Source organism: Capra hircus, chromosome 3 (genome assembly GCF_001704415.2).
Source record: "Capra hircus breed San Clemente chromosome 3, ASM170441v1, whole genome shotgun sequence".
In the NCBI taxonomy this organism is placed as follows: domain Eukaryota; kingdom Metazoa; phylum Chordata; class Mammalia; order Artiodactyla; family Bovidae; genus Capra; species Capra hircus.
The window spans coordinates 66,554,734-66,698,912 of NC_030810.1; the positions used below are offsets into that span (position 1 = coordinate 66,554,734).

At 38.9% G+C, this 144,179-nt stretch overlaps 1 protein-coding gene and 2 pseudogenes across 1 annotated transcript; all 3 read right to left on the minus strand.

Annotated features, from left to right (window-relative positions):
* Positions 20,289-35,473, minus strand: LOC108635620 (annotated as a pseudogene).
* Positions 35,652-75,351, minus strand: LOC102174832 (guanylate-binding protein 6-like). Its single transcript, XM_018046504.1, has 14 exons — positions 75,162-75,351; positions 74,262-74,389; positions 65,994-66,103; positions 65,603-65,799; positions 63,802-64,047; positions 58,315-58,595; positions 56,652-56,864; positions 56,229-56,331; positions 55,674-55,867; positions 54,534-54,754; positions 53,993-53,999; positions 45,358-45,460; positions 44,840-45,033; positions 35,652-35,819 (listed from the first exon to the last, which is right to left on the minus strand). Exons 1-14 carry the CDS (start codon positions 75,349-75,351, stop codon positions 35,652-35,654), a joined length of 2,355 nt encoding a protein of 784 aa, XP_017901993.1.
* LOC102185828 lies at positions 97,457-113,710 on the minus strand (annotated as a pseudogene).

Genomic DNA, 144,179 nt, shown 5'->3' on the forward strand with positions numbered 1-144,179 from the left:
TTCATGGACCTGACATTCCAGGTTCCTATGCAATATTGCTCTTTACAGCATCGGACCTTGCTTCTATCACCAATCACATCCACAACTGGGTGTTGTTTTTGCTTTGGCTCCATCCCTTCCTTCTTTCTGGAGTATTTCTCCACTGATCTCCCTTAGCATATTGGGTACCTACTGACCTGGGGAGTTCCTCTTTCAGTATCCTATCATTTTGTCTTTTCATACTGGCCAAGCAAAAACAACACCCAGCTGTGGATGTAACTGGTGATGGAAGCCAAGGTCCGATGCTGTATAGAGCAATATTGCATGGGAACCTGGAATGTTAGGTCCATGAATCAAGGCAAATTGGAAGTGGTCAAACAGGGGATGAGATGACCATTATATCTACTACTGTGGGCAAGAGTCCCTTTAGAAGAAATGAAGTAGCCATCATAGTAAACAAAAGAGTCCAAAATGCAGTACTTGGATGCAATCTCAAATACGATACAATGATCTCTGTTTGTCTCCAAGGCTAATCATTCAATATCATGGTAATCCAAATCTATGCCCCCAACCAGTAACGCTGAAGAAGTTAAGGTGAATGATTCTATGAAGACCTACAAGACCTTCTAGAACTAACACCCAAAAAAGACGTCCTTTTCATTATAGGGGACTGGAATGCCAAAGTAGGAAGTCAATAAACACTTGAAATAACAGGCAAATTTAGCCTTGAATTACGAAATGAAGCAGGGCAAAGGCTAGTAGCATTTTGCCAAGAGAACATACTGGTCATGGCAAACACCCTTTTCCAACAATACAAGAGAAGACTCTACTCATGGACATCACCAGATGGTCAACACCAAAATCAGATTATTATATTCTTTGCAGCCAAATTTGAAGAAGCTCTATACAGTCAGCAAAACAAGACCAGGAGCTGACTGTGGCTCAGATCATGAACTCCATATTGCCAAAGTCAGACTTAAATTGAAGAAAGTAGGGAAAACCACTAGTCCATTCAGGTATGACCTAAATCACAATAAATTAGCCTCCAACTAAGTGGGGATAAACTACACAATTGCTAAGACTGTATTTTGCTAAAACTCAGGTGTGTATATGAGGGGAGAAAAAAGTGAAATAAAGATTAAAAGATCAGGAGGAGAGTAACAGAGCTAGAGAAGAAAGTTATTGAAAGAAAATAGCTATATTTCCAGCCATACAATCTAAGTTTTCTGTTTTGTTCTTTTCTCCCATCTTGTAGAGGAGAAGTAGAAGCAGGAAAAAGATGAAGAGAGGTAGGGGTGAGGAGAGAGGAGTGGGAAGGGAACCAAGGGCAGGAAACTGAAGAGAAACAGGTGTCAGACAGTTGGTGATGAATAAGGCTAGTTCCAAGCCAAGGAAGTCAGGGGAAGAGTCTCCAGGAGGCAAGATCAGAACTGCTTGAGAACCCAGAGAGGGCAAAGTGAACAACAATGGTGACTTTAGCACTGCTCCAGAGTAGATTCTTTAAAGACAAAGCTTTTAATAAAGTGGTGGGACTGAATTCTGTCCTAAGGTGTAAGGCATCCTAGAGTTGGCACCAACACATTGAACCTAGTGAACCTGGGCTGTTTCTAAAGGAAGATGTTAACTTTAAAACAAAGTGCAAAGGTAGGACTGAAGAGTATGATGTCTTCATAAATCTACATCTTTCTCTGGATTTCAGCTTTTTCCCTTTAACAGGTCCACTGCACCTCATTTACTGTTCTTTCCTTCTCATGAGAAAAAATAAATAAATAACATAACTGTCGCCCTTTCACTTTCTTAGCTGCAGTCAAATCAGTATTGAGCAAGTTGTATCAAAGAAAATGATAATACAATCATTATCCCCACTCAACATCAGCAAAGAGAAGGACAATCCTAATTCATTCCAAACTCAGTTTTGCCCTGTGTCCTTGGTGCTTAACTCCACACAAGCATAGTCATGACCCAGAGATGGGATGGCCCATGCTAACACCTGGATCTCATTTGACCAATGTCCCAAATCAGGATGACCTACAGTTTTGATGCTGATCATTTATTAGAAAACTAACCATTACAGATCCCTTCCCACCCCTGCACTAATCTTACCATGGGCTTCTGCTCCCAGAACAGGGCTCCTTTAGCACTGAAGAAGAATCTGCTTTGAGGAAAAGCTAGAGTTCTTACCTGTTTTCTTCTCCTGTGCTCAGATGGAATGGTTCTGTAACAAATTTCTCTTTCTCTCACTAGATGGTTAGACTTCTATTTTACCAGCTCAATATCCTGGGTCTTGCCTGCTTTCCTTTAGCAAACAGACAGAAGTAAAGTAACTTCTCTAATAGGTTTACAATAATATGAAACTGAAAGCACTGAGAGCAAAGCAATGACTCAACAGCCATAAAAAGAACTTATGGAAGCTATCCTAGTAGGAGGGAAGATGGGTTTGATACAATTTCTCTAGAACCTTCACATTAATAGCTTTGAAAGATATCTTAGAGACCATTTAGTGTTGAAAAAGGTGTCTATTAGATCCTTAAATATAATGGAATGTATCTCAGGATTGGGTGTCAGTTTGGGAAACCTAGAATAGGAAGGCACCCCACTCCAGTGCTCTTGCCTGGAAAATCCCATGGACGGAGGAGCCTGGTGGGCTGCAGTCCATGGGGTCACGAAGAGTCGAACATGACTGAGCGACTTGACTTTCACTTTTCACTTTCACGTATTGGAGAAGGAAATGGCAACCCACTCCGGTGTTCTTGCCTGGAGAATCCCAGGGACAGTGGAGCCTGGTGGGCTGCCATCTATGGGGTCGCACAGAGTGGACATGACTGAAGTGACTTAGCAGCAGCAGAATAGGAAGCATATTAATTTTTAGGTTTAATTTCCTTAAATAGTGGACAGACACATAGGACGCGGCTCCTCTTTTATGCATGCTGTAAGTGAAGAAAATGACTCATCTTACAGATTCATGAACATGAAGGCCCTGGAATTTAATACCCAGTGCACACACAGCATGTGTTCCATGCTCAGTGCTGATCACTCTACATAGGTTAAATAACTGATATTTCATAACAGACATTTCTCCACCATTTTATACAAACTGAGGCAAAGAAAAATTAAATGTATTATCCCAAATCACAAAACTATAAATAACCTGAACCAAATCATTCTTCATTCCAAACCCTCTTGTTAAGCCACTTCACTATACTGTCTTTTCATGTTTGCTCGGTGAATAGTAGTAGAAGTAACAGCTTTATTGCTTAGTTTCTTTCTAAGAAGCACATATGTTACAGTTGTCTAATTCATTTCTGAGTAAAACCATGCAAAATGAGTGGTGTGCTATCTCCATGAAAACAAGGAGGCTTCAGGAAGGGTAAGATAATATGCCCGGTCAAGTTCACTAAGCAGTCATAGAGGTGGGATGTGAATCTGAAACTCTTTTTTACCCTTAAACTATGCTACCCAAACAAAGCAAGTGGAGGTGATGGAATTCCAATTGAGCTATTTCAAATCCTTAAAGATGATACTGTGAAAGTGCTGCACTCAATATGCCAGCAAATTTGGAAAACTCAGCAGTGGCCACAGGACTGGAAAAGGTCAGTTTTCATTCCAATCCCAAAGAAAGGCAATGCCAAAGAATGCTCAAACTACTGCACAATTGCACTCATCTCACACGCTAGTAAAGTAATGCTTAAAGTTCTTCAAGCCAGGCTTCAGCAATACGTGAACCGTGAACTTCCAGATGTTCAAGCTGGTTTTAGAAAAGGCAGAGGAACCAGAGATCAAATTGCCAACATCCGTTGGATCATGGGAAAAGCAAGAGAGTTCCAGAAAAACATCTCTTTCTGCTTTATTGACTATGCCAAAGCCCTTGACTGTGTGGATCACAATAAACGGCGGAAAATTCTGAAAGTGATGGGAATACCAGACCACCTGACCTGCCTCTGGAGAAACCTATATGCAGGTCAGGAAGCAACAGTTAGAACTGGACATGGAACAACAGACTGGTTCCAAATAGGAAAAGGAGTACATCAAGGCTGTATATTGTCACCCTGCTTATTTAAATTCTATGCAGAGTATATCATGAGAAATGCTGAAGTGGAAGAACACAAGCTGGAATCAAGACTGCGGGGAGAAATATCAATAACCTCAGATATGCAGATGACACCACCCTTATGGCAGAAAGTGAAGAGGAACTAAAAAGCCTCTTGATGAAAGTGAAAGAGGAGAGTGAAAAAGTTGGCTTAAAGCTCAACATTCAGAAAACGAAGGTCATGGCATCTGGTTTCATCACTTCATGGGAAATAGATGGGGAAACAGTGGAAACAGTGTCAGTCTTTACTTTTGGGGGCTCCAAAATCACTGCAGGTGATGATTACAGCCATGAAATTAAAAGACGCTTACTCCTTGGAAGGAAAGTTATGACCAACCTAGATAGCATATTCAAAAGCAGAGGCATTACCTTTCAACAAAGGTCCTTCTAGTCAAGGGTGTGGTTTTTCCAGTGGTCATGTATGGATGTGAGAGTTGGACTGTGAAGAAGGCTGAGCACCGAAGAATTGATGCTTTTGAACTATGGTGTTGGAGAAGACTCTTGAAAATCTCTTGGACTGCAAGGAAATCCAACTAGTCCATCCTAAAGGAGATTAGTCCTGGGTGTTCATCGGAAGGACTGATGCTGAAGCTGAAACTGCAATATTTTGGCCACCTCATGCGAACAGTTGACTCATTGGAAAAGACCCTGATGCTGGGAGGGATTGGGGGCAGGAGGAGAAGGGGACGACAGAGGATGAGATGGCTGGATGGCATCACGGACTCGATGGACGTGAGTCTGAGTTAACTCCGGGAGTTGGTGATGGACAGGGAGGCCTGGAGTACTGCGATTCATGGGGTTGCAAAGAGTCGGACACAATTGAGCGACTGAACTGAACTGCACTGAACATCTAGTGACCAGAAGTGAACAGTAATTTTGAGAGGAGAAATGGAATTTTACCTTTTCAGGGTGGAGACAAAAAAGCAAGTGATCAAAAGTGCCAAGGAGAGACACTTCAGGATATTAAGATATTTAATTGCAAAACATATATGGAAAAATTGAAATAGCCACACTGAGACCCACAAAAGATGCATGTTCAGGAAAGCCTGTGGCCTTCAGTAAAGGCCATAAGGCATCTTTTTAGTTTATTCTCAATACTCAAAATCAAGCACTAGCTTAGAGAAAGACTTCTTGACAGAAAGTCAGTATACAAAGAACAGGGAAGGTGGATCCTTTTGTAAATTCTCAATTTGCAGTATTGACAATAAAATCATAAGGCATATAAATAAACAAGAAAATATAATCAAATGAAAAAAATGAGCTGGTAGAAAACATCTCCAAAGAGACACATGCATTGGATGTCCCAGGTAAAGACTTTAATAAGTGTGCTTACAAACTAAAAGAAAACAGACGAAGAACTAAAGAAAGGAGGAAAACAAAATGTGAACAAAATCAGAAAATCAACAGAGACAAATTATAAACAAACCACACAGAAATTCTGAAGCTGGAAAATAGTTGAAGTTAGATATATTCCAGAGGCAATCAGATTTGATCAAACAAAGGAAATAATCAGCAAAGCTAAAAGACAGGACATTTGAAATTATCAATTCTCAGGAACAGAAGGAAGGAAGAATTTTTTTTTTTAAGTGAATATAGCCTAAGAGATTTATGGGATATAGTCAAGTAGACTGATACATGCATTATGTAAGTCCCTGAAGGAGAAGGTAGGATGAGGGGCAGAGAGATTATTTGCTAAACAATGACCATAGAAATTCCTAATCTGGCGAAAAATAAAAAATCTACAAATGCGAGAAGCCTAACAACCCAAATAGGATAAGTCCATAGAGACTCACGCTGAGACCAATTATAAAGAAAATGTTAAATAACAAAAAGAGGATCTAGAAAGCAACTAGAGAGAAACGACCCATCTCTTCTAATTCGATAATCAGCCAATTTCTCAGCAAAAGTCTTGGAGGTTAAAAGGCAATAGAATTACATATTTAAAGTGCTAAAAAGGGGGTAAAATTCAGTCAATCAAGAATTCTATTTCCACCACAATCATCTTTCAGAAATGAGGAGGAATTAAGAGATTCCCAAATTGACAAAAGTGGTGATCTTCATTATTATGATATTCATTTCATACGGGTGTGCCCCATAAGAAATGCAAACAAGGGTCCTTCAGTTTGAAATAAAAGAATATTAGACAATATCTGGAAATCATATGAATATTTAGTGTTCTCTGGGAAAGGGAATATGTGAGTAAATATAAAACCAAGATTATTGTAATTTTCTGCTATAACTCCACTTTGTATTTTCTATAGCATTTAAGAAATAAATACATAAAAATTACAAATCTTTGTTAATGAATAGAAAATGCATAAAAATATAATTTTTGTCAACAAAAGCTTAAAGCAGAGGAGAGAAGGTGGAGCAATTAAAGAGTAGAGTTTTTGCATGCATTTGAACTTAAGTCTGTGTCTATTCAAAATAAATTTTATAACAAAGTGTTACATGTTATCCTTATAGCCATTGGGGGGGGGGGAATCTATAGAATATATGCAAAAGGAAAGGTGAAGAGTAAAAACTATCATTACAAAAAATCAGCTAATCATAAAAGAAGGCAGAAATGAAGAAAACGAGGGATAAAAAGCAGTGACACATGGAAAATAAATAGCAAAATAGCAAAAAAAAAAATTTTCCTTATCAGTAATTACTTTAAATGTAAAATGTGTGGAACTCCTGCAGTCAAATGTAAGTGGGTTAATTCTCCAATATGAAAGCATGGATTTGCAGAAGCATATCAAAAAACAAAGGTTATCCTAATAGACAGTCTATAAGCAATCCACTTTAGAGCCAAAGATACACACAGACTGAAACTGAAAGTTTGAAAAAAGATATTTTATGCAAAAAGTAATGGGAAAAGTTTCAGTAGTAATAACAATATGAGATTAAAAAAAGGATGTACAAAAACCCTGTTTCAAGAGACAAAGAAGACCAAGTCACCACATCATTAAGATAAGACAATTTTAAGGTGACATGCCCCAAACATCTGGGCTTCAAAATATATGAACCAAACATTGAGAGAATTGAGCAACAGACCACTCAACAATAATAGCAGGAGACTTTAATGTCCTACCTTCAGTAATGGGTAGAAAAACCAGACAGAAGATCAGTAACAAAACAGAGGCCATGAACAACTCTATAAATCAACTGGAAGAGGGCAACAGAGGATGAGATGGTTGGTTGGCATCACAGATTCATTGGGCACAAACTTGGTCTAACTCTGGGAGATGGTGAGGGAAGGGAAGCCTGGTGTGTTGCACTCCATGGGGTCACAAAGAGTCAGGCAAAGCTTGGCAACTGAACAACAACAAGCACCCAACTGAACAGGAGAATACACATTTCCCAAGTGCAGATGAAGTATTTTGAAGGATAGAATACATGTTATCAAACAAATGCATTTTAATAAATGTTTAAAAGACAAATCATACAAAATACCTTTTATGACTACAATGAAATGAAACTAGAAATAAACAGGAGGAGTAAAACTGGAATAAGTATGGGAAAGTAAACAAACCACTTTTAGCTAATAGGTCATAGATGAAATCTTAAAAAGTATTATATAACACTCTGAGACAAATAAAATAAAAGCACTACATAACAAACCTTACAGTGTATAGTAAGATGGTGTTAATATGGAGAGTTGTAACTTTAAATGATTACAACAAGAGGAAAAGACTCCATTAATCAACAACCTAAATTTACCATGTAAATAGAAAAAGAAAAATTCTGGGGCTAGCAGAACAAATGAAATAAGAAAAGTTAGAGCATAAATTAAAAAAAATAAACAATAGAAAACAAAAGAGAAAATATTTTTTAAAAAATATTTTCTCAAAAAGATAAAAAAATTTGACAAATATTGAGCTGTCTGACTAGGGAAAAAAGAGATGACTGGATGACAAAAAGAAAAACAAATATCAAAGTGGTTACACAGTTACAGATTCTACAGAAATAAACATAATTATAATTATACTGTGAATGAATGATATATGCAAATAAACTTGGATAACTTAGATGAAATTGATCAATTCCTAGAACATAAAACCTACCAAGGATGAATAATAAAGAAACAAGAAATCTACATAGACTTATAATGAGAAAGGAGATTGAATCAAAAAACTTCCAACAAAGAAAAGCTACAAGTAGATGGTTTCACTGGTGACTTCCAACATTTAAAGAACTAACAATGCCAGCTCTTCTTAAGTCTTTCACAAAATAGTGAAGAGGAGAAAATATTCCCTTACTCATTCTATGAGAAAAGTATTACCATGATACCAAAGCCATGTGAAGATACTACAGGAAAAGGAAAAGCTAGAAGAATATATTCTATAGTGATTTATGCAAAAATTCTCAACAAAATACTGGTCAACCAAAATTGGCCACATATTAAAAACATTATACATCGTGACAATGCAATGTTTATTCCTGAAATACAAGGATGTTTCCTCACACAAAATCATTAATATGTAACACCATATTAGAGGAATAAAAGAGAAAAAGATTACAGGCTCATCAATGCAGAAAAAGCATTTGACAAAATTCAACACTTTTTTATGATTAAAAACACTCATCATTTAGGAATAGAAAGACTACCTCAACATAATAGAAGCTGTATATGAAAACCTCACAGGTAACTTCATACTCTATGATGAAATACTAAAAACTTTTCCTCTAAGATCAGGGACAAGACAAGAAAATCCTGTTATTGCCATTTTTATTCAACATAGTATTAGAGGTTCTACCAGACCAATTAGAAGAGATAAAGAAATGAAAAACACACAAATTAGAGAGGAAGAGATAAATTATGTCTACTGCAGATGACATGATCTTACAGGAAACAAGTCTAAAGATTTCACAAAACACTATTAAAACAAACAGATGAATCCAGCAATACTGTAAAATATTGTGTAAACACATAAAAATCAGTTGTCTTTCTATACATTGACAAATGAAAAACAGAAAGGAATTTAAGAAAATTTCATTTTCAATAATATAAAAAAGAATAAAATACTCAGGAATTAAGTTAACCAAGGAGGTGAAAGACTCACACAATGAAAACTATCAAAGTTTGCAGAAAGAAATCATAAGTAAACAGAACGTCATTTTGTGTTCATGGATTAGAAGACTTAAAATTATTAAGATGCAAATATCAGCAAAATTATCTACAGATCCATGAAACTCCTGTCAAATCTGAACAATATTTTTTTCACAAAAATAAAGGTCTTTGAATTTTTAAATGAATATAGAATCTCAGAGAATCCTGGATAGACAAAAGAATCTTGAAAAAATAAATAAATTTGGAAGTATCACATTTCCTGATTAAAAAATTTACCATAGAGCTGCATAAACAAAAAAAGTGTGGTTCTAGCATAAAATCAGACATATACATTAAGAGAACAGAAAAAAGAGTTTGGCAATAAATCCTCCCATACATAGTCAAATGATCTTCAACAAGGGTGCCAGGACCATTCAATCTGGAAAGCAGTCCTTTCAACAAATGTGACTGAAAAAAGAATCAAAATAGACCATGAAAAGAATGAAGATAGACAATCACCTTAACACCATATATAAAACCTAACTCAAAATGTATCAAAGACCTAAATATAAGAGCTAAAACTATTAAAAATCTTAGAAGAAGCACAGAGAAAACCTTCATGTCATTAGGTTTGGCTTTCTTGGATATGACACCAGAGCATGGGCAAAAATTGTCAAAAATAATATAATGGGCTTCATCAAAACTAAAACTTTACTGCATTATCATTAAGAGTAACAAGGGCAGACCACAGAATAAGAGCGAATATTTCCATACCATACATCTCATAAAGAGTTAATACCCAGAACATATAAGAACACTTAAAACTCAACAACCATAATGAGATTTAAAAGTGGGCAAAAGACTCAAGTAGAAATTTTTCCAAAGAAAATACACAAATGGCCAGAAAGCACATGCAAACATGCTCAGCATTACGTATCCTTAGGTGGATGTAATCAAAACCACAATGAGCTATCACCTCATACCCATTAGGTTACTATGAAGAAACCAACCAGCCAGCAAACGAGTGCTAGCCAACATGCAGGGATATTGGAACACATGTGCTTCACTGGTGGGAATATAAAAGGGTGCAGTCACTGCAGAAAACATTGTAATGGATCATCCAAAGGGAAAAAAAATAAAACAGTTACTATTTGATCCAGCAATTTCACTTCAAGGTACACAAACAAAAGTATTAAAAGAAGGAACTTGAACAGATACTTATATACTTATGTCCATAGCAACTGTGTCCACAATATCCAAAAGGGGAAAACAAACCTAATGTCAATCAAGGGATGAGTAGATAAACGTAAAGCAACATATCATACTATGGAATGTTATTCACCTGTAAAAAAAATGAAATTCAGATACATGTTACACTGATAAATCTTGGAGACATGATGCTAATTGAAAAAAGTCAGACACAAAAAGACTAATATTTTATGGTTCCACTTATGTGTGGTAGCTAAAACAGTCAAATTAACACAGACAGAAAGTAAGATAGTATTCACCATGGGCTGAGGCAGGGTCTGCGGGAGAGGGACATTATTGTTTAAGTATATTGAGTTTTCATTCGTTGTTGCTGCTGTGTAGATACTAAGTTGTGAATGACCCAGTGGACTGTAGCCTGCCAGACTCCTCTGTCCATGGGATTTCCCAGCTAAGAATACTGGAGGGGGTTACCATTTCCTTCTCCAGGGCATCTTCCCTATCCAGGGATGGAACACATGTCTCTTGCATTAGCAGGCAGATTCTTTACCACTGAGTCATCTGGGAAGCCCAAGTTTCTATTTGGAATAATGTAAATATCTGGAAATGGACAATGGTGATAAAATTGAAAGTGTTAACCACTTAGTCAACTGTAGACTTCCAGGCTCCTCTGTCCTTGGAATTCTCCAGGCAAGAATACTGGAGTGGGTTGCCATTCCCTTCTCCAGAGGATCTTCTTGTCCCAGGGATTAAATCCGTATCTCCCACATTGCAGGCAGATTCTTTACTGTATAAACCACCAGGGAAATTCTATTTGGAATGATGTAAATATCTGGAGATGGACAGTAGTGATCATGTCTGACTCTTTGCAACCCCATGGACTATACAATCCATGGAATTCCCCAGGCCAGAATACTGAAGTGGGTAGCCTTTCCGTTTCCAGGGGATCTTCCCAACTCAGGGATCAAACCCAAGCCTCCCACACTGCAGGCAGATTCTTTACCAGCTGAGCCACAAGGGAAGCCCAAGAATACTAGAGAGAGGAGCCTACCCCTTCACCAGCGGATGTTCCCGACCCAGGAATCAAACCGGGGTCTCCTGCATTGCAGGCGGATTCTTTACCAACTAAGCTATAAAAGAAGCCCAAATATCTGGAGATGGACAGTAGTGATAGTTGTACAAAAATGTGAATGTAGTTAGTGCTACTGAATTGTACTTTTAAATATGATAAAATGATAAATTTTATGTTAAGTGTATCCAGTCTAGAGTAACACGTTACTTGGCGGAATAATCTTTCTCAAACACATTGGCTGTTTTAGAATTCCTTTATCAATAATGTGCAGTAGCTTTCTAGTGACTATCATACACCAAATGTGCACTCTACTGCTTATTGGTTCCCAAGTGCTCATTTTTTATCTGCAGATATAGAAGAACGATAAGTGAAAAAGGCAGTAGCTGTGTGGTAATTAGGCCAATCTAAAGCTTGAGAAACCTACATGCAGGTCAGGAAGCAACAGTTAGAACTGGACATGGAACAACAGACTGGTTCCAAATAGGAAAAGGAGTACGTTAAGGCTGTATATTGTCACCTTGCTTAGTTAACTGCTTTGCAGAGTATATCTTGGGAAATGCTGGGCAGGAAGAAGCACAAGCTGGAATCAAAACTGCCGGGAAAAATATCAATAACCTCAGATATGTAGATGACACCACCCCTATGGCAGAAAGTGAAGAGGAATTAAAAAGCCTCTTGAGAAAGTAAAAGAGGAGAGTGAAAAAGTTGGCGTAAAGCTCAACATTCAGAAAACTAAGATCATGGCACCTGGTCCCATCACTTCATGGGAAATAGATGGGGAAACAGTGGAAACAGTGTCAGACTTTATTTCTGGGGGGCTCCAAAATCACTGCAGATGGTGACTGCAGCCATGAAATTTAAAGACACTTACTACTTGGAAGGAAAGTTATGACCAACTTAGATATCATATTGAAAAGCAGAGACATTACTTTGCCAACAAAGTTCTGTCTAGTCAAGGCTACGGTTTTTCCAGTATTCATGTATGGATGTCAGAGTTGGACTGTGAAGAAAGCTAAGCACTGAAGAATTGATGGTTTTGAACTGTGGTGTTGGAGAAGACACTTGAGAGTCCCTTGGACTGCAAGGAGATCCAACCAGTCCATTCTAAAGGAGATCAGTCCTGGGTGTTCGTTGGAAGGACTGATAACTAAAGCTGAAACTCCAATACTTTGGCCACCTCATGTGAAGAGCTGACTCATTGGAAAAGACCCTAACACTGGGCGGGATTGGGGGCAGGAGAAGAAGGGGATGACAGAGGATGAGATGGCTGGATGGCATCACCGACTCTATGGACATTAGTTTGAGTAAACTCCGGGAATTGGTGATGGACAGGGAGGCCTGGCATGCTGCAGTTCATGGGATTGCAAAGAGTCAGACACGACTGAGCAACTGAACTGAACTGAACTGAATTGAACTGAAAGCTTCAACCTCTCTTTCAAAAAGGGAAGACAGGAGAATCTCCTGAATAATCCTTAGCTGAGAAGGGTCAGGTTTTTTGCAACTCCCACAAATGAGGATAAGAATAAGAAAAAAAAAATAATGCAAATATCATTTTATATTATACTGAGAGACATATGCACATATTTAGAGAAAAAAAATTTGGCAAAATGTTACAAAAAGATAAATTGAGTTGAAAGAAATATGTGATTTCCTCATAATGTTTTTTTTTTAACTTAGTTTTTGGCCATGCCCCTCAGCATGTGGGATCTTAGTTATCTAAGCAGAGTTCGAACCTGCAGAGAAAGTGCAGAATCTTAATCACTAGACCTCCACAGAAGTCCCTCCTTGTAATTGCTTTTTAAAGCAAAGTTTACTTTTAAAAACTAAGTACCAAAGATGCAATTAAACCATAAGTCTCCTGGCATATTTGTGTTTGTTACTTATATTAATTTGATTGTCTACAATATCTATGCATGTCACATAATTGGAATATGTAAACATATTACACTAAAATGTCTCAAATATTCAGTCTTATATTTATAGGTCAAGTGTTGAATATGCATTTAATACCATCAAAAATATCAGTTTCCTCAGTTATTACTTGTATGTCCTTACATAGGGATCCTTACCTAGTTAAACCTAAGTTTTTAAAGAGAAGTATAGGAGTACTGTGAATAAAATTGTAGGTCCAGCCTGGAGGATATTTTGAGGATAAAATTGATACTATAATCCTATTTCTTAGTATAGCATGCAACATATGTTTGTTGTGTTAGGTGGAGATTTATTCAAAATAATTGCACTGAACAGTTTTGTTCATTGGGTCCATTTTAACACAATCTGCAAATGCTAGGCTACCAAGAAGAAAAAGTCTACAAATAAAATTTTCTATCAGATCAAAAAAGCAACTGAGTTCAAGCACTGTTCCTGCACCATCTCCTTTTGTCTGATTCCTCAGTTGAGGAAGCAAAGAATAGGAAGGTAAAACATGAGCCTCTAACAGTTATTATAACTAATTGTCTTAAGTCATTCTTTCCAGTGAAGACTAAAGGAATCTGTAGGAAGATGTGAGAGGAGCAACTGCAAACAACTTTAAGAATCCAGGTTTGTGGCTTCTTAGTTTGTATGAGTCAGAGGACTTTTAACTTCAAATTAACAAAGCTTTTCAATTCTGTTTAGGACTGATCTACAAAATTCGATCTACAGAACAATCACTGGACAGGATTCATTCTTCATGTTGAATAAATGTTACAAATAACCCCAATGTAATTATGAAAAACAGACCAACAGATAGAGAGTGATCACAAGTGCCAGTGAGAGCAAATGAGCAAGAGGGAGAGAGAGCAAGAGGGTTTTGAACAATAGTAATTTTTAACAAATAAAGATCAGGGATCTGGGCACAACGCTTACCTCCACATAGATATTTACAGAGCTCTCACTCTTGAAGCTTCCTTAAGTATGATTAATCTAAATATTTAAAAGAAACTATCCCTTTAGCTTATAATTGCTTGCAACCTCCTTAAAGGAGACTGTCTTGTTTTGTGAAGTCTATGGAGAAGATTCTTGAGAGTCCCATGAACAGCAAGGAGATCCAACAAGTCTATCCTAAAGGAAATCGGTCCTGAATATTCATTGGAAGCACTGATGCTGAAGCTGAAGCTCCAATACTTTGCCCACCTGATGCAAAGGACCAACTCATTGGAAAAGACTCTGATGCTGGGAAAGATTGAAGGCAGGAGGAGAAGGGGATGACAGAGGATGAGACAGTTAGATGGCATCACCGACTTATAGACATGAATTTGAGCAAGCTCCAGGAGTTGGTGATGGACAGGGAAGCCTGGCATGCTGCAGTCCATGGGGTCACAGAGTCAGACACAACTGAGTGACTGAATTGATGCCACCTACAGAGCTTGACAAGCAAGATAGGCAGGTAGGTTCCTATAAGTTTTTCCACCCCACTTGCTGCCCCGAGTTGACTTTCTCAGATAGGACATAGTGTTTCTGGTGATCACTTTGCAGCCTGTACTGTTCTAAATGGAGAAGCTGAGCTTACAACTAAAGCCAACCACAGACTCCTGCAAGCCAGACAATAGGCAATGTTCCTTCCTGCCCTATCCAATCATTACTTTTAATCTGAAATCAACTTGGAGTTCAAGCTGAAGTTGCACTGAAAGATATAGACGTACCTGCTCCACACACCACAGGTCCAAGAATTCTTCTCAGTTGCCTCTCACCCGTTGCTCACTCACTCCTTTCACCTCTTTGTCCTTCATTTATCAAAGGTAAAAAAGACTAAATTACTCATTTCTTCCAGTAAAATGGTGTGGTTTCACTGAAATTGAAAGTATAAATAATTCCTGGTATTTTTAGAGTTATCAGAGTCTTACCAAATCCACTGGTCATACCAGGAATACAGGTGTGTGGTGAAGATTAGAAAAAGTCAGTTACTCAATGGCCACATCCTAAAAAGATATTTCTACAGCTTCTTTTAGGCCTTCCCATGTTGGAAGGCCTTTATAGCTTCTCTTCTCTATACCTCTCTCTCAGTTGGCTTCAGTTTTCTTGGCAACAAGAAAAATAGAAAATCCATAGCACAAATGTAAGCAAAACTGTACAAAACAAGTATATTTCAAGCATTTTTCCCTTAGCTGGGATTCCTGGGTAATTTGGTTAGGGAAGCAATTTTAATATATTTCTTAATCTATATACTTAGTTTACAATATCAAAAAGGAAAGATACCACTTTGCTGACAAAGGTTTATATATCAAAGCTATGGTTTTTCCAGTAGTCAAGTACAGAAATGAGAGTTGGATCATAAAGAAAACTGCATGCTGAAGAATTGATGCACATTTTATGCACATAACTTGAAAGGATGAACAGAAAAATGGTCTCTGCCCTCAGATGAGATTTAAGGTGTTAAAATACTGAAAATATTTATTGAAAAAATACTGAAATACTTACCACCTTAAAATAATTACTAGACAGCAGTTAATTATGCCTGGATAAGGACTCTAGTAATTACTCATTATTACCTAAACCAATGTGCCCCTACTTTAACAGGGGAGTGTGTGCCTCTTTCTGGTATCAGGGTAAAAATGCCAAGTTGGATCCTGAGTCAAGTCCTTAAATGTCTCATTTCCTGACTGCATATCTACTTGAATAAATAGTTCCCCAGAGGGAGATAGAAAAACTCATTTTTATTTCTCTTGTCCTGGAGTCTCAGGATCCTTCTTCCTGAGGATCCAGATCCTCCAGGTAATGCATTCCTGATCTGAAACTGGCTGAGATCAAGACTAGGGATTGAAAAACTTCTTTGGGGCTATAAATTGATCACCTCCTCATAAGTGGAGAAGGCAATGGCAGCCCACTCCAGTACGCTTGCCTGGAAAATCCCATGGATGGAGGTGCCTGGTAGGCTGTAGTCCATGGGTTCACTAAGAGTCGGACACGACTGAGCGACTTCACTTTCACTTTTCAGTTTCAGGCATTGGAGAAGGAAATGGCAACCCACTCCAGTGTTCTTGCTTGGAGAATCCCAGGGACGGGGGAGCTTCGTGGGCTGCAGTCTATGGGGTTGCACAGAGTCAGACATGACTGAATCGACTTAGCAGCAGCAACAGCAGCCTCATAAGCTATCCTTGACTCCATCCATTAATTGTTTCCTCCCTATTTCACTTGACCATGTTTTATTCATCCTCTTCTGAGTTCTCTGTGGTCAGGCTCCACTGTCACTTCAACATTGCCACACAACTATCACTGCATCCACTTGGCTTCTGATGTGTAAAAGCGAACGCCTCACCTCCAGGTGACAGGGTCTCTCATCTCTCCTGGTTAACACCGCCAGGAGTCCAGTTCTGAGGCGGCACGTCATCCCACCTGCCCTGACACATAGCAGGAAGGTCAGCATGGAGTGTTTTAAGAATGACAGGATCCCTCTCAACAGTGCACACTCTTTTTTTTTTTTTTTTGGCTAGTTTTCCTTCTAAAACCTTAAAGTTCCGTTCAGAGATAAACAATGAAGGCTACTGCACCACTTCAAAGGATCACCAGAAAATTTTTACCTTAGTTTAGAAATGAATATAAGAATTAAAGAATCAAGGCCAAAATGAAACAAAAAGATTAGGATGCAAATTTTGTGTTTTCCAGTCCTCGATTCTTAGCCTGGCTGACGTCATTTCTTGGAGCAAGGAAGAATTCATCATTTAGTGGTCAGTTTCACATCTCATTAGTATTGATTATTAGTATTTTATTATAATTTCTGCTTTATTTATGAATATTGTTTTTACACATTTTTATTTATTATTTTTAATATAAATTTATTTATTACAAAATTTCAAAGGTAGAATATATAATGTAAACTATGTGTCCTTCCTCCACCTGATCCCACCCAGTTTTCCCCAGAAAGAACCAATGTCACCAGTTTTCATGAATTCCTCTTTTTTATCCACAAAAACTACATTAGACTCAAGTTTTGACAACTCATTTTTTTCACCTTAAAATATATCTTGAAGTTTTTTCTATAATAGTATATATAAACTCTGTTGTCAAATTATTTCAGTGGCTACATAGACATCTACTACATCTGTGTACTAATTTTACCTTTATATTACAGCTTTTATTATTTATTTTTATTAACACCACAATTTCTCTCATTTATGTGTGTGTGTGTATAATTGTGTGCATATATTTTCTTAAAAGTGAACATGTTATATCAAGTCAAACACATATTAAACATAAGATATATAAAGATCAATTCTCAACAGAAATTTTATAATTTATACTAATGGCAACCCACTCCAGTACTCTTTGCCTAGAAAATTCCATGGATGGAGGAGCCTGGTGGGCTACAGTCCATAGGTTCACAAAGAGTCAGACATGACTGAGCAACTGCACTCACGCACTCATACTCCTATATGAGATAGCCTTTCTTTCTACACTTTTTCACATAACATAACTTGTTATCAAATATTTTTACTTTTGTCAACCTGAGAAGAGAATGATTGTATTATTTACTAATTATGAATAAGTTTGAATATGTTTTAGTTATTTTCTGTTAACTGCTACTCACATAATCTCTTTCACGTTGTTTAAATGTGAAACTTTAAGCTTTTCCTATGATAAATACCTCAGATATGCAGATGACACCACCCTTATGGCAGAAAGTGAAGAGGAACTAAAAAGCCTCTTGATAAAAGTGAAACTGGAGAGTGAAAAAGTTGGCTTAAAGCTCAACATTCAGAAAACGAAGATCATGGCACCTGGTCCCATCACTTCATGGGAAATAGATGGGGAAACAGTGGAAACAGTGTCAGACTTTATTTTGGGGGCTCCAAAATCACTGCAGATGGTGATTGCAGCCATGAAATTAAAAGACGCTTACTCTTTGGAAGAAAAGTTATGACGAACCTAGATAGCATATTCAAAAGCAGAGACATTACTTTGCAAACAAAGGTCCGTCTAGTCAAGGCTATGGTTTCTCCAGCGGTCATGTATGGATGTGAGGGTTGGACTGTGAAGAAACTGAGCGCTGAAGAATTGATGCTTTTGAACTGTAGTGTTGGAGAAGACTCTTGAGAGTCCTTTGGACTGCAAGCAGATCCAACCAGTCCATTCTGAAGGAGATCAGCCCTGGGATTTCTTTGGAAGGAATGATGCTAAAGCTGAAACTCCAGTACTTCTAGCCACCTCATGCGAAGAGTTGACTCATTGGAAAAGACTCTGATGATGGGAGGGATTGGGGGCAGGAGGAGAAGGGGATGACAGAGGATGAGATGGCTGGATGGCATCACCAACTCGATGGACATGAATCTGAATGAACTCCGGGAGTTGGTGATGGACAGGGAGGCCTGGCATGCTGTGATTCACGGGGTCGCAAAGAGTCGGACATGACTGAGTGACTGAATGGAACTGAACTGATGATAAAAGTTGAAGATGCATTTTCAGAGAGCCTTTTGTCTTTTGGTTTTTTGAACATAAAGGATTTATTTCAGTTTTATGCACTTGGAAGGACTGATGTTGAAGCTGAAGCTCCAATATTTTGGCCACCTGATGTGAAGAACTGACTCATTTGAAAAGACCCTGATGTTGGGAAAGATTGAAGGCAAGAGGAAAAGGGGACGACAGAGGATGAGATGGTTAGATGGCATCTCCGACTCAATGGATATGAGTTTGAGATGAAAGTGAAAGAGGAGAGCAAAAAAGTTGGCCTAAAGCTTAACATTCAGAAAACGAAGATCATGGCATCCGGTCCCATCACTTCATGGCAAATAGATGGGGAAACAGTGGAAACAGTGTCAGATTTTTTTGGGCTCCAGAATCACTGCAGATGGTCACTGCAGCCATGAAATTAAAAGACGCTTACTCCTTGGAAGAAAAGTTATGACCAACCTAGATAGCATATTCAAAAGCAGAGACATTACTTTGCCGACTAAGGTCCGTCTAGTCAAGGCTAAGGTTTTTCCTGTGGTCATGTATAGATGTGAGAGTTGGACTGTGAAGAAGGCTGATCGCCGAAGAATTGATGCTTTTGAACTGTGGTGTTGGAGAAGACTCTTGCAAGTCCCTTGGACTGCAAGGAGATCCAACCAGTCCATTCTGAAGGTGATCAACCCTGGGATTTCTTTGGAAGGAATGATGCTAAAGCTGAAACTCCAGTACTTTGGCCACCTCATGAGAAGAGTTGACTCATTGGAAAAGACTCTGATGCTGGGACGGATTGGGGGCAGGAGGAGAAGGGGACGACAGAGGATGAGATGGCTGGATGGCATCACGGACTCGATGGACGTGAGTCTGAGTGAACTCCGGGAGATGGTGATGGACAGGGCAGCTTGGCGTGCTGCGATTCATGGGGTCGCAAAGAGTCGGACACGACTGAGTGACTGCACTGCACTGAACTGAACTGAAACTCCAGGAGTTGGTGATGGACAGGGAGTCCTGGCGTGCTACAGTTCATGGAGTCACAAGAGTCGAACACGACTAAGCGACTGAACTGAACTGAACTGATGTAGTCTGGCTTTTGTGTCTTGCTTAGAAAAGACTACCACATTCTGAGATTTTCACAATTGTTTGTGTTAACCAACTTGTATAATTTTAATTTTCATGTTTAAATGTAGGAAAACTGGAATTTACTCTGCCATTATATACACATATGTATATATATAAATAATATATAATCTTTTTTTCTAAGTGGCTGTCAAGTTGTCTTAACATGATTTATTCAACAGTTCATTATTTCCCACTAATATGAAATAAAATCATCAAGATAGCTTCTAGAAGTGTTTGTCTCTATCTCTAGACTTTATAAACTGTTCTGTACCTTTGTCTGTAAAAGCTAATCCTATTTAAACAGTGAGCTCAGGTCCTTCAGACCCTGGCCAATTAGTTTAGCAGGAGCATACAGAATTGCAAGTGCTTCAGTGGCAATTGTGTCCAAGCTCTGTGAAATCCAGGGAGCTTTATCCTTTTTACTCTTCTCAATTGTTTCTGAGATGATTCATCTCTGCTTTCATCCCCTCAGCTTTCCCACTAAATCCTTCAATAAGCAGATTGATCTGAACCTTGATTTGAACCTAAAACAGGAACGTAAGAGGAAAATGCAAGGTTTGAAATATCTTATTTATTCAAAAATCAGATTTTATATTTAAGAACTTTGTTAAATTATCTGTTTGACACATATAATTATTCTCTCTTATTAGATCATCATGGAGAAGGAAATGGGAACCCACTCCAGTGTTCTTGCCTGGAGAATCCCAGGGACGGGGGAGCCTGGTAGGCTGCCGTCTACGGGGTCGCACAGAGTCGGACATGACTGAAGTGATTTAGCAGCAGCAGCAGTGTTAGATCATCAAAGGATAATATTTACAGCAGAGAATATCTTCTGAGTTAGATCTGGACAGTGAGAGGAAGAATAGTTCCCAACCTTACTAACATTCACACACCATTAGGCTGTGAATTTTGCTCAGCTGCTAGGGAAGCTCACCTGGAGTAGGAAATGGCAACCCTCCAGTCCCCTGACCAGTGTTATTTCCTTTCATCTGCTCCAGGAATCAAGGAGTCAGAATTACATGTAGTTGTACAAACTCACAATCTCATATGTTTGAACATTTACTTGGGATTCTTCCCTTTGAATAACATCTCAACTTCAACAACATGTACAAATATTTCAGTTTATATCCCCCTCCTTTTCCAGGGAATTTTCCTAAACTATGTGCCCAATGTGAAAATCAGACTCTAATATATGCTGCTGTTCTCTCCTGCCTCTTGTGAGGTGTGTAACTTTAGGCAAGTTATTTAGCCACCGTGTGCCTCCTAGATCTGTAACATCTATAAAAGTAGATTTTTTTATAAGCATTATGGAACATTTTTACCAGAATTAAATTAAACTGTATAGAGAAAGAGCTTAGCAGTATGCCTCTAGGCAATAATGGTTCAATATACTCTGTTGTGCTATTATCATTAGGTTTATTATCACCATCACCAGTGAAGCCCGGGATCACAGTTATGTAAAGTGCTATCCCTCTGTATGCAATTGTCTATTTATTTGACTTCCTCTTGCATTTTGATCCAGCCTTGAATACAAAGATTCTGACTTTGCATCATAAATCCTCAAAGTGACACATAAAATGTTACTTTGTTATATGAAGAAATGAATAATTTCTGTTCTGTCTCTTGTGATTTTAGAAATCCATTTCGGTGGGGTGGAGATGGACATTTCTCCTAAGGGATAAATACCATGTAGTGGGCCTTAAAAACTAAAGCTGTCATGATTTTCTTATGCTCTCTCATTACCCACACATGGTGTTTTGCTCTCAGATTTTCAGGAGACCCCCGGACTCTAATCTGTAGGCTCCCCATGCTCCCCTTGTTCCTCACCTTCACTCCTTTCCTGGGCGCATGGAAATAGTCCCATTGCAAACTTTCCATTGCTTTCCCGTAGAGTTTGTTCCCTCCAGAAGCAGAGAAACTTCCTTCTGAAATACTTTTCATTAGGGCCTTTGAAAGTAGATCAAGTTTAGCTTGGCAGTATTTAGTAAATGCCTCTTCATTCTGCAGCAATAAACTTCCTTATTCTTTTTAAATGCCTACAGGGTAAATGTAGAGGAATGTCACCAGAAGCAAGGAACAGAGAAGATAAATATCCAAGGAATATGGTAGAAGAATTGGTCTAAGGTGGTCCTCATGAGAAAACCATTCCAGTGGAGCCAGACAAGCAATGTAGCCAAAATACAGATGTTTATTCCCAACTCTGAAACCTCTGCGGGCTTCCCAGGTGGCACAAGTGGTAAAGAAACTGCCTTCCAATGCAGGAAACATAAGAGATGTGGGTTCAATCCATGGGTTGGGAAGATCCTCTGGAGAAGGGCATAGCAACCCACTCCAGTATTCTTTCCCGGAGAATCCCATGGTCAGGAGAACCTGGTGGGCTATAGTCCATTGGACCACAAAGAGTCGGACACAACTGAAGAGACTAACCAGGCATGCACACAATGAAACCTCTGCAAGAGTATGCTCTGTGAAATACTGAGGTTTTCTATTCTCTATCATTCCTAGTAGCTATAGGATCCCATGGCTCTGTCTTCAATAAAACAATGACAACTAATAAAGAAAGTAAATAGAAAGACAACTAATAAAGAAAGTAAATATAACACACTTGCTTTTGTTAAGAAAGTTTGCCCATGGAAATCAAGTATCAAGGAATGTTGTTCAGTCATGTCCAATTCTTTGTCCATGGACTGCAGCACACCAGGCTTCCCTGTCCTTCACTATCTCCTGAAGTTTGCTCAGACTCATGTCCATGGAGTCGGTGATGCCATCCAACTATCTCAACCTCTGTCTCCTATCTAGGAACAGGAATGATTATACCCAGCGAACAACCATCTCAGGAATGACTTAGTGGAGTTCCGGAACCATGCGACAATCACTAAAGGAGAAATCAATGCTCAACGCTACTTTTGCTTGAGAAATCAGAGAGATCCTGAAAACTTTCCCAAGCTTTAAGGAAAAAGAAGGAAATATAGTTCTCTAGCATTCTCTCTCTCTCATGAGAATCCAGACTACTTTTCCCTGAATAGCAGATAAACCCCAGGCATCACTCTAGAAGGGCAAGAATCAAAAAGGACAAATACTAAGACAAAGTACCATGAGCTTCTTCTGGAATTTCTATCAGTCATCCTTGAAGGAGCACCCCCATGAAGATGACAATGGCTTCCCTTTCACAGGTTACTTGCACTTCCAGCAGCTCCTGGAGCGTGTCTGCAGGGAGGCTTATTCCCTGGGTTGTCTGCTCATTGTAGTGATCAGCTGCCTTCTGCACAACTGCTAAGTTCTCCAGCTGGGCCAGGTTTGCCACTGCATTCTCCAAACAAGGAATTTTTCCAGTATTAATGGCATCCACCTAAGTTACCACCAGAGTAGCCAGCCCTGAATAAAGTAGAAATATGAATAAATATCAAGTTCTCACTCAGTGAGATTCAAGGTTGTGAAATTACAGTTCTTAAACCAGACACACACATTCACACACACACACACACACACACACACATACACACACCTACTTATTTCCACTGTCATCACCTTAATTTTCACACTCTTTATTATTCTCTTGTTCATAACATTAAAAATATTAAATATCTATCTTCATCTAACATAATTAGAGGTATCTGAGAAAAATTATTTCAGGTTAACACAAATTAAAAGAAGAACAGAAACTGCACAAATAAATTCTACAGGATAATAAAAATAATGTTTATTCCTAATTCCTAAACTGTTCATGGATTTTCAGGGACTCAGAAACTAATAGTTACTTTGGACTGATTTAAATTCTTAAGAAGTCTCCTTGAGAAAAAGACATAGTATAGAACTTTCCCTGAGAAGACAATGTCCTCTATTTTCATACCCAGCTAGTGATTTTATTACCAATGGTGGGATTTTTCTTAAATTCAGCAACCCCAGATAGCAGTGACAAGGGTTTTGGAAAGGAATTTGTTGATCCCAAAATGACAACGAATTTCTAAAACATTTACATATTTATGTCTGAGGCATGACACTTTTTAAAATAACTACACACTTCTACATATGAAACAAAACTACTAAAGAAAATATATTATAAATAGTCAACACATAACAGGCCACACAGAAATATAACTTTGAAAAAGCAAACTCACAATTTCCAGTGACCTTCACCCCTTCCCTGAGGGTCTTGGTCCTTGCATAGATAAAGGTACATGAACAGAAATTATTTGATTGTTCCTTGAATTTAGGATCCACTTGTCTTTCCAAAATTTCTTCAATATGGGCTAGGAATTCCTTTTCATGTACTGGCTGGTCAAAGATGAAACATTTCCATTTTGTAAAAAAGATGCCTGATACACTCCCTGGATATGTTGGAATTTTTAACTTTGGAATTCTGACCTAAAGAAGAAAGAAAACAGTAGAGTCTTGGCATAAGGCAACTAAAATTTTTATAAGTGGGGAAATTTTTTTATCTTTGGAGTCTTCTAATTTCAACATGACAGCAAATTTGGAAAACTCAGCAGTGGCTACAGGACTGCAAAAGGTCAGTTTTCATTCCAATCCTAAAGAAAGGCGATGCCAAAGAATGCTCAAACTATTACACAATTGCACTCATCTCACATGCTAGTAAAGTAATGCTCAAAATTCTCCAAGCCAGGCTTCAGCAATACATGAACCGTGAACTTCCTGATGTTCAAGCTGGGTTTAGAAAAGGCAGAGGAACCAGAGATCAAATTGCCAACATCCGCTGGGTCATGGAAAAAACAAGAGAGTTCCAGAAAAACATCTATTTCTGCTTCCTTGGCTATGCCAAAGCCTTTGCCTGTGTGGATCACAAGAAACTGTGGAAATTCTGAAAGAGATGGTAATACCAGACCACCTGACCTGCCTCTTGAGAAATCTGTATGCAGGTCAGGAAGCAACAGTCAGAACTGGACATGGAACAACAGGCTGGTTCCAAATAGGGAAAGGAGTATGTCAAGGCTGTATACTGTCACCCTGCTTATTTAACTTATATGCAGAGTACATCATGAGAAACGCTGAACTGGAAGAAACACAAGCTGGAATCAAGATTGCCAGGAGAAATATCAATAACCTCAAATATGCAGATGACACCACCGTTATGGCAGAAAGTGAAGAGGAACTAAAAAGCCTCTTGATGAAAGTGAAAGAGGAGAGCAAAAAATTTGGCTTAAAGCTCAACATTCAGAAAACGAAGATCATGGCATCCTGTCTCATCACTTCATGGGAAATAGATGGGGAAACAGTGGAAACAGTGTCAGAATCACTGCAGATGGTGATAGCAGCCATGCAATTAAAAGACGCTTACTCCTTGGAAGGAAAGTTATGACCAACCTAGATAGCATATTCAAAAGCAGAGACATTACTTTGCCAACTAAGGTCCATCTAGCCAAGGCTATGGTTTTTCCAGGGGTCCTGTATGGATGTGAGAGTTGGACTGTGAAGGAGGCTGAGCGCCGAAGAATTGATGCATTTGAATTGCGGTGTTGGAGAAGACTCTTGAGAGTCCCTTGGACTGCAAGGAGATCCAACCAGTCCATTCTGAAGGAGATCACCCCTGGGAGTTCTTTGGAAGGAATGATGCTAAAGCTGAAACTCCAGTACTTTGGCCACGTTATGTGAAGAGTTGACTCATTGGAAAAGACTTTGATGCTGGGAGGGATTGGGGGCAGGAGGAGAAGGTGATGACAGAGGATGAGATGGCTGGATGGCATCACTGACTCGATGGACGTGAGTCTGAGTGAACTCTGGGAGTTGGTGATGGACAGGGAGGCCTGGCATGCTGTGATTCATGGGGTTACAAAGAGTCGGACATGACTGAGTGACTGCACTGAACTGAACTTAACTGAACTGATTCTCATAGAACTCCTCTGACATATACATAAAAATTAAAAGTGAAACTCCCAAGGATGGCATATCCCTGGAGAGCAATTTTTGGAAACAGCAGCTCCGAATAAGAAACTTACATCTTCAAAGCACATAAATACACATGGTACTCAGTTCATTAGATGTTTATCAAATAAGAGATTTAATGAATGATAATAATATCAATTTCTGGTTTACTCCAATTCATCTTGGAAGTAAACCTTAGGAACAAAATGAAGAGAAACTACAAACAAAAGTAATGGAGTAATGATTAACATGGGACATACATACCGTGTTCAGTTAAGGAAAACTTCATTGATTAAATTCACATAATACAAATAAGACTAGCCATTTTGGGTAGAAACTCTGAAGACTAAAAGGAAACTAAATGTAATTTGAAGAACTTACCACTACCCCATAAGCACAGCAGTTTTTTCCAGTACTCACCCACCTTTAAATGTAATTCATTACAATGACTTACTAATTTAAAATAGTGACCAAGTAAGTAAATATGACTAAATGGTGACTAAATATGTTAGAATAAAAAGAATGATATGATGAGGAAAATAAAATGAAAGATCAGGTTGTTAGAAATAATGAAAAAGTATAGGTTGAAAAATCATCAGGTTTTTTAAGGTTTAAAGTCACTTGTTGTAGAAGATACAACTATCCACACTTTAGAAAGTTATAGCCTTCCTATCCACACTTTAGAAAGTTATGGCCTTCCTATCCACACTCCAGAAAGTTATACCCTTCCTTGAGAAGAATAAAAACTAAGGAAATATATCTTTCATTATTATTTTAGGCCTAACAATTATCATTGTTTTTCTCAACTCAAATCAGTTCAGTTCAGTCACTCAGTTGTGTTCGACTCTTTGCGACCCCGTGAATTGCAGCATGCCAGGCCTCCCTGTCCATCACCAACTCCCAGAATTCACTCAGACTTGCATCCATCGAGTCAGTGATGCCATCCAGCCATCTCATCCTCTGTCGTCTCCTTTTCCTCCTGCCCCCAACCCCTTCCAGCATCAGAGTCTTTTCCAATGAGTCAACTCCTCGCATGAGGTGGTCAAAGTACTGGAGTTTCAGCTTTAGCATCATTCCTTCCAAAGAAATCCCAGGGCTGATCTCCTTCACAATGGACTGGTTGAATCTCCTTGCAGTCCAAGGGACTCTCAAGAGTCTTCTCCACACCACAGTTCAAAAACATCAATTCTTCAGCGCTCAGCTTTCTTCACAGTCCAACTCTCACATCCATACATGACTACTGCAAAAACCATAGCCTTGACTAGACGGACCTTTGTTGGCAAAGTAATGTCTCTTCTGCTTTTGAAAGGAGAAGCATAATAATGGGAAGCAAGCATCTGGTTCTTGAAAAGTCTTAGTTCCTATTGTATCTGAATGTTAAGGTACAAATTATCTTAAGTACAAACTAGTTTTGAATAATTTCACTTTGTTAAGCCCTATTCTTCTTGGGTGAGCGTAACTGTAGTCACTAGAACTTATCAAGGAATAACAACCTAGATCGCAGTCACCATTTCTATGGCCCTTGAACTAGTTTCGAATATAAAAGCAACCCCAGAGATGATGGACAGTATTTAGTAGATCCCACCCTCTACTTGACTACTCACTGCCTAGGCCATGCTCTGATACCTCTAATCAGCTTCAAGGCATTATCCAAGTACTCATCTTCTGTGATAGGATAAACATGTACCTTCAACTTCAGGGTGAAATCCCATACAGCCCAGATAAAGTCTGGAAAGAAATTCATATACTCTGTGGAATTTTTTACTTCATCCAGTTTGGAGTGGACTTGGCCATGGTGATTTCTGTGAGCTCTGACACATAGCTAGGACTTGGTTAAGGAAAAAGAAATTTCTACACACAATTCCCACATTTTCCTCATAAAAATGATTATAAACATTCTCCTTTGCCCTTGGTCCCCACTGTTCCACAAAGGCAACTCAGCCACAGGGAAGGGAAATCCAATTCGGTCTCCATTCTCATCAGTTTCTCAATAAAACTGGGAAGGATACTGCAGTTTCTCCAGCGCATCATTGTTGATGGTGCTCATGCTGTTGTTTACCAGAGAACTGCTCAGAAGCACAGCTAGGGCAAAGATCACTCTGGAAAACATATTAGAACAAGCACTAGCAGTCTTCTCTTCAGAAATTCATTCTTATTTCTTTAATCAGTTTTCCATTTGTTATTTCAGATATTAAAGTATTGATACAAAGGAAAAAACCTTAAAAACAGAATTAAAAGTAAAATCTGAGTTTTGTCAATTACATTGACATTTCCTGTGCCCTCAGTTTCCTCATCTAAAAAGGAATTCTGATAATACATTCCACAAAGAGCCTCCTTTTTTTTCCTGAATGGGATAAAATGAGATAGTAAAAAACAACATAGAGTGCCTTAAACAATTCATTGTTCAGTAATAAGCAACATCACATATTCATTTAACAAAAAGTAAGTCACAATGTATACTATCCTAGTCACAACTGAAAGCTCAGAATAGATCTAATTAAATTAAATGTCTATGTACTGCTACTAAACATTACTTATCTTTATTAGTTATAAAAAGCAGATAAATATGATAATGAATACACTCAAGAAGACTATCTCATAATATTTACAAACATTTTAAAACACTTGAAAAACAAATACAATGAAGATGACAATATATTCAAAGGGTTTACATATTAGCAGTGAACCTAAGCAATGAAATTGATAATCACTATATCAAATAAAAACAATGAATATGTCAGGGAGACCAAATAATGGAATAGAAGGATGTGGAGCTTACCTCCTCCTATAGACACTTCAAAAATACATCTACTGTGGAACAGTTCTGGCAGACTGCCTACTGAACCCTGAAAGAAGATCTCATACAATCAACACTGTAAGAAAGATCACCACATAACCAAGCAGTGCCAAGTAGGAAGAAAGAAAACAAGGAATCAGGATAGGAACTGCAGCCCTAGGAGGAAGCTGTGAAAGAGGAAATGTTCCCTCACCCTGGGAACACACTTAACCAGCCAGGAGACCAACTGGGACAGATAGGGAGTTTTGGAGGCTCAGAGGAGAGCACCCAGCAAGCTTGCAGCAGGCAGAAGAGAGGGAGACCAGCACAGAGGGTCCATGCCCATCACTGCATTCCCCCTCCCGAGGTATGCCTTGGCTGGTGCACACAGAGGCCGGGTAAGGAAACTCGGGTTTTGGTGGGCAGACTTGAAGAGAAGACTGGGACTGGCTCATAAATACAGCCTGAAGGGGCAGGAATGTGGTACAAGCTGCAAACACAAGAGTGTTTGCAGGGTGGAGCCCAGATCCCCCATAGAAGCCCTATTGTTACAGCTTGGATATTGAGACATAGGGCCCACCACCACAGTCACAATCTCTGCCTGCTTACAGTGGGTGGCCTCCATCTCTAAGAGCTCTGGGAACCCATCAGTACCTGTGAGTCGACCACAGGCAGAGGCAGGGCTGAAATCTGACCCTTGTCCCAGCAGCCCTGTGGGACACTGGGATGTACACTGCTTGTAAACTCAGCACCTGTGGGACATCCAAGTAGACTACTGGTGCTCCCATGGCTGGGGTGGGTCTGATGCCAGCAGCTGTGAGTGTTGTGGGTGCTTGCACACTGAAGTGGGAGCTGGGATCTGGGCTGATTCCACCGCCTCCACAGCAGGTCCAGGTATGTGATGACAGCAGTCCCGGTGCCTGACCTCAGAATATCTATGGTGACAGATCTGCACTGCTGGTTTTGCCAGCACAGCACCTGAGGGGCACCCGCGCTGATAGCCTGCATCTCCACAGTTGAGGCAGGGCCAAGAGCAGTGCCAAGAATAGTGTACCCTGTAAGCCAGCACAGTGGGTGGCAGGCAGCACCACAGAGTGTACTCCCTGGTGGAAAGGTCCAGCAGAGGAATACTCATTGGCTTTTCTCCCAGCCCCTCCTAACACAGGCCACATCTCAGAAACAGATGGCTTCATCTCCAACAACTGGGGAGCAGACTCTGCCCCCAGCATGGCCATGACAACCACAGAGCAAAGAGAAGGCCACACTCGACATCCAGTGCAGGCTCTGTTCACCACAACACTAATCACTTGCCCTTTAATGGGCCCCACTCACCGAGGAAAGATGTGGCAGGCACCAGGGCTAAGAGCAGCACTCTCACCAAAAACATTAGACGCATGCCAGCCACACAGGAACTCTCCCACATAAAAACAGCCCTTCTAGACCACAGCAGAAAACCGAATTCTGAATTCTTCTCTATTCATTGAAGTTCTCATTCGTTCAGAGAAAAGTAAAATGAAGAAGCAGAAGAACCACTCCCAATTAAAAGATCAAGAGAATTCCCCTGAAAGAACAATGAAATTCTTTGTTTCACTGTCTACCAGACTCTGAGTTCAAAAAGAAGGCAATAAAAATGCTAAAGGAATCAGGAAAGACTACCAATAAAAATGCAGACCTCTATAACAAAAAACTAAAAACTACAAAGAGGGACCAGCTGAAATTAGAAAACTCATTTGCCAGGATAAAAGCTAAGCTAAAAGCAATAAATAGCAAACTAAATAATACGAAAAGAAAGGTAAGTGATATGAAAGATAGAATAATGAAAATCACCCAGTCAGAACAGCAGACAGAAAAATGGTGGTGGTGGGGGGGGAGCAATATATAGGATTATAAAATAATATAAAGCATGCCAATCTACCCAGAGTAGGGATCTAAGAAGAAAGAGAAAGGAGGATTTAAAAAGCATTTGAAGAACTTATGGCTGAAATTTTTCCAAACCTAAAGAAGGAAACAGATATTCAGGTACAGGAAAGAAAGACTCCAAACAGATGAACCCAAAGAGACTAAACCAAGATACATTGTAATTAAAATGGCAAAATCCACATGATCACCTCAATAGATGCAGAAAAAAGTGTTTGATAAAATTCAACATCCAGTCATGATTTAAAAAAAAAAAAAAAACACCTCTCACTAATGTGGATATAGAAGGAACAAAAAATAAAGCTGGTGATGTAACCCTTCCAGACTATGCTGAAATATACAGTTATTAACACAGTGTGGTACTAATACAAAAACAGACATATGGATCAATGGGAAAAAAAATTGCCCCCAAATAAACCCATACAACTATGGCTCATTATCTACAACAAAGAAAGGGAGAATATACAAGGAGAAAAGATAGTCTCCTTAAAAACTCATGTAGGTAAAGCTGGACAGCCTCATGTAAACCAATGAAATTAGAACACTGTCACATTTTATACAAAAATAAACTCAAAATCATTTAAAGACCTATAAAACATGGTACCATAAAACCCCTGTAAGAGAGCATAAGCAAAACATGCTCCGACAGAAATCATAGCAATGTTTTCTTGGCCCAATCTCCCAGTTCAGTTCAGTTCAGTTCAGTTCCATTTCTCAGCCGTGTCTGACTCCTTGTGACCCCATGAACCGCAGCATGCCAGGCCTCCTTGTCCATCACCAACTCCCAGAGTCAACCCAAACCCATGTCCATCGAATTGGTGATGGCATCCAACCATCTCATCCTCTGTCATCCCCCTCTCCTCCTGCCCTCAATCTTTTCCAGAATCAGGATCTTTGCAAATGAGTCAGTTCTTCGCATCAGGTGGCCAAAGTATTGGACTTTCAGCTTCAACATCGCTGAAAACCTTCCAATGAACACTCAGGACTGACCTCCTTTAGGATGGACTAGTTGGATCTCCTTGCATTCCAAGGGACTCTCAAGAGTCTTCTCCAACACCGCAATTCAAAAACATCAATTCTTCAGTGCTCGGCCTTCTTTATAGTCCAACTCTCACATCCATACATCCAATGGATGTATGGATCCATACATACCATCCATACCAATCTTCCAAGGCAAAAGAAATATAAACAAAAATAAACAAACGGGTCCTAATCAAACTTAAAGGCTTTTGCACAACAAAAGAAACACAAACATAATGAAAAAACAACCCTTGGACTGGGCAAAAGTATTTGTAAATAGTCCAACCAATAAGCACTTAATTTCCAAAATATACAAACAGCTCATACAACTCATATCATAAAAACAAACATTTCAATCAAAATGTGGGCAGAAGATCTAAGTAGACATTTCTCCAAAGAAGACTCGTGTCCAACTCTTTGTGACCCCATGGACTGCAGCCTACCAGGCTCCTAAGTCCATGGAATTTTTCAGGCAAGAATACTGGAGTGAGTTGCCATTTCCTTCTCCAGAAAGAAGACATACAGATGGCCAAAAGCACATGAAAAGATGTTCAATGTCACTAAGTATCAGAGAAATGCAAATCAAAACTACCATGAAGTATCATCTCACATTAGTTAGAATCAGTTCAGTTCAGTTCAGTTCAGTCGCTCAGTCATGTCCGACTCTTTCAACCCCATGAATCACAGCACGCCAGGCCACCCTGTCTATCACCAACTCCTGGAGTTCACTCAGACTCCCATCCATCGAGTCAGTGATGCCATCCAGCCATCTCATCTCTGTCGTCCCCTTCTCCTCCTAGGCCCAATCCCTCCCAGCATCAGGGTCTTTTCCAATGAGTCAACTCTTCACATGAGGTGGCCAAAGTACTGGAGTTTCAGCTTCAGCATCATTTCTTCCAAAGAAATCCCAGGGCTGATCTCCTTCAGAATGGACTGGTTGGATCTCCTAGTAGTCCAAGGGACTCTCAAGAGTCTTCTCCAACACCACAGTTCAAAAGCATCAATTCTTCGGTGCTCAGCCTTCTTCACAGTCCAACTCTCACATACATACATGACCACAGGAAAAACCATAGCCTTGACTAGATGGACCTTAGTCGGCTATGGCCATCATCAAAAAATTTGCAAATAACAAATGTGGAGAAAAGTTACAATTCCACACTGTTGGTGGAATTGTAGGTTGGTACAAACACTATGGAAAACAGTATGGAGGTTTCTTTAAAAAAAACTGAAACTGGGGCTAGTATATGATTCAGCAATACCATTCCTAGGCATATATCTTGAAATATCTAATTCAAAAAGATCTTTGCATCTCAAAGCTCATAATAGCACTATTTATAATATCCAAGACATGGAAACAACCCAAGTACCCATGTACCTAATGAACAGATAATTGGTTTATGAAAACATGGTATGTAATTTACATGTATATATAAATACATGTAAATATAAATATATAAATGTATAAAATATATAGATTATATGTGTATATAATATATACATGTTACATATTATAAGTTACATATTACATATTATAATATGTATAATATACATTATACATAGGTATACATATTACATATGTATACATTATACATATTACATACATATATATTATATATGTGTATAATATGTATATGGGGCTTCCCTAATAGTACGGTTGGTAAAGAATCTGCCTGCAATGCAGGAGACCTGGGATTGATCCCTGGGTTGGGAGACCCCCTGGAGAAGGGAAAGGCTGCCCACTCCAGTATTCTGGCCTGGAGAATTCCATGGGCAGTCCATGGTGTCACAAAGAATCAGACACAACTGAGCAACTTTCACTTTCACATATATATGTGTGTGTGTGTGTGTGTGTGTGTGTGTGTGTGTGTGTGTGTGTGTACCCGCGCGCGCATGCGCACACTATGTCACTTCAGTCATGTCTGACCCTGCGTCCCTATAGACTATAACCTGCTGTGCTCCTCTGTCCATGGGATTCTCCAGGCAAGAATACTGGAGTGGGTGGCCATGCCCTCCTCCAGGGCATCTTCCTCACCCAGGAATCAAACCATCAAACCCCACATCTCCTGTGTCTTCTGCACTGGCAGTGGGGTTCTTTACCATAAGCACCACCTGAGAAGCCTACATATATATATATATATATACACATATATAACAGCATATTACTCAGCAACAAAAAAGAAAGAAAGAATGTCATTTGCAGCAACATGTACAGACCCAGAGATTTTCATACTAAGTCAGACAAAGACATATATTTTATGATGCCACTTATATGTATAAACTAAAAAAATAATATCAATGATCTATATACAAAAGATCAACAGGCTTAGAGACATAAAAAACAAACTTATGGATATGAAAGGGGAAAGGGAGGGAGGGATGGGATAAATTCAGTTCACTTCAGTTCAGTCGATCAGTCGTGTCCGACTCTTTGCGACCCCATGATTTGCAGCACGCCAGGCCGCCCTGTCCATCACCATCTCCTGGAGTTCACTCAGACTCACGTCCATCGAGTCCATGATGCCATCCAGCCATCTCATCCTCGGTCGTCCCCTTCTCCTCCTGCCCCCAATCCCTCCCAGCATCAGGGTCTTTTCCAATGAGTCAACTCTTCACATGAGATGGCCAAAGTACTGGAGTTTCAGCTTTAGCATCATTCCTTCCAAAGAAATCCCAGGGCTGATCTCCTTCAGAATGGACTGGTTGAATCTGCTTGCAGTCCAAGGGACTCTCAAGAGTCTTCTCCAACACCGCAGTTCAAAAGCATCAATTCTTCAGTGCTCAGCCTTCACAGTCCAACTCACATCCATACATGACCACTGGAAAAACCATAGCCTTGACTAGATGGACCTTAGTCGGCAAAGTAATGTCTCTGCTTTTGAATATGCTATCTAGGTTGGTCATAACTTTCCTTCCAAGGAGTAATCGTCTTTTAATTTCATGGCTGCAATCACCATCTGCAGTGATTTCGTAGCCCCCCAAAATAAAGTCTAACACTGTTTCCACTGTTTCCCCATCTATTTCTCATGAAGTGATGGGACCACATGCCATGATTTTCATTTTCTGAATGTTGAGCTTTAAGCCAACTTTTTCACTCTCCTTTTCACTTTCATCAAGAGGCTTTTTAGTTCCTCTTCACTTTCTGCCATAAGGGTAGTGTCATCTGCATATCTGAGGTTATTGATATTTCTCCTGGCAATCTTGATTCCAGCTTGTGTTTCTTCCAGTCCAGCGTTTCTCATGATATACTCTGCATGTAAGTTAAATAAGCAGGGTGACAATATACAGCCTTGACACACTCCTTTTCCTATTTGGAACCAGTCTGTTGTTCCATGTCCAGTTCTAACTGTTGCTTCCTGACCTGCATACAGATTTCTCAAGAGGCAGGTCAGGTGTTCTGGTGTTCCCATCTCTTTCAGAATTTTCCACAGTTTATTGTGATCCACACAGTCAAAGGCCTTGGCATAGTCAAAAAAGCAGAAATAGATGTTTTTCTGGAACTCTCTTGCTTTTTCCATGATCCAGCGGATGTTGGCAATTTGATCTCTGGTTCCTCTGCCTTTTCTAAACCCAGCTTGAACATCAGGGAGTTCACAGTTCACGTATTGTTGAAGCCTGGCTTGGAGAATTTTGAGCATTACTTTACTAGCGTTTTAGATGAGTGCAATTGTGCGATAGTCTGAGCATTCTTTTGCATTGCCTTTCTAACAGATACAAACTACTATACATAAAATATATAAGCAGTAAGGGTTTATTGTATAAATGGAATTATATTTAATATATTATAGTAACCTAGTTGAAAATAATCTGAACATATATATTATATATATAAGTCAACTATATTTCAATTTTATTTTATTTATTTTATTTTATTTTTTATATTTTAATTTTAAAAAATTCCTTTTCTACATTCCCCAGACCCTCAGTGTCCAGAAGGACCAGGGTGTGGCTCTCCTTGGAGGGGTGAGGCACACACCACATCCAGATGCCCTTCGTTTCAAACTGCACTGTGGAGCCCAGATGGAAACCTGCAACAGAAGAGGGGAAAGCAACATTCAGTGACAGCAGATAATGTAAGCAGCCCAGGAGTTACGATATTAGACTCATAGGATTGTAGGTGCCCTAGAATAGAGCATGGTGCTTTCTCTACTTCAAGGATGCTTACTTTTGTGTACCATCTAACAACTCATATCTTTAACAGTTAAATTCTTTCACATAAGTTTGGTTTCTTCATAATTCTAATTTCATTTCCCAGTGTGAGGAAATATCTATGCATGCCCACGTGGCCTAATAGTGTACTAGATGAGAGAAAGGGCATGCTATATGGAAGAAAGTTTTGATTTTTTAACTGTTCAACAATCATGACTCCCTAAAGAAGTTAAGCTAGTTAAATGAATTTTAATTTAGATCAAGAACTTAAAATAGTCTGAGGAGTAAATAAGACAATTTATTCAATAATTATCTATTAATTACCTACTTAGGTTTCAGGCCTGTGAGAGTTGGGCTATAAAGAAAGCTGAGTGCTGAAGAATTGATGCTTTCGAATTGTGGTGTTGGAGAAGACTCTTGAGAGTCCCTTGGATTGCAAGGAGATTCAACCAGTCCATCCTAAAGGAAATCAGTCCTGAATGTTCATTGGAAGGACTGACGCTGAAGCTGAAACTCCAATACTTTGACCACCTGATGTGAAGAGCTGACTCATTTGCAAAGACCCTAATGCTGGGAAAGACTGAAGGCAGGAGGAGAAGGGGACGACAGAGGATGAGATGGTTGGACGGCATCACCGACTCAGTGGACATGAGTTTGAGTAAACTCCAGGAGTTGGTGATGAACAGGGAGGCCTGGCGTGCTGCAGTCCTGGGGTTGCAAACAGTCGGACATGACTGAATGAACTGAACTGAACTAGGTTTCAGACTTTGGGAACATGTTCAGGATAAGGAGATACAGCAGTCACAAAAAGAGACAAAAACACCTGTTTTTTTGGAATCTTATAGCCAGTGAATGCTAAAACTGCTATATAGCCAGTTTATGGACAAGCCAGATGAAATCTGGTCTTAATGGACTGGAGAGTAAGAGATTGGTGGGAAAAAAGCAGACACAAGCTCTCATAAAATGTTGTGGCTACATCTTACTTCTTACTTGTTTTGAAGATACTGTGAATCACAGTTAATTCAAGGGATCTCAGCAGCAGTTAAAACATTTTCTAAGAGGGATATTAATATCACATTACATTTATACTGATTTTTCCAAGTTGTGGGAAAACAAAACTTCTGAGTGTCCTACATAGAACCAAGATAGACGTGGTATTGATGGGTGGTTGATGCTGTTTCTATATTCTCATTTTCTGCCCAAGAGACTCAGTAAATAGTCCTCTGTTTTTCTCAAGACCTCGTACATATACCCAGTGTCTGATACTCTTTATATTAAGCCATACTCACAGGCTTTGTAGGATTTGGATATGCTAGTCTGCAAGGTATTACACAATACCAAGGTACTGGGCTCTAATCAGAATTTTCATGAGGCCTAGCTAAAGCCACATAAAAATAACACTGAACTAATTAATATTAGTGAACCCCACATCCAGGGAGTGGTGGCTGCATGGGTGCAAAAGGACCTAGAGGAGCTAACCCATGTTGATGGTCAGGAAGGGTGGTGGTGAGGATATACCCTTGATCCAAGGTAAGGAGCAGTGGCTGTGCTTTGCTGGAGCAGCCGTGAAGAGATACCCCATGCACAAGGTAAGAGAAACCCAAGTAAGATGGTAGGTGTTGCAAGAGGGCATCAGAGGGCAGACACTAAAACCATACTCACAGAAAACTACTCAATCTAATCACACTAGGACCACAGCCTTGTCTAACTCAATGAAACTAAGCCAGCCTCACAGGGCAACCCAAGACAGGCGGGTCATGGTGGAGAGGTCTGACAGAATGTGGTCCACTGGAGAAGGGAATGGCAAACCACTTCAGTATTCTTGCCTTGAGAACCCCATGAACAGTATGAAAAGGCAAAATGATAGGATACCAAAAGAGGAACTCCCCAGGTCAGTAGGTGCCCAACACGCTACTGGAGATCAGTGGAGAAATAACTCCAGAAAGAATGAAGAGATGGAGCCAAAGCAAAAACAATACCCAGCTGTGGATGTGACTGGTGATAGAAGCAAGGTCCGATGCTGTAAAGAGCAATATTGCATAGGAACCTGGAATGTCAGGTCCATGAATCAAGGCAAATAGGAAGTGGTCAAACAAGAGATGGCAAGAGTGAACGTCGACATTCTAGGAATCAGCAAACTAAAATGGACTGGAATGGGTGAATTTAACTCAGATATAGCTACTACTGCGGGCAGCAATCCCTCAGAAGAAATGGAGTAGCCATCATGGTCAACAAAAGAGTCCAAAAGGCAGTACTTGGATGCAATCTCAAAAACGACAGAATGATCTCTGTTCGTCTCCAAGGCAAACCATTCAATATCACAGTAATCCAAGTCTATGCCCCAACCAGTAACGCTGAAGAAGCTGAAGTTGAACAGTTCTATGAAGACCTAGAAGACCTTTTAGAAGTACACCAAAAAAGATGTCCTTTTCATTATAGGGGACTGGAATGCAAAAGTAGGAAGTCAAGAAACACCTGGAGTAACAGGCAAATTTGGCCTTGGAATGCAGAATGAAGCAGGGCAAAGACTAATAGAGTTTTGCCAAGAAAATGCACTGGTCAGAGCAAACACCCTCTTCCAACAACACAAGAGAAGACTCTACACATGGACATCACCAGATGGTCAACACCAAAATCAGATTGATTATATTCTTTGCAGCCAAGATGGAGAAGCTCTATACAGTCAACAAAGACAAGACCAGGAGCTGACTGTGGCTCAGATCATGAACTCCTTATCACCAAATTCAGACTTAAATTGAAGAAACTATGGAAAACCACTAGACCATTCAGGTATGACCTAAATCAAATCCCTTATGATTATACAGTGGAAGTGAGAAATAAGATTTAAGGGACTAAATCTGATAGATAGAGTGCCTGATAAACTATGGGCAGAGGTTTGTGACATTGTACTGGAGACAGGGATCAAGACCATCCCCATGGAAAAGAAATGCAAAGAAGCAAAATGGCTCTCTGGGGAGGACTTACATATAGCTGTGAAAAGAAGAGAGGTGAAAAGCAAAAGAGAAAACATAAGATATAAGCATCTGAATGCAGAGTTCCAAAGAATAGCAAGAAGAGATAAGAAAGCCTTCTTCAGCAATCAATGCAAAGAAATAGAGGAAAAGAACAGAATGGGAAAGACTAGAGATCTCTTCAAGAAAATTAGAGACACCAAGGGAACATTTCATGCAAAGATGAGCTCGATAAAGGGAAGAAATGGTATGGACCTAAAAGAAGCAGAAGATATTAAGAAGAGGTGGCAGGAATATACAGAAGAACTGCACAAAAAAGATCTTCACAACCCAGAAAATCACAATGGTGTGATCACTCACCTAGAGCCAGACATCCTGGAATGTGAAGTCAAGTGGGCCTTAGAAAGCATCACTACGAACAAAGCTAGTGGAGATGATGGAATTCTAGTAGAGTTATTTCAATTCCTGAAAGATGATGCTGTGAAAGTGCTGCACTCAATATGCGAGCAAAATTAGAAAACTCAGCAGTGGCCACAGGAATGGAAAAGGTCAGTTTTCATTGCAATCCCAAAGAAAGGCAATGCCAAAGAATGCTCAAACTATTACACAATTGCACTCATCTCACATGCCAGTAAAGTAATACTGAAAATTCTCCAAGCCAGGCTTCAGTAATACGTGAACCATGAACTTCCAGATGTTCAAGCTGGTTTTAGAAAAGGCAGAGGAACCAGAGATCAAATTGCCAACATCTGCTGGATCATGGAAAAAGCAAGAGAGTTCAAGAAAAATATCTACTTCTGCTTTCTTGACTATGCCAAAGCCTTTGACTGTGTGGATCACAATAAACTGTGGAAGATTCTGAAAGAGATGGGAATACCAGACCACCTGACCTGCCTCTTGAGAAATCTGTATGCAGGTCAGGAAGCAACAGTTAGAACTGGACATGGAACAACAGACTGGTTCCAAATAGGAAAAGGAGTGTGTCAAGGCTGTATATTGTCACCCTGCTTATTTAAATTCTATGCAGAGTACATCATGAGAAACGCTGGACTGGAAGAAACACAAGCTGGAATCAAGATTGCCGGGAGAAATATCAATAACCTCAGATATGCAGATGACACCACTCTTATGGCAGAAAGTGAAGCGGAACTAAAAAGCCTCTTGATGAAAGTGAAAGAGAAGAGTGAAAAAGTTGGCTTAAAGCTCAGCATTCAGAAAACGAAGATCATGGCATCCGGTCCCATCACTTCATGGCAAATAGATGGGGAAACAGTGGAAACAGTGTCAGACTTTACTTTTCTGGGCTCCAAAATCACTGCAGATGGTGATTGCAGCCATGAAATTAAAAGACGCTTACTCCTTGAAAGAACAGTTATGACCAAACTAGACAGCATATTCAAAAGCAGAGACATTACTTTGCCGACTAAGGTCCGTCTAGTCAAGGCTATGGTTTTTCCAGTGGTCATGTATGGATGTGAGAGTTGGACTTTGAAGAAGGCTGAGTGCCAAAGAATTGATGCTTTTGAACTGTGGTGTTGGAGAAGACTCTTGCAAGTCCCTTGGACTACAAGGAGATCTAACCAGTCCATTCTGAAGGAGTCAGCCCTGGGATTTCTTTGGAAGGAATGATGCTAAAGCTGAAACTCCAGTACTTTGGCCACCTCATGTGAAGAGTTGACTCATTGGAAAAGACTCTGATGTTGGGAGGGATTGGGGGCAGGAGGAGAAGGGGACGACAGAGGATGAGATGGCTGGGTGGCATCACTGACTCGATGGACGTGAGTCTGAGTGAACTCCAGTAGTTGGTGATGGACAGGGAGGCCCGACATGCTGCAATTCATGGGGTCGCAAAGTCAGACACGACTGAGTGACTGAACTGAATTGAATAAATAATATCATATTATATTAAGTGGAGGGGAAGCATGAGACGAGATGGTCAGGGAAGATCTATGATAATAAACAGTTGTGCAGAGCCTTCAAGAAAAAGAGCTGGCTGGATGAAGGGTCAGCAAGCACTGTGGGCAGAGTGAACCACAAGTGCAATGATCTGGGGATAGGAATGAACTCGCAATCTGCAAAGATAAAAAGGAGGCTAGTGTTCTGTAGTATAACCAGTGATGGAGAACATGTAAAAGATGAGCCTGGACAACCTAATAAAACATGGGAAGACCTAAATACACATTTCTCCAAAGGAGATGTTGTTGCTAAGTTGTGTCTGACTCTTTGAGACCCCATGGACTGTAGCCCATGAGGCTCCTTTGCCCATGAGATATCCCAGGCAATAATATTGGAGTTGGTTACCATTTCCTTCTCCAGGGGATCTTTCTGATCTACAGATTGTCAAAAAACACAGTAAAATATGCTCAATATCACCAATTTTTTAGAGAAATGCAAATCAAAACTACAATGAAGTACCACTTCACACGGGTCAGAATGGCCATCATAAAATGTCTACAAATAACAAGTGTGGAGAAAAAGGAACTCTTCTGCATTGCTTTTGTGAATACAATTTGGTGAATCTGCTATGGAAAACAATATGTAGGTTTCTCAAAAAACTAAAACTACGTTTTCCATATGATCCAGTAACTCCACTCCTGGGCATATATCCAGACAAAATTATAATTGGAAAAGATTCATGCAACCCAATATTCATAACAGCACTGTTTACAATGACCAAGACATGGAAGCACACTACATGTCCATCAACAATGGGTAGATAAAGAATATGTGCATGTGTATATATATATATATATATATATATATATATATATATATATATATCAGTTCAGTTAAGTTCAGTTCAGTCACTCAGTCCTGTCCAACTCTTTGCCACCCCATGAATCGCAGCACGCCACGCCTTCCTGTCCATCACCAACTCCCGAAGTTCACTCAGACTCATGTTCATCGAGTCTGTGATGCCATCCAGCCATATATATTATATATAAAGAAATGCTACTCATCCATAAAAAAGAATGAAATAATGCCATAACATAGAGATTATCATACTAAGTGAAGTAAGTCAAAAAAAGAAAGATAAATACCACATGGTATCACTTATATATGGAATCTAAAATATGACACAGGTGAACTTATGAACTTATCTATTAAACAGAAACAGACTCATAGATAAAGATATAGATATCAAGGGATAAAGGAGTGGCGAGAGGTGGATTGGGAGTTTGATGTTAGCAGATGAAAACTATTATATATATTAATGTTATAGAATGGACAAACAACACGGTCCTACTGTAAAGCACAGGGAACTATATTCAATGTCCTGTAAGAAGCCAGAATGGAAAAGAATATGAAAAAGAATGCATATGTATATCTAACTGAATCATTCCACTTAAAACAGAAAGTAACACAACTTTGTAAATTACTTATACTTCAATAAAAAATAAATTACAGAAAGATGAGTTTGGAGAAATAAGGAAGATTAGGATCAGAGTGGGCTTCTGAGAAGCATGGATTTCGTTAAGATATAATGCAAGTTTAAGGAGGTATTCAGAGCAACTAAATTAAAGGTCACTGATTATTTCAAAGAGTTTATTAGGAAGGTCAAAGAAGAAGCAATGAGGACACTTCAGGGAAAAAAAAAAACAAGCTTCAGGCAAAAAGAGGAGGTTAGCTTAGTCTAGGGTAGCAAAATAAAAATTGAGAGAAAGGGAGAGATTCAAGATATATGTAGTGAGAATAAAAAGAAGACTGATATGTGGATTGAATCTGGGAAATAAACTAATAGAGGGATGTAACATTTGGGGCTTGAGATTGGGAGGTTGATGGTACTCAATTGAGATGAAAAAGAATGTGAAAGTAGAAAGTACATTTAGGAGTAGAGATTGACCAAGACTTTATGGTGAAAATGACAAGTATAGGTGGATATCTTTCCCAAAGAAAAAATTAGGTAGTTTTTCTACTTATGTGTCTGAATTTCAGAAGAAATATTAAGGCAAGAAATATCACTTTGAGGGGTATCAGAATAAAATTCTCTGGATATTTAAAGTCCATTTTGAAAGTATAAATAGTAGAAATAAAAGATCCCAGGGCCAAGTCTTGGAGGGAGCTTCAATAGATTGTTAGAAGAAAAGCCAGAGGTTGGTAAAGAGATTGAACAGAACTAAACACAAAAGTAGGAAGAAACTCAGAAGAACCTCAGTTCAGTTCAGTTCAATCGCTCAGTCGTGTCTGACTCTATGCGACCCCATGAATCGCAGCATGCCAGGCCTCCCTGTCCATCACCAACTCCCGGAGATCACTCAGACTCACGTCAATCGAGTCCGTGATGCCATCCAGCCATCTCATCCTGGGTCGTCCCCTTCTCCTCCTGCCCCCAATCCCTCCCACCATCAAAGACTTTTCCAATGAGTCAACTCCTCGCATGAGGTGACCAAAGTTTCAGCTTTAGCATCATTCCTTCCAAAGAAATCCCAGGGCTGATCTCCTTCAGAATGGACTGGTTGGATCTCCTTGCAGTCCAAGGGACTCTCAAGAGTCTTCTCCACACCACAGTTCAAAACCATCAATTCTTCAGCGCTCAGCCTCCTTCACAGTCCAACTCTCACATCCATACGTGACTACTGGAAAAACCATAGCCTTGACTAGACGGACTTTAGTCAGCAACGTAATGTCTCTGTTTTTGAATATGCTATCTAGGTTGGTCATAACTGTTCTTTCAAGGAGTAAGCGTCTTTTAATTTCATGGCTGCAGTCACCATCTGCAGTGATTTTGGAGCCCCCAAAATAAAGTCTGACACTTTTTCCACTGTTTCCCCATCTATTTGCCATGAAGTGATGGGACCGGATGCCATGATCTTCATTTTCTGAATGTTGAGCTTTAAGCCAACTTTTTCACTCTCCTCTTTCACTTTCATCAAGAGGCTTTTTAGTTCCTCTTCACTTTCTGCCATAAGGGTGGTGTCATCTGCATATCTGAGGTTATTGATATTTCTCCCGGCAATCTTGATTCCAGCTTGTGTTTCTTCCAGTTCAGCGTTTCTCATGATGTACTCTGCATAGAAGTTAAATAAGCAGGGTGACAATATATAGCCTTGACGGACTCCTTTTCCTATTTGGAACCAGTCTGTTGTTCCATGTCCAGTTCTAGCTGTTGCTTCCTGACCTGCATACAGATTTCTCAAGAGGCAGGTCAGGTGGTCTGGTATTCCCATCTCTTTCAGAATCTTCCACAGTTTATTGTGATCCACACAGTCAAAGGCTTTGGCACAGTCAAGAAAGCAGAAGTAGATATTTTTCTTGAGCTCTCTTGCTTTTTCCATGATCCAGCGGATGTTGGCAATTTGATCTCTGGTTCCTCTGCCTTTTCTAAACCCAGCTTGAAGATCAGGAAGTTCATGGTTCACGTATTGTTGAAGCCTGGCTTGGAGAATTTTGAGCATTACTTTACTAGCGTGTGAGATGAGTGCAATTGTGCAGGAGTTTGAGTATTCTTTTGCATTGCCTTTCTTTGAGATTGGAATGAAAACTGACCTTTTCCATTCCTGTGGCCACTGCTGAGTTTTCCAAATTTGTTGGCATATTGAGTGCAGCACTTTCAGAACATCATCGGAGAGAACTATTCGTCCACTTGCGCAAATTATCAGTTTCATTTGGCATGGCATGGTCAGTTATATTGTGGAAATATGGGAACTTATAAGCTGCTCAAGAAATTTCACATAAACATGTCTAGATGGGAAAGAAACACACCTCCCACACAAGCTATGTAGTAATGCAGGCAAGCTATTCACACCTGGAGACAACTACAGCATATTTAGAAGACATAACCTCCCCACATTTTTATGTCTGAACATATCAGATAGTTTTAGGTCAACATAGATCCAAATTAGAGTCTTTGTGCTTGTAAGGTTCCTGATCATTGACAGTTATCTTAGCAAAGTACCAAGTTGCTGGTAATATTAAAAAAAAAAAAACATCTGGATGGAATTGTTGTTTGATAATCCATGAAACCCTGAATAATGTGAGCTCCATGAGATCATCCTAGAATCACAAATACATAGCACCTAAAACCTTGGAGATGATATTTATATTCTTTAAGTATTTAGAGGGACCAAAGTCACCATGGCCTCTCCAGGGTCTCAGTGTGGAGCAAAATTCAAAGGTCTTTTGAAAAGCCAGGATTCAAAACTTTGATTAAAGCAAATGTGGTAATGCCAGTAGGGCTTTTTTTTTTTTTTCTTTAGCTTTCACCCATTCCTTCCTGATGTGTCAGCTCAGGGTCTGTCAGGAGCTAGTGAGGCCATGCCAGACTTACCTTCAGCCTGTGTTCCAGTAGCCTTTCCTGCTCTTTCTCAAAGTTTTCTCTTTCTCTCTCCAGCTTCCGTCTCAGCTGGGCTATGTTTTCCCTGAGACTTCTGTCTTGAGTTTCCATCTGCTGTTGCTGCTCGTATTGATTCTGTCTTAGTAATTCGCATTCCCTCTCAGCTGCCTCCTTCCTGGCTCCCTCCTCTGCCCAACAAAGGTTAAGAAAGAGAAGCAAGTAACAGATTAGACTCAAACTCTACTTTCTTGAGATTAGAAACCAAATCAAATTTGAAAAGAGAGTGCGAAATTTCAGAATTCACCTGGTGCCACACATCAGGAGCATGTTTGAGAATATGATGGGAAAGGCCTTGACCATCTGGCTGATGTCCAACCACAACTCTGTTATTTTCAGATTTAGCAGTGTGCATTCCACAGACGTGGAAGCTCATTATTTTGGAAAAATCTTTATTTAATCTGTCAAAGGGCATTGAATGAACATCCCCACGCTGCTAAGAGTGAGCCCCATACCTGCTATGGCCATTGCCACGTCAGTGAGGGCTTTATCTGACTGCAGGATGGATTTCTCGATTGCCACCTGAGACTGCAGGAAGTTCTGGAGGACCTCATTTGTCTAAGGAATTAAGAAGAACCAAAGCACTTTAGATTCCTACCAAGGAGACTTGTTCTGTACAAATGAGTCCTTCTGTGTCATTTTCACTTTCTGCTTAAAATGTTCCAGGAGTGTTAAGATTTTAAAATTTTTAAAAAATAAATAATAAATAGAATATTAAACATAAAAAAAAAAAAAAAAATGTTCCAGGAGCCTCTTACAAAGCACTCAAGCTTCTGAGTGTCACCAGAGACTCTGCATGGCTCCTTTCAGTACCCTGCCCAGTGCTATTTTCTTTCATCTGCCCCAGGTATCAAGCAGTCAGAATTAATTGCAGTTGTACAAACTCGCAATCTCATATATTTTCATGTTTACCTGGGGCTCTTCCCTTTGGATAACATCTCAACCTAAACAACATGCACACATATTTCAACTTATATCCGCCTTCTTTTCCAGGAAATTTTCCTAAACTATATGTCCAATGTGATTGTCAGATTCTAATTTATGCTGCTGTTGTCGCCTGCTACTTGTTAGTGTGTAACCTTAGGCAACTTATTTAAGCAGTTTGTGCTTCCTAGTTCACATATCGGAGAAGGCAATGGTACCCCATTCCAGTACTCTTGCCTGGAAAATCCCATGGATGGAGGAGCCTGATGGGCTGTAGTCCATGGGGTCCCTAAGAGTCAGACACGACTGAGCAACTTCACTTTCACTTCTCACTTTCATGCATTGGAGAAGGAAATGGCAACCCACTCCAGTGTTCTTGCCTGGAGAATTCCAGGGACAGGGGACCCTAGTGGGCTGCCTTCTATGGGGTGGCATAGAGTCGGACACGACTGAAGCGACTTAGCAGCAGCAGCAGTTCACATATAGAAAATGTGGATAATAAGACTAGACGCTTCAGAACAACTTTAGGAGGATTAAGTTTAAATTTTCAGAGAAAAAGCTTAACATTTTGCCTATAGGCAATAACAGTTATATATATATTCTTTGTATTAGTATTATGTTTATCATCACTACCACTGCAGCCCAAGATCACAGGTTCATAAGTGTTATCTTTCCATATTTGAGGGTCTGCTTATTTGACTTCTGTCCACTTTGATCAGCCTTGAGTATAAGGATTTTGACTTTGCATCATAAATCCTCAGCATGTGGCACATTAAATGTCATGTTATTGGATAAAGAAAATGAATGACTTCTGTTCTCTCTCTGATGGATATTAGAAATTGATACTCATTTTTGGGGAATGGACATTTCTCCTCAAGAATAAATAACATGTAGTAATGGAGTAGCCCTCATAGTAAACTAGAGTCCAAAATGCAGTACTTAGATGTAATCTCAAAAACAACAGAATGATATGAGTTTGTTTCCAAGGCAAACCATTCAATACCACAATAATCCAAATCTGTGCCCCAAAAAATAATGCTAAGAAGCTGAAATTGAACAGTTCTATGAAGACCTACAAGACTGTCTAGACTAACACCAAAAGAAGATATCTTTCTCATCATAGGGGACTGGAATGCAAAAGTAGGAAGTCAAGAGATACCTAGAGTAACAGGCAAATTTGGCCTTGGAATACAAAATGAAACAGAACAAAGGCTAACAGAATTTTGTCAAGAGAACGCAAGGTTCATAGCAAACACCCTTTTTGCACAACACAAAAGACTCTACACATGGACCAACACTACCAGATGGTCAATACTGAAATCAGATTGATTATATTCTTTGTAGCCAAAGATGGAAAAGCTCTGTACAGTCAGTAAAAACAAGACTGGGAGATGGCTGTGGCTCAGATCATGAACTCCTTATTGCAAAATTTAAACTTCAATTGAAGAAAGTAGGGAAAACCAATAGACCATTCAAAAATGACCTAAATCAAATCCCTTATGATTATAGTGAAAGTTACAAATAGATTCAAAGGATTAGATCCGATAGAGTGCCTGAGGAACTATGGACAGAGGATCGTGACATTATACAGGAGATGGTGATCCAAACCATCCCCAAGAAGAAGAAATGCAGAGGCAAAATGGTTGTCTGAGGAAGCCTTACAAATAGGTGAGAAAACAAGAGAAATTAAGCCAGAGGCAAAGGAAAAAAGGAAAGATATATCCATCTGAATGCAGACTTTCAGAGAACAGCAAGGAGAGAAAAGAAAGCCTTTTTAAGTGAACAATGCAAAGAAATAGAGGAAAACAATAGAATGGGAAAGGCTAGAGATTTCCTCAAGAAAATGAGAGATACCAAGGGAACATTTCATGCAAAGATAGGTACAATTAAGGACAGAAATGATAAGGACCTAACAGAAGATATTAAGAAGAGGTGGCAAGAATACACAGACGAACTATACAAAAAAGATCTTAATGAACCAGAAAACCATGATGGTATGATCACTCACCTAGAGCCAGACATCCTGGAGTGTGAGGTTAAGTAGACCTCAGGAAGCATCTCTACAAACAAAGCTAGTGGAATCTGAAAAGATGATGCTGCGAAAGTGCTGCACTCAAAATGCCAGCTAATTTGGAAAACTCAGCGTGGCCACAGGACTGGAAAAGGCCAGTTTTCATTACAATTCCAAAGAAGGGAAATGCCAAAGAATGTTCAAAGTACCACACAATTGCACTCATTTCACATGCTAGCAAGGTCATGTTGAAACTCCTTCAAGCTGAGTTTCAACAGTATGCAAACCAAGAACGTTCAGGTTTTCAAGCTAGATTTAGAAAAGGCAGAGGAACCAGAGATCAAATTGCTGACATGTGTTGGATTATAGAATAATCCAGAGAATTCTAGAAAAACATCTACTTCTCTTCACTGACTATGCTAAAGCTTTTGACTATGTGGGTCACAACAAACTGTGGAAAATTCTTAAAGAGATGGGAATACCAGATACCTTACCTGCTTCCTGTGAAACCTGTATGCAGATCAAGAAGCAACAGTTAGAACTGGACATGAAACAATAGACTGGTTCAAAATTGGAAAAGGAGTACATCAAGACTGTATATTATCACCTTGCTTATTTAACTTCTATGCAGAGCGCATCATGCAAAATGCCTGGCTGGCTGAAAAACAAGCTGGAATCAAGATTGCAGGGAGAAATATCAATAACCTCAGATATGTAGATGATACCACCCTTTTATGGCAGAAGGTGAAGAGGAATTTTAAAAACATCTTGATGAAGGTGAAAGAGGAAAGTGAAAAAGTTGACCTAAAACTCAACATTCAAAACACTAAGATCAGGGGATCAAGTCCCATCACTTCATGGCAAATAGATGGGGAAACAACGGAAACAGACTTTATTTTCTTGGTCTCCAATATCACTGCAGATGGTGACTTCAGCCATGATTTAAAAGACACTTGCACCTTGGAAGAAAAGCAATGACAAACCTAGATAGCATATTTAAAAACAGAGACACTGCTGACAAAGGTCTGTACAGCCAAAGCTATGGTTTTTCTAGTAGTCATGTATGGATGTGAGAGTTGGACAATAAAAATGGCTGAGCATCAAAGAATAGATGCCTTCAAACTAAAATTCTGGAGAAGACTTTTGAGAGTCGCTTGAGAATCAAATCAAATCAGTCAATCCTAAGGGAAATCAACCCTAAATATTCACTGGAAGGACTGATGCTGTAGCCAAAGCTCCAATAATTTGGCTCCCTGATGTGAAAGAGATGGGAATACCAGACCACCTAACCTGCCTCTTGAGAAATCTGTATGCAGGTCAGGAAGCAACAGTTAGAACTGGACATGGAACAACAGACTGGTTCCAAATAGGAAAAGGAGTCCGTCAAGGCTATATATTGTCACCCTGCTTATTTAACTTCTATGCAGAGTACATCATGAGAAATGCTGAACTGGAAGAAACACAAGCTGGAATCAAGATTGCCGGGAGAAATATCAATAACCTCAGATATGCAGATGACACCACTCTTATGGCAGAAAGTGAAGAGGAACTAAAAAGCCTCTTGATGAAAGTGAAAGAAGAAAGTGAAAAAGTTGGCTTAAAGCTCAACATTCAGAAAACGAAGATTATGGCATCCGGTCCCATCACTTCATGGCAAATAGATGGGGAAACAGTGGCTGACTTTATTTTTTGGGGCTCCAAAATCACTGCAGATGGTGATTGCAGCCATGAAATTAAAAGACGCTTACTCCTTGGAAGTTATGACCAACCTAGATAGCGTATTCAAAAGCAGAGACATTACTTTGCCGACTAAGGTCCGTCTAGTCAAGGCTATGGTTTCTCCTGTGGTCATGTATGGATGTGAGAGTTGGACTGTGAAGAAGGCTGAGCGCCGAAGAATTGATGCTTTTGAACTGTGGTGTTGGAGAAGACTCTTGAGAGTCCCTTGGACTGCAAGGAGATCCAACCAGTCCATTCTGAAGGAGATCAGCCCTGGGATTTCTTTGGAGGGAATGATGCTAAAGCTGAAACTCCAGTACTTTGGCCACCTCATGCAAAGAGTTGGCTCATTGGAAAAGTCTCTGATGGTGGGAGGGATTGGGGGCAGGAGGAGAAGGGGACGACCCAGGATGAGATGGCTGGATGGCATCACGGACTCGATGGACATGAGTCTGAGTGAACTCCGGGAGATGGTGATGGACAGGGAGGCCTGGCGTGCTGCGATTCATGGGGTGGCAAAGAGTCAGACATGACTGAGCGACTGAACTTAGAACAGAACTAATGTTAAGGGAATCAAAATATGTCTACTACAAAAGAACTAAACATAAAAGAAGGCATAAATAAAACAAATGAAGCACAAAAAATGCCAAAAAGAAAAAGAAATAACAAAATGGTAATGAAACAGTTCTATCTTATGAATAATTTCTTTAAATGCAAATTGATTAAACTCTTCCCTGTCAAATGTAAATGCATTAACTCTCCAATCAAACCAGTAGATTGGCAGAATGGATTAAATTTTAGAAGTGTTCCAACTATATGCTATCTATAAAAATCTTACTTTAGGTCTAAGTACACAGAAATTGAAATTGAAAAGAGGAAAGAAGACATTCACAAACAATAGCAGGAGACTTTAATATCCTACAATCAATAATGGATAGAAAAACAAGACTGAAAGTTAATAACAAAGTAGAGGCCTTGACCAACACTAGACTAATTCAATTAACAAAACTTCATCAAATGAGAAAAGAATACAGATTTTCTCAGATGCACATTAAATATTTTCAAGGATAGAATACATGTTATGAAAAAACAATCTTCATAATTTTTTAAATGCTTGAAATCATACAAAGTTTCTTTTCTGATCACAATGGAATAAAACTAGAAATAAATAGCAGGAATAGAGCTGGGAAGTTCACAAATATGTGTAAATGAGATAACACCATTTTAACAAAAGGTCAAAGATAAAATCACAAGAAATATTATATAATACTTCTTGAAAAATGAAAATAAAAGCACACACACACACACACACACACACACACAAAACCCAAATGTGAAGAACCCTGAAATCAGCAACCTGACCTTACTATTTAAATAAATAGGAAAATAAGCAGAATCCGGGACTAGCAGAGTAAATGATGCAAATTATTGTGGAGATAAAGAAAATGAATGACATAAAACTAATGCAATAATTTTTTTTAAATAGTTAGTTCTTTGAAATATTCAATAAACAAACCCTTGAGCTAGCGAAAGTGAAAGTTGCTCAGTCGTGTCTGACTCTTTGTGACCCCATGGACTGTATAGTCCATGGAATTCTCCAGACCAGAATACTGGAGTCGGTAATCATTCCCTTCTCCAGGAGATCTTCCCAACCCAAGGATCAAACCCAGGTTTCCTGCATCTCAGGCAGATTCTTTACCATATGAGCCACCAAGGAAGCCCTACTGTTCTTTAATGGGTGTGTGAATTAATCAGTGTTAGCAGTGACCACAGCCATGAAATTAAAAGACACTTGCTCCTTGGAAGAAAAGCTATGACAAACCTAGATAGCATATTAACGAGTAGAGACATCACTTTTCCGACAAAGGTCAGTATAGTCAAAGCTGGGTTTTTCTAGTAGTCATGTACAAATGTGAGAGTTGGACCATAAAGAAGACTGAGCACTGAAGAATTGATGCTTTTAAACTGTGGTGTTGGAGAAGACTCTTGAGAGTCCCTTGTACTGCAAGGAGATCAAACCAGTCAATCCTAAAGGAAATCAACCCTGAATATTCATTGGAAGGACTGATGCTGAAGCTGAAGCTCCAATACTTCGGCCACCTGATGCAAAGAGCCAGTTCATTGGAAAAGACCTGCTAATAGAAAAAGACTGACCACACAAGGAGAAGAGACTGCAGATGATTAGAATCTCTGACTCAATGGACATGAGTTTGAGCAAACTCCAGGAGATAGTGGAGGACTGAAGAGCCTGGCGTGCTACCGTCTATGGGATTGCAGAGTCGGAGATGACTTAGCTATTGAACAGCAACAAGGCAATTAACCTCTAAAAGACTTTTCTTTCTTTAATAATCACTGCATGTTGGTTCTATTATTTTTATTGAAAGGAAATAAACAGTATTTCAAAGGAATGTATGCACTCTCATGTTTATTGATGCATTCCTCGCAGTTGACACCATAGGAAAACAACCTGAATGCTCACTAGTGCTTGAAAGAATAAAAAAAGACTTGACACATATACACAATGGAATACTATTTGGCCACAAAAAAGGAGGATATCCTGTCATTGGAGACAACATGGATGGACTTCTAGAACACCTAAGTGAAATAAGTCAGACAGAGAAATACAAGCACTTGATGATATCCCACATGCATCCAATTTGAAAATGTCAATTTTTTCTTCTTGTTCTTCAATTCAGAGCATCTCTAAGGAATTAGAACACATATTTGATTTGAGTTGTCAGTGGAAACAAATATTTATATAGTATAGTTTGCCTTTACATTAAACTTTTCAATTTATTGGTCACATAGCCATTGATACAAAGTTTCTTCCTTTAAAAGGGCAAACCCATTCTTCCTTTTGAACACTTGAGGCCACAACTGGATGGAGCCATTTAAACTCTTCAGTAAAGATGTGTTAACATCTTTGCAGAGGCACAGACTGTGATACATGAAGGTGTTATGCCAGAAAAGTTTCTTTCATTCTGTTAGCCTTAAATCACCTTAGAGACATTATCTGGTGTCTAAAATCTGAAGTATTACCACAGACCTTTTGAGTATTCATGTCTTTCTGGCAATTGAAAACAGTGACACATGTATCCATTTTTTGTTTTTCAAGCAGATAATTACTCTGTACATTCTTTGTCTAAACATACCCTATGGAGATATACAGAAAAAATATATAATTGTTCCTGTACTCAGAGGAACTTTACTTTTATTTGAAAATAAGTACCAGAATTAGTTACACCCGGTCACATCCAACTGGCTGCCATGTCCAATCATGTTATCAATTGAATGCTTGTGTTCTTCAAAATTCATCTAATGAAATCCTAAATGCCAAATTTTCCCCAGTATAATGTTATCTGGAACTGAGGCTTTTAGGAGGAAATCAGGCATGAGGTTGAGACCTTCATGAATCTGATTAGTGCCCTTAAAACAAAAACATAAGAGTTTTCTTTCCTTTTCCCAAAATGTGAGGACACAGCAAGAAAGCTACCATCTATAAACCTGGAGTAGGACGCTTACCAAGAATCCAACAGTGCTGGCACACTGTTTTGGGACTTACAGCCTCCAGAATGGGAGGAATAAACATTTGCTTTGCTAGCCACCCAATCTATGGTAAGTTGTTATAGCAACCTAAGATAAGACAAACTATGATGCTCATTACTATCATTGTATGTACTTGACTTCTGATTATATTTTTTTTTCATTCTTTACAGTGTGGTTTTTTTTTTTTTAATTTTTTTATTTTTTTTTAAATTTTAAAATCTTTAATTCTTACATGCGTTCCCAAACATGAACCCCCCTGGCCTCCATCGTCAGGGCATATCATCCCCAATAACATCAGGGCACCCAGTTCTGCAGTGGTACATCCCCCCTTCTGCATGTGCCTACTGCAGCCAGGCCACCACTGAACATTCAACTGTGATGGGATTCCTCTCACCAGGGCATATTCTTAATGTTTAGTGATCTGCTTCTGCTATCTGAAAAGTATAATTCAATCATAGGAAGTAAATACTACTCTAGCTGTGGTTTCAAAGGGTAACAGGAAAGTTTATACCTTATTTTTGAAGCACATACAAGGAATTAAAAACCAAGGACAAAATGAAAGCAAGGTTAGGATGCAAATTTTATACTTTTTAGTATTCTGATATAATTCATTGAGTAGGCTAATGTCATTTCTAGAGGGAATGAGCAATTTCATCATCTAATAGCAAATTTCACATTTGTTTGCTAGTATTATAATTGTATTACATTTTATGCTTTCCTAGTAACTTATTTACAAAATGGTAATACAATCTTTCTGAAATATGGAGTATATAATGAAAATCATGTGTCCCTTCCCACATGCTGTTCTCCTCAGAAAGAACCAATGATTCCAATTTCTAATGAATCTTTCCAGAGATGTTTTATCTCGATATACATATGGGTGCACATACCTTTTTACTGTGAAAATATTATCCATAATATTTGTATCTTATTTTTTCACTTTATAGTATATCTTCAAGTTTGTTCTATATTCATACAAATAGAGCTGCATTGTCCATTTATTGGCTAAATACAAGGTATTTCAGTATTGCACATACATAAAGTATATTACCAATTTTTATAGATGGACTTCTAACCAGATTCCTGATGGACATTTAACTAGACTCCAATCTTTTGCCTTTAAAAGCAGTCCTTTGATGAACCTCTTTCATGTATGTATGTATATATATGTGTGTGTGTGTGTGTGTGTGTGGGTGGGTGCTCACATATATAATACATGATTTTCCACATATAGATACATATCCTAGAAGTGAACCTGCTATTTCAAAATGTCCATACATTTATTTTATCTAATATGGGCCAGACATTGATATCCTCTAGTAGCCACTTTTATATTTGAAGCTTTGCTGAACAAAAGTGAAAAAAGCATGCATATCAAAAAGAAGCCAGAACATATATCCATGCTCAATAATTTTTTGAAAGGAGAGCTACTTTTTAAATAAAGAGCCTACCCCTTTCACAATCTGCCCAAGAAGTTTAGCTGGAGAACTCAATATTGAAGTGAGCTCATCACCAAATTTGTCCAAGGCTTTTGTAACCCAGGGAGTATCCTCTTCTTTAGTATCATCAATCATATTTTTTAACTGATTTATTTCTTCACTCATCAACTCAGATTTCTCTCTAAAACCTTCATTAAGCAGAGTTTCTTGGACCTAGAAATAAAGCAGAGAGGGAAGTAATATGTTTTAAATTCTCATTTTTTTCAAAGACTACATTTTGCATTTAAGAGCTTTGTCAAACTATCTTTGTTTTACTCGTAAAATTGTTCTCTCTTACTCAATCATGAAAGGAGAGTTTTGTAACAGGGACTATTTCCTGGTTTTGACAGGAACATTAAGAGAAAGTGTAGTTTACAGCCTTGCTAATATTCACACACTATTGGGTTTTGCCAGGAGGCTAAGCCTCATATGAGGACAAATGTTATGCATTTCAGATAAATGTTATGCATTTCAGAGGTAACCTTGGATCAAACTGCAATAATTCTAAAGATGGTAAGAATTATAGAAATCTGTTATAAGGACATCCAGGTAGACAATGAGAGAATTCTCTCTATGCCACACAGTATCAGGTATCTATCCACCCCTGGAGACAATGCAGCAAGTTTAGAAGCTGCCGCATCCCAGTGTTTTTAAGTTTGGACATTTTTTATAGTTTTATCTCAGCATAGATCTGTCTCTGGGCCTATGGCTGAGAACAGAGTTCCTGGTAATTGGCAGGGATCCTGAAAGCAAACCAGTTGCTGCTTATACTAAATATATGCTGTTGCAATATCTGTCTAATTGAGCTTCACGGGATCATTTAAATTTCCCCAAATAGCTACTTAAACCCTATTTATAATTTCCAAGGGTTTGAAGTATCAATACTCATCCTGAAATCTCCAAAGTCTACATATATAGTAGAAATTAAAGCCTTCTTTTCTAAAAAAAGAATAATTCTAAGGGTTTTAATGAATCAGAAGCAGTAAATGGCAATGATGCTTCCTCCTTGGTCTTGCTGTAAACTTCGCCCATCCCTTCCTGAGGTCCCATGGTAATGACCATCAAACACAACTAAGGCCACAGCCTGACTTACCTTCAGCTTATGCTCCAACATCATATTCATCTCTCTCAGTAGGTTTTCTCTTTCATTCTCCAGCTTCTCTGTCAGCTGGGCTATGTTTTCCTGGAAACTCTTCTGTTGTGCCTCCATCTCCTGCTGCTGCTCCTGCAGTTTCTGTTTCAGCAGCTCCTGTTCCTTCTCAGCTATTTCATTCCTGGCCCGCGTTTCTGCCCCAGGAAGGTTCAGAAAGGAATAAAAGTAAGATGAAGACAGATCTTTATGCTGAGAGCTCAGAGACCAAACCAAATTAGAAAGAGAGGAGAAATCTCTGAATTCCCACTGCCATACCCCACACCTCAAACCCTGTGTCCACACCATCAAGAGCACATTTCAGAATGTAATGGGAAAGACTCTTTTGGCTGACATCTAACCACATCCAACCACATCTCCTCTTGCTGTTTTCAGATGTAGTAGAGCTTTTTCACAGGAGAGGAAGTTCCTTGTATCAGGAAGACTTTGCTCTCGTACCTATTAGAGGTCACTGCAGGAACCTACCCATCCCACTGTGAGCAGAGTGCTACCCCATACCTGCTGCAGTCTTCTCCCCATCAGTGAGTGCTTTATCTGCCTGCAGGATGGATTTCTCTAATGCTTCTTGTGACTGAAGAAAGCTCTGGAGGACTTCATTTGCCTGGGGAACCACAAAGGAACATAGAACTTAGATTTCCACTAAGAAGATTAGTGCTGCAAAAACATGTATGTAATTTTTGTTTCATGTTTAAAATCCTGTGGTGGTTCCCTACAGCAAGTCCAGGCTCCATACTCATGTTTTGAGAATACATATCTCTACTCTACTCAGGAATAAATTTCGAGTAGTAGATCTGAAGAGCTAAAACTGTCATGATATCTCCATGCTCTCTCATTACCCACACCTAGTTCTGTGCTCTCAGATTTTCAGGAGAACCCTCTAGACTCTATTCTGTAGACTCCCCATGCTCTATGTGTCCTCACCTTCACTCCTTTTCTGGGCACTTGATGATAATCCTGTTCAAACCTTTCCTTCGCTTTCCTGTAGAGTTCATAACCTCCAGGAACAGAAAAAGTGCCCGCTGAAATACTTTCCATTAGGGTCTTGGAAATCTCATCAAGTTTAACCTGGCAGTATTTGACAGATGCCTCTTCATTCTGCAACACAAAATCCTCCTTCTTATTCTTTATGATTTCCTGGAAGTGAAATGTAGAGGGATGTCACCAGAAGAACGAAAAGAAGAGATAAAATTTCAAAGAATTTGATAGAAAGAATGGTCTAACTGCTGTCCTCATGAGAAAAATATTTTGCTGGAGGACACGAAATTAAATCTGCAAGCAATAAATGCTGGAGAGGGTGTGGAGAAAAGGGAACCCTCCTACACTGTTGGTGGGAATACAAACTAGTACAGCCACTATGGAGAACAGTGTGGAGACTCCTTAAAAAATTGCAAATAGAACTACCTTATGACCCAGCAATCCCACTGCTGGGCATACACACCGAGGAAACCAGAATTGAAAGAGACACATGTACCCCAATGTTCATCGCAGCACTGTTTATAATAGCCAGGACATGGAAACAACCTAAATGTCCATCAGCAGATGAATGGATAAGAAAGCTGTGGTACATATACACAATGGAGTATTACTCAGCCATTAAAAAGAATTCATTTGAATCAGTTCTGATGAGATGGATGAAACTGGAGCCGATTATACAGAGTGAAGTAAGCCAGAGAGAAAAACACCAATACAGTATACTAACACATATATATGGAATTTAGAAAGATGGCAATGACAACCCTGTGTGCAAGACAGGAAAAAAGACACAGATGTGTATAATGGACTTTTGGACTCAGAGGGAGAGGGAGAGTGTGGGATGATTTGGGAGAATGGCATTCTAACATGTATACTATCATGTAAGAATTGAATCGCCAGTCTATGTCTGATGCAGGATACAGCATGCTTGGGGCTGGTGCCTGGGGATGACCCACAGAGATGTTATGGGGAGGGAGGTGGGAGGGGGGGTTCATGTTTGGGAATGCATGTAAGAATTAAAGATTTTAAAATTAAAAAAATAAATAAATAAATAAATAAAACAATCACAAGTTCTGGTTTACTCCCAACCCTGAAAACTCTCTGAAAGACCACAGGAAAGTTTCTCAACCTCCCTTCAGGTTCTTCATCTGAAATGTTGGTGTTGCATTATCTAATCTCTACGGTTCTTGCAGCTATAATAGTCATTGATTCTATATTCAATGATACAGCAAGGAGCAACCCAGGTTGAAAATGGTCTGGCATAAGGGTCTGATTAGAGAAATTTGGATTCTTCTTCATGGGATGATGTTCACAGAAAACTAAAGCAACTTAAGAATGACTTTTGGGTGTTCCAGACATACTTGGAATCCAAAGACATATATACTTTAGGAGGATATATATTCTGATTTTTCATCAGAAAACTAGAGAGATTTCTAGATAAACTACTGAGGTTTAACACAATAAAACACAAAATATACTCCTTTGTAACTCTATCCTTCCTGAGAACACAGACTACTTTTGAGTGAAGGGTGAGACATGTGGCTAGTAATGGCATTTCTACGTTTCATTCATCAAGGGGAGGAAAGAAATGGTAAATATTAAGACAAATTACCACAAGATTCTTCTGGAACTCATGATTTTCATCCTTGAAGGAGTGCTCCATGAAGATGGCAATGGCTTCCTTCTCATAGGCTGCATGCACCTCCAGCAGCTCCTGGAACGTGTCTGTGGGGAGGCTCAGTCGCTGGGTCATCTTCTCACTGTAGTGGTCAGCTGCCTTTTGCACAGCTGCTGAGTTCTCCAGCTGGGCCAGAGATATGACTGCATTCTCCAAACAAGGTACAGCTCCACTGTTGATGGTATCCACGTAGGTCACAACCAACTTTCCCAGCCCTGAAAAGGCCATCAAATTTAAGGAATAAATATCAAGTCATTGGTCCATAAAATACAAGATTATGGGATTACAATTCTAAAGGCTCTCTCTCTCTCTCTCTCTCTCTCTCTCTCACACACACACACACACACACACAACACACACACACACACACACACACAGAGCCATATCTCCTTCTACTATCATCACCTTTGTTTTCCTACTGACTTCACTTTTATGGTTCTTGGGGCTAAAAAAATTGAAAATCTACCTGCATCCAACATATTAAGGAGTATCTGAAAAATATAGTATCCTACTAAAAACTTGAAAGCAAAATACCTTACATAGGTATTCAGATAAGACAGGGCATATCAGATTTTATTTATACCTAATTCTGAGGCATTAAAGGTACTTCCAGAGATTTATAGGCTGTTACTGATATTTGAACCACACAAAACTCTCAAAATATTTTTTACTTTCTCCTTGCAAAGAACTTTTATTGTATAAGGTTTCCCCTGAAAAAATGGTATATTCTGTTTTTATACTGAGACAGTGATTTTTATTCTGAATAGAGAAATTTTTCAGATAAATGGAAGTCACAGATATCAGTGACAAAATATGCAGTTTATGGGAGAGATTTATAATCCCCCAGATATTGTTCAGTTGCTCAGTCCTGTCCAACTCTTCATGACCCTTTGGACTGCAGCATGCCAGGCTTCCCTGTCCTTCACCATCTCCTAGAGCTCAAACTCAAGTCCATTGAGTCAGTGATGCCATCCAACCATCTCATCCTTTGTCATCCCCTTCTCCTCCTGCACTCAATCTTTCCCAGCATCAGGGTTTTTTCAGTGAGTCAGTTCTTTCCATCAGGTGGCCAAAGTATTGGAGCTTCAGCTTCAGCATCAGTCCTTCCAATGAATATTCAGGACTGCTTCCTTTTAGCATTAACTGGTTAAATCTCCTTGCAATCCAAGGGATTCTCAAGAGTCTTCTCCAGCATCACAGTTCAAAAGCATGAATTCTTTGGTGCTCAGCCTTCTTTATATGATCCAGCTCTCACATCCATACATGACTATTGGAAAATCCATAGCTTTGACTATACAGACCTCTGTCAGCAAAGTAAAGTCTGTTTTTTAATATGCTGCCTATGTTTGTCACAGCTTTCCTTCCAAGGAGCAAACATCTTTTAATTTCATGGCTGCAGTCACCATCTGCAGTGATTTTGGAGCCCAAGAAAATAAAGTCTCTCAATGTTTTCATTGTTTCACCATCTATTTGCCATGCAGTGATGGGACCAGATGCCTTGATCTTCATCTTCTGAATGCTGAGATTTAAGTGAGCTTTTTCATTCCCTTCTTTCACTTTCATTAAGAGGCTTTTTAGTTCGTCTTCACTTCCTACCATAATGGTGGTGTCATCTGCGTATCTGAGGTTATTAATATTTCTCCCAGCAATGTTGATTCCAGCTTGTGCATCATCCAGCCTGACATTTCGCATGATGTACTCTGTAAATAAGCTAAATAAGCAAGGTGACAATATACAGGCTTGCTGTAGTCTTTTCCCAAATTGGAATCAGTTCATTGTTCCATGTCCAGTTCTAACTGTTGCTTCTTGAGCTGCATAAAGATTTCTCAGGAGGCGAGAAGGTGGTCTGGTATTTCCATCTCTTTAAGAATTTTCATTTAAAAAAATTATTTATTTTAATTGAAGGATAATGACTTTAAATATTGTGATGGTTTTTACCATATATCAACATGAACTGGCCATGAGTATACATGTCTACTCCCATCCTAGCCCCCTTCCCACTTCCCTCCCCACCCTATTCCTCTGAGTTGTCCCAGAGCACCGGCTTTGGGTGCTCTGCTTTATGCATCAAACTTCCACTGGTCATCTGTTTTACAAACGGTAATGTACACATTTCAGTGCTATTCTCTCAAATCATCCAACTCTCACCTTCTCCCACTGAGTCCAGAAGTTCTTTATATCTGTGCCCCTCTGCTGCCCTACATGTAGGATAGTCGATACTGTCTTTCTAAATTTTGCAAATATGCATTAATATATAGTAGTTGTCTTTCTCTTTCTGACTTACTGCACACTGTATAATGGGTTACAGTTTCATCCACCGCATTAGAACTGATTCGAATACATTCCTTTTTATAGCTGAGTTTTTCATTCCAATCCCAAAGAAAGGTAATGCCAAAGAATGCTCAAACTACCGCACAATTGCACTCATCTCACACACTAGTAAAGTAATGCTCAAAATTCTACAGCCCAGGCTTCAGCAATACGTGAACCATGAACTTTCAGATGTTCAAGCTCGTTTTAGAAAAGACAGAGGAACCAGAGATCAAACTGCCAACATCTGCCGGATCATCAAAAAGCAAGAGAGTTCCAGAAAAACATCTATTTCTGCTTTATTTACTATGCCAAAGCCTTGACTGTGTGAATCACAATAAACGGTGGAAAATTCTGAAAGAGATGGGAATACCAGACCACCTGACCTGCCTCTTTAGAAACATATATGCAGGTCAAGAAGCAACAGTTAGAACTGGACATGAAACAACAGACTGGTTCCAAATAGGAAAAGGAGTACATCAAGGCTGTATATTATCACCCTGCTTATTTAACTTATATGCACAGTACATCATGAGAAACACTGGGCTGGAAGAAGCACAAGCTGGCATCAAGATTGTCAGGAGAAATATCAATAACCTCAGATATGCAAATGACACCACCCTTAAGGCAGAAAGTGAAGAACTAAAGAACCTCTTGATGAAAGAGAAAGAGGACAGTGAAAAGATTGGCTTAAAGCTCAACATTCAGAAAACTAAGATCATGGTATCCAGTCCCATCACTTCATGGCAAATAGATGGGGATACAGGAGAAACAGTGGCTGACTTTATTTTGAGGGGCTCCAATATCCCTGCAGATGGTGATTGCAGCCATGAAATTAAAAGACGCTTACTCCTTGGAAGGAAATTTATGACCAACCTAGACAGCATATTAAAAACCAGAGATATTATTTTGTCAACAAAGGTCCTTCTAGTCAAGGCTATGGTTTTTCCCGTAGTCATGTATGGATGTGAGAGTTGGACTATAAAGAAAGCTGAGCACCAAAGAATTGATGCTTTTGTACTGTGGTGTTGGAGAAAACTCTTAAGAGTCCTTTGGACTGCAAGGAGATCCAGCCAGTCCATCCTCCCATCCTCAAGGAGATCAGTCCTGAGTGTTCATTGGAAGGACTGATGTTGAAGCTGAAATTCCAATACTTTGGCCACCTCATATGAAGAGTTGGCTCATTGGAGAAGACCCTGATGCTGGGAAGAATTGAGGGTGGGAGGAGAAGGGGATGACAGAGGATGAGATGGTTGGATGGCATCACCAACTCAATGTTCATGAGTTTGAGTTAACTCTGAGAGTTGGTAATGGACAGGGAGGCCTTGTGTGCTGCGGTTCATGGGGTTGTAAAGAGTTGGACACAACTAAGTGACTGAACTGAAATGAACCGAATATTCCATTGTGTATATGTACCACAACTTCCTTATCAATTCGTCTCTCAATGGACATCTAGGTTGCTTCCATGTCCTAGCTATTGTAAGCAGTGCTGCAATGAACACTGGAGTACATGCATCTCTTTCAATTCTGGTTTCTTCAATGTATATGCCTAGCAGTGGGATTTCTGGGTCATGTGGCAGATCTATTCACAGTTTTGTAAGTAATCTCCACACTGTTCTCCATAGTGGTTGTACAAGTTTGCATTCCCACCAACAGTGTAAGGGGGTTCTCTTTTCTCCACATCCTCTGCAGCAGTTATTGTTTGTAGACTTTTTCATGATGGCCATTCTGACCAGTGTGAGATGATATGTCAAAGTGGTTTTGATTTGCATTTCTCTAATGAGAGATGTTGAGAGCATCTTTTCATGTTTTTATTAGCCATGTCTATGTTTTCTTTGGAGAAATGTCTGTTTAGGTTTTTTGCTCAGGTTTTTATTGGGTTGTTCATTTTTCTGGTATTGAGCTACATGAGTAGCTTGTGTGTTTGGGAGATTAATTTTTTGTCAGTTGCTTCATTTGTTATTATTTTCTTTCATTCTGAATGCTATCTTTTCACCTTGCTTATAGTTTCCTTTTTTGTGCAAAAGTTTTTAACTTTAATTAGGTTCTATTTGTTTATCATTTTTTTTCTTTGTTCCGCATCCTATCTTTGCTTTTATTTCCATTACTCTGGGAGGTGGGTCATAGAGAATCTTGCTGTCATTTATTCCAAAGAGTATACTGCTTATATTTTTCTGTGTCTGTGGAGGCTCAGTCTCTAGGTCATCTTCTCACTGTAGTGGCCAGCTGCCTTCTGCACAGCTGCTGAGTTCTCCAGATGAACCAGAGTCATCACTGCATTCTCCAAACTAAGTACAGTTCCACTATTGATGGTATTCACGTAGGTCACAACCAAATTTCCCAGCCCTAAATAGGTCATCAAATTTAAGGGATAAATATCAAGTCATTGGTCCATAAAATACAAGATTATGGGATTACAATTCTAAAGTCTCTCTCTCTCTCTCACACACACACACACACACAAACACACAGAGCCATATCTCCTTTTACTATCATCACCTTTGTTTTCCTACTGACTCTTCACTTTTATGGCTCTTCAGGCCTTGGGGCTAAAAAAAATAGTTAAAAATCTACCCGTATCCAACATATTAAGGAATATCTGAAAAATATAGTATCCTACTAAAACCTTAAAAGCAAAATAGCTTACATAGGTATTCAGATAAGACAGGGCATATCAGATTTTATTTATTTCTAATTCTGAAGCTTTAAAGATACTTTCAGAGATTTATAGGCTGTTACTGATTTTTGAACCACACAAAACTCTCAAAATATTTTTTGTTTTCACCTTGCAAAGAAGTTTTATTTTATAAGGCTTCCCCTGAGAAAATGGTATATTCTGTTTTTATACTGAGACAGTGATTTTTATTCTGAATAGAGAAATTTTTCAGATAAATGGAAGTCACAGATATCAATGACAAAATATGCAGTTTATGGGAGAGATTTATAATCCCCCAAATAAGATAATTATAAAATATGCACATTTTTTTCATGGAGTGTGAATATCCATAAGCCCAGAATTCCATATAAAATCCAACAGAAATACTGAAAAACACATTATATAAAATATCTGCAGTATGTTGCTACTCATAGTAATAGGACAAAAAGACTTACAATTTCCAGTGACTGGGACTCCCTCTCTGAGTGTCTTGGTTTTTGCATTGGTGAAGATGTAAGAACAGAATTCTTTTGTTTTTTCCTGGAATTTAGGATTCAGTTGGTTTTCAGACGCATTCTCAATATCAGCTAGGAGTTTTTTGTCATTTGTTGGTCGGTCAAAGACAAAACACTTCCTTGTTGGAAAGAATTCCCTGATGCACTCTCTGCATAAATTTGATATTTGTACATTCATATTCTTGCCTAAGGGACAGAGAAACAGAGATTAAAGCAGAGACAGTCTTGCAGCAAGAGAGGCAAAAATGTTCATGACAGATTTGTGTATTCTTGTTGACTTTTATGGTAATAACTCCTTTAAAACAGACATGCAGTACTTCTTAGCACATCAGACATAATCTATGACTGTCTATATCAGACACAAATGATATAACCAGAGAGAAATTTGGGGAGATGTCTAATCCAGTAAAAGAAACCTATGGCTAGCATCCCCAGAACTGAACATGGTAGAATATTTCTCTGTTAGATGTTTGCTGTACTAACGGTTAAAAGAATAAAAGGTCAAATGTAAATGTTTGCTCTACTTAGTCTTATGTGAGAAATGATCTGTGGGACCAAAAAGAAGAGCCACAAACAAGATAGTGGACAATATCAGAAATGTTAGGAACGAAATTTGATTATTGAAGGAGAACTATTTTGATGTTAAAATTATTTGTACAAAGCTACATATTTTTAGCAAAAACCTCTGAAAGGTAAGTGTAACTAAACTGATATTTTAAGATATCACCATTAATCTCTTTGTGATAAAGGATTATGTTTGATTTGACAGTGGTTCTGTCTAGTCCATTTCCCAATAATTTTTTGAAAACCATAAATACAAATATGAAAGCAAGAAATAAGTAGATTAGAATTAATATTCCTCTCAGGTTTCACAAGGTGCACATCACTATGAATGTAACCCTTTCCACTAACAAGTTGGTGGTGGTCATTCAGTCACTAAGTTATGCTCGACTCTTGCAATCCCATGAACAGTGGCCCACCAGGCTCCTCTGTCCATGGGATTCTCCAGGCAAGAATACTGGAATGGGTGCCATTTCCTTCTCCAGGGGATCATCCCGACCCAGGAATTGAACCTGCATCTCTTGCTTTGCAGACAGATTCTTTAGCAACTGAGCTACGAAGGAAGCCCTTAAACTAACATACTATTTGCAAATTATATAATGAAAAAGTAAGTGGGAATTAAAAGAAGCTGTGATTTGAAAATGAAGTGAACATTCTGATAATTATCAGAAATATTGATAAGTCATAGATTAAAAAGCACACTCCAGGTTTATTTAGAACATAAAGTCATTTTGTAGATGATATAACTATACAAGAATTAGAACAATTTATCCCTTTTTGAGAAAAATAACATGTAACTGTGTGATTTTTTTCACTACACAGACTTTTCTTTGTAATTTCTCATATTGCAATTATCTAGTATATTGTTTTCCCTACTAGAGAAAAGCAGAAACTAAAATAGGAGCACAAGTGACTGACTTCAGAAGGATTTAGCACTGAATGTAATCTCGGTGATAAATTAAAAATTGCATAAAGAAAAAATTGGCCTTTGAATAATTTCACTCATACTTTTCTTAAGTAAACTTAAAATTCAGTTCCCAGAGCTTTGCAACCCACTTTCTAATTACCATTTCTACAGATGTTAATCTCAAATATAAATGTGACCGTAGAGATGATGGACAGTACTTAGGAGATCCCACGCTCTATTCAAACACCCACTGCCCAGGCCATGCCCTGTAACCTTTAACCAGCTTCAAGGCATTGTCCAGGTATTGATCTTCTGTGATAGGATGACCATTTAACTTTAGCTCCAGGGTGAAATCCCGTACAGCCCATATAAAGTCTGGAAAGAAAGCCACAAATTCTGCGCAATCTTCTTCTCCATCAGGGCTGGGAGAGGACTTGGCTTTGATTAGTTGTGTGAGCTCTGTCACATAACTAGGACTTGATTAAGGAAAAGAAATTCCTTACTCACAATTCCCACATTCCTAATAAAAATTAAAAACTTTCTCTTTAGTTCTGAGTCCCCTTTGCACCATTAAAGGCAACTTTGTGGCAGGGAAGGAAATGTGATTCCATCTCCATCCCCATAAACTCAGTGAAACTTGATAGTTCAGTTCCTAGAAGGATACTGCAGGTGCTCCAGGGCCTGGTTGTTGATGGTGCTCATACTGTTATAGATAAAGGTGCTGCACAGAAGCACGGCCAAAGCAAAGATCCATGAGTCATTCTTGGAATCACCCTAGAGAGCACATTAAAACAACAGATTTAAGAGTTTACTTGTAAATTAGAAATGTATTCATAGACTTATTCTATCATGTCCTTATTTATTATTTCAGCTGGCCTAATCACCATGCAAAGAAATTGTTTGAAGACAGACATATTGGCTTTGACAATTACAAAGGCATTTCTTGTGATTACAATAGTGAGTGAAGTGAAGTCACTCAGTCTTGTCCAACTCTTTGTGACCCCATGGACTGTAGCCTACCAGGCTCCTCCATCCTTGGGATTTTCCAGGCAAGAATACTGGAGTGGGTTGCCATTTCTTTCTCCAGGAGATCTTCCTGACCCAGGGATTGAATCCAGCTCTCCTGCATTGTAGGTAGATGAGTTACCCTTTGAGCCACCATATTTTCAAATAAAAGAGGATTCTTCATAGGGATTTTTTGGTCCTCAATTAAAGGAAATAAAATAACCGTACTGGTGTATAGTTATTCTTTGATGAATGTTAGAACATATTCATTATGCACACATGTATTAATCATAAGTGATATAAAATAAACATAGTTGGCACAACTGGGTATTTAAATTATATCCAAACAATAAATAAGCTACTGTACATTTCTCAATATTCTTAGATTTAAAAATGCAGCACGTTTGAGTTAAGATGATAGAATTGGAATAGTAGGACCTTGGGTTTACTTCCTCCAACAAGCACATTAAGAATAAATCTACAAGTGGACCCATTCACACAGAGCATGTGCTGAACACTAGTAGAGGACCTCATACATCTAAAAGAACAAGAAAAGTTCTCCACATAACTGGGTAGGATCCTTAAGAAAAGGAAGAAAAGAAAGAAATGGGAGGGGACCAACATCCTGATGGGGAGCTGATGGAAAAGAGAGGTTACCATACCCAAGGAAGCTTCCTCACCAGTGACGAGATCAGTTGAAAAAGTAGGGGAGTTTGGGGGCTATTGAGTAAAGTGCAGATGGTGGTCTGTGGCAGGCAGAACAGAGAGAGAGTTATACAGGTGGTCCATGCCACAGCCGTGTGTGCTCCAGCCTGAGACGTGTTTCTGCCAATGGTGGGGTGGACTGGGTGTTGAAGCGTGGGGTTTAGAGCACAAACCTGGGAAAAGGACTGCTGCAGGCTGCACGGAGACAGCCTGAGGGGATGGGAGTGAGGAGCTCCACAGGCAGGAATACTCTTCCTCTAAATGCTCTTAGAGGAAGCACAGACTGCCACAGGAGCAAGGTGCCACTGTTGAGTAGCACACAGAGGGCAGGGCCACCATCATGGCCTCTCTCCCCAAACTCCAGCCCCTGATGCTTGGGGCACTTGGAGGACTCCTATCAGAGCAAGTGTGTGTGCCCCAGTCATTGCTGCCTTGTCCTACTTAACAACTGAGTGAGCATGTGTGCCTGGTCAGTAGCAACCTCTTGCCCCTCCCTCCTTAGTGAACAAATGTGGTCTAGTCAGTAGCTGCCTTCACCCCCCTCTCTCCTGGGTGGTGTTGAAACCAAAGCTGAGCCCCAGGGGCTGTGGGGCTAAGGAAGAAGAACTGAAACTTCTTTTTATAGCTGCAGAAGCCAAGGGTTAAACCCCCATGAATGGCTTGGGAAAAGGTGCCTATAGAACATCTGAATGGACAGTGAGTGCTCCCACAACTGAGATGGGTCTTGCTTTAGTGACTGTGGACTGTGTACCCTTCAACATGACCCTGTCTTCCAAGGGGATAAGACCCAGCCCCTCCCACCAAAGGGCAGACCCCAGTCCCTCTCAACAGGAAGATTACATAAGCCCGTGGATTAAACTAACCCACAAAGGGACAGATACCAGAAATAAGAAGAACTATGACCCTGCAAAATAAGACCACAAGCAGAGTAAGTGAGAAAAAACAGAGATTACAGAGATTATATTACAGAGATTATATTACAGAGAAATACCATGCAGACAAAGAAAGAAAGTGAAAGTGAAGTCGCTCAGTTGTGTCCGACTCTTTGTGACCCCATGGACTATAGCCTACCAGGCTCCTCCGTCCATGGAATTCTCCAGGCAAGAATACTGGAGTGGGTTGCCATTTCTTCCTCCAGGGGATCTTCCTGACCTAGGGATCAAACCCAGGTCTCCCACATTGCAGGCAGACACTTTACCATCTGAGCCACCAGGGAAGCCCAGTGCAGACAAAGGAGCAAGGTAAAAACCTACAAGACCAAATAAATGAAGAAGAGACTGGCAATCTACTTCCAAAAGAATGACTTCCCTGGAAGCTCAGACAGTCAAAAAATCTGCCTGCAATGCAGGAGGCCTCCTTTCAATCCCTAGGTTAGGAAGGTCCCCTGGAGAAGGGAATGGCTACCCACTCCAGTATTCTTGCTTGGAGAATCACATGGACAGAGGAGCCTAGTGGGCTACTGTCCATGGGGTCACAAAGCTGAATCAGACTGAGCAACTAACACTTTCACTTTCAAAGACAGAAAAGATGATTCAAGAAAAATAAAGGAGGCATTAATTGAGAAGATAAAAGAAATTTTTAATAAAGATGTAGAAGAACTAAAGAACAAACAGTGATGAATAATAAAATAACTGAAATTTTAAAATATATACTAGTAGGAATCAATAACAGAATAACAAGAGCAAAAGAATGAATAAGTGACCTGGAAGACAAATGGTGGAAATCTCTGCTGTTAAAACAAGATAAAGAAAAGAAATAAAAAGAAATGAGGAAAGTCTCAGAGATCTCTGGGGCAACATTAAATGTATGAATATTCTAACAATAGGGATCTCAGAAAAAAGAGAAAAGGTATGAGAAAATATTTGAAGAGATTTTAGTCGAATTCTCTAACAAGAGAAAGCAATGGTCACCCAAGTCCTGGAAATGCATAAAGTTCCATAAAGGATAAGTTCAACAAGAGACATGCTGAGACATATATTAAACAAATTAACAAGAATTAAATACAAATAAAAATATTAAAAGCAGCGGGGGAAAGCAACAAATAACACACAAGGGAATCTCCATAATGTTATCAACAGATTTTTCAGCAGAGACTCAGAAAGCAAGAAGGAAATGGCATGATATATTTAAAGTGATGAAAGGGAAAAACCTACAACCAAGAATATTATACCTAACAAGGTTCTCATTCAGATTTAATGAAGAAATCAAAAGCTTTACAGACAAGCAAACCTAAGAGAATTCAGTGCCACCAAACCAGTTTTGCAACATATGCTAAAAGAACTTCTCTATGTGGGAAACACAAGAGAAAAGGGAAAAAAGAAAGGAAACAAAGACCAACAGAAAACAAACACAAAACAATTAAGAAAATGTTAACAAAAACATATATATTGATAATTACATTAAATGCAAATGCATTAAATGCTCCAACCAAATGACATAGACTGGATGACTGCATACACACAAGGCCTGTATAAATACCATCTACAGGAGACCCACTTCAGACCTAAAGAAACACACAGACTGAAAGTGAGGGGATGTAAAAAGACATTTCTTGTAAATAGAGGTCAAAAGAAAGCTGAAGTAGCAATACTCATATCCAACAAAGTAGACTTTAAAATAAAGAATGTTATGCAAAATAATGAATGATACTACATAATGATCAAGGGATTCAATTCAAGAAAAAGATAGAACAATTGTATATATATATGTACCAACACAGGAGCACCTCAATACATAAGGCAAAGGCTAAAATCCTAAAAAGAGGAAATCAACAGTAACATAATAATAGTGCGGGGCTTAAATACTCCACATACACCAATGGAAAAATCATCCAAACAAAAAATTAAGAGGGAAATGCAAGCCTAAGATGACAGACCTAAGCCTAATAGACCTAAGATGGTCTATTAGGTCAGATAGACTTAATTGATATTTATAGACCATTCAGTCCAAAGGACCAGGATACACTCTCTTCTCAAGTACATGTACGACATTCTCCATATTATAGATCAAATGTTGCATCACAAATCAAACCTCAGTAAATTTAAGAAAGGTGGAATCATATCCTGCATCTTGTCCAACCACAACACTAAGAGATGAGTAATTATCAATAATCAGAGGGAAAGAAACTGTAAAGAACACAAACGCATGGTGGCTAAATACTTAATAATGCATTATTAAATAATCAATGGATCACTGAAGAAACCAAACAGGAAGCCAAAAAAGTGCTTAGAGACAAATGACAAAATCATGATGATCCAAAAGTTTTGGAGTGCAGTGAAAGCAGTTCTAAGGGAGGTTTTACCAATACAATCTTACCTTGAGAAACAAGAAAAATCTAAAGTAAACAGCCTGTCATAACACCTAAAATAACTAGAGAAAAAAAAAAAAAAAAACCCCAAAGTTAGAAGGAAATAAATCACAAAGATCAGAGCAGAAATAAAGACAAAACTACAATAGCAAAGATCAATGAAACTAAAAGCTGGCTCTCTGAGAAGATAAACAAAATTGATAACCTTTAGCAAGACTCCTCAGGAAAAAAGGGAGAAGATCCAAATCAATAAAACTAGAAAGGAAAAAAAAGACATTCCAATGGTCACTACAGAAACACAAAGAATCACAAAAGATTACTACAAGCAACTATATGCCAATAAAATGGATAATCTAAAAGAAAAGGACAAAGTCTAAGAAAACTACAACTTTCTAAGACTGAACCAGGAAGAAACAGAGAATATTAATAGACCAAGCACAAGTACTGAAATGGAAATTTTTATTAAATATCTTTCAACAAGCAAAAGTCCAGGACCAGATGGTTTCACAGGTGAATTCTATCAAACATTTAGAGAAGAGTTAACATCTACTCTTAGGAAACTCTTTCATAAAATTGCAGAGGAGGAATACTGCCAAGCTCATTCTACGAGCCATCACCACCCTGATACCGAAACCAGACAAAGATATCACATTAAAGGAAAACACATACAAACATCACTGATGAACATAAATGCAAAATCCTCAACAAAGTACTAGCATACTGAATCCAACAACACATTTAAAGATCATACACCATGATTAAGCGGTTTTAGTGCAAGAATTCAAGGATTTTTCAATATTTGCAAATCAATGTGTTACACCACATCAACAAACTGAAGAATAAAAACCATATGATCATCTCAATAGATGCAAAAAAAAAAAAAGCTTTTGACAAAATTCACCAACAATTTATGATAAAAAAGATAGAAAGTGGACAATAGAGGAAACCTACCTCACTATAATAATGGCCATATATGACAAACCCAAAGCAAACATCATTCTCAATGGTGAAAGACTGAAATCATTTCCTCTAAGATTAGGAGCAAGGCAAAGATGTCCACTATTGCCACTATTAAGCAACACAGTTTTGGAAGTCTTAGCCACAGCATTCAGAGAAGGAAAAGAAAGAAAAGGAATCCAAACTGGAAAGAAGTAAAACTGTCACTATTTGCAGATAATATGATACTACACATGGAAAACCCTAAAGATACTCCCAGAAAACTCCTTTAGGTCATCAATTTTTTTCCTGGTAAAATTCCAGAAACAAAATTAATGCACAGATATCTCTTGTGTTCCTATACACTTACAATGAAAAATCACCTAGTGTAATTATGGGAACAATCCCATTTCCCATTGCATCAAAAACATAAAATAGCTAGGAATAAACCTATCCAATGAGGCAAAACATCTGTACTCATAAAACTATAAGATACAAATGAAAGAAATAAAAGATGACACAGATGGATTGGTATAATGTGTTCTTGGATTGGAAGAATGAATATTGTTAAAATGAGCATACCTGACACAGTCTACAAATTCAATATAATTTTTATCAAATTACCAATGGCATTTGTCACAGAATCACAACAACAACAACAACAACAAAAATGTTTAAACTTGTGTGGAGACACAGACCCTGAACAGCCAGAGCAGTCTTGAGAAAGAAAAATGGAGCTGGAGAAATCAGGTTTCCTGGCTTCAGACTATACTATCAAGCTGCAGTCATCAAAACATTGTGATACTGGCACAAAAATAGAAATATAGATCAGTGGAACAGGACGGAAAACCCAGAAATAAAGCCACGCACCTATGGTCAATTTGTCTATGACAAAGGAGGCAATAGTGCACAATGATGGAAAGACAATTTCTTCAACAAATGGTGCAGGGAAAACTGGAGAGCTACATGGAAAAAATGAAATTAGATTAATTTTCAACACCATACACACACACACAAAGCTCAAAATGGATTAAAGACCTAAATATGAGCAGGACACTATAAAACACCTAGAGGGAAACATAGGCAGAACAATCTCTGAGATAAATTGCAACAATATCTTTGTTGATCCATCTCCCAGAATAGTGGAAATAAAAACAAAAATAAACAAATGGGACCTACTTTAGCTCAAAATATTTGGCACAACAAAGTAAACAATAAAAAGATGAAAATACCACCCATAGATTCAGAGAAAATATTTACAAATGATCTGACTGACATGGTATCAGTCTCCAAAATTTATAATCAGCTCATAATACTTAACAGCATCAAAACAAACAACCCAATCAAAAATGAGCAGAAGACCTACATAGACATTTCTCCAAAGAAGACATACAGATGGCCAAGAGGCACATGAAGAGATATTCAACATTGCTAGTTATTAGAGAAATGCAAATCAAAAATACAAAGAGATATCATGTCATACCAGTCAGAGTGGCTATCATCAAGAAATCCTCAAATTATAAATGCTAAAGAGGGTGTGGAGAGAAGAGAACCCTCTTACCCAGTTGGTGGGAAGATAAATTTGTACAGCCACTCCAACTGTATGGAGGTTGCTTAAAAAGCTAAACATAGAGCTACCATATGACCCTGAAATTCCACTCTTGAGCATATACCTGGAGAAAAATATGATCTAAAAGGACACATACTCCCCAGTGTTCATTGTAGTGTGTTTACAATGGCCAAGACATGGAAACAACCTAAATGTCCATCAACAGAGGACTGGATAAAGATGTGGTACATATGTACAATGGAATACTACCCAGCCATTAAAAGAATGAAACAGTCTTATTTGTAGCAACATGGATGGCCCTACAGATTGTCATACTGAATGAAGTAAGTCAGACAGAGAAGGAAAAATATCATATGGCATCTCTGATATGTGGAATCTAAAAGGAAAGTATACAAATTAACTCACAAAAGAGAAAGAGACTCACAGACTTAGAGAACAAACTTATGGTTGCCAGGGGGAAGAACAGGTGGAAGAGATAGTTAGAAAGTTCAGATGGGATAAACACATATTTAAAATTGATAACCAACAAGGACTTACTGTATAGCACATGGAACTCTGCTCAATGTTATGTGGCAGCTCAGATGGGAGGTCATTTGGGGGAAAATGGATATCTATATCTATATCTATATCTATCTATATCTATCTATATATATCTATATCTATATATCTATATATCTATATATATATGTATGGCTGAGTTCCTTTGCTGTTCATCTGAAACTATCATTACATTGTTAACTGGCTATACCCCATTACAAAATTAAAAGTTTAATAAAAAGTAAAACACGATTTCCAACTCCTCTTTGGGCAGAAATGGAAAACTACATAAATTTAGATATCATACTCAAATAATTATCAAAGAAAGGCAAATAGAAGACATAATTTATTTCATCCACTAGTACAAAGCTAAAATAACAAAACTTCATCTTAAAATATTTTTAATAGGACAAACACAGACTTTTTTATCAGGCATTACATTTAAGTGCATCTTCTTCCTCTCTCCAACCTGTTTCTTTCTCAATCACACTTTAGTAAATCTGACAGCACACATGTGGTCTTGCCAACTAAACTAAAGACATTTTGAAAGCATGACCATTAATTTGGTCACTGATGTCTACAGCACTGAGCCCAAAGGCTTGGAACTAAGCTGTATGGTACTTATTTACTAAATTTAATCGAATCATCCACCAAGTGCCAATAAATAAAAAGTTTTATCTAACATTTTTACCTAACATCTTTACAAAAAAGATTTTACCTAGAGGTTCAAACAAACCAAGATTTGCTTCATTTACTATGCCTGAATTTCTAAATTTTATAAATACATCTCAGTAACTAAATTACAAAGGATCATAAAAACATAAGGAGAAAATACAGAATAAAAAGGATTTTTCTGTGACTCCCTGTCTTACCTTTTCAACATCTCCCAGGCCCTCAGTGTCCAGAAGGACCAGAGTGTGGTCTGATTTGGAAGGGTGGGGTACACACCACATCCAGATGCCCTTGGTTTTAGACTGCACTGTGGAGCCCAGAGGGAAACCTGCAAGTGAAAAGAGAGAGCAACATTCAGTAACAGAGGATAATCTAAACAGCCGAGCGCTATAAAGTCAGACTTACTGGAATGCAAGTACCCCAGGATGCACTATCGTGCTTTCTCTATTTCCTCAAGAATGCCCTACTTTGTGTTTCATCTATTTCAGGGAGGAGGAATATTAATTGCGAAAGTGATGCCAAGCATGGGTTCAACATGAAAACGAAAAGGTATCCTTGAAGCAGATAAAAAGGAGGTGATTGATGACGATTATAAGAGCATTTTGAAAAAATGGTGAGGTTCAAAGCTGGAGAGAACTGGATTGATGAGAGACATAGGAAAAGTGAGAAAAATTAAAAATTTTTTTTGCCAGACAAAATAGTATTTTTAAAAGAGAAGTTAACCAAAAAGATATAAAATTGAAGAAGGAACATGATAGATATTCAAACACAATTATATATTATTGGGAATATTTCATTAAAAAGTAAAATGGTTTCAAGATAAAGCAGACTACAAGGCAAGAACCCAGTGCTTCAGCAAGTGAAATAAGATAGAATTTAAGGCATTAGTAGGAGAGAATTTTGTTAACAGGAGTAAAACAACAAATATGGTAACAAATGATGCTAATGTAGTGATTTAGTGGTAAGAATTTTAAGGTTAAGTTTAAGGTTGATTTATTGAGAGGAATCTGATTCTCCTTTCACATGCACAGGGAAAAAAACTAAGAATATGAGATATAGTTGTAGTCGTGCAATGACCTCTGCCCAAGTATGACACTCACCATGGTTCTGTCCTGCAAGACGGTTCATCAAGTAGGATTTACCCGTACGATACAGTCCTACAATGGCTACTACCACCACTGGATGAGAAATCTTCTCAAGAGTCTCTATAGCTTCCTGGTTCACTGACAGTTGCACATTGTCATTTTCTACCAGAGAAATAGGGGCCATCATGTCCCGCCCAGATGCCATGGCTACCTGCCAACTTAAGAGAGTCTCCCTGTAGAAATAAAATTACAAAATTATTCTCCAATTCCAAGTTATTCAAAGCACACACTCGCTTAGGACTGAGTGAGACTTCCTTAATTTCCATGAGACAGAATATAACCTAGAAATAGCACACCGCAGAGGCAACCTTATATCATTCTCCCAAACCACTGATGATGTCGTTAATAAAAGAAAAGGCAACATTACTCTCCATAATTTCACTTCAATAGCAAGAATATAATTCACATAGCTGTTACCATGCACTGAAGGCCTCCAATATCCCAAATCCTATGATACATACCTGACAATGCTGCTGCTGCCACTAAGTCGCTTCAGTCGTGTCCGACTCTGTGCAACCCCATGGGCTGCAGCCCACCAGGCTCCCCCATCCCTGGGATTCTCCAGGCAAGGACACTGGAGTGGGTTCCCATTTCCTTCTCCAATGCATGAAAGTGAAAAGTGAAAGTGAAGTTGCTCAGTCGTGTCTGACTCAATAGCCAGCTGTTAATACACTGGTACTTATGGGAATCTACAAAATAGAAATCATTATATACCTTTGCCAAGGAGATCAATGGGCCTTACAAAGTCTGAGTGAATAAGTAATAGAATCAGGATTATATTCTAGACAACTGAGCAAATGGCAGACTGGAAAGCTCTAAACTCCTGCTTCTCCAAGCGGACATCAAAAACAACCAAACTGTTGGCTAGAATGACTTTCTGGTAGTTTTATGAAACAGTTGAGAGTCTAAAACAATCAAATAAATACCCAGTCAAAAAGCCACATTTAAAATGGTACAAAAATTAGTGGTTTTTGCTTGCCTTTAGGCCAGCAACTCCAGGGTAGTGCAGTCTTTGTCAGAAGGAGGAGATAACCCATTCTCCAGTTTTATCTCTTTATCCAGAAGAAATGGAGCAGATCTTATTTAAAACATTATAACCATAAGTGCATGGTTATAGGGTTCTGAGAAAAATAGGAACTTATTTTAGACTTTCAACTGTTTCATAGAACTATCAGATGTTATTCCAGCCAACAACTTGGTTGTTTTGCTGTCTTCTTGGGGATCCAAGGTTTTGTGCTGTTGTTCAGTTGCTAAGTCTTGTCTGACTCTTTGTGACCCCATGGACTGCAGGAGGCCAGGCTTCCCTGTCTTTCATGATCTCCCAGAGTTTGCTCCAATACATGTCCATTGAGTCGGTGATGCCATCTAACTGTCTTATCCTCCGCTGCACCCATCTTCTCTTGCCCTCAATCTTTCCCCCACAATGAGGGTCATTTCCAATGAGTCAGTTTTTTGCATCAGGTAGCCAAATATTGGAGCTTAAGCTTCAGCATCAGTTCTTCCAATGAATATTCAGAGTTGATTTCCTTTAGGATTGACTTGTTTGACTTTCTTGCTGTCTTCTCCAAGAGTCTTCTTCAGCACCACAATTTGAAATCATCAGTTCATTGGAGTTCAACCTTCTTTATGGTCTAAGGCTCACATCCATACATAACTATTGGAAAGACCATAGCTTTGACTATATGAATTTTTGTGGCCAAAATGGTGTCTCTGCTTTCATAGCAAACAGCCTCTTCCAAAACACAAGAGATGACTCTAAGCATGGACATCACCAGATGGTCAATACCAAAATCAGATTGAGTATATTCTTTGCAGCCGAAGATGGAGAAGCTCTATGCAGTCAGCAAAACACAAGACAAGGAGCTGACTGTGGCTCAGCTCACAAACTCCTTATTGAAAAACTCAGACTTAAATTGATGAAAGTAGGGAAAAACACTAGATTTTGCAGGTATGATGTAAATCAAATCCTTTATGATTATACAGTGGAAGTGACAAATAGATTCAAGGGATTAGATCTGATAGATAGAGTACTTGAAGAACTGTGGACAGAGGCTGGTAACATTATATAGGAGGTGGTGATCAAAACCATATGCAAGAAAAAGAAATGCAAAAAGGAAAAATGATTGTCTAAAGAGATCTTACAAATAGCTGAGAAAACAAGAGAAATGAAAGGCAAAGGAGAAAAGGAAAGATATATCCATCTGAATGCAGAGTTCCAAAGAATAGCAAGGAGAGATAGAAAGCCTCCCTCAGTGATCAATGCAAAGAAAAAGAGGAAAACAATAGAATGAGAAAGACTAGAGATCTCTTCAAGAAAATTAGAGATACCAAAGGAACATTTCATGCAAAGATAAGCACAATAAAGGAGAGAATCGATATGGATCTAAAAAAAGCAGAAGATATTAAGAAGAGGTGGCAAAAATACACTGAAAAACTATACAAAAAAGATCTTCATGACCCAGGTAACCACAACGATGTGATAACTCATCTAGAACCATACATCCTGGAGTGCAAAGTCAAATGGGAAGCATCACTAGTCAAATAGGAACAAAGTTAGTGGAGGTGATGGAATTCCAGTTAGGTTATTTCAAATCTCAGAAGATGATGCTGTGAAAGTGCTGCACTCAATATGCCAGCAAATCTGGAAAACTCAGCAGGGGTCATGGGAAAGGTCAGTTTTCATTCCAATCCAAAGAAAGGCAGTGCTAAAGATAGTTCAAACTACTGCACAATTGTACTCATCTCATATGCCAGCAAAGTAATGCTCAAAATTTTCCAAGTCAGGCTTCAACAGTACGTGAACTGTGAACTTCCAGATGTTCAAGCTGGATTTATAAAAGACAAAGGAACCAGAGATCAAGTTGCCAACATCCATTGGATCACAGAAAAATCAAGAGAGTTCCAGAAAAACATGTGCTTCATTGACTATGCTAAAGCCTTTGACTGTGCGGATCACAATAAACTCTGGAAAAATCTGAAAGAGGTGGGAATATCAGACCACCTGACCTGCCTCCTGAGAAATCTGTATGCAGGTCAAGAAGCAACAGCTAGAACCAGACATGGAACAAAGGACTGGTTCCAAACTGGGAAAGGAGTACATCAAGGCTGTATATTGTCACCCTGCTTATTTAATTTATATGCAGAGTACATCATGTGAAATGCCAGACTGGATGAAAAAAAGCTGGAATCAAGATTGCCAGGAGAAATGTCAATAAGTCATATATGCAGATGACACCACCCTGATGGCAGAAAGCAAAGAAGAACTAAAAAGCCTCTTGATGAAAGTGAAAGAGGAGAGTGAAAAACCTGGCTTAAAACTCAACATTCAGAAAACTAAGATCATGGCATCCTGTCCCATCACTTCATGGCAAATAGATGGGGAAACAGTGGCTGACTTTATTTTTCTGGGCTCCAAAATCACTGCAAATGGTAACTGCAGCCATGAAATTAAAACACACTTGCTCCTTGGAAGAAAATATATGACAAAACTAAACAGCATATTAAAAAACAGAGACATTACTTTGCTGACAAAGGTCTGTCTAGCCAAAACTATGGTTTTTCCAGTAGTCATGTACGGATGTGAGAGTTTGACTATAAATAAAGCTGAGTGCCAAGGAATTGATGCTTTTGAACTGTGGTGTTGGAGATGACTCTTGAGAGTCCCTTGGACTGCAAAGAAATCCAAACAGTCCATTCTAAAGGAAATCAGTCCTGAATATTCATTGAAAGGACTGATGGTGAAGCTAAAGATCCAACTTTCTCCACCTGATGTGAAGAACTGAATCATTGGAAAAGACCCTGATGCTGGGAAAGATCAAAGGCAAGAGGAGAAGGGGATAACAGGATGAAATGGTTGGGTGGCATCACTGACTTAATGGACATGAGTTTGAGCAAGCTCTGAGAGTTGGTGATGGACGGGGAATCCTGGCATGCTGCAGTCCATAGGATCACAAAGAGTTGGACACGACTAGCAACTGAATGAACTGATGGTGTGTCATGGCTTTTCTTCCAAGAAGCAAATATCTTTTAATTTTGTGGTTGCAGTCACCATCTGCAGTGATTTTCGAGCCCAAGAAAATAAAATCTGTCAGTACTTCCACTTTTTTCCCTTCCATTTGCCATTAAGCAATGGTACCAAATGCCATGATCTTAGTTTGAATGTCTAGTTTTAAGCAGGCTTTCACTCTCTTCTTTTATTCTCAGGCTCTATAGTTCCTCTTCAATTTCTGCCTTAGGGTGGTATCACCTGCATATCTAAGGTTTTTGATATTTCTTCCAGAAATCTTGATTCCAGCTTGTGAGCCATCCAGTCCAGCATTTTGCATGATGTATTCCACATATAAGTTAAATAATCAGGGTGACAATATACAGCCTTGACATACCTCTTTCCCAATTTGAAACCAGGGCATTGTTCCATGTTTGGTTGTAACTGGTGTTTCTTGTCCTGCATACAGGTTTCTCAGGAGGCAGGTAAGGTGGTCTAATATTCCCATCTGTTTAAGAATTTTCCACAGTTTGTTGTGATCCACACTGTCAAAGGCTTTAGCATAGTTAATGAAGCAGAAATTGATGTATCTTTGGAATTCCCTTGCTTTTTCTATGACCCAGCTGGTGTTGGCAATTTGATCTCTGGTTCCTGTGTCTTTTCTAAATGCCAGCTGGTACATCTGAAAGTTGTTGTTTCATGTACTGTTGAAGTCTACCTTGAAGGATTTTTAGCATTATCTTGCTAGCATGTGAAATGAGCACAACTGTATGGTAGTTTGAACATTCTTTGGCACTGCCTTTCTTTGGGATTGGAATGAACACTGACCTTTTCCAGTCCTGTGGCCACTGCTGAGTCTTACAAATTTGCTGACATATTGAGTGTAGAATTTTAACAGCATCATCTTTTAGAATTTTAAATACCTTAGCTGGAATTCCATCACCTCCACTAGCTTTGTTTGTAGTGATGTTTCCTAAGGCCCACTTGACTTCACTTTCCAGGATGTCTGGCTCTAGGTTAAGGACCGCACCATCATAGTTATATGAGTCATTAAGGCCTTTTCTGGTATAGTTCTTCAGTGTATTCTTACTACCTCTTCTTAATATCTTCAGCTTCTCTTAGGTCCTTGCCATTTCTGTCCTTTATTGTGCCCATCTTTGCATGAAGTGTTCCCTTGGTATCTGATTTTCTTGAAGAGCTCTCTAGTCTTTCACATTCTATTGTTTTCCTTTGTTTTTTGCATAGTTCACTTAAGAAGACTTTCTTATCTCTCCTTGCTTCTCTCTGGACCTTTGCATTAAGTTGGGTATATGTTTCCCTCTCCTTTGCCTTTTAATTTTCTTCTTTCCTCAGATATTTTTAAGGCCTACTCAGACAACCTTTGCCTTCTTGCATTTCTCTTTCTTGGGGAGAACTTTGGTTACCACTTCCTGTACAATGTTGGGAACCTCTGGCCATAGTTCTTCAGGCACTCCATCTACCAAATCTAATCCCTTGAATCTATTCTGCACTCCCACTGAATAATTGTAAGAAATTTAGGTTATACCTTAAAGGCCTATTGGTTTTTCCCTACTTTCTCCCATTTAAGCCTGAATTTTGCAATAAAGATCCAATGATCTGAGCCACAGCCAGCTCCTGATCTTGATTTTGCTGACTGTGAAGAGCTTCTCCATCTTCAGCTGCAAAGAATATAATCAGTTGATTTCAGTATTGACCATCTGGTGAGTCCATGTGTAGAGTCAACTCTTGTGTTGTTGGAAGAGAGTGTTTGCTATGACCAGTGCATTTTCTTGGCAAAACTCTGTTAGCCTTCGCACTGGTTCATTTTATACTCCAGAGCCAAATTTGCCTGTTCCTCTAGGTATCTCTTGACTTTCTACTTTTGCATTCTAATCCTCTATGATGAAAAAGAGATCTGTTTTTGGTGTTAATTCTAGAAGGTCTTATAGGTCTTCATAGAGTCGTTCAAAGCAAGAGCTTAGAGCTACACTGACATAAGAGAAGTCATTTTTTATCTGTCATTTTGTGATATAAACTTGGCCACGGTGCTTCCTCTTGAATAGATTTCAGTAATTAATGATCTTAAGGTAAGTGAAAGAATGCAGGAACAAAGCAAAAACTGTTGCAAAAACAATAGTTCAGCAATAAAACATAGTCCTAGATCCTACTCAAGAAATATACATACCAATCTGATACATATTTTTGAGTCCAACAGCAACTAGCACCTCCACCCAAGTGGAGGATGGTAGCTACATGATGAGACCCTAGAATGGTCAGAACTTAAGGAAAGGTGATTTTTACCTTTTCTGACCCTTGTAACTTCCATCAACTAAGCTTGAACTCTGTCAACCTTGCTGAATTCTCCTCTACTCAAGCCCCTTCATGAATATGCATATACCCTTTTAGCTTAAAACTTCTCCAAGTTTGCTGTTCAAGGAGACACTTCTTTGCGAAATATCCTCTGTAGTCTCCTTTATTGTTGCATGTAATAAATCCTTCTCCCAATCTTTGTCTTCATTGTCTTTTGGCTAGAGACCCACCAAGAGGCAAACCAAGGATTTGTGTAATATAACCTGTCTAAAGGCTACATTTTCATATCTTTGTCTACCTCACATGGATCTCAGGCAGGGATAGAGGAGGAGTAGGTAACAACATAACTTGGATATCAGTCGGAAAGAAGCAATGAAAATTGTTCAAGAAAAACACAAGGAAACAGATTCACAAAGATTTGGGCAAGAGATAACTGTTAGGACACAAAAAAAGCCCATCTAAGGCAGCATTCTAGTTTCCAATTCCCTTCTTCAAACCAAATAGAACTGAGTGAACAGTATTTACAATGTTTTAACCTGTCACGGGCAACCTGAGGCACTGGTCTCAGTTTCATCTACTATTCTAGGAAATTATTGTGCCTGAGGAAAAGATGATGGGAAAATTCAATTTACAGCCAGTTAGTCAGAAGCACAGGAAAAACCAGAACTTGTAATAGGCATCTGAACTTGGTGATAGTCTTGTGGGACTGAACTCTTAACCAGAGCTTATGGAATAACTTTAGTAATTAGTGTTAGAATTGCTTGATTTGACCGAGGAAACCAGAATTGAAAGAAACACATCTACCACAATGTTCATCACAGCACTATTTACAATAGCTAGGACATGGAAGCAACCTAGATGTTCATCAGCATATGAATGGATAAGAAAGTTGTGGTACATATACACAATGGAATATTACTCAGCTATTAAAAAGAATACTTTTGAGTCAGTTCTAATGAGATGGATGAAACTGGAGCCTATTCTACAGAGTAAAGTAAGTCAGAAAGAAAAACACCAATACAGTACATTAACGCATATATGTGGAATTTAGAAAAATGGTAAGGATGACCCTATATGCAAGGCAGCAAAAGAGACACAGATATAAAGAACAGAATTTTGGACTCTGTGGGAGAGGGTGAGGGTGGGATGATTTGAGAGAATAACATTCAAACATATATATTACCATATGTGAAATAGGTGACCAGTCCAAGTTTAATGCATGAAACAGGACACTCAAAGCCGGTACCCTGGGACAACTCAGAGAGATGGAATGGGGAAGGATATGGGAAGGAGGTTAGGGACAGAGAGACACATATACACCCATGGCTGATTCATATCAGTGTATGGCAAAAACCACCATGATATCGTAAAGTAATTAGCCTCCAATTAAAATAAATTAATTACCTAAAAAAATTTAAAAAGAATCTCTTGGTGTGAAATAAATACCTATACATCTAGTGACCAGAAGTGAACAATAATTTTGAGAGGAGAAATGGAATTTTACCTTTTCAGGGTGGAGACAAAAAAACAAGGGATCAAAAGTGCCAAGGAGAGACACTTCAGGATATTAAGATATTTAAATGCAAAACATATATGGAAAAATTGAAAAAAGCCACTCTGAGACCCATAAAAGATGCATGTTCAGGAAAGCCTGAGGCCTTCAAAAAAGGCCATAAGGCATCTCTTTAGGTTATTCTCAATACCCAAAATCAAGCACTAGCTTAGAGAAAGACTTCTTGGCACAAAGTCAGCATGCAAAGAACAGGGAAGGTGGATCCTTTTGTAAATTCTCAATTTTCAGTATCAATAAACAGGAAAATATAATCAAATGAAAAAAATAAGCTTGTAGAAAAAAATCTCCAAAGAAACACATGCATTGGATGTCCCAGGCAAAGACTTTAACAAGTGTGCTTACAAACTAAGGGAAAACAGACAATGAACTAAAGAAAGGAGGAAAACAAAATATGAACAAAATCAGAAAATCAACAGAGACATATTATAAACAAACCACACAGAAATTCTGAAGCTGGAAAATAGTTGAGGTTAGATATATTCCAGAGGCAATCAGATTTGATCAAACAAAGGAAATAATCAGCAAAGCTAGAAGACAGGACATTTGAAATGATCAATTCTCAGGAACAGAAGGAAGGAAGAATTTTTTTTTTTAAGTGAATATAGCCTAAGAGATTTATGGGATATAGTCAAGTAGACTGATATATGCATTATGTAAGTCCCTGAAGGAGAAGGTAGGATGAGGGACAGAGAGATTATTTGCTAAATAATGACCAGAGAAATTCCTAATCTGGTGAAAGATAAAAAATCTGCAAATGCAAGAAGCCTAACAACCCAATAGGATAAATCCATAGAGACTCATGCTGAGACCAATTATAAAGAAAATGTTAAATAACAAAAAGAGGATCTGGAAAGCAACTAGAGAGAAACTACCCATCTCTTCTAATTCGATAATCAGCCAATTTCTCAGCAAAAGTCTTGGAGGTTAAAAGGCAATAGAATTACATATTTAAAGTGCTGAAAAGGGGGTAAAATTCAGTCAATCAAGAATTCTATTTCCACCACAATCATCTTTCAGAAATGAGGAGGAATTAAGAGATTCCCAAATTGACAAAAGTGGTGATCTTCATTATTATGATATTCATTTCATATGGGTGTGCCCCATAAGAAATGCAAACAAGGGTCCTTCAGTTTGAAATAAAAGAATATTAGACAATATCTGGAAACCATATGAATATTTAGTGTTCTCTGGGAAAGGGAATATGTGAGTAAATATAAAACCAAGATTATTGTAATTTTCTGCTATAACTCCACTTTGTATCTTCTATAGAATTTAAGAAATAAATACATAAAAATTACAAATCTTTGTTAATGACTAGAAAATGCATAAAAATATAATTTTTGCCAACAAAAGCTTAAAGCAGAGGAGAGAAGGTGGAGCAATTAAAGAGTAGAGTTTTTGCATGCATTTGAACTTAAGTCTGTGTCTATTCAAAATAAATTTTATAGCAAAGTGTTACATGTAATCCTTATAGCCATTGGGAAAAAAAATCTATAGAATATATGCAAAAGGAAAGGTGAAGAGTAAAAACCATCATTACAAAAAATCAGTTAATCATAAAAGAAGGCAGAAATGAAGACTATGAGGGATATAAAGCAGTGACACATGGAAAATAAATAGCAAAATAGCAAAAAAAAAATTTCCTTATCAGTAATTACTTTAAATGTAAAATGTGTGAAACTCCTGCAATCAAATGTAAGTGGGTTAATTCTCCATTATAAAAGCATGGATTTGCAGAAGCATATCAAAAAACAAAGGTTATCCGAATAGACAGGCTACAAGCAATCCACTTTAGAGCCAAAGATACACACAGATTGAAACTGAAAGTTTGAAAAAAGATATTTTATGCAAAAAGTAATAGAAAAAGAGTTTCAGTAGCTATAACGATATGAGATTTAAAAAAGGATGTTCAAAAACCCTGTTTCAAGAGACTAAGAAGACCAAGTCACCACATCATTAAGATAAGACAATTTTAAGGTGATATGCCCCAAACATCTGGGCTTCAAAATATACGAACCAAACTGAGAGAATTGAGCAACAGACCACTAACAATAATAGCAGGAGACTTTAATGTCCTACCTTCAGTAATGGGTAGAAAAACCAGACAGAAGATCAGTAACAAAACAGAAGCCATGAACAACTCTATAAATCAACTGGAAGAGGGCAACAGAGGATGAGATGGTTGGTTGGCATCACAGATTCATTGGGCACGAAATTGGGCTACCTCTGGGAGATGGTGAGGGAAGGGAAGCCTGGTGTGTTGCACTTCATGGGGTCGCAAAGAGTCAGATAAAACTTGGTAACTGAACAACAACAACAAGCACCCGACTGAACAGGAGAATACACATTTCCCAAGTGCAGATGAAGTATTTTGAAGGATAGAATACATGTTATCAAACAAATGCATTTTAATGAATGTTTAAAAGACAAATCATACAAAATACCTTTTATTACTACAATGAAATAAAACTAGAAATAGGAGGAGTAAAACTGGAATAAGCATGGGAAACTAAACAAACCACTTTTAACTAATAGGTCAAAGATGAAATCTTAAAAAGTATTATATAACACTCAGAGACAAATGAAATAAAAGCACTATATAACAAACCTTACAATGTATAGCAAGATGGTGTTAATATGGAAAGTTGCAACTTTAAATGATTACAACAAGAGGAAAAGATTCTATTAATCAACAACCTAAATTTATCACTTAAATAGAAAAAGAAAAATTCTGGGGCTAGCAGAACAAATGAAATAAGAAAGGTTAGAGCATAAATTTAAAAAATAAACAATAGAAAACAAAAGAGAAATTTTTTTTTAAACTACTTTCTCAAAAAGATAAAAAAATTTGACAAATATTGAGCTAGTCTGACTAGGGAAAAAAGAGATGACTGGATGACAAAAAGAAAAACAAATATCAAAGTGGTTATACAGTTACAGATTCTATAGAAATAAAAACAATTATAATTATACTATGAATGAATGATATATGACAATAAACTTGGATAACTTAGATGGAATTGACCAATTCCTAGAACATAAAACCTACCAAGGATGAATAATAAAGAAACAAGAAACCTACATAGACATAATGAGAAAGGAGATTGAATCAAATAGAACTTCCAACAAAGAAAAGCCACAAGTAGATGGTTTCACTGGTGACTTCCAACATTTAAAGAACTAACAATGCCAGCTCTTCCTAAGTCTTTCAAAAAATAGTGAGGAGGAGAAAATATTCCTTTACTCATTATATGAGAAAAGTATTACCATGATACCAAAGCCATGTGAAGATACTACAGGAAAAGGAAAAGCTAGAAGAATATATTCTATAGTGATTTATGCAAAAATTCTCAACAAAATACTGGTCAACCAAAATTGGCCACATATTAAAAACATTATACACCATGACAAGGCAATGTTTATTTCTGAAATGCAAAGATGTTTCCTCATACAAAATCATTAATATGTAACACCATATTAGAAGAATAAAAGAAAAAGTTTACAGGCTCATCAATGCAGAAAAAGCATTTGACAAAATTCAACACTTTTTTATGATTAAAAACACTCATCATTTAGGAATAGAAAGAGACTACCTCAACATAATAGAAGCTGTATATGGAAAACTCACAGGTAACTTCATACTCTGTGATAAAACACTAAAAACTTTTCCTCTAAGATCAGGGACAAGACAAGAAATCCTGTTATTGCCATTTTTATTCAACATAGTATTAGAGGTTCTAGCCAGACCAATTAGAAGAGATAAAGAAATGAAAAACACACAAATTAGAGAGGAAGAAATAAATTATGTCTACTACATATGACATGATTTTACAGGTAACAACTCTAAAGATTCCACAAAACACTATTAAAACAAACAGATGAATCCAGCAATGTTGTAAAATATCATGTAAACACATAAAAATCAGTTGTCTTTCTATACATTGACAAATGAAAAACAGAAAGGAATTTAAGAAAAATTCATTTTCAATAATATAAAAAAGAATAAAATACTCAAGAATTAAGTTAACCAAGGAAGTGAAAGACTCACACAATGAAAACTATCAAAGTTTGCAGAAAAAAATCATAAATAAATAGAAAGTCATTTTGTGTTCATGGATTAGAAGACAAAATTGTTAAGATGCAGATACCAGCAAAATGATCTACAGATCCATGAAACTCCTGTCAAATCTGAACAATATTTTTTTATAAAAATAAAGGTCTTTGAATTTTTAAATGAATATAGAATCTCAGGGAATCCTGGATAGACAAAAGAACCTTGAAAAAAATAAATAAATTTGGAAGTATCACACTTCCTGATTAAAAAATGTACCATAGAGCTGCATAAACAAATAAAGTGTGGTTCTAGCATAAAATCAGACATATACATTGAGAGAATAGAAAAAGAGTCCAGCAAAAATCCTCCCATACATAGTCAAATGATTTTCAACAAAGGTGCCAGGACTATTCAATCTGGAAAGCAGTCCTTTCATCAAATGTGACTGAAAAAAGAATCAAAATAGACCATGAAAAGAATGAAGATAGACAATCACCTTAATACCATATATAAAAACTAACTCAAAATGTATCAAAGACCTAAATATAAGAGCTAAAACTATTAAAAATATTAGAAGAAGCACAGAGAAAACCTTCATGTCATTAGGTTTGGCTTTCTTGGATATGACACCAGAGCATGGGCAAAAATTGTCAAAAATAATAAAATGGGCTTCATCAAAATGAAAACTTTACTGCATTATCATTAAGAATAAGAAGGGCAAACCACAGAATAAGAAGGAATATTTCCATACCATACATCTGATAAAGAGTTAATACCCAGACCATATAAGAACACTTAAAACTCAACAACCATAATGAGATTTAAAAGTGGGCAAAAGACTCAAATAGAAATTTTTCCAAAGAAAATACACAAACGGCCAGAAAGCACATGCAAACATGCTCAGCATTACGTATCCTTAGGTGGATGTAATCAAAACCACAATGAGCTATCACCTCATACCCATTAGGTTACTACGAAGAAACTAACCAATCAACCAGCCAGCAAACAAGTGCTAGCCAACATGCAGGGATATTGGAACACATGTGCTTCACTGGTGGGAATATAAAAGGGTGCAGTCACTGCAGAAAACATTATAATGGATCATCCAAAGGAGGAAAAAAAAACAAAAAAACAGAACATAGAGTTACTATTTGATCCAGCAATTTCACTTCAAGGTACACAAACAAAAGTATTAAAAGAAGGAATTTGAACAGATACTTATATACTTATGTCCATAGCAACTGTGTCCACAATATCCAAAAGGGGAAAACAAACCTAATGTCAATCAAGGGATGAGTAGATAAACGTAAAGCAACATATCATACTATGGATTGTTATTCACCTGTAAAAAGAATGAAATTCAGATACATGTTACATTGATAAATCTTGGAGACATGATGCTAACTGAAAAAAGTCAGACACAAAAAGACTAATATTTTATGGTTCCACTTATGTGTGGTAGCTAAAACAGTCAAGTTAATACAGACAGAAAGTAAGATAGTATTCACCATGGGCTGGGGCAGGGTCTGCGGGAGAGGGACATTATTGTTTAAGTGTATTGAGTTTTCATTTGTTGTTGCTGCTGTTTAGATACTAAGTTGTGAATGACCCAGTGGACTGTAGCCCACCAGACTCCTCTGCCCATGGGATTTCCCAGGTAAGAATACTGGAGGGGGTTACCATTTCCTTCTCCAGGGCATCTGCCCTATCCAGGGATGGAACCCATGTCTCTTGCATTAGCAGGCAGATTCTTTACCACTGAGTCATCTGGGAAGCCCGTTTCTATTTGGAATAATGTAAATATCTGGAAATAGACAATGGTGATAAAACCGAAAGTGTTAACCACTTAGTCAACTGTAGGCTTCCAGGCTCCTCTGTCCATGGAATTCTCCAGGCAAGAATACTGGAGTGGGTTGCCATTCCCTTCTCCAGAGGATCTTCCTGACCCAGGGATCAAATCTGCATCTCCCACATTGCAGGCAGATTCTTTCCTGTATAAACCACCAGGGAAATTCTACTTGGAATGATGTAAATATCTGGAGATGGACAGTAATGATCGTGTCCGACTCTTTGCAACCCCATGGACTATACAGTCCATGGAATTCCCCAGGCCAGAATACTGAAGTGGGTAGCCTTTCCCTTCTCTAGCAGATCTTCCCGACCCAGGAATCAAACCAGGGTCTCCTGCATTGCAGGCGGATTCTTTACCAACTAAGCTATGAGAGAAGCCCAAATATCTGGAGATGGATAGTAGTGATAGTTGTACAAAAATGTGAATGTAGTTAGTGCTACTGAATTGTACTTTTAAATGATAAATTTTAAGTTAATGGTACCCAGTCTAGAGCAACAAATTACTTGGCAGAATAATCTTCCTCAAACACATTGGTTGTCTTAGAATTCCTTTATCAATAATGTGGAGTAGCTTTCTAGTGACTATTATACACCAAATGTGCACTCTACGGCTTATTGTTTCCCAAGTGCTCATTTTTTATCTGCAGATATAGAAGAACGATAAGTGAAAAAGGCAGTAGCTGTGTGGTAATTAGGCCAATCTAAAGCTTGAGAAACCTACATGCAGGTCAGGAAGCAACAGTTAGAACTGGACATGGAACAACAGACTGGTTCCAAATAGGAAAAGGAGTATGTCAAGGCTGTATATTGTCACCCTGCTTATTTCACTTCTATGCAGAGTGCATCATGAGAAACACTGGGCTGGAAGAAGCACAAGCTGGAATCAAGATTGCCGGGAGAAATATCAATAATCTCAGATATGCAGACGACACCACCCTTATGGCAGAAAGTGAAGAGGAACTAAAAAGCCTGGTGATGCAAGTGAAAGAGGAGAGTGAAAGAGTTGGCTTAAAGCTCAACATTCAGAAAACGAAGATCATGGCATCCGGTCTCATCACTTCATGGGAAATAGATGGGGAAGCAGTGGCAACAGTGTCAGACTAATATTTTGGGCTCCAAAATCACTGCAGATGGTGACTGCAGCCATGAAATTAAAAGACACTTACTCCTTGAAAGGAAAGTTATGACCAATTTAGATAGCATATTGAAAAGCAGAGACATTACTTTGCCAAATAAGGTCTGTCTAGTCAAGGCTATGGTTTTTCCAGTATTCATGTATGGATGTCAGAGTTGGACTGTGAAGAAAGCTGAGCGCTGAAGAATTGATGGTTTTGAATTGTGGTGTTGGAGAAGACTCTTGAGAGTCCCTTGGACTGCAAGGAGATCCAACCAGTCCATTCTAAAGGAGATAAGTCCTGGGTGTTCATTGGAAGGACTGATAGTAAAGCTGAAACACAATATTTTGGCCACCTCATGTGAAGAGTTGACTCATTTGAAAAGACCCTGATGCTGGGAGCGATTGGGGGCAGGAAGAGAAGGGGATGACAGAGGATGAGATGGCTGGATGGCATCACCGACTCTATGGACATTAGTTTGAGTAAACTCTGGGAGTTGGTGATGGACAGGGAGGCCTGGCGTGCTGCAGTTCATGGCATTGCAAATAATTGGACACGACTGAGCAACTAAAATGAGCTGAAATGAACTGAACTGAACTGAAAGCTCACAACCTCCCTTTCAAAAAGGGAAGACAGGAGAATGTCCTGAATAGTCCTTAGCTGAGAAGGGTCAGGTTTTTTGCAACTCCCACAAATGAGGATAAGTATAAGAAAAAAATAATGTGAATATCATTTTATAGTATACTGAGAGACATTTTCACATATTCAGAGAGAAAACAAATTTGGCAAAATGTTACCAAAATATAAATTGAGTTGAAAGAAATATGTGATTTCCTCATAATTTTTTTTTTAATTTAGTTTTTGGCCATGCCCCTCAGCATGTGGGAACTTAGTTACCTAAGCAGAGGTCGAACCTGCAGAGGAAGTGCAGAGTCTTAATCACTAGACCTCCACAGAAGTCTCTCCTTATAATTGCTTTTTAAGGCAAAGATTACTTTTAAAAACTAAGTACCAAAGACGCAATTAAACCATAAGTCTCTTGGCATATTTGTGTTTGTCATTTATATTAATTCTATTTTCTACAATATCTATGCATGTCTCATAATTGGAATATGTAAACATATTACACTAAAATGTCTCAAATATTCAGTCATATTTACAGGTCAAATATTGAATATGCATTTAATACCATCAAAAATATCAGTTTCCTCAGTTATTACTTGTGTCCTTACAGGGATCCTTACCTAGTTAAACCTAAGTTTTTAAAGAGAAGTATAGGAGTACTGTGAATAAAATTATAGGTCCAGCCTGGAGGATATTTTGAAGATAAAATTGATACTATAATCCTATTTCTTAGTATAGCTTGCAATATATGTTTGTTGTGTTAGGTGGAGATTTATTCAAAATAATTGCACTGAACAGTTTTGTTCATTGGGTCCATTTCAACACAATCTGCAAATGCTAGGCTACCAAGAAGAAAAGTCTACAAATAAAATTTTCTATCAATTTAAAAAAGCAACCGAGTTCAAACACTGTTCCTGCACCATCTCCTTTTGTCTGATTCCTCAGTTGAGGAAGCAAAGAATAGGAAGGTAAAACATGAGCCTCTAACAGTTATTATAACTAATTGTCTTAAGTCACTCTTTCCAGTGAAGACTAAAGGAATCTGTAGGAAGATGTGAGAGGAGCAACTGCAAACAACTTTAAGAATCCAGGTTTGTGGCTTCTTAGTTTGAATGAGTCAGAGGACTTTTAACTTCAAATTAACAAAGCTTTTCAATTCTGTTTAGGATTGATCTACAAAATTGGATCTACAGAACAATCACTGGACAGGACTGATTCTCCATGTTGAATAAATGTTACAAATGACTCCATTATGAAAAACAGACCAACAGACAGAGAGTGACCACAAGTGCCAGTGAGAGCAAATGAGCAAGAGGGAGAGAGAGCAAGAGGGTTTGAACAATAGTGCTTTTTACAAATAAAGATCAGGGATTTGGGGACAATGCTTACCTCCACATAGAGATTTACAGAGCTCTCACTCTGAAGCTTCCTTAAGTATGACTAATCTAAATATTTAAAAGAAACTATTCCTTTAGCTTATAATTTCTTATAACCTCCTTAAAGGAGACTGTCTTGTTTTGTGAAGTCTATGGAGAAGATTCTTGAGAGTCCCATGAACAGCAAGGAGATCCAACCAGTCAATCCTAAAGGAAATCTGTCCTGAATATTCATTGGAAGCACTGATGCTGAAGCTGAAGCTCCAATACTTTGCCCACCTGATGCAAAGGACCAACTCATTGGAAAAGACTCTGATGCTGGGAAAGATTGAAGGCAGGAGGAGAAGGGGATGACAGAGGATGAGACAGTTAGATGGCATCACCGACTTATAGACATGAATTTGAGCAAGCTCCGGGAGTTGGTGATGGACAGGGAAGCCTGGCATGCTGCAGTCCATGGGGTCACAGAGTCAGACACAACTGAGTGACTGAATTGATGCCACCTACAGAGCTTGACAAGCAAGATAGGCAGGTAGGTTCCTATAAGTTTTTCCACCCCACTTGCTGCCCCGAGTTGACTTTCTCAGATAGGACATAGTGTTTCTGGTGATCACTTTGCAGCCTGTACTGTTCTAAATGGAGAAGCTGAGCTTACTGTGAACTAAAGCCAACCACAGACTCTTGCAAGCCAGACAATAGGCAATGTGCCTTCCTGCCCTATCCAATCATTACTCTTAACCTGAAATCAACTTGGAGTTCAAGCTGAAGTTGCACTAAAAGATATAGACGTACCTGCTCCACACACCACAGGTCCAAGAATTCTTCTCAGTTGCCTCTCACCCGTTGCTCACTTGCTCCTTTCACCTTTTTGTCCTTCATTTATCAAAGGTAAAAAAGACTCAGTTACTCATTTCTTCCAGTTAAATGGTGTGGTTTCACTGAAATTGAAAGTATAAATAATTCCTGGTATTTTTAGAGTTATCAGAGTCTTACCAAATCCACTGGTCATACCAGGAATACAGGTGTGTGGTGAAGATTAGAAAAAGTCAGTTTACTCAATGGCCACATCCTAAAAAGATATTTCTACAGCTTCTTTTAGGCCTTCCCATGTTGGAAGGCCTTTATAGCTTCTCTCTCTATACCTCTCTCTCAGTTGGCTTCAGTTTTCTTGGCAACAAGAAAAATAGAAAATCCATAGCACAAATGTAAGCAAAACTGTATAAAACAAGTATATTTCAAGCATTTTTCCCTTAGCTGGGATTCCTGGGTAATTTGGTTAGGGAAGCACTTTTAATACAATTCATAATCTATATACTTAATTTACAATATCAAAAAGGAAAGACACCACTTTGCTGACAAAGGTTTATATATCAAAGCTATGGTTTTTCCAGTAGTCAAGTATAGACATGAGAGTTGGATCATAAAGAAAACTGCATGCTGAAGAATTGATGCACATTTTATGCACATAACTTGAAAGGATGAACAGAAAAATGGTCTCTGCCCTCAGATGAGCTTTAAGGTGTTAATGAAAATATTTATTGAAAAAGTACTGAAATATTTACCACCTTAAAATAATTACTAGACAGCAGTTAATTATACCTGGATAAGGACTCTAGTAATTACTTGCTATTACCTAAACCAATATGCCCCTACTTTAACAGGGAAGTGTGTCCATCTTTCTGGTATCTGGGTCACAATGCCAAGTTGGATCCTGAGTCAAGTCCTTAAATGTCTCATTTCCTGACTGCATATCTACTTGAATAAATAGTCCCCCAGAGGGAGATAGAAAAACTCATTTTTATTTTTCTTGTCCTGGAGTCTCAGGATCCTTCTTCCTGAGGATCCAGATCCTCCAGGGAATGAGTTCCTGATCTGAAACTGGCTCAGATCAAGACTAAAACTTCTTTGGGGCTATAAATTGATCGCCTCCTCATAAGTGGAGAAGGCAATGGCACCCCACTCCAGTACGCTTGCCTGGAAAATCCCATGGATGGAGGTGCCTGGTAGGCTGCAGTCCATGGGGTCACTAAGAGTTGGACACGACTGAGCGACTTCACTTTCACTTTTCACTTTCATGCATTGGAGAAGGAAACGGCAACCCACTCCAGTGTTCTTGCCTGGAGAATCCCAGGGACAGGAGAGCCTCGTGGGCTGCAGTCTACGGGGTTGCACAGGGTTGGACATGACTGAATCGACTTAGCAGCAGCAGCAGCCTCATAAGCTATCCTTGACTCCATCCATTAATTGTTTCCTCCCTATTTCACTTGACCATGTTTTATTCATCCTCTTCTGAGTTCTCTGTGGTCAGGCTCCACTGTCACTTCAACATTGCCACACAACTATCACTGCATCCACTTGGCTTCTGATGTGTAAAAGCGAACGCCTCACCTCCAGGTGACAGGGTCTCTCATCTCTCCTGGTTAACACCGCCAGGAGTCCAGTTCTGAGGCGGCACGTCATCCCACCTGCCCTGACACATAGCAGGAAGGTCAGCATGGAGTGTTTTAAGAATGACAGGATCCCTCTCAACAGTGCACACTCTTTTTTTTTTTTTTTTTAGCTAGTTTTCCTTCTAAAACCTTAAAGTTCCGTTCAGAGATAAACAATGAAGGCTACTGCACCACTTCAAAGGATCACCAGAAAATTTTTACCTTAGCTTAGAAGTGAATATAAGAATTAAAGAAACATGGCCAAAATGAAACAAAAAGATTAGGATGCAAATTTTGTGTTTTCCAGTCCTTGATTCTTAGCCTTAAACACTTCATTGAACTGGCTGATGTCATTTCGTGGAGCAAGGAACAATTCATCATTCAGTGGTCAGTTTCACATCCCATTAGTATTGATTATTAGTATTGTATTTTATTATAATTTCTGCTTTATTTATGAATATTGTTTTTACACATTTTTAATTCTATTTTTTATTATTTTTAATATAAATTTATTTATTACAAAATTTCAAAGGTAGAATATATAATGTAAACTATGTGTCCTTCCTCCACCTGATCCCACCCAGTTTTCCCCAGAAAGAACCAATGTCACCAGTTTTCATGAATTCCTCTTTTTTATCCACAAAAACTACACTAGACTCAAGTTTTGACAACTCAGTTTTTTCACCTTAAAATATATCTTGGAAATAAAAATATATATATATATAGCTTGAAGATTTTTCTATAATAGTATATATAGACTCCACTGTCAAATTATTTCGGTGGCTACATAGACATCTACTACATGTGTGTACTAACTTTACGTTTATATTACAACTTTTATTATTTATTTTTATTAACAGCATAATTTCTCTCATTTATGTGTGTGTGTATAATTGTGTGCATATATTTTCTTAAAAGTGAACATGTTGTATCAAGTCATACACACATTAAACATAAGAAATATTAAGATCAATTCTCAATAGAAATTTTAAAATTTATACTAATGGCAACCCACTCCAATATTCTTTGCCTAGAAAATTCCATGGATGGAGAAGCCTGGTGGGCTACGTACAGTCCATGGGGTCACAAAGAGTTGGACATGACTGAGCAACTTCATTCACTCACTCATACTCCTATATGAGACAGCCTTTCTTTCCACACTTTCTCACATAACTTGTTATCAAATATTTTTACTTTTGTCAACCTGAGGAGTGAATGATTATATTATTTACTAATTATGAATAAGTTTGAATGTGTTTTAGTTATTTTCTGTTAACTGCTAATCACATAATCTCTTTCACGTTGTTTAAATGTGAAACTTTAAGCTTTTCCTATGATAAAAGTTGAAGATACATTTTCAGAGAGCCTTTTGTCTTTTGGTTTTTTGAACATAAAGGATTTATTTCAGTTTTATGCACTTGGAAGGACTGATGTTGAGGCTGAAGCTCCAATATTTTGGCCACCTGATGTGAAGAGCTGACTCATTTGAAAAGACCCTGATGTTGGGAACGATTGAAGGCAAGAGGAAAAGGGGATGACAGAGGATGAGATGGTTAGATGGCATTACCGACTCAATGGATATGAGTTTGAGTAAACTCCGGGAGTTGGTGATGGACAGGGAGGCCTGGTGTGCTGTGGTTCATGGGGCCACAAAGAGTCGGACACGACTAAGCAACTAAAATGGACTGAACTGATCTGATGTAGTCTGGGTTTTGTGTCTTGCTTAGAAAAGACTACCACATTCCGAGATTTTCAAAAATTGTGTTAACCAACTTGCATAATTTTAGTATTCATGTTTAAATGTAGGAAATCTGGAATTTACTTTGCCATTATATATATATGTATATGTATAAATAATATATAATCTTTTTTTCTAAGTGGCTGTCAAGTTGTCTTAACATGATTTATTCAACAGTTCATTATTTCCCACTAGTATGAAATAAAATCATCAGGATAGCTTCTAGAAGTGTTTGTCTCTATCTCTAGACTATGTAAACTGTTCTGTACCTTTGTCTGTATGGTTAGGACCCAGAGGGCCCTGATCTGATGAATGCAGCTCTACAACAGGCTTTTATAGGGAGTAGACATGGCTCCTCTTCTTTACTTTTCTTCTGGATTATCCTGATAATTTTTAAAAGTATGTTAAGCAATCCCATTTAAATATGTAGAAAGTTAGTAGTCTACCTCTCTTTACAAAAACATATTTTTACTACAGAACACATTAAATTTACAAACAAATTAGAGGACAATTCATTTTAATATGTTTAAACTACATGATTCTTCTTTTGTGATTTTCAGTGGCACTCTTGACACATTTTTTTTTCAAAGTAATTTTTACCTCTATTGCAAATTTAGTATCTTTCAACCTTTTAAAACAGCAGGTGCAAATCTTTTCTGTGAAGGACACAAAAGGAAATATCTTGACTTTGTGGGTCAAGCTATGTTTGCGGAAACTATTCAGTTCTGCTGTTGTGGCATGAAAGCAGCCAGAGACGATATGCAATGAATGAGTATGGTAGCGTGCCAATAAAATTTTTTTAGAAAAATAGGCAGCAGGGCAGATTTGGTCTAGAAGCCAAAGTTTTCCAACTCCTGGTATAAAGTTATCTGTTTTTCCCTTTAAACTAACTGGTAAAACCAACATTTAGTCTATGTAAAATATGTCAGACAATGATGTCATCTAGTAGGCACTTTTTATGCTTAAAAGCTTTCAGAATGAAACTAAAAAACATGCATGCCAAAATTAGGGTGGAGCATATATCCACATTCTGTGATATACTTAAAATACAAGCTAATCCTATTTAAACAGTGAGCTCAGGTCCTTCAGACCCTGGCCAATTAGTTTAGCAGGAGCAGACAGAATTGCAGGTGCTTCAGTGGCAATTGTGTCCAAGCTCTGTGAAATCCAGGGAGCTTTATCCTTTTTACCCTTCTCAATTGTTTCCGAGATGATTCATCTCTGCTTTCATCCCCTCAGCTTTCCCACTAAATCCTTCAATAAGCAGATTGATTTGAACCTTGATTTGAACCTAAAAGAAAGGAAGGTAAGAGAGGAAAATGCAAAGTTCGAAAATTCTTATTTTTTCAAAAATCAGATTTTATATTTAAGAACTTTGTTAAATTATCTGTTTGACACATATAATTATTCTCTCTTATTAGATCATCATGGAGAAGGAAATGGCGACCCACTCCAGTGTTCTTGCCTGGAGAATCCCAGGGACTAGGGAGCCTGGTGGGCTGCCATCTATGGGGTCGCACAGAGTCGGACACGACTGAAGTGATTTAGCAGCAGCAGCAGCAGCATTACATCATCAAAGGATAATATTTACAGCAGAGAATATCTTCTGAGTTAGATCTGGACAGTGAGAGGAAGGATAGTTCCCAACCTTACTAACATTCACACACCATTAGGCTGTGAATTTTGCTCAGCTGCTAGGGAAGCTCCCTTGGAGTAGGAAATGGCAACCCTCCAATCCCTGCCCAGTGATATTTCCTTTCATCTGCTCCAGGAATCAAGGAGTCAGAACTACATGCAGTTGTACAAACTCACAGTCTCATATGTTTGCACATTTACTTGGGACTCTTCCCTTTGAATAACATCTCAACTTGAACAACATGTACAAATATTTCAATTTATATCCCCCTCCTTTTCCAGGGAATTTTCCTAAACTATGTGCCCAATGTGAAAATCAGACTCTAATATATGCTGCTGTTCTCTCCTGCCTCTTGTGAGGTGTGTAACTTTAGGCAAGTTATTTAGCCACCGTGTGCCTCCTAGATCTGTAACATCTATAAAAGTAGACTTTTGTAAGCGTTATGGAATATTTTTACCAGGATTAAATTAAAATGTTTAGAGAAACAGCTTAGCAGTGTGCCTCTAGGCAATAATGGTTCAATATACTCTGGTGTGCTATTATTATTAAGTTTATTATCACCATCAGTGAAGCCCAGGATCACAGTTACGTAAAGTGCTATCCCTCTATATGCAGATGTCTATTTATTTGACTTGCTCTTGCATTTTGATCCAGCCTTGAATACAAAGATTCTGACTTTGCATCATAAATCCTCAACACGTGGCACATAAAATGTTACTTTGTTGTATGAAGAAATGAATAATTTCTGTTCTGTCTGTTGTGATTTTAGAAATCCATTTCAGTGGGGTGGGGGATGGACATTTCTTCTCAGAGATAAATACCGTGTAGTGGGCCTTAAAAACTAAAGCTGTCATGATTTTTTTATGCTCTCTCATTACCCACACATGGTGTTTTGCTCTCAGATTTTCAAGAGACCCCCGGACTCTATTCTGTAGGCTCCCCATGCTCCCCTTGTTCCTCACCTTCACTCCTTTCCTGGGCACATGGAAATAGTCCCATTGTAACCTTCCCATTGCTTTCCTGTAGAGTTTGTTCCCTCCAGGAACAGAGAAACTTCCTTCTGAAATACTTTTCATTAGGGCCTTTGAAAGCAGATCAAGCTTAGCCTGGCAGTATTTAGTAGATGCCTCTTCACTCTGCAGCAATAAAATTTCCTTATTCTTTATAAGTGCTTAGAGGGTAAATGTAGAGGAATGTCACCAGAATCAAGGAACAGAGAAGATAAATTTCCAAGGAATATAGTAGAAGAATTGATCTAAGGTGGTCCTCATGAAAAAAAGCCATTCCAGTGGAGCCACAGAAGCAATGTAGCCAAAATACAGATGTTTATTCCCAACTCTGAAACCTCTGCGGGCTTCCCAGGTGGCACAAGTGGTAAAGAAACTGCCTGCCAATGCAGGAAACATAAGAGATGTGGGTTCAGTCCCTGGGTTGGGAAGATCTCCTGGAGAAGGGCATGGCAACCCACTCCAATATTCTTTCCCAGAGATTCCCATGGACAGAAGAACCTGGTGGGCTATAGTCCATAGGACCACAAAGAGTTGGACACGACTGAAGAGACTAACCAGGCATGCACACACTGAAACCTCTGCAAGAGTATGGTCTGTGAAATACTGCAGTTATCTATACTCTATCATTCCTAGTAGCTATAGGATCCCATGGCTCTGTCTTCAATAAAACAATGACAACTAATAAAGAAAGTAAATAGAAAGACAACTAATAAAGAAAATAAATATAACACACTTGCTTTTGTTAAGAAAGTTTGCCCATGGAAATCAAGTATCAAGGAATGTTGTTCAGTTGTGTCCAATTCTTTGTGACTCCATGGACTGCAAAACACCAGGCTTCCCTGTCCTTCACTATTTCCTGAAGTTTTCTCAGACTCATGTCCATGGAGTCGGTGATGCCATCCAACTATCTCAACCTCTGTCTCCTATCTAGGAACAGGAATGATTATACCCAGCGAACAACCATCTCAGGAATGACTTAGTGGAGTTCCGGAACCATGCGACAATCACTAAAGGAGAAATCAATGCTCAACGCTACTTTTGCTTCAGAAATCAGAGAGATCCTGAAAACTTTCCCAAGCTTTAAGGAAAAAGAAGGAAATATAGTTCTCTAGCATTCTCTCTCTCTCATGAGAATCCAGACTACTTTTCCCTGAATAGCAGATAAACCCCAGGCATCACTCTAGAAGGGTAAGAATCAAAAAGGACAAATACTAAGACAAAGTACCATGAGCTTCTTCTGGAATTTCTATCAGTCATCCTTGAAGGAGCACCCCCATGAAGATGACAATGGCTTCCCTTTCACAGGTTACGTGCATCTCCAGCAGCTCCTGGAGCGTGTCTGCAGGGAGGCTCATTCTCTGGGTCATCTGCTCATTGTAGTGATCAGCTGCCTTCTGCACAACTTCTGAGTTCTTCAGCTGGGCCAGAGTTGTCACTGCATTCTCCAAACAAGGAATTTTTCCAGTATTAACAGCATCCACCTAAGTTACCACCAGAGTAGCCAGCCCTGAATAAAGTAGAAATATGAATAAATATCAAGTTCTCACTCAGTGAGATTGAAGGTTGTGAAATTACAATTCTTAAAACAGACACACATTCACACACACACACACACACACAACACACCCCTACTTATTTCTACAGTCATCACCTTCATTTTCACACTCTTTATTATTCTCTAGTTCATTACATTAAAAAATATTAAATATCATCTTCATCTAACATAATTACAGGTATCTGAGAAAAATTATTTCAGGTTAATGCAAATTAAAAGAAGAATATAAACTGCACAAATAAATTCTACAGGATAATAAAAATAATGTTTATTCCTGATTCCTAAACTGTTCATGGGTTTTCTGGGACTCAGAAACTAATAATTATTTTGGACTGATTTAAATTCTTAAGAAGTCTCCTTGAGAAAAAGACATAGTATAGAACTTTCCCTGAGAAGACAATGTCCTCTATTTTCATACCCAGCTAGTGATTTTATTACCAATGGTGGGATTTTTCTTAAATTCAGCAACCCCAGATAGCAGTGACAGGGTTTTGGAAAGGAATTTGTTGATCCCATAATGACAACGAATTTCTAAAACATTTACATATTTATCTCTGAGGCATGACACTTTTTAAAATAACTACACACTTCTACATACGAAACAAAACTGCTAAAGAAAATATATTATAAATCGTCAACACATAACAGGCCACACAGAAATATAATTTTGAAAAAGGAAACTCATCATTTCCAGTGACCTTCACCCCTTCACTGAGGGTCTTGGTCCTTGCATGGATAAAGATACATGAACAGAAATCATTTGATTGTTCCTTGAATTTAGGATTCACTTGGCTTTCCAAAATTTCTTCAATATGGGCTAGGAATTCCTTTTCATGTACTGGCTGGTCAAAGATGAAACACTTCCATTTTGGAAAAAAAATGCCTGATACACTCCCTGGATACGTTGGAATTTTTAACTTTGGAATTCTGACCTAAAGAAGAAAGAAAACAACAGAGTCTTGGCATAAGGCAACTAAAAATTTTTATGAGTGGGGATTTATTTTTTAATCTTTGGAGTCTTCTATTCTCATAGAACTCCTCTAACATATACATAAAAATTAAAAATCAAAGTCACATGAATGGCATATCCCTGGAGAGCAATTTTAGGAAACAGCAGCTCCGAGTAAAGAAACTTACATCTTCAATGCACAGAAATACACATGGTACTCAGTTCACTGATGTTTATCAAATAAAAGATTTAATGAATGATAATCAAATATCAATTTCTGGTTTACTCCAACTCATCTTGGAGTAAACCTTAGGAACAAAATGAAGAGGAACTACAAACAAAAGCAATGGAGTAATGATTAACATGGGACATAGATACCATGTTCAGTTAAGGAAAACTTCATTGACTGAATTCACATAATACAGATAAGACTAGCCATTTTGGGTAGAAACTCTGAAGACTAAAAGGAACCTAAATGTAATTTGAAGAACTTACCACTACTCCATAAACACAGCACTTTTTTCAAGTACTCACCCACCTTTAAATGTAATTCATTACAATGACTTACTAATATAAAATAATGACCAAGTAAATAAATATGACTAAATAGTGACTGAATATGTCAGAATAAAAAGAATGATATGATAAGGAAAATAAAATGAAAGATCTGGTTGTTATCAGAAATAATGAAAAAGTATAGATTGAAAGAAAACCATAAGGTTTTTTAAGGTTTAAAGTCACTTTTTGTAGAAGATACAACTATCCACACTCTAGAAAGTTATTGCCTTCCTATCCACACTCTAGAAAGTTGTACCCTTCCTTGAGAAGAATAAAAACTAATGGAAATATATCTCTCATTATTATTTTATGCCTAACAATTATGTCATTTTTTTTCTCAAATCAAATCAGTGCAGTTCAGTCACTCAGTCATGTCCGACTCTTTGCGACCCCATGACTTGCAGCACGCCAGGCCTCCCTGTTCATCACCAACTCCCGGAGTTCACTCAGACTCACGTCCATCGAGTCCGTGATGCCATCCAGCCATCTCATCCTCTGTCATCCCCTTCTCCTCCTGCCCCCAATCCCTCCCACCATCAGAGTCTTTTCCAATGAGTCAGCTCTTCGCATAAGGTGGCCAAAGTACTGGAGTTACAGCTTTAGTATCATTCCTTCCAAAGAAATCCCAGGGCTGATCTCCTTTAGAATGGACTGGTTGGATCTCCTTGCAGTCCAAGGGACTCTCAAGAGTCTTCTCCAACACCACAGTTCAAAACTATCAATTCTTCGGCACCCAGCCTTCTTCACAGTCCAACTCTCACATCCATACATGACCACTATGGAGAAATCATAGCCTTGACTAGACGGACCTTTGTTGGCAAAGTAATGTCTCTGCTTTTGAAGGGAGAAGCATAATAAGGGAAGCAAGCATCTGGTTCTTGAAAAGTCTTAGTTCCCTATTGTGTCTGAAGGTTAAGGTACAAATTATCTTCAGTACAAACTAGTTTTGAATAATTTCACTTTGTTAAGCCCTATTCTTCTTGGGTGAGCATAACTGTAGTCACTAGAACTTATCAAGGAATAACAACCTAGATCGCAGTCACCATTTCTGTGGCCCTTGATCTAGTTTCAAATTTAAATGCAACCCCAGAGATGATGGACAGTATTTAGTAGATCCCACCCTCTACTTGACTACTCACTGCCTAGATCATGCTCTGATACCTCTAATCAGCTTCAAGGCATTGTCCAAGTACTCATCTTCTGTGATAGGATAAACATGTACCTTCAACTTCAGGGTGAAATCCCATACAGCCCAGATAAAGTCTGGAAAGAAATTCATAAACTCTGGAATTTTCTACTTCATCCAATTTGGAGAGGACTTGGCCCTGGTGATTTCTGTGAGCTCTGACACATAGCTAGGACTTGGTTAAGGAAAAAGAAATTTCTACACACAATTCCCACATTTTCTTCATAAAAATGACTGTAAACATTCTCTTTTGCCCTTGATCCCCACTGTTCCACAAAGGCAACTCAGCCACAGGGAAGGGAAATCCAGTTCGGTCTCCATTCTCATCAATTTCTCAATAAAACTGGGAAGGATACTGCAGTTTCTCCAGTGCATCATTGTTGATGGTGCTCATGCTGTTGTTTACCAGAGAACTGCTCAGAAGCACAGCTAGGGCAAAGATCACTCTGGAAAACATATTAGAGCAAGCACTAGCAGTCTTCTCTTCAGAAATTCATTCTTATTTCTTTAATCAGTTTTCCATTTGTTATTTCAGATAGTAAAGTATTGATACAAAGGAAAAAAACCTTGAAAACAGAATTAAAAGTAAAATCTGAGTTTTGTCAATTACATTGACATTTCCTGTGCCCTCAGTTTCCTCATCTAAAAAGGAATTCTGATAATACATTCCACAAAGAGCCTCCTTTTTTTTTCCTGAATGGGATAAAATGAGATAGTATGAGTAAAAAACCAACATAAAGTGCCTTTAAGCAATTCATTGTTCAATAATAAGCAACATCACATATTCATTTCACAAAAAGTAAGTCACAATGTATACTATCCTAGTCACAACTGAAAGCTCAGAATAGATCTAATTAAATTAAATGTTTATGTACTGCTACTAAACATTACTTATCTTTATTAGTTATAAAGAGCAGGTAAATATGATAGTGAATACACTCAAGAAGGCTATCTCATAGTATTTACAAACATTTTAAAACACTTGAAAAACAAATACAATGAAGATGACAATATATTCAAAGGGTTTACATATTAGCAGTGAACCTAAGCAATGAAATTGATAATCATTATGGAGAAGGCAATGGCACCCCACTCCAGTACTCTTGCCTGGAAAATCCCATGGATAGAAGAGCCTGGTGCACTGCAGTCCATGGGGTCGCTAAGAGTCGAACACAACTGAGTGACTTCACTTTCACTTTTCACTTTCATGCATTGGAGAAGGAAATGGCCACCCACTCCAGTGTTCTTGCCTGGACAATCCCAGGGACAGGGGAGCCTGGTGGGCTGCCATCTATGGGGTCACACAGAGTTGGACACGACTGAAGCGACTTAGCAGCAGGGTATCAGATAAAAACAATGAATATGTCGAGGGAGAACAAATAATGGAATAGAAGGATGTGGAGCTCACCTCCTATAGATACTTCAAAAATACATCTGCTGTGGAAACAGTTCTGGCAGACTGCCTACTGAACCCTGAAAGAAGATCTCATACAATCAACACTGTAAGAAAGATCACCACATAACCAAGTAGGAAGAAAGAAAACAAGGAATCAGGATAGGAACTGCAGCCCTGGGAGGAAGCTGTGAAAGAGGAAATGTTCCCTCACCCTGGGAACACCCTTAACCAGCCAGGAGACCAACTGGGACAGATAGGGAGATTTAGAGGCTCAGAGGAGAGAGCCCCAGCAAGCTTGCAGCAGGCAGAAGAGAGGGAGACCAGCACAGAGGGTCCGTGCCCATCACTGCACTCCCCCTCCCAAGACATGCCTTGGCTGGTGCACACAGAGGCTGGGCAAGGAAACCCAGGTTTCAGTGGACAGACTTGATTAGAAGACTGGGACTGGCTCATAAATACAGCCTGAAGGGGCAGGAATGTGGTACAAGCTGCAAACACAAGAGTGTTTGCAGGGAGGAGCCCAGATCCCCCATAGAAGCCCTATTGTTACAGCTTGGATATTGAGACATAGGGCCCGCCACCACAGCCACAATCTCTGCCTGCTTACAGTGGGTGGCCTCCATCTCTAAGAGCTCTGGGAACCCATCAGTACCTGTGAGTCGACCACAGGCAGAGGCAGGGCTGAAATCTGACCCTTGTCCCAGCAGCCCTGTGATCTGTGGATTTACACTGCTTGTAAACTCAGCACCTGTGGGACATCCAAGTAGATTACTGGTGCTCCCATGGCTGGGGTGGGTCTGATGCCAGCAGCTGTGAGTGTTGTGGGTGCTTGCACACTGAGGGGGGACCTGGGATCTGGGCTGATTCCACCGCCTCCACAGCAGGTCCAGGTATGTGATGACAGCAGTCCCGGTGCCTGACCTCAGAATATCTATGGTGACAGATCTGCACTGCTGGTTTTGCCAGCACAGCACCTGAGGGGCACCCACGCTGATAGCCTGCATCTCCACAATTGAGGCAGGGCCAAGAGCAGTGTTCCCTGTAAGCCAGCGCAGTGGGTGGCAGGCAGCACCACAGAGTGTACTCCCTGGTGGAAAGGTCCAGCAGAGGAATACTCATTGGCTTTTCTCCCAGCCCCTCCTAACACAGGCCACATCTCAGAAACAGATAGCTTCAACTTCAAGAACTGGGGAGCAGACTCTGCCCCCAGCATGGCCATGACAACCACAGAGCAAAGAGAAGGCCACACTCAACATCCAGTGCAGGCTCTGTTCACCACAACACTAATCACTTGCCCTTTAATGGGCCCCACTCACCGAGGAAAGATGTGGCAGGCACCAGGGCTAAGAGCAGCACTCTCACCAGAAACATTAGACGCATGCCAGCCACACAGGAACTCTCCCACATGAAAACAGCCCTTCTAGACCACATCAGATAACCAAATTCTGAATTCTCAATTCATTGAAGTTCTAATTCGTTCAGAGAAAAGTAAAATGAAGAAGCAGAAGAACCACTCCCAATTAAAAGATCAAGAGAATTCCCCTGAAAGAACAAACAGTGAAATTCTTTGTTTCACTGTCTACCAGACCTCGAGTTCAAAAAGGAGGCAATAAAAGTGCTAAAGGAATCAGGAAAGCCTACCAATAAAAATGCAGACCCCTATAACAAAAAACTAAAAACTACAAAGAGGGACTAGCTGAAATTAGAAAACTCACTTGCCAGGATAAAAGCTAAGCTAAAAGCAATAAATAGCAAAGTAAATAATACAAAAGGAAAAGTAAGTGATATGAAAGATAGAATAATGAAAATCACCCAGTCAGAACAGTAGACAGAAAAATGGTGGGGGAGGGAAGAAATATATGGTATTATAAGATAATATACAGCATGCCAATCTACCCAGAGTAGGGATCTAAGAAGAAGAAAAAGAAAGGAGGATTTTAAAAGCATTTGAAGAATTTATGGCTGAAATTTTTCCTAACCTAAAGAAGGAAACAGATATTCAGGTATAAGAAGGAAAGAGGATTCCAAACAGATGAACCCAAAGAGACTTATACCAAGATACATTATAGTTAAAATGGCAAAATCTACATGATCACCTCAATAGATGCAGAAAAAAGTGTTTGATAAAACTCAACATCCAGTCATGATGTTAAAAAAAAAAAAAAAAACCCTCTCACTAATGTGGATATAGAGGGAACAAAAAATAAAGCTGGTGATGTAACCCTTCCAGACTATGCTAAAATATACAATTATTAACACAGTGTGGTACTAATACAAAAACAGACATATGGATCAATGGAAAAAAAAATTGCCCCCAAATAAACCCACACAACTATGGTTCATTCTCTACAACAAAGAAAGGAAGAATATACAAGGAGAAAAGATAGTCTCCTTAAAAACTCATGTAGGTAAAGCTGGACAGCCTCATGTAAACCAATGAAATTAGAACACTGTCACATTTTATACAAAAATAAACTCAAAATCATTTAAAGACCTATAAAACATGGTACCATAAAACCCCTATAAGAGAGCATAAGCAAAACATTCTCTGACAGAAATCATAGCAATGTTTTCTTGGCCCAATCTCCCAGTTCAGTTCAGTTCAGTTCAGTTCCTTTGCTCAGCCGTGTCTGACTCCTTGTGGCCCCATGAACCGCAGCACGTCAGGCCTCCTTGTCCATCACCAACTCCCAGAGTCAACCCAAACCCATGTCCATTGAATTGGTGGTTGGCATCCAACCATCTCATCCTCTGTCGTCCCCCTCTCCTCCTGCCCTCAGGCCTTTCCAGCATCAGAGTCTTTTCAAATGAGTCAGTTCTTCACATCAGGTGGCCAAAGTATTGGACTTTCAGCTTCAACATCAATCCTTCCAATGAACACCCAGGACTGACCTCCTTTAGGATGGACTAGTTGGATCTCCTTGCAGTCCAAGGGACTCTCAAGAGTCTTCTCCAACACCACAATTCAAAAACATCAATTCTTCAGCGCTCAGCCTTCTTTATAGTCCAACTCTCACATCCATACATGACCAATCTTCCAAGGTAAAAAAAATATAAACAAAAATAAACAAACAGGTCCTAATCAAACTTAAAGGATTTTGCACAACAAAAGAAACATAAACATAATGAAAAGACAACCCTTGGACTAGGAGAAGGTATTTGTAAATAGTGCAACCAATAAGCACTTAATTTCCAAAATATACAAACAGCTCATACAACTCATATATAAAAACAAACATTCCAACCAAAATATGGGTAGAAGAGCTAAGTAGATATTTCTCCAAAGAAGACTCGTGTCCGACTCTGCGACCCCATGGACTGCAGCCTACCAGGCTCATCAGTCCATGGAATTTTTCAGGCAAGAATACTGGAGTGAGTTGCCATTTCCTTCTCCAGAAAGAAGACATACAAATGGCCAAAAAGCACAAGAAAACATGCTCAATGTCACTAAGTATCAGAGAAATGCAAGTCAAAACTACCATAAAGTATCATCTCACACCAGTTAGAATGGCCATCATCAAAAAATTTGCAAATAACAAATGCTGGAGAAAATGTGGAGAAAAGTTACCATTTCACACTGTTGGTGGAATTGTAAATTTGTACAAACACTATGGAAAACAGTATGGAGGTTTCTTTAAAAAAAACTAAAACTGGGGCTAGTATATGATTCAGCAATACCATTCCTAGGCATATATCTTGAAATATCTAATTCAAAAAGATGCTTGCATCACAAAGTTCATAATAGCACTATTTATAATATCCAAGACATGGAAACAACCCAAGTACCCAAGTACCTAATCCACAGATAATTGGTTTATGAAGACATGGTATGTAATTTTACATATATATAAAAATATATGTAAATATAAATATATAAATGAATAAAATATATAATATATACACATTACATATAATAAGTTACACATTATAATATATATGTATACATTATATATATTATATGTGTATATAATGTATATACTATATATATGGGGCTTCCCTGATAGCTCAGTTGGTAAAGAATTCGCCTGCAATGCAGGAGACCTGGGTTTGATCCCTGGGTTGGGAGATCCCCTGGAGAAGGGAAAGGCTACCCACTCCAGTATTCTGGCCTGGAGAATTCCATGGGCAGTCCATGGGGTCACAAAGAGTCAGACACAATTGAGCAACTTTCACTTTCACTTTCACATATATGTGTGTGTGTGTGTGTGTGTGTGTGTGTGTGTGTGTGTGCTAAGTCACTTCAGTCATGTCTGACTCTGTGGCCCTATGGACTATAACCTGCTGTGCTCCTCTGTCCATGGGATTCTCCAGGCAAGAATACTGGAGTGGGTGGCCATGCCCTCCTCCAGGGCATCTTCCTCACCCAGGAATCAAACCATCAAACCCCACATCTCCTGTGTCTTCTGCACTGGCAGTTGGGTTCTTTACCATAAGCACCACCTGAGAAGCCTACATATATATATTCACATATATAACAGCATATTACTCAGCCACAAAAAAGAATGAAATAATGCCATTTGCAGCAACATGTACAGACCCAGAGATTTTCATACTAAGTCAAAGACATACATTTTATGATGCCACTTATATGTATAAACTAAACAGATAATATCAATGAATCTATATACAAAAGATCAACAAACTTATGGATATGAAAGAGGAAAGGGAGGGAGGGATGGGATAAATTAGGAATATAGAATTAACAGATACAAACTACTATACATAAAATAGATAAGCAGTAAGGGTTTATTGTATAAACAGGGAATTATATTCAATATATTATAGTAACCTAGTTGAAAATAATCTGAATATATATATATGTATATGTCAACTATATTTCAATTAAAAAAAAATTCCTTTTCTACATTCCGCAGACCCTCAGTGTCCAGAAGGACCAGGGTGTGGCTCTCCTTGGAGGGGTGGGGAACACACCACATCCAGATTCCCTTGGTTTCAAACTGCACTGTGGAGCCCAGATGGAAACCTGCAACAGAAGGGGAGAAAACAACATTCAGTGACAGCAGATAATGTAAGCAGCCCAGGAGTTACGATATTAGGCTCATAGGATTGTAGGTGCCCTAGAATAGAGCATGGTGCTTTCTCTACTTCAAGGATGCTCACTTTTGTGTACCATCTAACCACTCATATCTTAAACAATTAAATTCTTTCACATAAGTTTGGTTTCTTCATAATTCTAATTTCATTTCCCAGTGTGAGGAAATATCTATGCATGCCCACGTGGCCTAACAGTGTACTAGATGAGAGAAAGGGCATGCTATATGGAAGAAAGTTTTTATTTTTTAACTGTTCAACAATCATGACTCCCTAAAGAAGTTAGGCTAGTTAAATGCATTTTAATTAGATCAAGAACTTAAAATAGTCTGAGGAATAAATAAGACAATTTATTCAATAATTATCTATTAATTACCTACTTAGGTTTCAGGCCTGTGAGAGTTGGGCTATAAAGAAAGCTGAGTGCTGAAGAATTGATGCTTTTGAATTGTGGTGTTGGAGAAGACTCTTAAGAGTCCCTTGGATTGCAAGGAGATTCAACCAGTCCATCCTAAAGGAAATCAGTCCTGAATGTTCATTGGAAGGACTGACGTTGAAGCTGAAACTCCAATACTTTGACCACCTGATGTGAAGAGCTGACTCATTTGCAAAGACCCTGATGCTGGGAAAGATTGAAGGCAGGAGGAGAAGGGGACGACAGAGGATGAGATGGTTGGATGGCATCACCGACTCAATGGACATGAGTTTGAGTAAACTCCAGGAGTTGGTGATGGACAGGGAGGCCTGGCGTGCTGCAGTCCTGGGGTTGCAAACAGTCGGACACGACTGAGAGACTGAACTGAACTAGGTTTCAGACATTGGGAAAATGTTCAGGATAAGGAGATACAGCAGTCACAAAAAGAGACAAGAACACCTGTTTTTTTCGAATCTTATAGCCAGGGAATGCTAAAACTGCTATATAGCCAGTTTATGGACAAGCCAGATGAAATCTGGTCTTAATGGACTGGAGAGTAAGGGATTGGTGGGAAAAAAGCAGACACTTACAAGCTCTCATAAAATGTTGTGGCTACATCTTACTTCTTACTTGTTTTGAAGATACTGTGAATCACAGTTAATTCAAGGGATCTCAGCAGCAGTTAAAATGTTTTCTAAGAGGAATATTGATATCACATTACATTTATACTGATTTTTTTCAAGTTGCGGGAAAACAAAACTTCTGAGTATCCTACATAGAACCAAGATAGACATGGTATTGATGAGTGGTTGATGCTGTTTCTATATTCTCATTTTCTGCCCAAGAAACTCAGTAAATAGTCCTCTGTTTTTCTCAAGACCTCTTACATATACCCAGTGTCTGATACTCTTTACATTAAGCCATACTCACAGGCTTTGTAGGATTCGGATATGCAAGGTATTACACAACACCAAGATACTGGGCTCTAATCAGAATTTTCATGAGGTCTAGCTAAAGCCACATAAAAATAACACTGAACTAATAAATAATATCATATTATATTAAGTGGAGAGGAAGCATGAGACGAGATGGTCAGGGAAGATCTCTGATAATAAACAGTTGTGCAGAGCCTTAAAGAAAAAGAGCTGGCTGGATGAAGAATCAGCAAGCACTGCAGGCAGAGTGAACCACAAGTGCAAAGATCTGGGGATAGGAATGAACTTGCAGTCTGCAAAGATAAAAAGGAGGCTAGTGTTCCGTAGCATAACCAGTGATGGAGAACACGTAAAAGATGAGCTTGAACAACCTAATAAAACCTGCTGCTGCTGCTAAGTCACTTCAGTCATGTCCGACTCTGTGCGACCCCAGAGACGGCAGCCCACCAGGCTCCTCTGTCTCTGGGATTCTCCAGGCAAGAACATGGGAAGACCTAAATAGACATTTCTCCAAAGGAGATGTTGTTGCTAAGTTGTGTCTGACTCTTTGAAACCCCATGGACTGTACCCCATAAGGCTCCTCTGCCCATGAGATTTCCCAGGCAATAATATTGGAGTTAGTTACCATTTCCTTCTCCAGGGGATCTTTCTGATCTACAGATTGTCAAAAAACACAGTAAAAGATGCTCAGTATCACCAATTTATTAGAGAAATGCAAATCAAAACTACAATGAAGTATCACTTCACACGGGTCAGAATGGCCATCATAAAATGTCTACAAATAACGAGTGTTGGAGAGGGTGTGGAGAAGAAGGATCTCTTCTGCATTGCTTTTGGGAATATAATTTGGTGAATCTACTATGGAAAACAATATGTAGGTTTCTCAAAAAACTAAAACTATGTTTTCCATCTGATCCAGTAACTCCACTCCTGGGCATATATCCAGACAAAATTATAATTGGAAAAGATAGATGCAACCCAATATTCATAACAGCACTCTTTACAATAACCAAGACATGGAAGCAAACTACATGTCCATCAACAATAGGTAGATAAAGAAGATGTGCATATATATAAAGAAGTACTACTCATCCATAAAAAAAGAATGAAATAATGCCATAACATAAATAGAGATTATCATACTAAGTGAAGTAAGTCAAAAAAAGAAAGACAAATACCGCATGGTATCACTTTTATATGGAATCTAAAATATGACACAGATGAACTTATAAACATCTATAAAACAGAAACAGACTCATAGATAAAGATATAGATATCAAGGGATAAAGGAGTGGGGAGGGATGGATTGGGAGTTTGAGGTTAGCAGATGAAAACTATTATATATATTAATGTTATAGAATGGATAAACAACAAGGTCCTACTATAAAGCACAGGGAGCTATATTCAATATCCTGTAAGAAGCCAAAATGGAAAAGAATATGAAAAAGAATGTATATGTATATCTAACTGAATCATTCTACTTACAACAGAAAGTAACACAACTTTGTAAATTACTTATACTTCAATAAAAAATAAATTACAGAAAGATGAGTTTGGAGAAATAAGGAAGATTAGGATCAGAGTGGGCTTCTGAGAAGCATGGATTTCGTTAAGATATAATGCAAGCTTAAGGAGACATCCAGAGTAACTAAATTAAAGATCACTGATTATTTAAAAAATAGTTTATTAGGAAGGTCAAAGAAGAAGCAAAGAGGACACTTCCGGAAAAACAAAACAAGCTTCAGGCAAAAAGACGAGGATGGCTTAGTCTAGGGTAGTAAAATAAAAATTGAGGGAAAGAGAGAGATTCAAGATATATTTAGTGAGAGTAAAAAGAAGACTGATATGTGAATTGGATCTGGGAAATAAACCAATGGAGGGATGTAACCTTTGGGGCTTGAGACTGGGAGGTTGGTGGTATGCAATTGAGAAGAAGAATGAGAAAGTAAAAAGTGCATTTAGGAGTAGAAATTGACCAAGACTTTATGGTGAAAATGACAAGTATAAGTGGATATCTTTCCCAAAGAAAAAATTAGGTAGTTTTTCTACTTATGTGTCTGAATTTCAGAAGAAACATTAAGGCAAGAAATTTCACTTTGAGGGGTATCACAATAAAATTCTCTGGACATTTAAAGTCCAGAGATTGATGAAACCATTTTGAAAGTATAAATAGAAGAGACAAAAGATCCCAGGGCCAAGTCTTGAAGGGATCTACAATACAGATTATTAGAAGAAAAGCCAGAAGTTGGTAAAGAAATTGAAGAGAACTAAACACAAGGTAGGAAGAAACTCAGAAGAACCCAGAGCTTCAGAAACCAAGGAAGGAAACCATTTCTAGGAGCAGGGGTAATTTTCCTTTTATCGGAATAAGAAACATTGAAGTCAGGATCGGTGACAGAAAAAGTTCAGGTTTCAATTTTGCTGGTGAGAATTAAAATTAGGTGTATTTAATAAGAAATTTGGAGTCTCTCTTCTTGTGCCTCTAGAGGAGTGGCAAGAAGCTGAGATTCAGCTGGGATCATGTAGGATTTCACTACATGAAACCTCTGTCGCAGGATTTCACTCACCAAACTTTTCTCTTGCAAAACAGTTCATCAAGTGGGATTTTCCTGTATGATACAGTCTAACAATAGTCACAACCACCACAGGCTGAGAAATCTTGTAAAGAATCTTTAAGACTAACTGGTTCACAGACAACTGCTCATTCTTGTTTTCCACCAAACACATGGGAATCAACATGATAGGTCCAGATGCCATGACAACCTGCAAACCCAAAAGAGTCTCCCTGTAGAAATGAAATCACAAGTTCATTTCCTGCCTCAGGGTTAATGGAAGCATATTCATCAGCAGAAGACTGGTGGGACCTCTGTGTTTCTGTGGATTTAGTAGACCACAGAGGGCTTCCCTGGTGGCTCAGAGGTTAAAGCCTCTGCCTGCAATGCAGGAGATCTGGGTTCAATCCCTGGGTTGGGAAGATCCTCTGGAGAAGGAAATGGCACCCCACTCCACTATTCTTGCCTGGAGAATCCCATGAACGGAGGAGCCTGGTGGGCTACAGTCCACGGGGTCCAAAGAGTCAGACACAACTGAGCAACTTCACTTTCACTTTCAGTAGACCACAGAGGGCTTCCTCTACTATAATCTCTGATGATGGCATTGCAGAAGTGACAGATATCACCCCTGTCCAAAATTTTATTTCTATAAAATTCAAGCAATGTTTATTATACTTTGAGAGCCTACATTATGCTGAGCTCTGTGAAACATGCATTACATACCTGACCTCACTGGTATTTACAAGAACCTTGCAAATTGAGGTTTTTAATATCCATTTTTTGCACACATAGTAGGTGAAGTTCAGAAAGACTGAGGGATTGCTCACATTTATATATGAGTAAGTGGCAGATCCAGGATATGAACCAGGGAAATCTGTTTCACTATGTCATCTTTGCAACCACTTATTACACAGAATAATCTTTCTCAATAGCATTGATTACCCTGTATATTCTTCACTCAGTGATGTATAGAGGCTTTCTGTTGACTCTGCTGTACCAACAATACATTCTTTAACAAGCTAACGTGATGAGATCAACTCCTTCCACTTCTGCAGAATCAGGCTCTTGCTCCACAAACAACTCACTGGTTTGATACCAGGCTCTTATCTTTTCTTGCCTGACCAATGTTCCATCAAGGGTTCTGGGTGACTTAGTATTTTTTGAATGGTGTGCTTTCGTGTTTTCCTTCTCTAAATACTGTCTTTTATTTATTTAAATGAATTGGGTGAACATCTGCTATGTTCTTAAAATTGTGTTTGTTTCCTGAATTAAAATTATTTACAAGCTATGGCTCCTGCTTTCAAAGCAATACTAGATTAACAGTATCAGTTAGGATTAGGTTTAGTTGTGAGAACTATAAAAAAAGATGCATAGACAGTTTAAATAAAGTAATCTCATATAAATTCTAGGATTAGTAGTGCACAACTAGTAGAGTAGAATTTGTTTCATAAAGAACTGTAGCCCAATATATTGTACAGGACAGGGATATATGGCCATTATTTTATAATAACTTTAAATGGAATATAATCTATAAAGATATATAATCACTGTGCTGTATATCTGAAACTAGTATTGTAAATGGATATATCTCAAAAATAAATAAAATAAGATAGTATTCCCCTAAAAAAGAACTGTAACCCAGAACCCTTCTATCATAAGCTCAACCAAATATAAGGAGCAGCCCAAATATAAGGTCCAAGATACTGTACCATCATCATTTGTAATCAAAGTGAATTAGAGAATAGCTAGAAGAATAGGTCCTTCCTTTAAGAACCAACCACTTCTACTTTAAAAAAAATAGCTCTTAAGTTATTAAATTACCATATACAGCTGTAAGAGAAGCTGAAATTGCCGTGAGTATTCTGGGAGAACATGTACACAGCAGACAAGTAAAGGGTCTATGAGTATGGGGGAGGGGGAAAATGGACATGAGGGGACAGCTACAAGCATTTTCCAGTAACCCCTTCAAACTAGGAAAACCACAGATGATATGCTACTGATCACAATTCACTGCTTATCACACTTACAATTATCTCCACTAAAGTCCAAGCTTGGGGGGACAGGTACCATTGTTTCTCTTACCCTCGGCTCAGTCCCCATGCTGGGCACATAAAATGCACTCAGTCAACGTCTGTTAAATTGAAATTATCCTGAGGCAAAGGGATCCGTGTGAGGCTTATGTATCTGAGAGAAAGCTGTGTATACACAGTAACAGTATCATGTGTTGAGGTGACTTAATTCAGCTTAACAGTACAAAGAAGAAAAGCCGTGAGGAACTCTAAGGGGTGACAGTACAGGGGGAGCATGGGTTTTCAGAGGCAAGGAGACACATGAGCAATGAAGAGAGGGGAGCAGCCACTGATGGTAAACACCCAGAGATCTCATTGTAGTCGTAAGCAAGGAGGCCAAGGATGACCTTCCTGAGCACATTTTACTGCAGTGATGGACCAGGAGCCAGAGCTGAAGGAAGGAACAGCCGTGGGAGTGAGGGAGAGGCAGGGATGGCAGCTCTCTTCCTAGAAGGAAAGGTAGGAAGGTGTCTGGATATCAAGAGCTATGTGCTGGCGTGCTTGGTGCTGAAGGTCATGGCCTCTGCTAACAACACCCCCAAATAATAATCAGAATTAGAAAATTTAAAACTTATGCATCTATTTATAAGTAGAGAATGCAAATGTCCCAAAATACCACCAGGAATAAGTGTAAATGAAAGGTATATGATATTTCATTGTAATTAAACTTTCCCTGTAATTCAGACTGTTTTTTCAAAATAGTTTAATTTGAAATAATTAAATAGTAAATGTATCATTATTGCAGGAGTCTCCAGCAAATATTTAATTATTCTTACATTGATATGTTTCTCTATGATATCTCTAAATTTTTTTATTATAAGAACATGTAAAAGCATTTAGTCAGTGTTGAATATTTTTATGTTTTATATATTAAATATTTAAAGCACATTTTTACTTTCAATTTTCTGACTACAGTTTGCTACCTATGTGACCTCTGCAAGGGGCTTAACCTGGCTAACTCACATTTTAAGTAATTGTAAGAGGGTTATAGGTAAAATAATAAATCCTACCTCAAGGCTTGTTTTGAGGTTTTAATGAGATGCTATAAGCTCTTGTCTTAGCAGAGTGTCCACCACAAAATATGCTTTCAGAAATTGGATGAATGACACAATGACAAGCTAGTCAATTAATGGATAATATTTCAATGCATTGTATGAACTGTAAATTACAAAGACATGAAGTATGGAAATAAATTTTTCACCAGAACAAAACAGTAATCTGCTGAAAACCTACCATTTCTGTTCACCCTTCTATTGGATTTTTTAGGCTCTGAAAAATGTCATATGGTGATATAAAGCATAACCTCAAATAGCTATATTATAATCACCAGATTTGCATTCTGCCTTTTCAAGGACAAGATTAAGGGAAACTATAGAAAGATATGAATTTTATTGCAAACTTTTTTAACTAGTCTATGTTGTATCAGCTCTGAAAGAAGCACAGATTTTAGCTTCACATAAACAAAGCAATGTTGTTAACTCCTGTTCAGAAGTGATTTTCAAAGTTTGACATGCACAGGGATCATCTGGCATGGTTGTAAAACCTAGAGTCCCAAGCCCGAGTCTATATGTATAACAAAAGCCACCAGTGATTCTGATGCTTCTATGGGAAACATGTATACAAAAAAAAAACTCAGTTTTGACTATAGTAATTTTTTGTGATAAAAATTTGTGATATAATTAATTAAATTCATTCTTACCTGATGATTTGTAAAGCCCTTACTACAGTGTTCTATAAATATGAGATGATCTATTCTGAGGATAATTTTTTTTCTATCTTTGTTCTCTGGATCCACAAACCACCATTTCTGTAAGAGGATGGTATTTGATCAAGGAGGCCCATAGAGAGAATTGAACCCCAATTCTGAAAGTGAGTACAGAAGCACTTTTTAAAAGTTTTTCTTGAATTGTAGTAAAATACACAGAACAGGTATTTACCATCCTAACCATTTTTAAGTAGAAAGTCTGGTGGTATTAAGTACATTCATATTGTGTGTATAATCATCTCCACCATCCATCTACAGAACAGTTTTCATCTTATAAAACTGAAACTCTATAGTCATTAAACAATAACTCCCCAAGCCCCCATTTTCCTAGCCCCTGGTAACCACCATTCTATTTTCTTTATATATAATTTTTACTACTCAAAATACTTCACATTAGCGGAAAAACACAGTATCTCTCTTCTGTGATTAGATTATTTCACTAAGCATAATGTCCTCAAGATTCACTCATGTTGTACTATATGTCAGAATTTCTTTGTTTTTAAGGCTAAATAATATTCTATCATATGTGTGCACCACATTTTGTTTTTCCATTCATCCACTGATGGACATTATGGTGACTTCTACATTTACCTATTGTGTGTAATGGTGCTATGAAAATGTATATACAAATATTTCTTTGAGACCCACTTTTAATTTGGGTGGATATGTATTCTAAAGTAGAATTACTAGATCATATAGAAATTATATTTTGAATTTTTGCGGGAAACATCATTCTGTTTTCCACAGTGACTGTATCTTCTTATGTTCCAATCAATAGCACACAATAGTTCCAATTTCACTACATCCTTCCCAACACTTGTTATTTTCTGTCTTTTAATGGTAGTCATTCTAATGGGCATGAAGTAGTTTCTCTTTTTAGTATTTATTTGTATTCCTCTACTGATTAGTATTCTTAAGCATCTTTTCATGTGCTTATTGGTTATCTGTGTATCCTCTTTATGATATCCGTATATCCTCTTGAAATGTCTATTCAAGTCTTTTGTCCATTTTTAATTGTACTGTTTGTTTCTGTGTTGAGTTTTGGGAGTTCTCTATATATTGTGGATTTAATCCCTAACCATATATACGACTTGCAAATATTTCGTCCCACTATCTGAGTTGAAACTTTACTCTATTGATAGTGTCTTTGGTGCACATTTTTTTAAAATGTCCGTGAAGTGCAGTTTGTCTGGGAGAATTGCCAATGAAACTATCGGGTTCAGGGGGTTTTGATAGGAATTTTTGATTACTGATTTAAATGGCAACCCACTCTAGTATTCTTGCCTGGAAAATCCCATGGATGGAGGAGCCTGGTAGGCTACAGTCCATGGGGTCGCACAGAGTCAGACACGACTGAGCAACTTCATTTTTCACTTTAATTTCTTTACTAATTATGGATGCATAAAGATTTCTGTCATGATTAATCTTGGTAGATTCCATCTCTAGAAATTTCTCCATTTCATCTAGGTTATCTAAGTGTTTTTGTTATCACTCATTTCTAAGTATTTTCTAATTTCTCTTGTAATCTCTTGCTTGATCAACTGATTATTTAAGAGTCTGTTAATTTCCACACACTAGTTAGCTTTCCAGTTTTACTTCTGTTGTTGATTTTAAACTTCATCCATTGTGGTCATAGAAGACATGATACATAGACTTTAAAATCTACTGAGACTTAATCTGTGCCCTAATATATCATCTATCCTGGAAAATGGCCCATATGCACTTGAGGAGAAAGTGTGTTCTGATTTTGTTGGTAGAGTATTCTCTATATGTCTGTTGGATTTAGCTGGATTACTTTAATTCTCAAGTCCTCTCTTTCTTTGATTATCTTCTGTCTGGTTATTCAATCCAAATTGAGAGTTAGATATTGAAACCACCAACTGCTATTCTAGAACTTTTAATTTTCTTTTCAATTTGTTCGATTTTTGCTGTGTGTTGATAATCTGCTATTATTAGGTACATAAATTCTTCTAATTCTTATACCTTCTTTCCATACTGAAATCTTATTAATATATAATGTCCTTCTTTGTGTCTTGTAACTTTTTATTTTAATTTTAAGGTCTATTTTGTCTGATATTAGTATAGCCACCCATGCTCTCCTTTGGTTACTATTTTCATGAAATATCATTTTCCATCCTTTCACTTTCAACCTATTTGTATCTTTGGCTGTAAAGTAAGTCTCTTATAGCCAGTATATAGTTTGCTCAATTTTTAAGTCAATTCTGCCAGTCTCTGTCTTTTACATGTAGAGTAATTACTGATAAAGAGGTTATTTCTATCATTTTGCTATTTGTTTTCTATTCACATGACAGCTTTTTTGTCCCTCATTTCCTGCATTACTATCTTCTTTTATGTTTAGTTGGCACTTTGTATTAAAATGTTTTAATTCCTCAATGATTTCCTTTAGTCTCTATCCTCCAGCTACTTTTTTCTGTGGTTACAATGGGGGTTAAATTTAACATTCTAAATCTGTGATATATTAATTTTAACTTACACCAGTTTAACTTGAATAATATAAATGAACTCTGCTCCTTTACAGTTCTGTTCCCTTTACAGTTATGTTCCCATTCTTTTCCCATTCTGTTGTTGATGTCACAAATAACACCTTTATACTTGTGTGTCCAAAACGTAACCTAATCATTGTTTTTTTCAAAAAGTATTAATCTCTTAAATCATATAGGAAAAATCTGGACTATATATCAAAATTAAAATAATAATAGCTTTCTGGCTAATTTTTTAATGAATTCATCTCAAATATAGTTGAAAGCAAAAAGTAGAGTTATAAAATGTTGTTATTGTAACACTAGCTTTTATATTTGGCCACATGAGATCTTTATTTATTCCACTGGTGCTTCTGCCATGAAGAAAAATTACATAGAAGGCCCCTGAGAATATATGAGTTATTCCAAGCTCTTAATGCTGACATTGTCCCTGACCATCACAGGACCAGAGACATGCCTGATGTCCAAACAAAAGACTGACAAAATAAGAAAATCTTCACTAAAACAAACCTTGGTAGCCATAAATACTTGACCCTTTCTCTTTAAACATTCATCAAGGGCTTAATAGCTTTTGAGGCTAACCCACTCAACAGCCTACATTCTGGTCCTGGTGGAAACTTTATTCTTTAATTATATTTCAGAGAAACTAGGAGAAAAGAAACAAACAAAGGAAAAAAAAAAAGTAACCAAAAGGAAACACAACAGTTCTTTCTGGGGTGTCCCTAACCATCAATCCAATACTAACAGAGATGATCATCACCTGGTGCCTCTCTGGAAATAGCCTTCAGATCTAAGCAGCTCTTTAGCAGTCTCTGAGTTTAGTCATTCTTTCTTGCTATGTTCTTGACACAGTATGCATAGGTTAAGGCCTACAATTTAAATTCATCTATTTTTGGTTCCTCACTTAAAATGAATATCTAGGATAGCTAAAGCACCCCCAGTGCAGTGAGGATCTCAGATTGTATATTTTCATCGGCACAGGGCAGCCACATCCTGTGATGCAATAGAGCAACTCTACTAGAGCTGAGGAGGTGGGAGGAAGCGGGAGGAAGAATGGGCATCATTACTGAGAAGCAAATTCATCACCTCATTGACCATCTTCTCCCCAGACCTGAGGCACATGCTAAGAGAAAATTAATCAGTGAAGCCAAGGCTGAGGGATGACCTGGGACTAGGTATCCTAACAGAAAATGTTAAGACAGAGATTTCATGCATCTTTTGTCTTTTGGTCTTCTTTGTTGATTACAGTTTTAGAACTACTGATGAGGATGGCAAGCATGCATCAAAGTCTGAGTTTTAAAACTGACAATTCTGGTTTGACATATGATAGTCCAATGAAATGCAATATCTATAGAACCATTTATGCTATTTGAGGGACTGAAACAGTCTAAGGTTCCAAAAAGGAAACAGAATTTGGTTCTTCTCCTTCTTTAGAAATCATCAAAATTCTTTGGCAGCAAAGTTTAAGAATCATCCTCTGTGCAAGGACAATGAGTTATTGGGTAATTGATTTTGGTTTTGTTTTTTTAATAGAAATGTGCATCAACATGAAAAAAAGGATGTATATTACAAGCCAATGAAAATTATTTCTTAATTAAAAAGTTAATGAAGACTAGTAAGATCCATCCATACTTTCTATGTATCTGTTCAAGAATATCGATGAGAAAGGATTCAGAATCAAACTCTACCCTCAGTTGGGTCTGCATAACTTAGACATGCCTACCACAAGACTTCATTAAGGAAGAAGAAAGAACTACTTATTTTCCAGGAATGCTGAGTTGGTCCTTCACAGTTTTCAAACTTTACCCAGAAAGAAGCTTCTCCCTGGGGTGTCAGAGACAAGCTTTGGTGGAGCAATGACTTACAGCCAAGGCCAGGAGACAACATGCTTTTTTCCCAACTTTTAAGGCGTGACTGGGGGTAAAAGTGTGGCTGCCATGTTTAGGCTGCCCATTGTTTTGAGGTCTCATTTTTTCCTTATTCAATAAATAAAGGCAACCAGAACTGCCTGAGCCAAGTATGATTTTCACTCAAAAAAAAAAAAAAATTGTAGGCGGTGAATCTAGTGTGGAGCCCTGGTTGAGAATCAGTCATGAGTCTCTCTTAATGCATATGCAAGTGAGGAAACGTGAGGTCATGGATGGAGAAAATGCTTCCTGCTCCTGCCCTCCCCGCAAATATCTAAGAGAAGATCTTAATTTCTCATCTCTCCAGGCAGGGTTCTCTCCACTCCATCTGCTGCTGTCTTGGTTATATGACAGGATGTGAGGCTGTCACCTCCCAGCTACCATTGGTTCAAATGGTAAAGCTGAACTTTCCCAGAACTAAAGTCAGCATCTGAACCTTGCAGTCTAGATCATCAGGCTACCTTCTCCCTCTCCTCATTCCTCACATACTATTTTGAATCAGAAATTGAGAGATCTCATTTCAAGACTACTGTGCATGCAAAATACAGTTGACAAATTAGTATTTCTGTTCCACAGCTCTTCAGATCAGTGAGTTCTATAAAAAAGCTCCCAGTTGTTTTTCACTCATCTTTGTACTCTTTCTTCCACCCATTTTTCTGTTGCTATTTTATGGAAATTGAAAGCAAACTAAGGAATTTTTTTTTCACTCTCACAAGGAAAACAGAGCAGAAAAATCAAACCTAAAAATAACAGTAAGTTATGTATTCTTTAAATAGGGACCACACATTTTAAAACAATGCAGGATAAAAAACAGACTTAGACCTTATAGATAGATGATTTCAGAGAGTGAGAATGAATTATTCCCAATAAACACAGCTTTGTAGAGTCTTTAGAATATTAGATATGGTTAACACAAGACAGAATTTTTAAAATATTTAAATTGTATGTCAAGGACCATATTTTCTGGCCAGATGCCCAGAGAGGTGAGTCAGAACATGTTGGAGGAGGGGAGAAGGGGACAGGAGGAAGCAGTCCCTACCACAGCCTCTACAGTCCCTCAGTCCTATAAAGGAAGTCAGCTCTCTTTCTGCAGATGAGGTAGGCTATGCTTCCCTTTTTCCCACGCAGGGGTTTTTGCTATAGCCTGCGGAGGTGCTCGAGGAACAGCAGCCCACACCAGGGACACGAGCTGCCCCACAGAGCTCCTCACCCACTGTACACCGTGTGTCTTACATTACAGCCCACAGACTTCCTGCTTGCTGTGTGGGGTCAGCGCCAGGGAGTTTATTGTTAAGTTAATAGAAATGTGCTTGGAAGGCAAAGTTTAGGAGTAAACTCATCTGGTGTGTGCAGACACTGCAGCCTGGGGACAATTCTCAGCTCCCCTGGCTCACCTCTCAAACTCCTCTGGTGTCTGGCTCCTCCTGGAGAAGTACTTATCTTTAGAAGCTGAAGTCCCGCCAGTTTTTTGTTTTCTTTGTTTGTTTCTGTTTTTAATAGTCATCCTGTAGAGGAGAAGTGAAATTGAAAGGATTCAGGCAAAACCCAGCCCTCCAGTCCAACACAGTTGGCTTAGGTCAAGTTTTCTTGACCCCACAGTGAAGGTAGAACAGCAGAGATAAATGTGAGTAAAGCAACAGTATGCTGAAATAGTTCAACAACTTGTCTCCCAGGGTACTTTGCAGAGAGGCAGTAGAAGATTTGAGGATTTTAATTTAATTCTTTGAATCTATTTTCATTTCTCTCTTTTAAATGTGCTTTAGTTAATGTAAGTCCTTTTTCATTAACAATAAGTGTATGTTTGAAACCACTGTTTTTACAGTCCAGAAATAATTGCTATTGTTTTGTAGCCTATTCTTCCATTGTTTTTTTTGAGAGGGGGGAGGGGGATGGATATGTGGAGGATTATAGAGGTCTGGAGTTTATATATTTTGAGTGTTTGCTTAAAGTAAAATAATAGAAAGGTACAAGTTAAAAGTGAAAAATTATTCAAATGAACAAAGAAATCATAAATTTCTTTGATGATTATAAATTTCTTTCATAAAATATTCATAAACAACATTTTTAAAGCTGACAAATGCCACAAATATTTTCTCTCGGTTTTCTGGTTTGATCTTCCCCTCATATTTGAATTTTAGTATCAAAAATTTTTATAAATTGCCTTTCTTTGGATTTTTTTAATTGTACAATGTTATCTTTTCCTGCAACACTTGGTAGTGCATTTTACTGGTCCATGTAATACAAATGTGAAGCTATTGTTATTGCATATTTAAATATGAAGAGAGAAAGTTTCTCATATCCAATCTAAAATTTTATAAAATAAAACAAATGATAGGGTGTTAAAAATGATGTTACAAATAAAGCACTTACTTTCTACAAAAGTAACTGTTAATTATATCTGGAAGTTTATATATAGCTTCACTGAGGAGGTATCATTTCTTTTGCATCCTAAAGGATGATTCAGATTTCAGAAAGGGTAGCTGGAGGAAATATGTCTTAAAGCAAATAAAGGCAATGAGCAAATACACAAATGGGAAAATGCTAGGAATCAGCCAGGTCCATGTAGCCAGTGAAATAGGCTCACTGAGAATGAAGTTGAAAGACCTGGCTCATGGACTGTATTCCACAAGCAGGTAGAGACTTTGAAGATTACTAGGCATGCTCAGAGTCATATTTGCGCTTCCTCATTCTGGTAGCAGGAAGAGAGAATAAAGTGAGGACACCGGAAATAGAGATAGTTTAGGGGGACAGTGCTACCGCTTAAAAGACATATTATGATCTCACCACTCTAGGTTCCAAAAAGACATTCAGAGATTCAGATTCCTCCAATTCTGTGGTTAAGTACCCGCTAAGATGTTGTATACATCAGCAAGGTCAAAGATTGACTACTGTCACATTATCTGATATCCAGACAATAAGATGAATAGGAGTGACTGACTGAGTTCTCTGGAGCAGACCCATAAGTAAGGTACATATACTTCTATTCATCCTTCTACTCATCCTCAGTGCACATGTCAACACCTGGATGCAAAAGCAGCTAGAAAAATATAATCTCTACCTGGGTTCCCATGAGTCCATCTCATGAAAGAAAATCATACAATGCTTATAGCTGAAAATTCTGTCATATGAACCAACATCACAGACAGATTTGTTTTTAACTTCCATAATTAAATTTAGCAGTTTCTTGAGTTGAATCTTAACTGGATTAAGGTTAGTGACTCTGTACTTACTGAGACACAGAAACCGACAAAGAGTGTTGGGCATCCACCCAAGTCCAAAGAAAGAGTCCTTCATCAGAAACTACATTAAAGACTGTCTTCTCTTTCTCTCTCTCTCTCTCTCACTCACTCACTGGCTTATTCTCTCTGGTTTTCGTTTCTTATTCTGTTCCACGAGCCTATAAAATAAAAATAAGACCTTAGAGTCATCATGCAAAATGCTGGTTTGGACGGATCACAAGCTGGAATCAAGATTGCTGGGAGAAATATCAACAACCTCAGTTATGCAAATGATACCACTATAATGGCAGAAAGCAAAGATGAACTAAAGAGCCCTTTGATGAGGGTGAAAGAGGAGAGTGAAAAAGCTGGCTTAAAACTCAATATTGAAAAAACTAAGATCATGGTATATGGTCCCATCACTTCATGGCAAATAGATAGGGAAAAAGTGGAAACAGTAGCAGATTTTATTTTCTTGGGCTCCAAAATCACTGTGGATGGTAACTGCAGCCACTAAATTAAAAGACACTTTCTCCTTGGAAGAAAAGCTATGATCAAGTGACATATGTCACTTGATAAAAGCTATGTCTAAGTGACAGCATATTAAAAAGCAGAGACATCACTTTGCTGACAAAGGTCTGTATAATCCAAGTCATCATTTTTCTAGTAGTCAAGAATGGATGTGAGAACTGGACCATAAAGAAGGCTGAGAGCTGAAGAATTGATGCTTTTGAACTGTGGAGCTGGAGAAGACTCTTAAGAGTCTCATGGACAGCAAAGAGATCAAACCAGTCACACCTAAAAGAAATCAACCCTGACTATTCATTGGAAGGACTGAAGGTGAAGCTCTGATACTTTGGACATGTGATGCAAAGAGCCAACTCATTGGAAAAGACCATGATGCTGGGAAGAATTGAGGGCAGGAGGAGAAGTGGGTGACAGAAGATGAGATGGCTGGATGGCTTCACCGACTCAATGGACATGAGTTTGAGCAAACTACAGGAGACAGTGAAGAACAAGGAAGTATGGTTTGCCGCAGTCCACAGGGTCACAAAGAGTTGAACACAACTTAGCAACTGAAAAACAGTGACCTCAGAGATGAATAATATAATACTAGTTAGCTCTTTAATCTAAATCAGTACTTTTTATTGCTATTTTGTTATTGTTTTCATGTTTGTTAACTTATTTTTAATATTATTTTGCTATTTATAACTTACTATTATATCAAGAAAATACATTTGGAGTCTTTCTCCCATCTTCTATGGAAGAAAATTATTTTTACCAGAAAAAGTATCTATTAAAAATATATTCTGTGAGTCTCATTCACAAAAGTATAATATTGGCAAAGGAAGAATTATTAAAATAGTCTCCTAAACTGAAGAAAGTTAATGAGACATGATTTAACTGAAATGAAATTGGAAGTGGTCATACGAGATGGCAAGAGTGAACGTCGACATTCTAGGAGTCAGTGAACTAAAATGGACTGGAATAGGTGAATTTAACTCAGATGACCTAACCTGCCTCTTGAGAAATCTGTATGCAGGTCAGGAAGCAACAGTTAGAACCGGGCATGGAACAACAGACTGGTTCCAAATAGGAAAAGGTGTACATCAAGGCTGTATATTGTCACCCTGCTTATTTAACTTCTATGCAGAGTACATCATGAGAAACGCTGGACTGGAAGAAACACAAGCTGGAATCAAGATTGCTGGGAGAAATATCAATAACCTCAGATATGCAGATGACACCACCGTTATGGCAGAAAGTGAAGATGACCTAAAAAGCCTCTTGATGAAAGTGAAAGAGGAGAGTGAAAAAGTTGGCTTAAAACTCAACATTCAGAAAACGAAGATCATGGCATCCGGTCCCATCACTTCATGGGAAATAGACGGGGAAACTGGAAACGGTGTCAGACTTTTATTGGGGGGAGGGGGCTCCAAAATCACCACAGATGGTGGTGCAGCCATGAAATTAAAAGAGGCTTACTCCTTGGAAGAAAAGTTATGACCAACCTAGATAGCATATTCAAAAGCAGGGACATTAGTTGGCTGACTAAGGTCCGTCTAGTCAAGGCTAAGGTTTTTCCAGTGGTCATGTGTGGATGTGAGAGTTGGACTGTGAAGAAGGCTGAGTGCCGAAGAATTGATGCTTTTGAACTGTGGTGTTGGAGAAGACTCTTGAGAGTCCCTTGGACTGCAAGGAGATCCAACCAGACCATGCTGAAGGAGATCAAACCTGGGATTTCTTTGGAGGTAATGATGCTGAAGCTGAAACTCCAGTACTTTGGCCACCTCATGCAAAGAGTTGACTCATTGGAAAAGACTCTGATTCTGGGAGGGATTGGGGGCAATAGGAGAAAAGGACGACCGAGGATGAGATGGCTGGATGGCATCACTGACTCGATGGACGTGAGTCTGAGTGAATTCAGGGAGATGGTTATGAACAGGAGGCCTGGCGTGCTGAGATTCATGGGGTCGCAAAGAGTCAGACACGACTGAGCGACTGAACTGAACTGAACTGAACTGACCACTATATCTACTATTGCGGGCAGGAATCCCTCAGAAGAAATGGAGTAGCCATCATGGTCAACAAAAGAGTCCGAAATGCAGTACTTGGATGCAATCTCAAAAACGACAGAATGGTCTCTGTTCGTTTCCAAGGCAAATCATTCAATATCACAATAATCCAAGTCTATGCCCCAACTAGTAATGCTGAAGAAGCTGAAGTTGAACGGTTTTATGAAGACCTACAAGACCTTTTAGAACTAACACCCAAAAACGATTTCCTTTTCATTGTAGGGGGTTGGAATGCAAAAGTAGGAAGTCAAGAAACACCTGGAGTAACAGGCAAATTTGGCCTTGGAATGTGGAATGAAGCAGGTCAAAGACTAATAGAGTTTTGCCAAGAAAATGCACTGGTCATAGCAAACACCCTCTTCCAACAACACATGAGAAGGCTCTACACATGGACATTACCAGATGGTTAACACCAAAATCAGATTGATTATATTATCTGCAGCAACAGATGGAGAAGCTCTATAGAGTCAACAAAAAACAAGACCAGGAGCTGACTGGCTCAGATCATGAACTCCTTATTATCAAATTCAGACTTAAATTGAAGAAAGCAGGGAAAACCTCTCGACCATTCAGGTATGACCTAAATCCAATCCCTTACGATTATACAATGGAAGTGAGAAATAGATTTAAGGGCCTAGATCTGATAGATAGTGTGCCTGATGAACTATGGAATGAGGTTTGTGACATTGTACAGGAGACAGCAATCAAGACCATCCCCATGGAAAAGAAATGCAAAAAAGCAAAATGGCTATCTGGGGAAGTCTTACAAATAGTTGTGAAAGAAGAGAAGTAAAAAGCCAAGGAGAAAAGGAAAGATATAAGCATCTGAATGCAGAGTTCCAAAGAATAGCAAGAAGAGATAAGAAAGGCTTCCTCAGGGATCAATGCAAAGAAATAGAGGAAAAAAACAGAATGGGATAGACTGGAGATCTCTTCAAGAAAATTAGAGATACCAAGGGAACATTTCATGCAAAGATGGGCTCAATAAAGGACAGAAATGGTATGGACCTAACAGAAGCAGCAGATATTGAGAAGAGATGGCAAGAATACACCTAAGAACTGTACAAAAAAGATCTTCACGACCCAGATAATCACGATAGTATAATCAATCATCTAGAACCAGACATCCTGGAATGTGAAGTCAAGTGGGCCTTAGAAAGCATCACTACGAACAAAGCTAGTGGAGGTGATGGAATTCCAGTTGAGCTATTTCAAATCCTGAAAGAGGATGCTGTGAAAGTGCTGCACTCAATATGCCAGCAAATTTGGAAAACTCAGCAGTGGCCACAGGACTGGAAAAGGTCAGTTTTCATTCCAATCCCAAAGAAAGGCAATGCCAAAGAATGCTCAAACTACCACACAACTGCACTCATCTCACACGCTAGTAAAGTCATGCTCAAAATTCTGCAAGCCAGGCTTCAACAATACATGAACTGTGAACCCTGATGTTCAAGATGGTTTTAGAAAAGGCAGGGGAACCAGAGATCAAATTGCTAACATCCGCTGGATCATCAAAAAAGCAAGAGAGTTCCAGAAAAACATCTACTTCTGCTTTCTTGACTATGCCAAAGCCTTTGACTGTGTGGATCACAAGAAACTGTGGAAAATTCTGAAAGAGATGGGAATACCAGACCACCTGACCTGCCTCTTGAGAAATCTGTATGCAGGTCAGGAAGCAGCAGTTAGAACAGGTTCCAAATAGGAAAAGGAGTATGTCAAGGCTGTATATTGTCACCCTGCTTATTTAACATCTATGCAGAGTACATTATGAGAAACGATGGACTGGAAGAAACACAAGCTGGAATCAAGATTGCTGGGAGAAATATCAATAATCTCAGATATGCAGATGACACCACTCTTATGGCAGAAAGTGAAGAGGAACTAAAAAGCCTCTTGATGAATATAAAAGAGGATAGCGAAAAAGTTGGCTTAAAGCTCAACATTCAGAAAACTAAGATCATGGCATCCGGTCCCATCACTTCATGGGAAATAGGATGGGGAAACAGTGGGAAACAGTGTCAGACTTTATTTTTGGGGGCTCCAAAATCACTGCAGATGGTGATGGCAGCCATGAAATTAAAAGATGCCTACTCTTTGGAAGAAAAGTTATGAGCAGCCTAGATGGCATATTGAAAAGCAGAGACATTACTTTGCCAACTAAGGTCCATCTAGTCAAGGCTATGGTTTTTCCGGTAGTCATGTATGCATGTGAGAGTTGGACTGTGAAGAAGGCTGAGCGCCGAAGAATTGATGCTTTTGAACTGTGGTGTTGGAGAAGACCCTTGAGAGTCCCATGGACTGCAAGGAGATCCAACCAGTCCGTTCTGAAGGAGACCAACCCTGGGATTTCTTTGGAAAGAATGATGCTAAAGCTGAAACTCCAGTACTTTGGCCACTTCATGCAAAGAGTTAACTCATTGGAAAAGACTCTGATTCTGGGAAGGATTAGGGGCAGAAGAAGAAGGGGACGACCGAGGATGAAATGGCTGGATGGCATCACAGACTTGATGGAAGCGGTTCTGAGTGAACTCCGGGAGTTGGTGATGGACAGGGAGGCCTGGCGTGCTATGATTCATGGGATCACAAAGAGTCGGACACGACTGAGCATCTGAACTGAACTGAACTGAGCTGAAGTTTTTCTCTTGTTCCACTTAATTCTAGAAAAAATGTTGTAGCATCTTGTTTCACCAGGTGTATTTACCTTTGGGTCTAGTGGATATTTTTAGGTAGGAGAGTCTCATTTTAACATCCTGTATGCAAAACTTGGTGGAAGACAAATCTACTATATAACAACACTTCCAGAGCAGCACAAACTTGAAGGAGTTTCAGTCCAGAAATCTATTTACTTGTTTGTGGTCACCATCAGTGATGTAGCATTGGCCTAAGCCTCACTTCAGAAAAGAGTGAAAGAGGGGAAAGAGGCCCTATGTCTTGAACATCAGTGGAAAAGAGGTAAAATAGACCTGCCAGGGCCTCTCAGAATGGAATAATGTAGGCATGAGGAATAGTGGTCCTTAAGGGACAAGATGTATGGGCTTGGAGAATCCTAGAATTGGAGAGAGTAGCCCAAAGTGTCAAAACAGTAAAAACAAATCAAAATGAAAACCACCTTGGATATTGCTAGGCATATAAGTAGACAAAATAAAAGATTAAACTTTCAGAATTACACAAAATGTAAGCAATGAAAATGGTTTGGTGGGTTGGCTGGTTAAATATATCACTTTGTTCACAAGCTAGAATAAGATTATATCACTAGAGGGAGGGTACACACTCTCTTTGTTTTTGCAACATCAGGAACAGAGAACTTGAAATCTGGAATATTAGGGATTTTTAGTTTGTAGGATGAATACTTAGGGGGTGGCAGAGCTACTGGTAAGACCTCCTGAACACAGGCATACTAGAACTACATATAGATACATGGAAATCCAGTTTTGCTCATGTGCCTTTCTGAGAGGCCCTGCCTGTCTATTTTACCTCTTCTCCCCTCATGTTCAAGACATAGGGCCTCTTTCCCCTCTTTCACCCTTTTCTGAAGTGAGACTTAGGCTGGTACTAAATCACTGATGGTGACCAAAAGGACTCTGTGGGGTACAGCCCCAGAATCATGGCCATTCCTCTGGCAGAGGACACGTCATTGACACTGCTCTCACTCTCTGGAGAACAGTTCCTGAGTGTGCATTCAGTAGCTCAGCTCTTTGCAATCCCATGGACTGAAGCCCGCCAGTGTCCGTGGAATTTTCCAGGCAAGAATACTGGAGTGGGTTGCCATTTCCCACTCTAGGAGATCTTTCTGACTCAGGGATTACATCGTGTCTCTTGCATCTCCTGCATTAGCAGGTGGATTCTTTACCACTGCACCACCTGGGAAGCCCCATCCTCCAGTACTTGTCTCAAAATCAATCTTATACAAGAAAGTCAGTTTCTTGGACACTCTCTTGACACATGAGATGTAGTAGCGAGTATAGAACTCTCCAAGATTACATGGCATGGACTTCTATTCCCTGCCCAAGGAATCCACTCTCAGAGCTCTTTTTTGTTATCTTTTACATGACAGCCTTCTTCACTTTGCTAAGATGATTTATGGGAATAAAAACTCATTTATCTAATTCAAGCAGACTGTGAAATTACACAGCCTCCCAAGAGGGAAAGCAGATTAAGGAATACTTTTCATTATTTCCTATGACATTTGAGTGGTATCTATGGCTGGCTGACATAATGCTATCTCATTGACTGATTCCTTCCAGCATGACTTTGCAATCCTGGGGTGGGTGATATCTCACCTTTTGGACAGTCATTCAGTCAGAGATAGAGCTGCATATAGCACCTCCTATAAGCCCATTGAAAAATATCAGTACAAGACCCTCCAGACAGCTCATGTGAAGGTAATAGATTTTACTGAAAATAGGGGAGAATATCTTTATTCCTAAGATTTATTTTCCCATCACAGATTTGGTGACAACTATGAGCTCTTCAGTGCACCAAAGCCCAGCCCTTTCCACCTTACTGGCTTTTGTCTCCTATTCTCATTTTGTTTTTTCCTCTACTTACTACTTTGTGTGAAGGAGTAATTAAAATTTCTCTGACAAAGCAATTTAGCATCATTTTTTTCTTAGTTTTCTGCTAATAAAACCTAGCAGGACCCTGCAGGACCCTCGCAGACACAAAAGCCCTTCTGTGTCCCATGTAGGGAAAAAAGGCTTTAGTCTTCTAGGGCTTCTGTGAGTTCCAAAGAGTAGGCTCAAACAGTTAATAACACAATAGAGTCACAGGACTCCTAGTTCATCCTGAAGGGCTAGAAATAACATCATATACATATCTCTGAGTTATTCTACAGAAACTAAGACTCCCACAAGACCCAATTGTGGGTGTGAATGGTGATAGAAGCAAAGTTCAATGCTGTAAGGCAATATTGCATAAGAACTTGGAATGTTAGATCCATGAATCAAGGCAAATTGAAAGTGGTCAAACAGGAGATGGCAAGAGTGAACATCAACATTTTAGAAATCAGCAAACTAAGTTGGACTGGAATGGGTGAAATTAACTCGATGACCATTATATCTACTACTATGAGCAGGAATCCCTTAGAAGAAACAAAGTAGCCATCATGGTCAACAAAAGAGTCTGGAATGCAGTACTTGGATGCAATTTCAAAAATAACAGAATGATCTCTGTACATTTCCAAGGCAAACCATTCAATATCACAGTAATCCAAGTGCATGCCCTGACCAGTAATGCTGAAGAAGTTGAAGCTGAACGGTTCTATGAAGACCTACAAGACCTTTTAGAACTAACACCCAAAAAAGATAGCTTTTTCATTTTAGAGGACAGGCATGCAAAAGTAGGAAGTTAAGAAACACCTGGGGTAGCAGGCAAATATGGCCTTGGAGTACGGAATGAAGCAGGGCAAAGGATAATAGAGTTTTGCCAAGAGAATGCACTGGTCATAGAAAACACCCTCTTCCAACAACACCAAAGAAGACTCTACACATGGACATCACCAGATGGTCAACACCGAAATCAGATTGATTATGTTCGTCGCAGCCAAAGATAGAGAAGCTCTATACAGTCAGCAAAAACAAGACAGGAACCTGACTGTGTCACAGATCATGAACTCCTTATTGCCAAATTCAGACTTAAATTGAAGAAAGTGGGGAAAACTACTAGACCATTCAGGTATGACCTAAATCAAATCCTTTATGATTATACCATAAAAGTGAGGCATAGATTCAGGAGATTAGATCTGATAGACAGAGTGCCTGAAGAACTATGGACAGAGGTTCATAACATTGTAGAGGAGACAGGGATTAAGACTATCCCCAAGAAAAAGAAAAAAAAAAGGCAAAATGACTGTCTAAGGATCCTTACAAATAGCTGTGGAAAGAAGAGAAGTAAAAAGCAATGGAGAAAAGGAAAGATACACCCATTTGAATGCACAGTTCCAAAGAATAGCAAGGAGAGACAAGAAAGCCTTCCTCAGCGATCAGTGCAAAGAAATAGAGGGAAACAATAGAATGGGAAAGACTAGAGATCTCTTTAAGGAAATTAGAGACACCAAGAAACATTTCATGCAAAGATGGGCTCAATAAAGAACAGAAGTGTTATGGACCTAACAGAAGCAGAAGATATTAAGAAGAGGTAGCAAAAATACACAGAAGAACTGTACAAAAATGATCTTTATGACTCAGATAATCATGATGTTATGATCTGTCACCTAGAGCCAGATATCCTGGAATGTGAAGCCAAGTGGGCTTTAGAAAGCATCACTACGAACAAAGCTAGTGGAGGTGATGGAATTCCAGTTGAGCTACTTCAAATCCTAAAAGAGCATGCTGTGAACGTGCTGCACCCAATATGCCAGCAAATTTCGAAAACTCAGCAGTGGCCACAGGACTGGAAAAGGTCAGTTTTCATTCCAATCCCAAAGAAAGGCAATGCAAAAGAATGCTCAAACTACTGCACAGTTGCACTCATCTCACATGCTAGTAAAATAATGCTCAAAATTCTCCAAGCCAGGCTTCAACAATACATGAACCGTGAACTTCCTGATGTTCAAGATGGTTTTAGAAAAGGCAGGGGAACCAGAGATCAAATTGCCAACATCTGCTGGATCATCGAAAGAGCAAGAGAATTCCAGAAAAAGATCTATTTCTGCTTTGTTCACTATACCAAAGTCTTTGACTGTGTGGAGCACAACAAACTGTGGAAAATTCTGAAAGAGATGGGAATACCAGACCACCTAACCTGCCTCTTGAGAAATCTGTATGCAGGTCAGGAAGCAACAGTTAGAACTGGACATGAAACAACAGACTGGTTCCAAATAGGAAAAGGAGTACGTCAAGGCTGTATATTGTCATCCTGCTTATTTAACTTATACACAGAGTACATCGTGAGGACCACTGGGCTGGAAGAAACACAAGCTGGATTCAAGATTGCCAGGAGAAATATTAATAACCTCAGATATGCAGATGACACCACCCTTATGGCAGAAAGTGAAGAAGAACTAAAGAGCCTCATGATGACAGTGAAAGAGGAGAGTGAAAAAGTTGGCTTAAAGCTCAACATTCAGAAAACGAAAATCATGGCATCTGGTCCCATCACTTCATGGCAAATAGACAGAGAAACAATGGAAACAGTGGTAAACTTTATGTTTGGGGGCTCCAAAATCACTGCAGATGGTGACCAACCTAGATGGCATATTAAAAAGCAGAGACATTACTTTGCCAACAAGGTCCGTCTAGTCAAGCCTATGGTTTTTCCAGTATTCATGTATGGATGTGAGAGGTGGACTGTAAAGAAAGCTGAGCACCAAAGAATTGATGCTTTCAACTGTTGTGCTGAAGAAGACTCTTGAGAGTCCCTTGGACTGCTAGGAGATCCAACCAGTCCATCTTAAAGATCAGTCCTGGGTGTTTATTGGAAGGACTGATGCTGAAGCGAAACTCCAAAACTTTGGCCCCCTGTTGGGAAGAGCTGACTCATTTTCAAAAGACCCTCATGTTGAGAAAGATTGAAGGTAGGAGGAGAAGCAGATGACAGAGGATGAGATGGTTGGATGCCATCACTGACTCAATGGACATGAGTTTGAGTAAACTCCAGGAGTTGGTGATGGACAGGGAGCCCTGGAAATTTGCAGTCAATGGAGTCGCAGAGTCGGACACAACTGAGTGACTGAACTGAACTGAAGATGTCCATCCACGTGGAGGATGATGACTATGTGCTGACCACAACCTCACAGACCCCAGACTGATTGAAATCAGAAGGTTACAATATCACCCTCTTACCTCACTATCAATATATCAGAAGTAATCACATACCCTGCAAATTTCACATTTAAAAACTCTTCCAGGAAAACCATCAGAGAGTTCAGGCATTTTGAGCAGGAGATATCCAATCTCTTTGCATGGCTCTTGCAACGAACTTTCTCTGCTCTAAACTCCAGTGTTTGGTTTGTTTGGCCTGGCTGTGTGTCAGCACAGTAACTTGAACAACGTTGAAACTTATATTATTGTTTTCTCTCCCTCTGCTCCAGAAGGCAGTCAATGAATTTTTACAAGCATGCACATTTCCCTCTCTTTCAAGAACTGGGGGTGGGATGTTAAAATAATGAACCTTTGTTTTTATCTTTTGATAATTTTATCTCTGATGACTCAACTGGTAAAGAATCCACCTGCAGTTCAGGAGACCCATGTCGCCTGGATCAAGAAGACCCCCTGGAGAAAGGAATGGCCACCCCCTCCAGTATTCTTGCCTGGAGAATTCCATGGACAGAGGAGTCTGGCAGGCTATGTAGTCCTTGGGGTGGCAGAGTCAGATGCAACTCAGTGAATAACACTGTCACTTTCATAAGAAGAAAGGCATGTGGAAAATTCTAAGAGTTCAAACACTGGCCAGATACCTTTGTTTTGGAAACCTTGTGGCAAAATGTACACAAGACAACAGACATGCATTAAATTGAATTACACACTTCGAATTACATCACTCTGGGGCTGGTGAAGTTCCCAGCTAAGCAGCAGTTGCACAACCCATGGAATTTTTCTGGCCAGTGAAATGCAATGCACCTCAGAGGAAGGGTGTGGTACCTAAAGAAAATAAGCAGATGTATTTGGGGAAAGTGACTAATTACTGTCTGAATGGTTTTCAAATTCTGCTGTCTATTTAAAGGCTGCTGATTTCCTAGAAATGAGCCTATTATAAAAAGAACTCTTCTTTCAGTTTCTATCTATGTTTACAAGGAGTGGCCTTGAATGACATAAGACTTATTACTTCTGGCTGAAAACCTTGTTAAGCTAGAACAGTTTAAAAATTAATTACTGTTTAAAACTTAATTACTTAAACATACACAATATTATATGTCAACTATATCTCACTAAAGCTGGGGAAAAGCCATGACTGCAAGTGTGTGCAATTTGGAGGCAGCAAGGGAAGAACATTACATTTCAGAGTTCCAGCCCCTCTCATTGTCATTTTTCAAGAGCAAGTATCTGGCACTTAGCATTCTAATTCTCTTACAAACAGGATGGTAATTTTAGGAAGCCCCAGATTGATTTATTATTTTTTATAATATAAATTTATTTATTTTAATTGGAGGCTAATTACTTTACAATATTGTATTGGTTTTGCCATACATCAACATGTATCCACCACAGGTGTACACGTGTTCCCCATTCTGAACACCCCTCCCACTCCCTCCCCGTGATGGCATGACCTGGTATCATTTTTAGCAGTCTCCAATTCATTTCTCAGTGCCAGCTGAGACAGACCATGCAGAAGCGTGGCCGAGAGGAGCTACCCCTCCCCCAAGGTCAGGGGCTGGGACCGAGAGTGCCAGGCTGCATTGGCAGAGGAGCAGCCGAGACGAGCTACCCCACTTCTAAGGTCAGGGGCGGCGGCCTAGACCAGCTACCGCATGCCCGATGTCATGGCAGCAGCCGGGAGGAGCTACCACACATCAGAGGTCAGGGGAGGTGGCCGAGAAGAGCAACCCCACATCCAAGGAGCGGCGGCTGCGCGGGCAAGGAGGGCCAAGAGGAGCTACTCCATGTTCAAGGTCAGGAGGGGTGGCGTGAGGAGATACCCCTCATCCAAAGTAAGGAGCAGTGGCTGTGCTTTGCTGGAGCAGCCATGAAGAGATACCCCATGTCCAAGGTAAGAGAAACCCAAGTAAATGTAGGTGTTGTGAGAGGGCATCAGAGGGCAGACACACCGGAACCATAATCACAGAAAACTAGCCAATCTGATCACACGGACCACAGCCTTGTCTAACTCAATGAAACTAAGCCATGCCATGTCAGGAGCCAGCACGGGAGATCCCACCCATGACAAGGTCATACGGAGAGGCCTGATGGGAAAGGCAAGTCAGGTCTCTAGGGGTCCTCTGTCTGAGCATCTACCCTGAAACCAAAATCTGTCTGTTTACTCTCTGCTATACTATACTCTTCTGACATTACCAACTTTTCTCTGGAAAGAGTTAATTCAGAGCTCCAGTTAACAGTCTCCTGCATATAAAAAGAATGTCTTGGCTTAACCCCTTTGATGGCTTTCTAACTTATCTGCCCGGACTTTACAACTTGTGGATTGTTTACGGACCCTAACCATGAGAGGCACGAAGCTTAAAACATCTTAAAGATATAGAGCCTTTTAGAGTTAAGAATTAGTTTGGTGAACAGTTTGTTGAGTTAATGTTTGCCACCAGGCCTCCATATTCTTTATCTTTTAGGCACCTGAAGGATATTAATCAATGTAATTGGGATATAGAAAAAGGAATATAGTAGTTTTGATGTTAGCAACACTAGACTTTTGAGTTAATTACTTTTCTCTTTGTTATAAATCACTGTACTTCTTTCATTGTTATAAATTGCTGTGTCCTTGCTATGTAAGAATGTAATTTATTTAGTGCTTTCTGAGAGTGGCACCAGACTTTGGGAAGAACAACACTATTACCCTTATCAGAAAAGGGCTGTAAAATGTTATTTGGCCCTCTGGCCAGAAGATGATGTAAATCACCTAAGACTTGTGTATCAACTAAGTATGCAGAGAGAAAGCCTGGTCTTGATGAGTCAGGGCTGCTGATGCTGCATAATTTTATATTATCCATTGATCTCTATGTAAAATCAAAAGGTATACAAGGCCTTTCCAGACAATAGAGGAGGGGCCAGTCATTGGAAAGACTGGTTTCCCCCGTGTCTTCTTTTTTTTACTCTGTTTTCTGGCTGAATTCCCATCTGGGGTGTGGAGGCTCACCATGTCTACTTACTTGCCCTGGCTTCTAAGATCCATGAGAGAGAGCCCAAGGTGGGGCACTCTCCAATATTCAAATGGACGCCAGTGGCCTAACGTAGACTGTGCAAGTTCCTTGTCTGGAACTTTATTAGTTCTCCACGTAAACCAAGTTATTCAGCCTCTTTTCTCCACTAAATTTTCCTATTATACTATTTCTTCTAAATTTCTTTCCTATTTCTAATGAAATAAATAAGTTTTTCCCCACCTGTGCCATATCCCCTTCAAATTACCCTGGATCCAAGGGGCAGGACCCCAGCAATGCCATGTGGGGCTACCCAGGATGGGGAGGGGGGTCATGGTGGAGAGGACTGACAAAATGTGGTCCCTTTGGAGAAGGGAATGGCAAACCACTTCACTTTTCTTGCCTTGAGACCCCAAGAACAGTATGAAAAGACAAAATGATAAAATACTGAAAGGAGAACTCACCGGGTCTGTAGGTGCCCATTATGCTACTGGAGATTAGTGGAGAAATAACTCCAGAAAGAATGAAGGGATGGAGCCAAAGAAAAAACAATGCCCAGTTGTTTTACAGCAAGGTCCAGTGCTATAAACAGCAGTATTGTATCAGTTCAGTGCAGTTCAGTCGCTCAGTCTTGTCCGACTCTTTGAGACCCCATGAATTGCAGCACGCCAGGCCTCCCTGTCCATCACCAACTACCGGAGTTCACTCAGACTTACGCCCATCGAGTCAGTGATGCCACCCAGCCATCTCATGCTCTGTCATGCCTTCTTCTCCTGCACTCAATCCCTCCCAGCATCAGAGTCTTTTCCAATGAGTCAACTCTTCGCATGAGATGGCCACAGTACTGGAGTTTCAGCTTTAGCATCATTCCCTCCAAAGAAATCCCAGCTCAGATCTCCTTCAGAATGGACTGGTTGGATCTCCTTGCAGTCCAAGGGACTCTCAAGAGTCTTCTCCAACACCACAGTTCAAAAGCATCAGTTCTTCGGTGCTCAGCTTTCTTCACAGTCCAACTCTCACATCCATACATAACCACAGGAAAAACCATAGACTTGACTAGACGGACCTTAGTCAGCAAAGTAATGTCTCTGCTTTTGAATATGCTATTTAGGTTGCTCATAACTTTTCATGCAAGGAGTAAGCGTCTTTTAATTTTGTGGCTGTAGTCACCATCTGCAGTGATTTTGGAGCCCCCAAAAATAATGTCTGACACTGTTTCCACTGTTTCCCCTCTATTTCCCATGAAGTGATGGGACCGGATGCCATGATCTTCGTTTTCTGAATGTTGAGCTTTAAGCCAACTTTTTTACTCTCCTCTTTCACTTTCATCAAGAGGCTTTTTAGTTTCTCCTACTTTCTGCCATAAGGGTGATGTCATCTGCATATCTGAGGTTATTGATATTTCTCCCGGCAATCTTGATGCCAGCTTGTGTTTCTTCCAGTCCAGCGTATCTCATAATGTACTCTGCATAGAAGTTAAATAAGCTGGCTGACAATATCCAGCCTTGACGGACTCCTTTTCCTATTTGGAACCAGTCTGTTGTTCCATGTCCAGTTCTAACTGTTGCTTCCTGACCTGCATACAGATTTCTCAAGAGGCAGGTCAGGTGGTCTGGTATTCCCATCTCTTTCAGATTTTTCCACAGTTTATTGTGATCCACACAGTCAAAGGCTTTGGCATAGTCAAGAAAGCAGAAATAGATGTTTTTCAGGAATTCTCTTGCTTTCTCAATGATCCAGCGGATGTTGGCAATTTGATCTCTAGTTCCTCTGCCTTTTCTAAAACCATCTTGAACATCAGGAAGTTCTTGGTTCACGTATTGCTGAAGCCTGGGTTGTAGAATTCTGAGCATGACTTTACTAGCGTGTGAGATGAGTGCAATTGTGCAGTAGTTTGAGCATTCTTTGCATTGCCTTTCTTTGGGATTGGAATGAAAACTGACCTTTTCTAGTCCTGTGGCCACTGCTGAGTTTTCCAAATTTGCTGGCATATTGAGTGTAGCATTTTCACAGCATCATCTTTCAGGATTTGAAACAGCTCAACGGGAATTCCATCACCTCCACTAGCTTTGTTCGTAGTGATGCTTTCTAAGGCCCACTTGACTTCACATTCCAGGATGTCTCACTCCACTGAGTAATCACACCATTGTGATTATCTGGGTCGTGAAGCTCTTTTTTGTACAGTTCTCCTGTGTATTCTTGCCACCTCTTCTTAATATCTTCTGCTTCTGTTAGGCCCATGCCATTTCTGTCCTTTATTGAGCTCATCTTTTCATGAAATGTTCCCTTGATATCTCTAATTTTCTTGAAGAGATCTCTAGTCTCTCCCATTCTGTTCTTTCCTCTATTTCTTTGCATTGATCACTGAAGAAGGCTTTCTTATCTCTTCTTGCTATTCTTTGGAATTCTGCATTCAGATGCTTATATCTTTCCTTTTCTCCTTTGCTTTTCACCTCTCTTCTTTTCACAGCTATTTGTAAGGCCTCCCCAGACAGCCATTTTGCTTTTTTGCATTTCTTTTCCATGGGGATGGTCTTGATCCCTGTCTCCTGTACAATGTCATGAACCTCATTCCATAGTTTATCAGGCACTCTATCTATCAGATCTAGGCCCTTAAATCTATTTCTCACTTCCACTGTATAATCATAAGGGATTTGATTTAGGTCATACCTGAATGGTCTAGTGATTTTCCCAACTTTCTTCAATTTAAGTCTGAATTTGGTAATAAGGAGTTCATGATCTTAGCCACAGTTAGCTCCTGGTCTTGTTTTTGTTGACTGTATAGAGCTTCTCCGTCTTTGACTGCAAAGAATATAATCAATCTGATTTTGGTGTTGACCATCTGGTGATGTCCATGTGTAGAGTCTTCTCATGTGTTGTTGGAAGAGAGTGTTTGCTATGACCAGTGCATTTTCTTGGCAAAACTCTATTAGTCTTTGCCCTGCTTCATTCTGCATTCCAAGGCCAAATTTGCCTGTTATTCCAGGTGTTTCTTGACTTCCTACTTTTGCATTCCAGTCCCCTATAATGAAAAAGACATAGCCCATGCCCAAGGTAAGAGAAACCCAAGTAAGATGGTAGGTGTTGCAAGAGGGCATCAGAGGGCAGACACACTGAAACCATACTCACAGAAAACTAGTTAATCTAATCACACTGGGACCACAGCCTTTTCTAACTCAGTGAAACTAAGCCATGCCCACAGGGCAACCCAAGACGGGCGGGTCATGGTAGAGAGGTCTGACAGAATGTGGCCCACTGGAGAAGGGAATAGCAAACCACTTCAGTATTTTTGCCTTGAGAACCCCATGAACAGTATGAAATGGAAAAAAATGATAGGATACTGAAAGATAAACTCCCCAGGTCAGTAGGTGCCCAATATGCTACTGATCAGTGGAGAAATAACTCCAGAAAGAATGAAGGGATGGACCCAAAGCAAAAATAATACCCAGCTGTCGATGTGACTGGTGATAGAAGCAAGGTCCAATGCCGTAAAGAGCAATAATGCATAGGAACCTGGATTGTCAGGTCCATGAATCAAAGCAAATTGGAAGTGGTCAAACAAGAGATGGCACAAGTGAACGTCGACATTCTAGAAATCAGCGAACTAGAATGGACTGGAACAGGTGATCTCAACTCAGATGACCATTATATCTACTACTGCGGGCAGGAATCCCTCAGAAGAAATGGAGTAGCCATCATGGTCAACAAAAGAGTCTGAAATGCAGTACTTGGATGCAATCTCAAGAACAACAGAATGATCTCTGTTCGTTTCCAAGGCAAATCATTCAATATCACAATAATCCAAGTCTATGCCCCAACTAGTAATGCTGAAGAAGCTGAAGTTGAATGGCTCTATGAAAATCTACAAGACCTCAGTGATTAGTGCAAATAAAGAGAGGAAAACAATAGAATGGGAAAGACTAGAGATCTCTTCAAGAAAATTAGAGATACCAAGGGAACATTTCATGCAAAGATGGGCTCAATAAAGGATAGAAATGATATGGCCTTACCAGAAGCAGAAGATATTAAGAAGAGGTGGCAAGAATACACAGAAGAACTACACAAAAAAGATCTTCACGACCCAGATAATCACAATGATGTGATCACTCAGCTACAGTGAGACATCCTGGAATGTGAAGTCAAGTGGGCCTTAGAAAGTATCACTACGAACAAAGCTAGTGGAGGTGATGGAATTCCAGTTGAGCTATTTCAAATCCTGAAAGATGATGCTGTCAAAGTACTGCACTCAATATGCCAGCAAATTTGGAAAACTCAGCAGTGGCCACAGGACTGGAAAACGTCTGTTTTCATTCCAGTCCCAAAGAAAGGTAATGCCAAAGAATCTCAAACTACCGCACAATTGCACTCATCTCACACACTAGTAAAGTAATGCTCAAAATTCTGCAAGCCAAGCTTCAGCAATACGTGAATCATGAACTTCCTGATACTCAAGATGGCTTTAGAAAAGGCAGAGGAACCAGAGATCAAATTGCCAACATAGGCTGGATCATCGAAAAAGAAAGACAGTTCCAGAAAAACATCTATTTCTGCTTCATTGACTATGCCAAATCCTGTGATTGCATGATCATAATAAACTGTGGAAAATTCTGAGAGATGGTAATACCAGACCACCTGACCTGCCTCTGGAGAAACCTATATGCAGATCAGGAAGCAACAGCTAGAACTGGACATGGAACAACAGACTGGTTTTAGATAGGAAAATGTGTATGTCATGCTGTTGTCACCCTGCTTATTTAACTTCTATGCAGAGTACATCATGAGATACGCTGGACTAGAAGAAGAACAAGCTGGAATCAAGATTGCCAGGGGAAATATCAATAACCTCAGATATGCAGATTACACCACCTTTAAGGAAGAAACTGAAGAAGAACTAAAAAGCCTCTTGATGAAAGTGAAAGAGGAGAGTGAAAAAGTTGGCTTAAAGCTCAACATTCAGAAAATGAAGATCATGGCATCTGGTCCCATCACTTCATGGGAAATAGATGGGGAAATAGTGGAAACAGTGTCAGACTTTATTTTTAGGGACTCCAAAGTCACTACAGATGGTGATAGCAGCCATGAAATTAAAAGATGCTTATTCCTTGGAAGGAAAGTTATGACCAATCTAGATAGCACATAAAAATCAGAGACATTACTTTGCCAACAAAGGTCCATCTAGTCAAGGCTACGGTTTTTCCATTAGTTATGTATGGATGTGAGAGGTGAACTCTAAAGAAAGCTGAGCGCTGAATAATTGATGCTTTTAAACTGTGGTGTTGGAGAAGACTCTTGAGAGTCCCTTGGACTGCAAGGAGATCCAATCAGTCCATCCTAAAGGAGATCAGTTCTGGGTGTTCTTTGGAAGGACTCATGTTGAAGCTGAGACTCCAATACTTTGGCCACCTGATGCAAAGAGCTGACTCATTTGAACAGACCCTGATGCTGAGAAAGACTGAAGGCGGGAGAAGGGGACGACAGAAGATGAGATGGTTGGATGGTATCACCTACTCAATAGAGATGAGTTTGAGTAAACTCTGGGAGTTGGTGATGGACAAGGAGGCCTAGCATGTTGTAGTCCATGGGGTCACAAGGAGTTGGACATGACTGAGTTACTGAACTGAACTGATACTAATACCAAGAGTTCTGGATATTATTCTGAGTCCAATCATTAATTTAATATTATTCTTAATTTAAGAAAGGACAAGATATTGTAAAATGTAGTGAAATAGGGCATAATTCCTTATGCCTTACCTTAATTCAGTTCAGTTCAGTTCAGTCGCTCAGTCGTGTCCGACTCTTTGTGACCCCATGAATCATAACAGGCCAGGCCTCCTTGTCCATCACCAGCTCCCAGAGTTCACTCAAACTCACATCCATCGAGTCGTTGATGCCATCCA

Bases quoted from the DNA above. Each gene is read 5' to 3' on its own strand.
- LOC102174832 (XM_018046504.1), bottom strand. From the start codon at position 75,351: ATGGCATCTGGGCGGGACATGATGGCCCCTATTTCTCTGGTAGAAAAT. The intron at 56,865-58,314 runs GTAATTTGTCTT...TTTCACTTCCAG, and splicing joins AGTTCCAGAAGAATCTTGTG to GAAATCATAAAGAATAAGAA. The intron at 55,868-56,228 runs GTATGGGGTAGC...TTCCTGGGGCAG, and splicing joins TGGGGAGAAGACTGCAGCAG to AAACGCGGGCCAGGAATGAA.